Source organism: Uloborus diversus, chromosome 7, assembly GCF_026930045.1.
Source record: "Uloborus diversus isolate 005 chromosome 7, Udiv.v.3.1, whole genome shotgun sequence".
NCBI lineage: Eukaryota > Metazoa > Arthropoda > Arachnida > Araneae > Uloboridae > Uloborus > Uloborus diversus.
Window position 1 is genome coordinate 68,155,210 of NC_072737.1, and position 144,143 is coordinate 68,299,352.

The 144,143-nt window shown below is 33.0% G+C and overlaps 5 protein-coding genes across 5 annotated transcripts in view; 3 read left to right on the forward strand and 2 right to left on the reverse strand.

The window, feature by feature from the left end:
* The window catches only part of LOC129226726 (uncharacterized), a 10,173-nt gene extending 2,326 nt beyond the window's left edge, over positions 1–7,847 (forward strand). The window contains exons 2-5 of the mRNA XM_054861354.1: positions 4,080–4,256; positions 4,320–4,398; positions 5,890–6,032; positions 6,831–7,847. Coding sequence (XP_054717329.1) covers positions 4,080–4,256; positions 4,320–4,398; positions 5,890–6,032; positions 6,831–7,628 — 1,197 coding nt within the window. The 3' untranslated portion in view covers positions 7,629–7,847. The remainder of the gene's footprint in view (positions 1–4,079; positions 4,257–4,319; positions 4,399–5,889; positions 6,033–6,830) is intronic.
* A 15,267-nt stretch (positions 7,848–23,114) lies between these two features.
* LOC129225512 (E3 UFM1-protein ligase 1-like) lies at positions 23,115–56,310 on the forward strand. Its single transcript, XM_054859941.1, has 17 exons — positions 23,115–23,191; positions 27,841–27,986; positions 28,321–28,447; positions 33,736–33,850; positions 34,010–34,140; positions 34,232–34,290; positions 34,366–34,512; positions 36,505–36,680; positions 41,082–41,264; positions 42,223–42,343; positions 43,628–43,877; positions 44,778–44,941; positions 48,386–48,522; positions 50,546–50,626; positions 52,191–52,282; positions 53,090–53,301; positions 55,839–56,310. Exons 1-17 carry the CDS (start codon positions 23,115–23,117, stop codon positions 55,973–55,975), a joined length of 2,355 nt encoding a protein of 784 aa, XP_054715916.1. The 3' UTR covers positions 55,976–56,310.
* Positions 56,311–58,247: 1,937 nt separating this feature from the next.
* LOC129225759 (uncharacterized) lies at positions 58,248–94,046 on the reverse strand. The gene is made up of 7 exons (XM_054860258.1): positions 93,994–94,046; positions 88,293–88,371; positions 81,781–81,879; positions 77,610–77,808; positions 63,286–63,499; positions 60,979–61,041; positions 58,248–58,694 (listed from the first exon to the last, which is right to left on the reverse strand). Exons 2-7 carry the CDS (start codon positions 88,352–88,354, stop codon positions 58,513–58,515), a joined length of 819 nt encoding a protein of 272 aa, XP_054716233.1. The 5' UTR covers positions 88,355–88,371; positions 93,994–94,046; the 3' UTR covers positions 58,248–58,512.
* A 607-nt stretch (positions 94,047–94,653) lies between these two features.
* On the forward strand, positions 94,654–100,426 carry LOC129226022 (intraflagellar transport protein 172 homolog). Its single transcript, XM_054860596.1, has one exon. The coding sequence runs from the start codon at positions 94,654–94,656 to the stop codon at positions 99,889–99,891; it is 5,238 nt and encodes a 1,745-aa protein (XP_054716571.1). The 3' UTR covers positions 99,892–100,426.
* A 4,896-nt stretch (positions 100,427–105,322) lies between these two features.
* On the reverse strand, positions 105,323–115,243 carry LOC129226033 (V-type proton ATPase subunit e 2-like). The gene is made up of 4 exons (XM_054860610.1): positions 115,061–115,243; positions 113,617–113,664; positions 107,937–108,038; positions 105,323–105,545 (listed from the first exon to the last, which is right to left on the reverse strand). The coding sequence occupies exons 1-3, from the start codon at positions 115,156–115,158 to the stop codon at positions 107,945–107,947; spliced, it is 240 nt and encodes a 79-aa protein (XP_054716585.1). The 5' UTR covers positions 115,159–115,243; the 3' UTR covers positions 105,323–105,545; positions 107,937–107,944.
* Positions 115,244–144,143: the final 28,900 nt, after the last annotated feature.

Below are 144,143 nucleotides of genomic sequence, written 5' to 3' on the forward strand. Positions count from 1 at the left end.
AGCATATCACAATAAATTAATTCTGGAAATAAAAAAATCAATATAATAAGCCAGCATTTCTGCATAAATTGACTTCTTTTAAGTTTAAAAGCACTCTGTTTAGAGAATTTGGTTGTGTTTACAAGTCAAGTTAGGCTTCCTTCTTTTAAAAAGAAAGGGATGGACATATTGTAGGCATCTTAGCAACGGCATATTAGGTTCTAATCAATTTCAAATACGTTAATGAGCTATTTATTTTCCCAGGAACATTTTAACACACATTTAAGAAAATTTCACCTTTTCTTAAGTAATAGCCTTTTTATTCTGCCTCCCCCCCCCCCCCCTCATCCCGCTCCTTTCCATGATACTGATTTTTATTTCAAATACTAAGTCTGAAAGTACGCCTGACGCACTGAAATTCTTTTAAATGTTTTCGGCTAATTTCAGTGCGTGAAATAAGCTTACAGAGGCGTTAGAAATATCTCTACACCGAGATATAGATACTTATTTATTTATTTATTTTTTAAGTGTACGAATATACAAAAGTACTAAATATAAGAATGAAGATCAATTCCATGAAAAAATAAATTAACTTTCCCAGGATGTAATGGAAGAGGAAAGAGAGGGAAGAGAAATGTACTACTTTGCTTTTTAACATTTAGAATGTTTGAAATTTTGCATTTAATAGGCCACATAACATTCAAGCGTAATACTTTAAGATTCCAATAGCTTTTTTTTTTTTTTTTTTAATTTCCGTGGTGCTAAATTTTATTTTATCTATAAAGAGCAGAAATGCTCTTAACTTAACGTTTGAGATGTATTTACAATTTTCAATGCGTGAAATACGTTTAGAGGCTAGAATAATGTCTTTGTGTGTGTCTGTGTCTGTGTGCGTGATTTTTTTCCAAGTGTGTGTATGTCTACCTAAACAATGAATACATATCCATAAAAAATATTACGAAATAGTTGAAGAAAAACGGTATTATATGTTAAAAAAAATATTGCTCAAAAAAATCTTCTATTCTATGGTTGCAGTGTTTGGATTACTTCAAAGACCCTTTAGTCAACTATTAAATGTAGGTCAGCTTTCTTAATATAGAAAATTGACATTGCAAACAGTGATAAATCCCATCTTCGCAAAAAAAAAAAAAAAAAAAAAAAAAAAAAAAAAAAAAAAACAGAATCAATAAAGCTTACTTTCCCCAACGCATTATTCGCTTTTGTAAATATTGTATTTAAATCTTACCTAACATCAACTGATCTTCATTACGTATTCATCACGAATAAACGTATAAATAACAGTCGCGTCCGAAGAATACAAAGAAATACCCCTTTTGAAGAACAATCGCGAAACACCCACCCTGAAGTTCGTTAGCATTTTCGCCAGATCTAAGGACAATGTGTTCCCCATTTTTTCGACTTCCCCGAAGAAGAACCGAATAAGAAATTACGCAACTATGAATAGTATGGAACACGTAAATGAACGAGCGTCATTGTTCAATGAAGAGATCAGCCTTCGTATGACATCAGAAATAGGGAAAGTGCCGACCGAGTCCGATGTGCTGTTAAAATCAGATAAGGTCACATAAAGTCATGTTGACGGCTTATCTTCAAGGGAAAGTATTTTTTGACGTTTATAGGCGATCATTTCCAACCTGAATTTACATTTATCTGTTTCACTATCGTTGATAAATAGTCGTTACTTGTGAGCTTTTCTCAGGAAAAAAAGTCGCCATTTCAGTGCATTGTTTTCGCACGAGTTTGTTGTGGTGCACGAGCCCGTTCACTGCCACTCAGAGGAGAGCAAAAATATCTTACACTTCCCATTATAAATGCTTGCTGAAGTTTTTTAGTTTTCCGTAATAAAAGAACGAGAAGTTCAGGAGGCACTGTTTTTGCAGGGGCGCTCACCTAGAGGGATCATGGCGCAGATTGCGCCATTGAAATTTTTAAGGGGGAGGGGTGTTTTGAGGAGTAATTTTCACTGTTTTGGAGGGGGGCTCTTGCTTTGAGGAGGGGAGCTTCACGCCATTTAGGGGGGTGGGTAGAGCCTTTGATCTTAAGGGGGGCACCCCTGGTTTTTGAATGGTCTTATTGTGGTGCATGAGTTCTTCTCACAGCACTGCAAAAATTGAAAAAACATCTTTCACATTGAACGCTCTCTATCCGAACATTCCCCAATGTGAACACTTCAGAATTCTGAACACATTTTGATGGTCCCGCGAATACATAAGCATTATCCAGTTCCCTTCTCTAATGAACACCCCCATAATCGGAGCACTTTTGTTTGGTCCCATGAGGGTTCAGAATGGAGATAAACTACGTACTCGTACTTCCCAGTATAAATTTCTGCTGAAGTTTTCCAGTTTTCCGTAATGAAAGAAGGGGGTGCTCGGAGGACACTGCCTTCGTATGGGCCAGTGTGGTGCACGACACTCTACTCATAGGAGTACAAAATTTGTAAAAATATCTTATACTTTCCATTCTAAATTTCTGCTGGAGTTTTTCAGTTATTAGTTATAAAGGAAGGGGAGTTCGGGGGGCATTGCTTTCGTACAGGCCACTCAGAAGAATGCAAACGGATTGCGAAATTATCTTATTATTCCCATTATACATTTCTTTTGAAGTTTTCCACTTTTCCGTAATAAAGAAAGGGGAAATTTAGAGGGATCACTGTTTTCATATAGGTGTGTTGTGGTACACTATCCCGTTCACTATCACTCAGAAGAATCCAAAATTTGCAAATACTACTGGAATAACTCGAGATCCCAAGAAACCCACTAATAAAGCCTTCGAATTATTGGTAGTTCTAGCTGGGGAAAGTTCTCACATCCTTCTTCCAGAGTTTGGAGCCCAGTAGAAAATTCGAGATAAAGGAATGTTCGAGTTATAAGATTTCGAGGTATCGAGAGTTGATTGATTTTAAGTGCTGAAGATGAGGTTCAAGTGTAACCTTGCAGTAACTATAATCTGTTTTTTTTTTTTTCTTTTTTGAAGAAGAAGAAGAAGAAGAAGATTTGCACTTTCTCACGTTGATCATTTATTTTATTAATATGCTAGCGCAGGGTGGTTCAAAATGTATGTGAAAAAAAGTTTCTCCTCGATAACAGGACACCCTTTAATATTTCTAGACTTGTGGATAGTAATATACTGCAAGAATTTTAGCTCCCTATTTCAACTGAAAGAGGGTGGGTGCTCAACCACCTCCCCCAAACTTCATACGTAAGGGGAGGGGAGTTAAAAAAATTCATTAAACTGAAAAAACAATGCTACATATCATAATATACAAGGGTAATATGCATATTACATTGCAATAAAATAATTATTTGCAAAAAACAGGTGGGGAAATTAAATCTTTCTAAATTTGTGACATTTTTTATGCTACGGCTAACGTTAAAGTGAAAGGGTATTGATCACCCTCTTAAAATTTTAGTAAGAAGCTAAAACTTTTACAGCATAATATTATTAGTAAGTCTAAAAAAAATAGGGGGTGTCCTGGACATGAAGCTGAAAAAAAAGTTTTTTTGAACCACCCTAATGTACATGTACAGAGTGTCCCAATAGCATGCGTACACCCTGTGAATGATTGTAATACAAACAATTATTATGCTACAGAATTGTTACAAAAAAGTAAAATAAGGTCAGCAAATCTAGGAACCAACAATTTAGTAAAATATTCGAATTGTCGGCCGTTGTGCTCCAGGCATAGTTAATAATAGAGGCCGAATGTATCCAAAACATTTCTAACCATTTCAATTGATACTTAGTTTTTTTTTTTTTTTTTTTTTTTCAAGTCGCATTTCTACCACAATGTTTGCAGCGCAAAATACCAATTGAAACGGTTAGAAACGTTTCGGCTGTAGCTGGACCACAGTCAATGGCTTTCAATTTGGAAATAATCTTTAAATGGCTGGTTACTACATTTCTAAACATTGCTTTCATTTTTGGAACAATCTAAATCATAAAAACTGTCAGTGCTATAGTCATTCAAAAAGTCAGTGTGTAAAGTACATTTTATTTTGACACTCTGCGTTTTTATTATCCATTCTATGAGGAATGTCTAGAAATTAAATCAATTTACACAATTGTTTTCCTCCCAGGAATCATACCGAATACCTATTTTGATATCTGCCCCTGGAGATGCATCGCACGAAATCCCCGTCAAACTGGAACTGTACGATGATGACCGTCACATCAAGTCATCGCCAGATGTGCATCCTATAGAACCCATCCACGTGGTGAGGGTGGCAGATCAGCATTACCAGCACGCACCGCCAGTGTATGTAGAGGCTCAAGATCCGGTCTACTCGGCCTATCCTGCAGAAAATAGCCCCAGTCAGCCGGTCTATCATGGTCCAGTTGCAGTGCCGGTCGACTATCCCTACGGCAATGAAGTAAGTAACACGGAGTTGCAATTAAGTTTCATCACATAGCCGACGGGATTATTTCAGGGAAATGTAATAAAATCTTTCATTTGTTTACTCTTTTTTTATTTTTTATTCTAAGAAGATTTTTTTAACACTTAGAATTAATAATAGTAAAGTTTTATAATTTTGAGAGTGACTTTCTGACTATTGCTGCTTCCAGTTTGTATTGTTTGCGAAATGTCTGAAATTTTCGACTACTTTTTCTGTCCTTCGAAAGATTTTGGAGAAAAATGATACATGAAGTTCGTACAGAACTAAACGAGCGTGCTTCTTCATGAACCAACACCACATTTGAAGCAGCAAGAAGCAAACGGATGCCAGTGGAGTTTCAAGTTTTAAGTAAAACGCGTTTAAAGTTGCTGTCCTAGGTAGGCTTTTATTGATTTTCTTTTCTAAATTATGCACCATAGCAGCACCTAGGGTTACTAGTACTATCTCTTGTCCCAAAGCAGAAAAGAGGTTCACCTTCCATTTGTACTGGTTATCTCCAAGTTTTTAATTTTAGCACGTACATCCGTTTGCTTCTCGCTGCCTCATTTCTAAAGATACCTTCTTTTAACAGAGGTGTTAAATATTTATAACTGTTGTTTCACTGCAATCAATTTGTAAATTTATTGTTAATTATTATTACATAATTATTAATTATTTATTTTATTATTTTTTACTTTTTTAATTCTTTAATTATTAAATAGTTGGCAAAAAGTTAGTGTTATATAATGTTTGCAAGGAAAATGAAAACAAAAGATTTTCCCATGACTAAAAACTGCAGTTTAGAATAATTTTAAAATTCATCATCATAGTCTGTATGAAGCTTAAATGCACTATACAAGAATAAACTTTACAAACTGACACAGTGTAGGTCACAAATCCTTGAATGAAATTGAAATATACGTACACATGCTTCATTATAACGAATTTTTCTTGGAAATATGATGCTCCACGTGTACCCCTCTATAGGGGCTCATGTGAGCAATAGAAGACATTTTTTAAAAATTCCATAAAGCAAAGAAATATGTTTTTTAAAAATCTGGAAAAAAAATCCATGGCGCAAAAAAAAGACTATTCAATCATGGGAATTTTTTTTAAATCAGAAATTGATATTATTTTCTGAGAAATTAAGAAATGAAAAAAGTGTTCTCATGTGCCCCCTTTTCCCCTACATTATTTACCCCAAAAGTATTTTAAAAAGTCACAAACACTTGGTAATAATTTCATTAAACAAATTTGGCTTTTTTAAGTAAAACAATTGATTTATTAATACACTAAACCAATGAATACATAAACTTATTTTTATAATTCAAAGTTTTGGTTCCTAAATTGAAAAATAAAATAAATTAGCCATAAAATGGGGGAGGGTTGTACACCCTTGCCTCCCCCCTCCAATCGCCGCCACTGACTGGTACCAATATTAAACCATTTTCTCTTCTTAATAAGGTTGGCAGTCCATTCGGTAATGGTATTGCTCCCGAAGACTATTATCCAGAGAACTATGGAGATCTTTCAGCCATCCCTGGTTCCCCAGGAGTAGATTATCCTACGTACTCTTACTTGCCCACAACCGGGTTTGAATGCATGGAACATACCTCTACCCCAGGATTTTATGCTGACGTAGAAACTAAATGTCAGGTAAGTAGCATCCGTATATCTTACTAATAGCATTTGCTCTGAAACAAATGTCTTTAACAAGATTATAATTATAGTAATACCTGTTGTAAAATTGTCACAGTTATAATGAGGATAGGTCTGAAAAGTTTCCTTCTTATTTCAATTTGAGTGTTGTGGCAAAATGTTTTTAAGCGTCAGATGCAATGTTTTTCTCATAGAGAACTTCTGAGAAACGAGTTTCGTATGTGTCAAGAATTTTGTTGCTATATCTATTTAAACAACATTTAACATCATTTTCTTAGAGCGGGTATTTTCCTTTTTTTTGGGGGGGGGGGTGGATTTAAATTTTTTTTACCGATATAAAAGCTTTAAAAATAATACGAAATAGTTTTTAAAAGAAACCATTTAAAATAAAAATCTTACTTATCGAATCAAAAAGATTACCCTTTTTTTTTTTTTTTTTCAAAAAGAGAAAAAGAAAAAAAAAAATTAGGTTGAAGCATGTTATTTCTCCTATGATACAGGACTAATTCTGCAACTGAAGAAAACAGTCAAATTAGACAGATGGTAACTTATAAGGGTGGTCAATTTCACTGGTTTTCTGTTCTAGAATATATGGAGGTTAAAGCAAAGATTGTTTTGTTCAAGCAGTCGGATATATAGCTGTATGTAAGATGAATTGCGTACAATGAACACTCGATTCTATTAAGTTAAATGCAATCTAAATGAAGATTTAGTCAGTTTAAAACGGTCCAACATTCCCATCAGAAAATTGATTATGAAAACTTCTTTTACTGTCATGCTTCTTTTCTTTTTCAGATGTGGCATTATTGTCAACCAGATGGACGACATGATCGCTTTTTGTGTCCAAACGGGACCGTCTTTGATCAATATACCAGAGTCTGCAACTGGTGGTTCAATGTTCGTTGTGACAACTCACTGTCCCTCTATGATATCAACTTCGATCTCTACCGGGAGCCACGAAAACTCGCTTTACAAACTTTGGATTACCACCACCAAGATTCACCATCCCTGCAGCTCTATGAAAGTCACCATGCTGAAGAGCCCTCTGTCACTCTACAAAACCTCGACTACCACAGGGAGCGATTGCTTTCAGATAGCTACCACAATGAAGTCCCAAAAGCAAGTGATTATCAATCCCGCCAGGCAGCTCCATCTTCTGCAGAAACCCCGAACAGTTTCCTTCGTCACGTGAAGGATTTCGAAGCTGGAGTTGTACACAACGTACAACCTGAGCACTATGTTCTTCCAATTCCGTCTGCCGCAAGCCCTCAGGCAGTTCATCGATATCCAGCCAAAATTGCTCCAGCGCCAAAAGTTCACCACGACTATGGAGAAAGAGGTGTCATTGACTACGATTCCAGCAACTCTTACACTCAAGCAACGCCAAGTGAAACACCCCGGATCGCCAAAAAGGAAGGCGAGAAACGCAAACGCAAACATAAAAAGCGAGTTTTGCGGAGGAAAGTAAGGAAGCATCCTAAAATCTACTCTAAACATGATGGTGAAGACATTCCTACCTACAGAGAAGGAAAAGCTACTCCAGCAGGAAAGAGATTTCGAGTTGTGAGACGGAGAAAGAGCAATAAAAGTTAAATTAATTTAAAATGTCTATTCTTTTGATGACAACTTGGAGCGTTTGAATTGGTGAATATTCTTCTTATCGTTTGTAATCAGTGATACAGCCTTTTTCTAGATTTAAAGTAAACAGATGCTTAGAAAACGAGACCGTTTTGAATACAAACATCTGTTAGAGTGCGGCTCTGACAGATGACATCAAAGAACAAAGCATTGAATGATTTCATTTGTTAAAATGAGAATAGCCGTTTGCTTTATCAATAACGATTGTTGGAGTTGTGCTAATATTAGAATTTTGCATCTTTCAACCAAAAAGTAAATCAGCTCGTCCTTGGTCAGTGGTCTTGTTCTCAAACCCATGCTATAAGTTAGCAATAGAAACACTTTTGCTCCCATGCGTTGTCGTTCAAAGATGGTGCAATGTTTTGAAGTCTATTTTTAACGACAGCGTTCCAAACGGGCTAAAAATTTTAATTTTAAAGTCAAAATCTTCTTCTCTTAGACAACTCAAACAGAATGGCTCCCCGCAAAATCGATGAAGCAAATCATGTGATATAACACCTTTTACAGATCCTTAACTAGTTCGAACTTATGTCCAGGACATCTTCAATAAATGAGTACTTCATATTACAGTAAGTCAATTCATTGAATGTTAACTCTATTGAGAATGTTGTAAAGCAAATCCAGCATATTTGATTTGGTCAAAGTATCTGTGTTCAAAGCCCTAATCAAATTTGCAGGAAAAGTTAACTAATGCATCACAATAAAATTCCTGCAGAAAGTTTCACGATATGATTTTATAAAATGTCATGATTTTTAACTGCTTGATAGTAAGTTCGTGCACGATATCTGATTTAATAAACCGAAACTTCTCGGCTACAGTATAGAAAAACCTATGCTCTAAATTTGAATAAAAACAAAGTTAAAATAACTGCACACACATGTTTAAAAGCATATAAACAGATAAATACATAAACAAGTTGATACACATTCATTTTATAAATGAATACTATCTAACAAATTTGTAAGCAAAAAATTATGTTTTGCTGAAATCAATAAAGGTAGCAAATATTAAACACGATGAAGAATGATTCCCAATTCACCGGAAAGGTTTGCACGTAAAAGTTAACTATGAGAATTTCAACTTGATCAAATGCTTTGCAATTGTCTGAAACATATTTGAACACGCAAGGCAATTGATTTCACGAGGCTGCTATTACGATTAAGAGTGCTGGGACATTACTTTTTTTTTTTTTTTTTGCAATGCATCGAAATGTTCTCGTTTCATATTTACCTTTTTTTTTAAATTGAAATGTTTTTTAAATTGATAAGTCAGCCCTAAAATTAAACTGCTCTGTTTCATTAAACTAAGGTTTCGGATGTATTGAAGTACAATAAACGATGAGTATTTTGTGCGCAAGTTGGTAGTGGAAGTCGACTCCACCTTTCTTTTTTAACTGGTAAATATTTTTCTTAGAGTTCATTTAAACCAGTCCAAACAAATTTAAATTAATAAAGCTGAAATTAAATCTATTTGTTCTGTTTCTATTTGTTGTACTCGGAAAGCAGGTCTTTTCGGTTAAAAAAAAAAAAAAAAGAAAAAGAAAAAAGAAAAAAAAAAAAAAAGGTAAAATTAAACATCATTGCAAATTAAGTAAAGTATTTAAAAAAACAATTTTTTTGATCATTTTGGTGCCAGTTTACGCCCCCCCCCCCTTCCCCCGAATCAGAAAAAATATATATCTGTTTAATTTACTGTATTTCATTTTGTATATATAAACCGAAAGCTCGACAAAGATTCACTAGCCCTCATAAAAATATAATAATTTATTCAGGGGTACTTTGCAAACCAAAGGACTTCAACACTGTCTATGTCTTCCACTTTATTAGGTTTAACTGTTGAAAGGAACTTACGTTTAAGATTATAATCTACAGTACAATTTCATTACACTTTGCGTATTTTAAGAAATTCTTAAAAATTATGAAATTTGTATCACTTGAGATATTTAAAATGTATCCTTTCTCAAATATGATTTAATCTACATAATGACTGGGTACGTTATTTTCCTATGCATTGTAAAACAGCTGAGAGTTATATATGAGTCATTGCTCATTGCGTATTCTATTTCATGTATTTTTGCCATGTAAAATATTGCTTGTATATGTGTAATAAAATGCTTTTTGTATACTGTTATTATTCTTGTGACTGATTTCTTTTACGCATTGAGTATAATACTTAGACATTAACTGCATTTCAGAAAAGTTCTAATAAAACAGCCTGTGTTTCAGAATCAATTTTCTCACGACAGTGAACGCATGATAAATTTAACATGTTACTCGAATATATTAATATTATTGGGGAAGGGTGGCGCAAAGTGGGTAGGTCGCCAAAGTGGGTAGGCCTTCGTATGCCCCCCCCCCTCATGGTGTGTTAGCGGCGATGAATACGTATGTCGTGTTTACCCGAACACCTCGGACTCTTTATCAGTCCCAGCGAAGCAGCAGTGAAGCGGCATGGCGCAGCCAGGCTTAAAATTAAAAAAAAAATTTTAATGAAGTTTTGAAACTTGTGATTTGTCGAAGACCAGCTTATTTTTTTACTGTCAATAATATTAACTTATTCTGACACTATCCACCTATAAACTACGATGGTCATTCCGGTTTTTTTTTATTCTTATTATTAATTTTAGGTTATAATTATTGAAATAAAAAACATGCCTTTGGGCAAAGCGGGTATAGGATTTAATCATATATTTAATTAAAATTTCTTGACTCGTGTGCTCACTTAGATTTTCTCTTTCAATAGGATAAGTATAACTTTAAAAAGTTATTTTTTAGGATGGCACAATTAATTAATCAATTAATTAACTCAGTTATTTCTTTATGTTTTATAAGCAAATGCACTGACTTTAAATTGGATAAGTACAACTTTTTTTTTTTTTTTATTTATTTAATGACAGGTAGCTAGTCAACTATTTTAATCATTTATAACTTCATATTTGATTGGAAAATGTACCAAACCACAATTAGTTAAGCTTACCCGCTTTGGACTCAACGGTAGGGCTAAGCGGGTTTTTCACATGTTTGTTAAGTTTGATAATAAAAAAATATTGGGTTTGAAATGATACAAAAATCATTTTTTATTTTAAGTTTAAGAACCGTGCTGGGAAATTAAACCGAAATTGTTGCGATTAAAATCCAAAAACTACAATTTTCGAGCGTTCTTCGAAAACCTACCCGTTTTGAGGCTATTTCCCCTATACATCATTTAAAAAGCACATACTTTTTAAAGCTTATTATTAAACAAAATTCAAACATAAATTGGGGTTTATTTTATATTTTTTTCGTCATTTAAACCAATGAAGTTAACGTATTATTTAGCGAGATGGAATGATCTGAGGAATTTAACGAAGAGAAAATAAAAATAAATAAATTCCTCAAAGCCGTAAAAAATATTATATCAACTTAAACCACTAAATCAATAACGTATTTAAAAACGTTGTATACTGTTCACTTCCTAAATAACGCCAGAGTGCCTTATTGGTACGGCGTGGGACTCGTGATCTGCGAGTCTCAAAGTCTCGAGTTCGATGCTAACCGGTGGAATATCCTTCGTGTATTTTATTGGTAAGAGGTGCACGTAAATTCCATTGTAGTCCCTAAGACTTCCATGTGACCACAACAATTTAGTACTCTGAGTGAGGGTTCAAGGACAGGACTTGTTCTGCCTTAACAGTAAATCAAGTTTTTTTACCTGGTTTTCCTCTCCTCTCTTCCCTGAAACCTCATTTCTCGAAATGCAGCAAAGAAATTTTTTAACAGCTTTTTAATTTAAATTTTACTTTTCCATGCTCTTGCTTACCTGTTTTATAAATCAGCGCTTCTTAGATAAATCAGAAGTTACTGAGAGGTAGAGAAAGAGAAAAGAAAATATATAATCAGTATTAGACCTCAGCTTCGACGACCTTGCACAGGTTTTAATTTGACTTAGCTGACAAATCTGCTACGTCTACTGGACAATGTATTTATTTATATTTTCGTGAATATAAGTGATACTTTCACGGACATCTATACAATTGTAGCACATAGGAACTAATTATTGAAATTAAGTTTATTCCCAGCTTCCAGCTATTTTCGATTTAGGACGATAAAAAAAAATCGTTTTCCTCAATTTGTTGCTAGCCCCCTAAATGAATGGATGTTGGGAGATTTAATTTTTATAGGAAAATGACAGCTGAAACATACCTTTCATGTGACAAAAGTTACAGAAAAATTGGTCCCTTAGTTCTCGAAAAGTTCGTAAAAATGAGAATTTTAAAGTGTCCCAATACTTATGGTTAGTTTATATGTAGGGTCGTCAAGAGGTCAAAAAATTAGAAGGGTGCATGAAATTAGCGGCCCGGGCCCCTTAATTCTTTTATGTGCATCTTAATCACAGAGAGGAGGGGAGGGGGGGGGAATTACAGCTTCTGGTTTCAGAGAGAGTCATCACTAGATGTAAGTGTTAAAAATATATAAACCTGGTCGTAAGTATTCACTCAGAACTAGAATGGTTCGGGGGTTTCTAAACCGGAAATTTTTCAAATGCTTAAAAATACATATTTGATGATCTTTCGTAATAGAAGAAGTGGTTACGGGCACACCCCGTAAACTCTTAGAAAAATAAATTTTGAAAACCCAATCTGTTACATCCTTTTATGTTAGGGAAACCCCCTTTCCCAAAGAGCTCCAAAAACTTTCATATGATTTCGACTTTCATATGATATTATTAGGAGGAGGAGTTCTTGAGGAATCTATTATCGAAATTTAAGGATGTTGACAATTGGAAAATCTCCGACGATCTTGTGGTAATGTTTAGTAAAAGGAGAGGTTCGGGAGCCCTCTTTCGGTAATTTTCCGAAATTAAAATTCCAGAAACGTAGTTATAGATGATCTTCGATGATGTTATTAGGTTATTCAGGGGCTCTCCGCTAGAAAAATTTTTCTATTGAAGCCCCAAAAAATTTTACATCAACTAAAGATTGCAGGAGGAGGTTTTTCTTTGTGGTTTGAGTGGGTTGCTCTCCTGGAAGTTTTTCGAAGTTGAAGTCCTGAATACATAATTGTAGATCAACTTTGATGAAGATAGGGAAAGGAGATGGGGTTTCGGATCTCTCTCCCGAAAGTTTATCAAAATTAAACCTTTTTGACGTAAAATGAGGGGATACGGTTAAAAGACCTTCACCTTTCTTTGCTACATCCCTGTCTTAGTACACAACCCAAGTCGGAAAATGGGGGGGGGGGGGGTGTCATTTGACCCACCGGCTATCTTATTGTAAGCCATTGTGTAGCTCCTAAAAAGAGTTCAAGCACCACGCCGTACATTTTGGGTGGTACATTCAACACACCGGTAGCAGGAAGTAACACATCGGTAAAAGGTATTTTAGGATAAAAAATATTTTGTACGGCATATAGTCAATTTCAAAGATGACCAATTAAAAGTCATTTTTAACTTATTGTCGTACAAAAAAAAAGGTCAGGAAAGCCCCAAAAGTTTTGGTTTTCTAATTATTTTACGGGGGGATTTTTTCAGTGATTTTACCATGTACGGCATTAGCATATTTTCTTTTCCTTTTATGTATAATTTAATTTTTTTCAGTGCCGTACAAATTTATTGGTACGGCGGTGAAAATATGGGGGTGCCAACCTTTCCTTTCAGACCGAAGGTTGCGGATCATTTGATCCATCAAAAATTTTTAAGATTCTAAAACTTCTTCAAAACACAATATGGTTTGATATAATGCCGTATGCTTTAGGTGATACATGTGACGACACCGGAAGCAGGAAGCGACGCATCGGCAAAGGGTATTTTAGGATAAAAAGATTTTGTATGGAATATAGATTTTTCTAAAAATGATCAATTAAATGTCATTTTAACTTATTGCCGTACAAAAAAAAGGGGGTGGGGTCTGGAAAGGGCCAGAGTTTTTGCTTTTGCAATTATTTTACGGACTTTTTCAGTGATTTTACCATGTACGGCATTAACGTATTTTCTTTTCTTTTGAAATATCATTTCAATTTTTTTCAATGCCGTACCAATTCATTGGTATGGGGGTGAAAATATCGGTGTACCAACCCCTCCATTCAGACCGAGAGTTGCAGGTCATTTGATCCATCATATTTTTTAAAGATTCTAAAATTTCTTCAAATAACAATATGATTTAATATAATGTTATACATTTTTCATGGAGCATATGACCAAAAAAAGAAAAGTACTCTCGAGGACGGTGAAATACGGTCAAATATTTTTGTACGGCATATACATACTTTTTAGTGATGGTAATAAAATTTAATAAAAGCTAAATGCTGCCTGAAAAAATAGTTCCTATTTGATTAAAAAATTATTTTGTACCTTTTTTATTAATCATATAAATCAATCACAACAGTACGGTGTTTGCAAAATTCAATTCGAATGCTTGCATTATTTAATTTTTTTGTCATGTCGTATATACAAGTATATACAACAAGATTGCGAACAATACCTTACATAGGTATTTTTATTCAAAATTTATTGAAAGCTCTAAAACCGTTTTTGAATTAAAATGTTCTTTTCTTATTGTTACAAATTCTGTAAATAGAAGTTATTTTCATGATTAATTTGTCGTAATCTGGCTAAATTTGGCGTTTATGCCATTATCTTTCCCCTAAAATTATCTTAGTAATGTAACCTGTAAATAGTTTTTTGTGATGAATATACAACCCCTTTACACTCGAATGAAGTATATGGTCCCTCCATTTCTGAACGATAAGATTTGTGAATGAATAAAAAGAAAATTAAATGAAACTTCGGGAATCACGTGGAATGTTTGAGAGCTTTCATTCAAAATTTGTAAATAGCCATGGCAGCATGATCAAAGTTAGTCTCGTTTCAGTTGTTGCTCTGGAAAGTTTGTATTAGCCTTTGCACTGTGTTTTTGCGTATTTTGATGTAAATACATGTGTGAACGTTGAGTTTACGGTGTTAATTGATATTTACCTAATTGCTATGGTTAATTTAGCAGTTGCTAACGATATTTCTTGAACATAGTTGTAAATAAATTTCCTGTGTTTTCTCAAGAACTGTGTCGTCATTTAAAGAATTTCTTGAAGTGGCTGGACTCGTAACATTATATTATTATATTATTTGGAGCATGCTGTTCAGTTTTTGGTCTCCTTATCTTAAGAAATATATTAATGTTTGGAAGGGGTTCAAAGGCGGGCTACAAGGCTAATAAATGGACTTTCTCATTTAGACTATGATTCCAGGCTTAGAAGGCTAAAAATGTACAGTCTTGAGCAAAGAAGAGACCGAGGGGACATGATTCAGTTGTTTGAATTTATTAAAATGAAAGAGGTTACGGGGCTAAAGTTTAGCACTGAAAACAGGACAAGGGGTCATTGTTTTAAGCTATTTAAATCTCACGCTAACATGGATATTAGGAAAAATTATTATTTTAGCAGGGTAGTGGAACTTGGAACAGCTTAGCGGAAGAGGTAGGGGAATAGATAGTTTTAAGTTAAGAGGAACAAAGCAGAACTTCACGTGTGGTCTGGAGAAAAAGAAAACGACCTTCGCGGCTTTCCTTCGGTTGGATTCTGAATCGAATACTGCAATTTCCACTTAAGTCCCACATAAAATGTACGGCATTAGAATTTTTTTTATAAGAACTACACATTGTTTTTAAAATAATGTTAATGCCGTACAAAAATTTATGGCAAAAAACCCCTTTAAAACGTTGAAAAACACATCAGCTACGATTAACCCTTTACTGAAAAAAGTAAGGCATTACTATTATTTTCTTTTTCAACCTTAGGTGAACTCATAAACCGTATAATATTATCAATTTACTCTTTCAGTCAATCACACGGAATTTAAACTTATTTTTCAATTTATAAATTTTAACTCAATATAGAAACATATTCTGATGGCCTGTATTCAAAAAATTTATTGGCGTACAGAAATAAATGAAACTTATGTAAAAAATTAATTATTGTTACAAAATTAAGGTTTCTTTAAATAATATTTTCATGGACCATAATTTTTAGGTGGCATTATTTTTTAAAGTTATTTTGAATATTTAAGAATGTTTATCAACTAATGCCGTACATTTTCAAATGACCTGAAACCCTCGTTTTGAAAGGAGGGGCTGGCACCCGCATATATTCAACCCAGTACCAATAAATTGGTACGGAATTGAAATATATATATATATATATATACTAGAGGACCCAACAGACGTTGTTCTGTTCAAACTTCGCAAATTGAAAAGTTGAAAAATTTCAATAAACTATCTGGTGTTTGAACCGTTCTGTTGAAAAAAAAGTTGTAAAAAAATGTTTTAAGCTGCTGTGATTTCAGAATTCGTATATTTATTACAACTTGATTTATCTAATGCCCACTGAGCAGTTGTTCTATAAACTATTTTTTCTCTCGTACTTGATGGTTTGTTCTTTCAGCGATACTCAAAAGATGAAAAACGTCTTCAGATATTAAGTGAAAAAAATCTAACTACAAATCTAGAACAAACGGGAAATCCCGCTGCAACATCCCCCGTATGAAAAGAATAAAACAATCGAAAGTATATCGTTTAGAAAAATGATAAAAGTAAAAACAGTTCTCTGAATAAGCGAAAATCCCTCATCCCACCCCCTCTCGATGCAAAATAAACACATTCTTCAACTAAAATGACTAAAAACTCTTTAAAAACGAAGAACAATTCTTTGCAATTTGAAATACTTCGCCAATTAAACAAAAAATACAAAAAATTACATTAACAATATCTTTAAAATGTAAACAAATGATCGCGCAACTCTATTGTTTATAGCCAAAGTCGCCAAGTCACCACGTTACTGTAATCCAGCCGATCAGTGAGAGAAGCCAACTCCGACCGATTAGTGGTCCGATCTTTTGAACCAAAAACTTTTTAAGTTTCATATATTGCCTAATTTGTTCTTTCCGTCAAAGATAAAGATTTTCCACTGCACTGATATTTTGTGTACAGAACTACCCTGCTGTAAATTTTTCTGGAAGAAAATAAAATTTGTTTCGTCTTTCTAGTCCATCACCTTTTCCTTTAATAATGTACTGATTACTTAGATAATCCTTCAAGTATTCTTGACATTGGTGCCAAAACTCAGATGGATTTCAGCCGAGAAACAAATGTTGCTAGGTACGGTACTTTCTGATCACTTGGTTCGGAAAACCTAAAGCACCGATCCGGTCACATGGTGCAACTACGACGACAGAACACACCTTTTTTGTGAACCTTACAGTACTTAAAAATATATCACGGGACCCAAAATCGTTCCTTTCAAGAGAAATGAAGGCTTCACTCTCTCTTTCTACGTTTTATCTATTCTCAATTGACATATTACAGTAGGAAATTTCATTATAAAAAGCAGAGATGGCTTTCTTATTGTCCTTTGGCAACGGGTTAAATATTTATTTCAGTTCTCGCTCAACAATAGGTTAAAATAAATATTAATCATTTGGGATATTTTATCATCCAATGTTTAAATTAATTAGTTAATTAACAAAAACGCTTCCGATTCGATCCATCGCGCTTCGAAACCATGCTTGCCACAACTTAATTACTTACAGAAAATTTGATCAAAATCGGTCCAGCCGTTTAAAAGCCTTATGGTGACAAACGTAAGCACAGAAGATTTTTATATATTAAGATATATATATATATATATATATACACATATATATATATATATATATATATATATATAGGGTCATTCCATCCAGATAAAACGGATGAGTGTGCTCGACCATTTTTAATTTTTTTGAAACTCATATCCCAAAAAGATGCATATGAATGATGTTTAAAACCCCTTTTATTTTTTCTCTAACCTTAACCCTTGATTTTTTAGAGGTCATCAAAAGTGATTTTCGCAGTCAAAAATGGGACTTTTAGACCTTTGCATTTTGGCCAAAATCTATTTGAATTACATTTATGACAGTTAATTTTACGCTTTGATGTTGAAGTACATAAGATGATAGTCTTACATGCTGAGTTACGTGGCTGTAACTTAATAATTAAAATGATGGCAGCAGGTTAAGTTCAAAGTCAAATGTAAAATTTTTACTCATTTCAAAGGGGGATAACTCGCGTAGGGGACGGAAACACAAAATGAAATACGGCAAAAACTAATCACTGGAACCATGCTAATAAGAATATGTAACTGTTGCTGTGTGTTTGCTTACCTTTTATTGGTTACAGCCCCTCAAAGATCAGAAAAATGACAAAAAATGACATTTTTAGAACCCTGTAAACCAAAAGGGGATGGAATTAAAAATAAAATTTCTTGGCCAATTGAATATTCCATTCAAGCACTATCCACGTTATATATATTGTTTTGTGTATTTGGTTTATAAAAAAGATACAAGTTTTTGAAATTGAGCAATTTTGCTAGTTAATTTACGCACTAAAACAGAAATAAAAAGTGAAAACTTTATTGCACTTTCTTAAATGGCCTATATAATATATTATACTGAAAAAACATATTTTAAGTTTAAAAAAAAACTATTTTAATTTGATAACTTAGAAATATTTGGACATGAATGGTGTAGTTCATACTTGATTGACAGCTTAAGTAGTTAATTTATAAACTATCTACACACACAAATTTTCAATACACACAAACATATGCTCTGTTCATTAACATATCTAAATTACCTTAAACATATAAAAAAACATTATATATACAAAATTTAAATTTTTAAGAGTGCGTTTTTTATTTCTTGTTTGAGTGTAGTTTTGAAAAAATTAACTCATCTAGTCGTCCTATAGTTGTAATGGTGACTTAAGTATATGGCGTTTTGGAATGCTTTACCAAAGCTAATTCATAATTTGATACTTCGAAAATGTACTAGGAGCAAGACAATGACAGGGGTTCTAAATTTAGTGATCAACACAAGCTATGTAATAACTTTTTTGATAATAATGGGCATTTTCTTTTAATAGTTATTTTAGTAACACGCTATTCTTCATTTCTATTGCTAGGGGACAATAATTTTACAGTGATAATATTTAAGTATGGTGGCATAAAGCAGTGATTAAATGTTGTATTGGGAGTTTTATTTGCAGAGTCAAACCTTTCTTGCAGCATTTTTTCAGAAGTATACATACAATGTTTAGTAGCATAAATGCAGATGGTATACATTCCTGTAGGAATTAAAATGTGACTTCTAGTAGTTCTTTGCAAGCTAGTCTTAGTAGTATCAATTCTTTTTACGGTTCTTCTGATTCTGTTACAATGTCCATTACCGTGTGATATTGCATAGAAACGCCATTCAGCTCTCAAGTTGACATCTGTTTCGTGTTACATAAATTAAGAAAGTTCTTTCTATTTTTGTTGTGTATTTGAGTAAGGTAATTCAGTACGCCACATGCTGTGGCACCACCAGAACTACTGTGTGAGTTCATTTTCTTAAAACTACACTAAAGCAAGAAATGAAAACGCACCTTTTTTTCCCCTTTCAACTGTGCAGATAATGCTTTTGCACGTGTTCAGGTAAGTTACATAAGTTAATGTACAGAGCGTATGTTTGTATATATTGAAAATTTGTGTGTGTAGATAGTCTATAAATTAACTACTTAACTGTCAATCATGTATGAACTACTCATTTATGTCCAAATATTTCTAAGTTATCAAATAGAAATAATTATTTTTATACTTAAAATATCTTTTTCCAGTATAATATATTACATAGAGCACACTATACGTAATTTAAGAAAGTGCAATGAAGTTTTCACACTTTTTATTTCTGTTTTTGTGTGAATTAACTAGCAAACTTGCTCAATTTCAAAGACCTGTATCTTTTTTAAAAACCAAATACACAAAATAATATATATAACATGTATAGTACTTGAATGGAATATTCAATTGGCCAAGAAATTTTATTTTTAATTCCATCCCCTTTTGGTTTACAGGGGTTTAAAAATATCATTTTTCTCAATTTTCTGATATTTGAGGGGCTGTAATTTATAAAGAGTAAACAAACACACAATAACAGCTATATTTTCTCATTAGTGTGACTCCAGTCATTAGTTTTTGCCATATTTCACTTTGCGTTTTTATCCCCTAAGCGAGTTATAACCCTTTGAAATGAGTAAAAATTTTACATTTGACCTTGAACTTTGGCCTGCTGCCATTATTTTAATTATTAAGTTACAACTACATAACTCAGTGTGTGAGACTATTATCTTATGTACTTTAACATCAAAGTGTAAAATGTTCTGCCATGATTGTTATTCAATTAGATTTGGGCCAGAATGCAAAAGTCTAAAAGTCCCATTTTTGACTACGAAAATTACTTTTGATGACCTCTAAAAAATCAAGGGTTAAGGTTAGAGAAAAAATAAAATTGGTTTTAAACTCATTAATGTGCATCTTTTTGGGATATGAGTTTCAAAAAAATTAAAAATGGTCGAGCGCACTCATCCGTTGAATCTGTATGGAATGACCCTATATATATATATATATATATATATATATATATATATATATATATATATATATATATATATATATATATATATATATATATAAAATTAAGCAAACAGAATTGCAAATATTAAACAAATTATATATAATTAATGATGATAAAAAGGAAAATTGCAAACAGCTATTAAATAGGAAAAGATAAAGTATGAATCCAGAGCTCATCAGCCGTGGAGGATTCATTAATTATGGTCAAAAGACCAAAAATTTAACTATGAACTAAAAGAGAATGTTTAAGCTCCAGCACATGCAATATAGAGTAACATTGGGCAGCAAAAGCACCACATGCTAAACTGAAAACAATAAACTAGAGCTCAAACCTAAAACGAAAAGCAGGGGGTTTCGCCTCGACTAATTAAGAAAACAAGTTCCAATAATTAGCCATCCACGAGGCAGTACCTGCCTATAACAAAATTATCTTACCTTGAAATCCATGTAAACAGAGCCATATCCATTGTTCAACCTGATAAAATCCTTTCCAATTGTCAACGTAAAAATAAAATAAAAATAAAATCATATCCAGAAGAAAAATCCATAGACATATCGGTCGCCTGTTTCTCACGTGTAAAAATTCATCCACCCCGTTGATTCAGGAGAAAAAAAAAGTGGGGGGGGGGGGAAGAAAAAAAAGAAAGAAAGAAACTAGTCGCACAGGTTTGAGACACAAAATAAATAAATAAACACCGTAGGCACATAGGTTTCAGGGAGAAAAGAAAAAGAAAAAAAAAACGAGGGCGAATAGGTTTGAGGGTGCAATAAGAAACAAAGGCGCACAGGTTCGAAAGTACAAAAAGGAAAAAAGGGAAAAACCAAAGGCGTACGCGTTCTAGGCGTAAAGGGGAAATACTTTCGTAATCTCAACTCTATCTAGGGCATAAATAGAAAAAAGGAAGGGGGAAAAAAAGAAGGTAAAAGCGCTTCTCTAAAAGCGAAGGTACACTCTCTTCGCAAATAAAATAAAATGTAAAAAAAAAAGAAGGGTTTGAGGACTGGGGGAGGCGAGAGCGGAAACCAGAAGGCACAAAAGTTTGAGAGCACAAAAAAAAAAAAAAAAAAAAAAAAATGGCGCTCAGGTTTGCTGCCGCCAAAAAAAAAAAAAAAAAACGCTTCAAGGGTACAGCGAATTCGAGGGCGCGTAGGTTTTAAGGGCATAAAAAAACGAAGGTGCACAACTTCAAAAAAAAAAAAAAAAAAAAAAAAAAAGACAGAAGAATGAAAGAAATAACCAAAGTCTCACAGACAAAATAAATAAATAAAAGTAACTGAAGGCTCGCAGTTCGAAGATGAAAAAAAAAAGGGTGTATTGGTAAAAGGATGAAAAAATGAAAGAAAGAAACAAGAAACGAAATCACAAAGATTTGAAAGCACAAAAACATATAATAAATAAAAATAAAAATAGCGAAGGCGCACAGAGGGCATTCGACCGTTCGAGGGAGCACAGGGAGGAAGGAGCATACCTGCTCTCGAACCAGTGCGCCTTTGTTTTGTTTTGTTTTTTAATTTTTTTTTTAAGTTGATTTACTTTTATTTTTATTTGTTTATTTATTTTAGGGTCGTGGTGGCGTGATCGGTAAGGCATTGGACTTGGGGCCGGAGGGTCTTGGGTTCGATCCTCGCTGGTCGAAGATCCACCGTCGTCATTAATGGTGACTGGGCGACGTTAAATATGATCGTGGTCACAATGTCCTCCAAGTGAAACGATACCTCTAGGGTTGCCAGATCAGAAAGTTATTCGGCTCCTGGCCTGGTTCTAAATTCTCGAACTGTCCATAGATAGCACCACCATCTATTGTGTTTTCTTCTGAAGGCAAGGCGCCTGGCACGCAGTCCTTCATATAGTTTGAGAGCCAGAGGTCCCTTTGATAGTTGATAGTTATTTATTTTAAGTCCTCGAACCTGTGCACTTTTTTTTTGAGCAATCACATTGCTTATTGTTCTTATTTGACTGTTTTGAAGTCCTATGATTTTATTCCCCCCCCCCCCCCCGTCTCCCTTTGCAGCACCACCGTCGACCGGCTCCTCCCGATGCTGCTCCTCTAGCGAAAACCGTATCCAGGTTGCGTCCGTATCCTACACACGCGTGTACACACACACGCACACACCTACACACACACACACTCATGCCTGTACACAGACGCAAACACTTACACATACCTGCACACACACACACACATCACACATACCCACACACTCATGCCTGGACACAAACACACACGCCTACATACACACACACTCGTAATTGCGAAAAACATACTTTGAATTCAAGAAGCCAAAATTCAAATTAATTTATCCTTTTATTTATTTATTTTTCTTTTTTCGTCTTTGAACCGGTGTGCCCTTTGGGGGTCAAGGTCGGGATTGGCTACCTCTTGTTGGGACCTAGAGTCCCTATAGGACTAGAGGTCCCTACTTATCTATTATGTTTAGTTATCTATTCATTTTTTATTAAACGGGAGCTTGTGATTTGTTTTTACTATGATCTTTTCCCGTTTTTGTCTGAATCCAGTTTGACTTCATAATTTGAGTGAGCCTTTTCCTAATAAATTTCATTTATCCTTATGAGAAGTGGAAAACATCTAAACTTAAGAAACTTGCTGACGTTTGAAATGAGAAGTATGTCTGCTGATGGGGCCGTGGTAGCCTGATCGGTAGGGCATTGGACTCGGGGCCGGAGGGGCTCGGGTTCGATCCCCGCTGGTCGAAGACCCACCGTCGTCATTAAAGGGGACTGGGCGACGTTAAATATGCTCGTGGTCTCAATGTCCTCCAAGTGAAACGATACCTCTGGGGGTGCTAGTACCAGGTAGCTATTAGCTCTTGGACTAGTTCTAAATTCTCATTAACTGTTCGATCCGGTGATGGTGCTGCCATCTATCGGTATACAAAATAATGGAGGCAAGGCACATAGTATGCAGATCCCTCGACATAATACAGTTGTTGTCCGTTGTGACTCTTGAATAGAATAGAATAGAAATGTCTGCTGATTGGGACGAAGTAAAACGTTTAGCAGCTGATTTTCAGCGTGCGCAATTAAGTTCCACGGTTCAGAGGTGAGTTAATCAGTCAGATTAAAATTAAAATGATCAGTTAATCTTTCTGCTATTGTCATATTATAGCCATGTTTAATCAATATGTAAATACTAGTAACTATAAATAGTATCTACCAGATGTTTGTTTTGGAAACAAAATCAGTTACATGATAGTTTTCCTAAGATTCTTTGTTCATCGTTATGGAAATTCGTTTCGCTTTAGACATGAAATTGCTATCCTAATTTTTGATAAGTTCTTCGCCTAATTACGTTATTGTTTTTAAAATATATTCGCTTTCAAAGAATTTTCAAACTTTTCCATGAAACCAGTTAAGTTTAAAAGAAGCATTTTTTTATGTTGATTTTTCTTGAGAGCCTGATTTAATGAAATCTTTACTGGTTTCACTAAAAGTTTTTCACTTTAGCTCTAATCGAAATTGAACATTTTTCCTCATAGGTCATTAGACTGTATATTCAATGTCCTCTCAGTAATATTTCACGGACAAGTCTTGTATATGATGTTTTTCAAGTTTAAAAACATTAAACATTTTCCTTTTTTTTTGTCATTCTTTGATTAATATTATATAAAGAAAATTATTTAATGGATCCAATGTGTTTTTTGAATAAATACAAAACTTAGTTATTCATGGATATGAGTATCACAAAAAATGTAATCTATTACTTAAGTCTTTGTACTTTAATGATTGTCAAGGGGATGGAAAAAGTTGTCATTAAATCGAGGATATTGTTAAATCGAGGAGCATGAACATTCAATGCAGTGAAATGTATCATTAAACTAAAGAAATCTTTAAATTGTAGTTATACCTACTGTATTTGAAAAATTGTTTTCTGAGCTATCTCATTAATGAATGTAAATAAGTTTTTTTTTTTTTTTTTTTTGCATACATAACATCTGATGGAAAGCAGCAAAAACTACAAAATTTAAACTTAACACATTGTTTTCTCTTACAAAATTACGTTAAATGTGATGTTAGTTGTACTGTGATACTATACTACAACTTTCTTCATAGTATAAAAAAACGTAAGTTTGTTTTCAAAGTGTTGAACATTTAAATAAATTTGTAATAATTGTAGATTTTGTGCTATCGAACTTTTCATATTTGATTGCCGAATCTTATTCTATTTGGCCAAACCAAATATTCTGTTTGTCTGCTGAATAGGCAGTATACTGAATATTCAGTGCATCTCTGCTTTAACAGTACAAGCATTTAGCTATGTAATTTTTAATATATTTTCAATGTTAAATATTGCTATCAAATCTTTTTTATTTTTGTATATTAGCTTGCTTTTTATGTCTGCTAAACTTCGTACTGCAGCAACATATTTTTTTTTAAACAGGAATGTTTGAAAAAAACTTCCATCTAAAATAAATGAAAAATATTGATGCAGTTGCACATCCCAAATTCTTACAGAGTAATTACAGTCGAATCTCAATAACTTGAAGTTTATAACTCGAATATTCCTTTATCTCAAAGTTTTCATCAGTTCCCAATCTCTTGAGACTGTTTTGAAAACTTCCCATAACTCGAACATTTTAGGCGGTCCCTTGGGATTATACTACTATATACCAAATTATACTACTATATACCAATATTATATATCTACACTACACACATTACAATTTTTTAAAAGTGTCCTGATATTTTTCATATTGTGTTATGATTTGTTTTTTCAAAGTCACTACAAAATCCGTTTTAGATATGAAAAGAAATGAAACATCTAGATTCTAAAGGATGTTGGAGACAAAAATAAAAATTGTAACTAGTACAAATCATGGTGGTGAAAATCTCATGTGGTTTAGTAATTAGTATCAAATGCTGTTATAGGGCCATTCGACCGTCATGTGCAGGATAAAAATATGCTTATATTTCATTAACATTTCGTCATATCTCTTAATATTTTAATGAAACAGGAGTAAATAATTTTTTCAATCCTTACTTTTGATACAAAGATACTCTTGACGCAGTTATCTTTTTATTAAACAATTTTGTTAGTTAAAATAAAATTTATTTACATGCCTTACATGCGGGACATCCAAAGTCAACCTTCGGTAACTTGCTTATAAATAAGCTAATATTTTTGCTCTGTTAATACAGCAATGACGAAAAATATTGTAGGTTTGGAAAGCTATGGTTCCAACGTAAAAGAAACATATCTCATTAGTTTAGAAATAATTATTTAAACCATTGGAAAAAAATATAAGTATGCCCATTCCATTGAAAATGGTCATTTTGTCCTGCACGTGACAGTTCCTATATTTCATAAAAAAAGAAATAATTTTTGAAGAAAGTTTTTGCTTGAGAAGTCACACATGTGTTTGTGATTTCTTAAGCAACAAAATTTTGTTCATCATACTTTTAAATTATTATTTTTTGTGAAATGTATGAAGCGTCAGGTGCGGGACAAAATTACTGTTTTCCATGGAAGGGCCCTATATACACTACTCAAAACAATTAGGGGAGCAATGGAAAAATCACACAAAGTGAAGAAACCATTGTGAGGTAGCCTTGCAAAGGCATAAAATACAGTAAACACGTTTATTAAGATGCAATACAGCAAAAAAGAAGCAGAAAACATTTGACTGGGAACTTTACTCGTCTAGAACAGTTGAAACGAACATGAAATTGTGCCTCTCCAACATTGTCTGCTACAGTTATTTGTGTTTGCCTGTATTCCATCGATAAAATATCAAGCCATGGAATCTGGTAAATTATGGTGTCATGGCATTTTGCAATCAAAAAAACAATTGAAGTGGAATTTTACCGCTCAGACAATGAAGAAATGAGCTTTTGTTAAATCACGATTTCTGCACTTGTACCCTTTTTCTGCTTTTCGACGACAGAAAAGTTGATTTGCTTCTGAAGTTTACGTTTTAGTCTCATGTTTCCTGAAAATATGGAGGCTTTATTGTAAATTAAGCTTCCGGAATAATGTTTTTCTCAATTTTGTTGAAATCATGTGCTCTTCTAATTTTTTTGAGCAGTGTAGTACAATTTAGAAAATTTTTCAATGTAAGCCTAACCTATAGTTTGAACTTTGCATGTGCTTTACTCAAAACTTAAAAAATATTTGCATTCCTTTACTTTGTGCTGCCTTAGAAAGAATTTTTCTCTTTTCATTGTAAAATACCTCAAAGGCCTCTCTTCCTCTCACATCTTTCTAGGTATAGTATTTCTAAGAAACTAATGCATGAATGATTACATAAACACCAAAATACAATAAAATACCTTTATAATGCTGACCTATAAGGCGCAATTCCCTATAAAATGCACAACTTTTCAGAAGGCAATGAGTTTTTTTTATCTAAAACAGTACACTCTGTTTTATCTTGTAAACCTAACAAATTTTTGGCAGATCAAATTGTAAAAAAGTTTTTATCATCCTATCTTAATTCAAAGCTTTTAAATGATAATTAGTATTCTCGGTACCAGAATGTTCTTGAAAATGCAGCTGTTATACAAGCCATGAAGCTAGCATTAGTGAAGGGTAATGCACTTTTGATAATGAAATATATTTATTTCTGAATGATAATATATTTAAATCACGTAACTCATGTAATAAAAAATTATTCTAACATGTAAATATATTGATATCTAGTAGAACCTTGTTTTACGCGGTTTGGACTATACACAATTTAAGATTTGATACCTTTGTTTTATTTTATGCGAATGAGTTTCGACTTTACGTGGATGCAGCAATGCAAACTAAAAATTTTTTCCCTCTTTTAAAATTCAAATTCCTGAGATTGCTGATTACATGAAATAAACTGCATTTTGGCGTGCTAACAATCGAGCTTGGACCAGTGGAGACATTGATTGGTTAAAGAGATCTTTCCAGAAGTAAAGTTTTTAAACTCACTGGAAGAAAAGCTTTTAGGAGTGAAAAAGGAGATCAAAACTAACGAGAATACCGACATCAATGACACACAATCAAAAACGTTCACATTGAAAATTTTGAGCCATTCCTAGACATTACCAAATGATCGTTCTGATTTCTTAGTGAATGAAGATTCTATCATGGAAAAGATGCAAGTGATCATTAATGCTTTAATGCTTCCCAAAGAACTACAGAGAAACATTCTTAATGACTCTGCCAAAAGACTATCATGGCCACAGCTCCTTTTTATAAACATTAAATTAATTAATGCTTTCTTTATGCATGTTGTGCATATATATCAATATAAGTACACATTAAACTTATTATAAAATTAGTCATCACTTGAATGAAGTATTTTTTTTATCCCTGTATCCTAACCTCTATTTTAGCACTATTATTAAGTCTTAATTACGCAGTTTTGATTTACGCGGCATTTCCGTGTAACTTAACCCCCATGTAAAACAAGGGTCTACTGTATTCTGAATGTTATTGCAAAAATTTGTGAAATGATCTAGATGATGTCAAAACCTATATAATGCGAAACCTCTGGTCTCAAGGTGTGCATCATAATGGTCTTCTACTGTAGGGCTGTCAGATATCAGTATTACGTTCTGGGAGGAACCCAGCATTGGCAGCCCTTTTGTAGTCACTGGTTGAAAATGCAGTTATTTGCTTTAAGATGCAAATAAGCCTCAATTGCTAAATTTAAAAAAATATTTTTCAAATTGAACTATTTTTTAATTGCTATACTTGTATTTAATGTCCTGTTATAGATTATCAGAAAGGAACTGCATAGAAATTGTAAAGAAACTTATTGAATTGAAATTGATTGATGTTATTTTCACCAATGATGGAAAGGAATATCTGACTCCAAATCGACTATTAAAGGAGATAAAAGATGAGCTATTTGTAAATGGAGGTATTTCAAGTATTTTTTATAACTTAATGAATTGCTCAGATCAATCAATGCATTATTTCATTAATGTTCATCCTTAATTTTAAAAAAAAAGTAATTTACTTATCAAGATAAAACTTCACATTTTCTGTTCATGTTAAGTAGAAAATATTATTTCTTTCTTCGTTATCTCTTTAATATTCATTCTTAATAAAAAGCTTGCAAATTAAGAGAGAGAAATTTTGAATTTTCTGTTATTAAAAATAAAAAAGTAAATCAATTATTTCTCAAAGAACTTTAAAGATTAAGTTTTGGAGAACTTTGCGCTTATTCTGAATTTCATTCTCAATTTTTACAGGTCGAATTAACTTGGTCGATCTTGCACAAATCATTGGAGTTGATTTTAATCATGTTGAAGCAAAAGCTGCTGAAGTTGTGCAAACTGAGGAAGGTGTCCGCCTTGTTTTGGGTCAGCTTATTACCAGGTAAAAGTTTTGATATAAATGTAGAAAAGCAACTTATGTATTTTTTAAGTACTGTCGACCACCACTACAACGCAATATGTCTTACACAAAATGGCTATAACACGATTTTTTCCCCAATTAAGAGTTTTTGACCTACCGTATTTTCCTGTGTGTAATCCGCAGATTATCTGCTTAAAAAGGCAAAGTTTATGAGGTGCGGATTATCTGTGATTTTTTTCCCCCTTAACACCAATGCATTGAACCACAATATTTACAGTTGGATTCACCGATCATGGAGACCCTACGCCGACTGAATGACTGTTGTTTATTTTTCGAAGCATGCATGTTCTTCCTCGCTGCCTGCCTGTATGTTAGTTATTTTACATTGCTTGAATGTTCCTCTTGGGCAATTCAGGTCATGTAAAATAAGCAAGATTACAGTGAAATAGGTAGCCATTTGCACAAGATTAGACCATTTGCCCCTGTGTCTTGACTCTTTGTTTTTCAAGTAATTAGCATATTATAATCAAAATTTCAAGAAGAAATCATTCTAGTTTAGATTATATTTCAGATTAAATTTGATTATGCCTTCAAAGTAATAACTTTTTCACGTTTTTAGTTTAGTTGCTCAAATGGAATGTTAAATTCAAACTTTATCTTTTTACATGGTATTATCCACGGATTATACACCGCCACGGATTATACAAAGCTTTTTTTCTTCAGGCTAATTTTAGGACCTGCGAATTATAGGCCGCCCCCGGATAATACGCAGGAAAATACGGTAACACGAATTAAGCCCCAGCAACACGAAAATTTTCGGAAGGGAATCGTGGTGTCTAAGTATTGACTTTGTTATTGGCTACTAAAATAATTTTTTCCGCAGATGAACCTTCATTCCTTTAGCATCACTGACAGCTGAAATTCCCATAGCATACTAGTCTGAACATTGCTTTGTTAGTGCTTACAAATAACTACTCCTCATTTTCCATAATTTTTTTTCATATTAAATGTGAAAGTTGATGAAATGTAATGATACCTATATAAGACCACTGTTTTTTCTAAAGTAAGGTAACATGACAATTGGGTATGAATGACGCTTCCATACTTACAATTAAGAATCAAGAAAAGAAAATCCGTAAAAGTTCGCCAAGTTGTGTCTATGCAAAACGCAAAAATGATGAAAGTGGAAGCTACTCTTGTATTGTAAATTAAAGAAACCTGGACGAGGGGTGTTGCCCTAGATGGAAACATTATAAAACGAATTAGCGTTGCAACTGTATTTAAAATATTTGTTCGAATAACGGTTTGATTACGCAGTATAAATCATCATCTTCATTTCTTTAAGTTACAAATATTTTTATTGGATCTACTGTTCAATACAATATTGTGCAATATTTTATTAGTACACTGTACATGCCATACTAGTTTGTTTTATGTCTCTCTTTCCCATTGGTCATTGATTTTGCCTCGTAACAGTATTTTATGTCAAATAAAACAGCTTTTTAAAAAAAATACAAATAAAACTTCCGTTTTTGATTTAAAAAATTGTAGTTTATAGTTAAGGAATGGTTTAGAACAGTTTGAGGTGGTGTTTACAAGTGTTTTAAAAATAATGGTGTTATGTTTATAGAAGTTTTTACACATACCTTTTTCCACAACGGGAAATTTCTTGCGCAAGGTGTCTTGGAACGCATCCCTCTCGTGGGTCGGGACTCAACTGTATCCTTAAGAAATCATCCCTCATTTATTATTAGTTTATGTCAAAACTAAAAATAAATAAATAAAAAAACAAAACAAAAGAATGGTATAAATTATATTATGTGCTCACCAGCTATGGTTTGAAAAATGTGAATTGCAGTCCAAAAAAAAAAAAAAGAAAGTTACTTTGTGAATTCATTAGTTTCATCTGTCATATTTCATGGAAATCGTTAAATCCAAAACAGTCATCTCTCAAATTTATAGTCTTGAAATCCACAAATCCTTAATTTAATACTAGGGTTTGGATGTAAGAGATGAGCTTGTAGGGGTACTTATGAGATTTAACTGAAAATTTAGGTGACAAGTATTCTGTCTGCTAACTTTTGGTAGGGGTACCCACCCTCAAAAACAAGGCCCCCCCCCCTCCTCCAATGTGAAAAATACCTAATCAAAACAACCTCTCCTAAAAATTTCAATGGTGCAATCTGTACCATCACCCCCCCCCCCCCCCCCGGCCAGGTAGGCACCCCTTTTTACTTAGTTACTTATCTAAGTAAATAATTACTATCTTCAATTATAAGAACAAAAACAAACCTTGAAGAAATCAGGAAAACAGATCCCAATAGAAAAATCCTACAAAATCAAATTATGTACCTGAATATCGAGAAAAAAAATCAGTTTGCTTACCACAACAGTCCCACAGCGTAGCCGATCATGTGTCTGAGCTGCAGTGCATGATTCTTTACAGCTATGGACACTTGTGCAGCAGCCTTTGGATGAGTTAACTTACCCACCATCTATTAGGAATTCATAGAACTAAATAATTAATTAAACATTTAATTTGCAATTACAGATATTTCAGTCAATCAGATAAAAAAAAAAAAAAAACTTTAGCCTTCCTCAATAAATGGATTATTCAACACGAAAAGAATTTTTCAATTTGAGTAGTTCCTGAGACAGGGCTCCCAAATGGTCCGCTTTTCCCGCCAAAGTCCGTGTTTTAGGGTAAAGTCCGCTTTTGACCGCTTTTTAACATTTTGGTCCGTTTAGTCCGCTTTTATATTATTTTTACTCAAAAATCAGATTTTAAAAAATTTCATTACATTAAAAGATACTGTGTGCTGACGTTTCTTACGCCCGAAGATGCGGCCGCGGCGCTGTCTTTCTATTGAACCTGACTTTCTGGTATTTCGCTTCATATTGAAGTCATTACTCCTCCTTCAACCGCTGTAACATGGAAATCTAGCAAATGGAGAGGTTTGGGGGAGGAGTTATGACGTCAAATCAAAGCATTTTGCTACCGAAATTTCTCACAAGTTCGTACTCAATTTAAAAACCTTGAAAAAAATCAAGAATGTTTCATCAGTGCAATTTTCTGAACTTGTGTTCGATTGCGAGTTCAATCTTTTTGCATCTTGTTAATATTTTGATGTTTTTGACAATCAGAAGTTATTTTAACATTCATTAACATAGATTAGCTTATTTTATGTTTAATTCTGATAGATATTAAACTACTTTTTTTTTCGGAACCATGGTATCATCAAACTTGGACTTCGCCGAAAATTGCTTGCTGGGTTTTGAGATTTCAATCTCTTTGCATCTTGTAAATATTTTGATATTTTTGGCAATCTGAAGTTATTTTGACATAACACCTCCTTAGATTAGCTTATTTTTTGGTTAATTTTAATAGATAATAAACTACTTTTTTTCGAAACCATTTCAACATTAAACTTACTCGCACTTCGCGGAAAATTGCTTGTCGTGTTTGAGATTTCAATCTTTTTGCATCTTGTTCATATTTTGATATTTTTGGCAGTCGGAAGTTATTTTGACATGCACCACCATAGTTTAGCTTATTTTTTGTTTAATTTTAATAGATAATAAACTTTCTTATTTTTGGAACCATAGCAACATTGCACGAACTCGAACTTCACAAAGAATTGCTTCTTGTGTTTGAGATTTCAATCTTTTTGCATCTTGTACATATTTTGATATTTTTGGCAATCGGAAGTTTATTTGACACACTCCACCATAGATTAGCTTATTTTTTGTTTAATTTTAATAGATAATAAACTACTTTTTTTTCCGAAACCATGGCAACATTGAACTTACTCGCACTTCGCAGAAAATTGCTTGTCGTGTTTGAGATTTCAATCTTTTTGCATCTTGTTAATATTTTGATATTTTTGGCAGTCGGAAGTTATTTTGACATTCGCTACCATAGATTAGCTTATTTTTTGTTTAATTTTAATAGATAATAAACTTTCTTATTTTTGGAACCATAGCAGCATTGGACTTACTCGAACTTCACGAAGAATTGCTTCTTGTGTTTGAGATTTCAATCTTTTTGCTCTTCACATATTTTGATATTTTGCGCATTCGAATGTTATTTTCACATATGCTATCCTAGACTAGCATATTTTATGTTCAATTTTAGTCATATTTAGTTGCAGAGAGTTTTTTTTCCCTTGGAAATTATGCCAACAGTGAACATACTTCGCGAAAATTTGATTCTCGTGTTCAATATTTCAATCCTTTTGTATCTTGTAATTATTTTAATATTTTTGAAAATTGGAAGCTGTTTTGACATGTGCTACCTCAAATTATATTATTTTATTTTATTTTTAAAAACTAAAACTTTATATCCTTATTTTTTTTAAAATACTCATAATAAGTATTTTTAATTTGAAAATATAGCTCTATGAATCTGAAATTACACATTTATTTATTACATTAAGTTATCCAGTAACAGCATCCTCAAATTTACATTCAGTGTATTTATCGCTTGAGCAGCATTTGTATATTTTGGGTGCAAATGTTTGGTGTTTGGTCATAAACTCTCATATGTATATAAACTTACCATATTTAGGCTGGAAATATGTGTAAAAACCAAGGGTTGTGGAGGGGGAGGGGACCTCCTAGCCTTTAAACTATATCTTCTTGTCTTGCGGTACCTTATATCAAAATGAATTAATTCTCTTTAAACTGGTTATGTGAAGAATTTTGTAAACTACTATGTGCTAAGGTGTTTACTGTAATAACTGTATCTAAAAAGTCTTTATTAGGTATGTACTAATTCATCGGTCACTTAGATGATTATTTTTAATTAGCCAGTTTTTACCCGTTAATTAGTAGAAAATTTATTTTACAATTAAAGTTACTTTGTAAGATGGTTAGTTACATGCTTGCTTGTTGCCCCACCCCCCATCCAAATGTTTGTGTAATTTAATGGATAAAAAATTCAGTTGTGCAGAATGTGATAAGGATTTATCATTAAAAATCATTATTGTGGTTGATTAACAAATTACCTTCACGTATTTAGTGCCAGGCAGCTAATTAATTTGCTTTTTGGTGCTTCCCTGGGTTTAACTATGAATGGTCCTCCCTAGGTCCTCTTTTTAATCCCAACTGGTCCTCTTTGGTCCCCTTTTTGATTCAAAGTGGTCCTCTTTTACCCCTTTCTATGGCTAAAATGTGTTGGGAGCCCTGCTGAGATTAGCGCGTTCAAACAAACTCTTCAGCTTTATATTATTTGTCTAAATATATGTGTGTGCATTAAATATTTTTTTTTCATAAACATTTCATTATACGTATTTATTTTAATCTTACAGTGATTACTTGGATCATATTGCCGAAGAGATAAATGAAAAATTACATCAGGCTGGAGAAATTACCATTGCTGAACTAACCAAAATTTATGATCTACCTGGTAATTTCTTAGAAGAGGTACAGTAATTTCAGTTTTCACTGGTGTTGTACCCTTTGATAACTGTAACATTAAATTTCTTTATATTTACAAATTCAATATCTTTTCAAAATAAAATTTGCATTTTTTTATTTTTACATGTAAAATTTTCCTGTCTCATTGTGTACACTTTATTGCAGGTTGTGCATAATCGACTCGGAACTATCATCCTGGGTCAAGTGGATAGTAATGATTCACGAACATTTTTTACAGACTCTTTTCTTGCTCAACATACTGCCAGAATTAGAGGTGCATTATCTGCTTTGACAAGGTAATTTATATTTCTCAATTTTTTTCCTTATTTCACAAATAATGCTGTTAATTTTCAATAAGTTAAAACTTCTCTCTTATACCATCTCTAGACCTATTCCAACAGCTAGCATAATTAGCCATTTCAAGTTTCCAGAAAAGCTGTTTTATCGTAAGAATCATTAGATATCTTAAATTTTGTTTTCTTTGTCTTGTGATTTTTTTTTTAATTTTCAAATCTCTGTAGATGTTGCTGAGGATTTAATAAAAGAAGGCAGATTGGCTGCTAGTATATCAGGAGGAAGATCTGAAAGGTCCATCTTTCTTCCGGATGTTTATGCCAAGTCCCAAAATGAATGGGTTGATTCTTTCTATAATCAAAATGGATACCTAGGTATTATATGATGTCAGTTTTGTAACATGTTAGATATTGGATCAGTGAATTGGATATTTTAATGAGACTATCAGTAGTACATGCAGTAACTGAAACCAGGGGTGGATACAGCATACCATTTTAGGGGAGGAGGGTCACGCTGAGGAATGTCATCCCCCATCCCCCTTCCCTTCCCCCTGAATGAACCTACGGTTTTGGGTAGGAAAAATTTCTGTAAATGAATGGGTCTCAATAAAAAGCACCAAATGAGCCAGGAATAAGGCCCCTAACAGGGCATAAGCATTGTTAATTAGTTTCATAAGCAATAAAATGAGGTTGTATACAGTTGAACTCACTTAAAACGATTACGTTTAATAAGAAATCATGGCTGAAACGAACATTTTGTTCATTAAGTTTGGTTTGCTATATAATTACATAAAACCTTTCACCTATAATACTACATTAAATTAAAAGTCTCGACTGAGACAAACACAAATTTCTGACCTCTTTACTTAACCCTTTCATGATCAAGTGTACGAACACCATGTGCATTCAATTTTTAATTTTCAGTATTTTTTATATTGAAATTTTTTAAAAAAATTAAAATTTTATTAAAAGCCAACAAGCAAGCCCACGTAAGCTGCGTAAATTTAAGAAGTACGTCTTTTAAACATTAAAAGAGAATTTTATCAATCTTTTGTGTAATATAAGTAAAGATTAGTAAATTTTTCTCGTGTGGTAAATTTCAAAGCATGAGATTCGGAGGCCAATCTCACAATCTAAACAGTAGCACCGAATTTCCTTCCTGCATCTCTGCAATTACTTTTAAAATCTGCAATTATATTTAAAATGGAATGGTGCGCCATCTGGTGTATAAAAAGAGAAATGAAATGTATTCCAGGCAAAAGAAAGGAATTTGTTTTAATCATTTCATTGCGTTTAATATTGCTGACCCCAGCACGGCGCGAGAAATGGGGGTCAAAACCCCAGCTCATCATTTTTACGAGAACGAGAGGGAAGGGGTTAAAATGTCCGTGGATGAATACTGTAATTTTCCTTTTTTAGAAATTATTCATCATTTTGTTAGGTAGTAGAAGTCCCATTGTGTATCAAGAAGAAAAAATTAAACATTTAAGAATAAAGAAAATATTAAATATTTCTGAAAATAAAACCTGTACATTTGTTTACCTGTGGACATTTCAATTTAGTCCAGAATTTTCAGTCAGATATAAGACTTCATCTTCCATTGTGGATTACAACTTATTCCGCGATGGTGGATTATCATCTTCCTTTTTCAATATTTTTCAAAAACATTCAATTATAAGAAATTAGTGTTTTTTATTCTCCTGAATGTACTGATAATTAGATTACAATGTGTGTATTGGTAGAATATTCTTTAAATTATACAATCAGAAATAGCTTCACAGACTCAAGATTTTGCAAAAATGTTGCAGAGAAAACTGAAATATGATAAAAAACCTCTTAGATTTGACATCAAAAGAGTTCAAGTCATCAACATAATCAGAATTTCTTTGAGGGATGTTTGAGCTTTGCAGCACCCACAGCATTGGCACGTTTGTTTAAAAGTAATATGAAATTAACATTTAAAAAAAAAAATTAAAATCACACATCACAGTTCAACATAATACCATAATTTTGAGGAAAAAGAAAAGTCTTTTAGTTGATTGCATAAAATTGTGCATGTGAACTATTTTGATGCATGATTGTATTCATCCAACACGTAAGGCTGTATTATTATGTTATTACTAAAGATATTAAGTTTTATTTGTTTTGGAAATGATGCATATCGTTGAAAAAAAAAACTATTTTTAGAACAGAAAAATTTTTAAAAAAATTCTCTTTGTAGTAACAATTTCTCTTTTGTTAGATTCGAAAAATCTTTATCTGTAATTAATCACGTACCTCAAGCTCATATTTCAAACTTATGTAATATTTTCAAATTTATGATTTTAAACATAAATGCTTTTGTTTAAAAAAAATGTTTCTTTCTAGAATATGATGCTTTAACTAGACTAGGCATTCAAGATCCGAAAGCATACATCCGCAAAAAGTTTAAGGATGAATCATTAACCTATCTTAACTCATGTTGCATTGGGAGTAGTATTTTCGGTCAAGTGGAAGCGACTATTGAAGAAGTTCTTAACGGTGGAAATTGGGTGGACATAATGGTAAGTTTTGTTACGTGAATCCTCTGAATTAATCCATAGTTTGTAGCTCACCATGTAAATGATATGAAAAAATAATGCTGACAATTTATAAATGCTTTGCCGGATTTTAAACTGCAAAGTACATTTTTCTACTTTTCTGTTTATATTAAACAGCTTTTTTCCTCCAAAGATTAAATTTTGTTTATTGACTTATTTGTTATTATAATATGTAAATATTTGTTTCATGATTTTGGATATAGAAATTTATTATCCTTTACATTTCAGAACTTCGTGTGCATAACAATTAGCTGCATGTGATTAATCATATTATTTTAAAGCATTTCCACTGCATGCTACTCATATTTGTACTTTTGTCTTGTGTGAATATTCAATCATAGTATTTGTATTTTTTAATAAATTTTTCTCTGTTAATTTTTGCTTGTTTAGTTCAAGACTTTTACAAGTAATTTCGCTAGATCAAGTTTTACAATTTTTGCAAACAAGTATTTACAAAGTTAATTTATCACAGTAAAGTTGAAATTATTATCTAATAATACTTTTTTAAAATAGTTTTTGCAGTTTTAGAAATGTTTGAAATGCATTTCAAATATACTACCTGTTAACTTTAAATGCTGTTAGTGAAAAGTGCTTTAAAGAAAGATTAACTTGTCCAAGATTTATTTTTTTAAAGAAATTACTAAAAAAACTTGATTACTTAAATTAAGAATTTAATTTCATTGAAATCTTTTTGTGTATTTTAAATTTAAAATTAAATTCTACAAACATTTTTTAGCTCAAAATATTTTTTATACCAAATTCTTTAAAAATATATTTAGCGGTCATTTTATACGAAATGAACAAATCACTTATAGCTGACATGTCACAGATTTCAATGAAAATTTTTATTTAGGTAAACCATGCATATCTATGAGGAAATGCAAAGTATGGAAGTTTAAAAACGATTTGTTGCTTTGTTACTGAAATTAGAAGTTGATGCTTACACTAAGCCTAAATTTTCAGAGTTCATGGTAGCCAGTTTTTGACTCAATAACTCTGTAAGTTATGAACGTACACTTAAAAAATAAAAATATCCACATTCTATCAACAAATTTCTAGTAGGATGGAAGGAGGAAATTAAAATGTATTCGGAGCTTTTTTTGAGTCTGAAATATTAACAAAGATTGAAAACTTGCCAATTTACTTCAGATTTCAAACCACTCTTCTAGCTCCTTTATTGAAAAAATAGCAGTAAAAATGATTCAGATTGAAAAACTATCTATAACTAACTATGTGCTCTAATTTAGTAATTGTTTATGAATTTCTTGATGACGAAATTGTATTTTAAAAAATCAAAAAATTTCCGAAAATTTCATTTTTTCCTTTATTTCAGATGTTTGTTTGAACATGAGGGAATGCTTTTAATTTACTCATTTTTTTAACCTAACATATTTAAGTATCTTTCAGATAACACTAAAATTTAATCTTTGGAATCAGCGTATTTTTGTTACTAGAGTAACTTGAACTAAGGTAAAATTTCATTAGTTATGGATTTTTATTGTACATTTAGCAAGACAGCCATTTCTTTCGTGTTTCATTTTCTCAAAAGTATGTTTATGAAGTACTTGCTAAAATGTTTCCTTAATTATTGTGTTGAGTTTTCCTCTCCATCCGTGATATAGGAAAAAATAAATCTAATGTTTCTAGAAAATCTATCAAGTCAGCTTGACCTAAAGAACATACTGAGCTTAGAAGATTAAAGCAGAAGACCATCTCGTTTAATTCTCAGTAGTATTTGAGGTTGGGCTATGAGTTTGAGGAAATTTGTTTTATCCACGAATAAGTATATTTAATAAAATACACCCATTTATTTTAACCGCCCTGCTGCGACATTCTTTGAAACAAAAGGATAACTTTGGAAGCGAAACTTGTCTACTTTAGCTATAGCTTTTCATTCCAGAATAAAAATTGCTGATGAAACAACATTTGCCACAATGAATCTAATTTTTAATTTAAAGCAGCTGGCTTTTCTTTCTACTATCAATGGCAAAAGTGCTCATTATTGCATTGATAAAACTATCAAACCAATTTCCATTAGAACAAGTATGCATATGACATACAATAATCCACTTATTATAACTGCAATATATTTTCTTCTTCTGCTTGATACAATCTCAAACATTTTTTTTTTTGTCTCATCAGTAAAACTTATTAATCTTGAAAGTTAGGTTCAATAACAATTTGTTGAAGTACCCATAGCTGTCTTGGAGGCATGAAATTATCATCGTTTTAAATCAATTAACAATTGAACACCTAAGTTCCTTGCCTCACATTTATCTCAGTCATCAGTGAAAGGAGCATACGTCTGAAGAGAAAGAGTTTAGAGATTAGGCCTAAATCCAACATCAATAATTTCATTTGTTTGTTACATATATGTAGCAACTATTTGTAGATGGTAATGTTTACCTACACATTGATTTTATCCATCGATATCTTTTCAGATAAGTGATTTTCTTATTATGTTACTGAATCCATATGGACTGTCATCATAGTACACATGACCTATTAACGATGATGTTTGTCTGAAACTATTTGAAATATAATGAAAGTACTATTAATGTCTTCAACTGGATTTTCCTACAAAAAATGAGCCACAAATTTTTAGCTCCATTAAAAGATTTTTTGTAGAGAGCAAAAAAAAAAATCAAAATCCACATTTCTTTTCATGCATTTGTTGAAGTTATTATTATTACTTGATATATAAATTTTATCTGCAATTTTTTTAAAAATAAAATCAGGGTTGCCAACAGCTCCGCAAAAATGGCGAAACTGCGCAGCTCTGTAAAGAAGTTATATTGCTCCGCATTTCCCGGACGAACGTTTTCAAGCTTATGTTTTGCTATTATCATGTCAAACATGTAAATATGGAAAATAAAAAATGCTTATACGCAAAGATTGAAATAGTGTTTTAAGCTGTTTTATTAATTTAAAAATAATTATTTTTATATTAGTACTGAAAATGATTATGAAACCTCTAAAACAATTTTAAATAAGTGGTTTTGATTATTTTTATTGATTTTTATTCAAAATACCAAACTGCTCTGCAACATTTCCAGTTGCTCCTCAAAATCACCTCAGATGCTCCTCAAATTGTTCCTTCAAGGTTGGCAACCCTGTAAAATTCACATTATACCAGTACATTTTTTAAAAATTGAAATAAATGTTAGAAATACTTGCTTTTGCATCATTTAATCCTTCATCTAGTTCTTTGAATTCTAGTAATTTCATATAACACACAAAGAAAATACTATTTTTCTGAATTTTATTTTAAGTTTGATAATCAAAAACCAATTTTGGGTTTCTTCTAGCAAATAGTAGAAATACAGCTCTGTATTCTTGCAAAATTTTAAAGTTGTCTGAATTTTCCCTCATTTGAATTTTTGTGTCTGTGAAGGGAAAAATCATCATTTTACAAAATGTCACTAAGTTTAAAACTGATTTTGAAGACAAACGAGTTAAAATACAACTTCAAAAGTAAGATATTTCTTTTATGACACTTATCATGTTATTGAGTGTTAATTTCAGCAAAGCTAATACATTCCTTAAAGATTTAGATTAAAAAATTAAATGCTTATTTATGAGCTAACTGAAATATTTTCAGTTTTTGAAACTCGGTAGAAAGTTAACTATAATAAATTTGAAAACTTGACTGATATCAGATGAATTGCCTTACTCAATAGATTACAACAACATATAACTTTTATGTTTTCATTAAATAGTTAATAAAATACAAGCCTTCAAAAATACAACATTTGACATTTATAAGAATGCTGTTCAATTTAACCAATTTTTAATTTAATGTAACTATTAAAATAAAAAATATTAAACCAAATAGGCATAAAAGGAACCTGTATACCAAATTTCATACAAATCTGTTACCATGCGGCTACCACTTTTTGGCGAATTTTGCTCATTTCCTATGGAATGACCCTTAGGTAAATAAGAAACAATTCATTTTATTATTGATATTAAGTTCAATTTTATTGCTTTCATTGGCATAGAAATAAATAGCAATTTGCATTACTTTTTATTTATTATAGCTAAGCAATTTTTTTGCAAATCTTGAATGTTTATTTGTTGTAATGAATAAAGCATAGCATTTCAATGGCTATTATTTCTGTTTGCACCAAATATCTGTGCTTAATTTCTTTTTAAATCAAAGGAAGAAAGCTGTGACTAGCATAATAAATTGTCATTTTGATTAAGTCAAATGAAACTCAAAAAACTTCAGATCAAAAGCTTCATCGTTTAATTTTTATGTTTTATTAAAAATGATATATTTTTATGCCCCCCTCCACTTTTTGTTGTACAAGAAATATTTTTCACTGTAAATTATTATTTATTAATTAAATTTTTAACTTTCAGCCCATTTTGCCATCTGTATTCTCAACTGAAGATTGTCGAGGGATCATAAATGCAGTGACTAAATCTCTGACAAAGCAAAGCTCGCTAATTCATATATATTGTGATACAATTGTTATAAGTGATGATTTTTTGAAGTCGTGCCAGTCTGCTTTTGCTCCACTAATGACCAGCAAAGCACAAGAAGTAAGTTATGCCAAACAAAAATAGCCTTTTTGATAGTGTTTTGTTTCTCTAAGTTTTCTTTTCTTCTTGAATGTGTTAAAGATGGGGAATTCCAAGTCATTCTATTTCCATCAAATTTTAAAAACTGTTTTATCCTATCATATGTTTTTTCTTTTTTGTGTATAATGAAAAGGCTACTTTTGCCTTTAATTGATTTAAGGCCATTCCACTATCATGTAAGGGACAATCATGGTGTAATTTAACAAACACTTTGCTATAGATCTTAATATTTTACTTAAACATGAGTAAGCACTTTTTTTAATCATCACATTTGATACAAATACACTCCTGATGCAGTTATATTTTTATTAAATAATATTTTTATGTAACATGTGATTTATTCGCACGTGTCACATCTTAAGCTCACCACTTGTAATTTTCTGAACTATTTAATGTTTTTGCTCTATTAATATAGCAATGATGAAAAAAAAACATAGGTTTTGAAAGCTAAGGTTCCAATGTAAAGGAAACATATACCTCATTTTAATTTAAACTGGTCAAAAAAACTATGTATAGGACTATTCCATGAAAAAGTCGCCAATTTGACCCGAATGTGACAGCTCATATATTTTATAAAAAGTATACATTTAAAAAGAAATTGACATATTTTTTGCTTAAGAAATCATACATTTGTGATTTATTTTGTTCATTACCCATTTAAAAAATTTTGTAAATAAAATATATACAAGTTGTGGGATGTAGGACAAAATGTCTGTTATCCGTTTAATGGCCCTTTATATTTTCTCACTACCCTTATTTTTATTTTTAGACACACTGTTTTTGTGTGAGAATTTTTGAATAAATATGTACTCTATCTTTTTAAAATTGATCAAAGAAAGAAAAACTTTATAAAGTATGAGTTATTGTTACATTATTTACGATATAATATAACTACATTTTATCTATTTTGCTCTTATAGGACATAAAAAAGCCACAGTTGTTTGCAGCAGCTCAGTCATCAAAAACTGTTAATAAAAAAGAATCATTATCTAAAGGGAAACAAGATCGCAAGGAAGAAAAAAAGAAAAGAGTTTCTGCAGGTATCTATTTTTGACTGCTACTCCTTTTCTTTGAACTGAAGGGCACTACCACCTGTGTGAGGCATCAATCCTTTGATACTAAAACACGTTTTCTACTTCACACATAGGATGAGTTTCATGTATAATTAGCAAAATAATTTTGACAAAAACTAATTTTCTCAAAAGTTACCAATTTGGTAGAAAATGTCTAAAACATGAACTTTCTTTTTTTTTTAAAGAGTTATTTCAAAAATATCATCTAGCTATGTGTTTGCTATGCATTCATTATCTTTATCTTTACTAATAATAAAGCTGAAAGTCTCTCTGTCCGGAGGATGTCTGGATCTCTGTGACACGCATAACGCCTAGACCGTTCGACCGATTTTCATGAAATTTGGCACAAAATTAGTTTGTAGCATGGGAGTGTGAACCTTGAAGCGATTTTTCAAAAATTCGATGTGGTTCTTTTTCTATTTCAATTTTAAGAACAAAAATATCATAAGATGGACGAGTAAATTACGAAATTATCATAATGTGGAACCGTAACATGGGAACAAGCCAATTGGCGAGATACGAAATTATCATAACGTGGAACTGTAACATGGGTACAAGCCAATTGGCGAGAAAATTCACCATACATTATTTACGAAAGTATCATAACATGGAACCGTAACATTGGCACAAGCCAATTGGCGAGATACGAAATTATCATAACGAGGAACAGTGACATGGGTACAAGCCAATTGGGGAAATACGAAATTATCATAACGTGGAACCGTAACATGGGTACAAGCCAACTGGCAACATTATTTGTAAATATACAGGCAAACCAAAAGACCTTTTAATTTTTCTATTACGGGCAAAGCCGTGGGGGTACCACTAGTATTTAAATAAATAAACTCAAAACTTGTTTAATGGCATGACCATTCATCCATCAAAGTATGAAAAAACAGATGTTTAAATTCTATTCTTTTTGAACTACTATGGAACCACGGCTGCAAAGTCAGAGAGGAAATGACTGACTGCGGGAATTTTGGAGCCTTCAACTCCGACTCTGCAAGCACTAGCAGAGTTTTGGACTTTAGGGGGAAATGACTGACTCTAACTTCGACTCTAGAAATTTTTAACCTTTGACTCACTTATCCTAAAATGAGTCTCACTCCAAAGCCTTTTATCAAACAGATATTGTTAATTAACCAAGATAAGATGCTATTTAGTTTTGTTTCATGAATTTTAATTTTATCATATTTAAAAAACCAATTTTTGAACATTATTTTTAATTTTATTTATTTTTTTCTTTTTCAGGAAAATCAGGTGGAGGTTTTAGTTCTCAAGGTCGTGAAACTAAAACCAAAGCTGTGAAGAAAAAATATTTTACTTCTAAAGATGTTGAGGATTCTGGTTCCGATGATGATACTAGCTCATCACATAAAGAATTCAGAAATGAATTGGAGTTTATAACAGTTGAAGGCATTGAAAATCATTTGAAGAAATTGGAGCTTTGTCAAGACTGCCCAGAGGAACTGATTTCAGAGTTATCTTATGAACTGCATAGGTAATGAAACAAAGTATTTTTCTTTAAGGGAATGCATCATTAACCAGTCATATGTATTAAAATGCAATTCAGGAAAAATAAAGCAACTAGTCTTAGGTAGGAACCCTGAAACAGGTTTAACTTTAAATATTTCTTCCCATCTTTAATGTTTTTTAAAAATGGTTTTACGTAGACTGTGCCTGCTTTTCTGTTGGGAATGAGACAGTGCCCTCTTGATTCTGGTGGCAATCAAAGTTTCAGTGCTAGCTAATCTTTTGTTGTTAAATTCTTGCTCATATTTTTATACTTATTTGTGTTTATTTTATTTACTTATTTATTTATTTTATATTTTTTTTTTGGAACCCAAAGCTTTAAGAAAAGAAATCAGCAATGTTATTTTTTTCATTTTCTGATTTTGATTCAAAATATATTTGGCATTTCATGCAGTATTTATATTGATACTTCTTAGTTTTTGGAGCTACTTAATCCCTTCTCATATGGCATACTGTTTGTTAATGAAAAATTTTGTGTGAAATAATCAACATAAATTTGATGAAGAAAAAATGTTCAGTCTATAATTCATAGACATAGTTAATTAAAATTATATTAATGATTTGAATGGAATTGTAGTTTATATCGAAGATGACAAGATATTTTTCAATTCAAAGAAAATCTCAAATAAGATGTACATAGTAGTGTTCACAGGTTGCCCGTTAGTCTATCACATTAATAGCAGAATTAAGTTATTATTTTAATGTGCAAACTTAATTAATTTAACTTGAGTCACAAGACAAGTATAGCTAACCATTGTATACTAGAATATGAAAATGCAAAAAGTTAATTTAAAAACATGTTTCATTTTGTAGTTCGTGAGAATTGCTGGAAAATCTAACCTGAGGTTATTTTCCTTTGTTATTTTAGGCCTCTCACTAAAAAGTATCAAGAAGTTGCTGAAGCAATGTACCTATCAACAGTTGCATCATCTGGAAATGTACGACGTAAACAGCATGCTGATTGTCAGGAAAAATTTAGTTCCCTCTTAAACCATATTTCTATGTTTGAAAAAGGAACTAAAATATTTTCTGGTTAGTATTTCATTTGCAAGTGTGTTTTTCTCTCATTATCTAAATAAATAATATAGATAATGTTATACACTATGTGACCAAAAGTATTGGGACACTTTTAAAAATTCACATTTTTACGGATTTCCAATAAAAGTCCAATTACTTTGTAATTTTTTTCACATAAAAGGTACACTCCAGCTGCCATTTTCCTATTAAAATTAAGTCTACTATTCATTTGGGGGACCAGCAACAAATTGAGGGAACAAAAAAAGAGTTTTCATCATTTTTTCATTGTAATTAGCTGGCAATAAGCTAAATTTCTGAAATAAGTTTAAAAATTATCTGGAATTTATTATTATATTTTCATGAAAGTATCTCTTATACCCATGGAGATAAGCATTTCTTTCAAAAATAAATTTTTTTGAAGATTTTTGGCTCATATCATAGAGTTTTCCGTCAAACTTTACTAAACTTTCGGAATATTTGACAGCATATCAGAGAAACACAATAATAATAAAATTTGAAGTTAAAATATTGAAAATTCAATGAAATATGAACGTGTAAAGCAATTTAATTTTTCACTGCGCATGAGCAAAAGATAGCAATTTATAACCTTCATAATTGGAAGCCCAGATAGATTTTACAACAGCAATCTAATGAGCCGAGTTTTAATAATTCTTGGCTAGATGACGACTTGTGAGGGATCGATCGCAAATAATTCGTTCTTATCATGAGTCACTCTGCAATGATAAATGGAAAGTGTTACCAGTTTGCGAACAACTCCTTACTTTTCCTCGCCTAACCAAGAATTATAGAAATTTGTCTCCTTAGATCGTTGATAACTTTTTAAATCTTAAAGATATTGAGGTGGAATTTTTTTATGAGCTGCAGGATCTATGTGAGCTTTGGATTATGAAAGTTATAAATTGCTATCTTTCGTGCACACACAGTGAAAAATTAATTGATTTAAATGTTCATATTTCATTGAATTTTCAATATTTTAACTTCAAATTATGTTATTATTATGTTTCTCTGATATGCTGTCAAATATTCTGCAAGTTTAGTAAAGTATGAGGGAAAACTCTGCTTGATATGAGCTGAAAACCTTCAAAAAAATAATATTTTTGAAAGAAATACTTATATCTCCATGGGTAATAAGAGATACTTTCATGAAAATATAAAAATAAATTCCAGATAGTGTTTTAACTTAATTCTGAAATTTATAGCTTATTCCCAGCTATTTACAATGAAAAATGATCAAAAACATTTTTTTGTTTCCTCAGTTTGTTGCTGGTCCCCTAAATGAATAGCAGACTTTATTTTTATTGGAAAATGACAGCTGGAGTACGCCTTTTATGTGAAAAAAAACTACAGAGCAATTGGTCTTTTCTTTCTTGGGAAATCCGTAAAAATGTGAATTTTTGAAAGTTTCCCAATACTTATGGTCATATAGTGTATGTATGTCTCCTATGCAAATCTACAGCTTACGTCGGATCTTGACAAATTTGGCAGGGAAGTACTTGAGCACCTGTAAAGGAACTTAGGCAGGTTTTCAAATGCCAAAAAAGTACTGAATTATTCAAATTTTAATTTTAGGGCACAAAAATGGCATTAAATGGCTCTTCTACCCAAAGTAATTATTGGACTAGTTCAATTTTAGTGCCATTAGGAAACCCACAAAAAATACCCCTAGAATATATTTACTTCCATAGAATAAAAAAAATCAAGGTTGTGAAATCACCAGGAAAACATAAGCATTTTTAAGCCTAATGGAACAGCATTTTCATGTTGGAAAAATATTGTTTGCGTGATCTCATTTTTAACTAGCGGAAATAAGACCATTCAGAAAGTTGCCGCTTTTTTTCTCGACTGTGACTTAATAAAATTTTGTTGAGGTAAAAAATTTTCCTTTTGATTATTATTTGGCAATTTATCTTTTTTTGGACTGCCAGCAGAAGATAATCAAGGATTTTAGTGGTACTTATGGATAGTTGCGTTTATTTTATTCGGGAATTTTTAATTTTCCGTTTTCTTTCTTTAAGAATGATTATTTTGACGGGAAATATTACAGTATTTTTTTCTCTCTAAGTGAAGCCTGAACATGAGTCATAACATGACTGTTATTTTCGAGGCAGATCGTGCAAAGCAGGGTGAGGCAGCTAGTTGTGAATAAAATAGGGAATAAATAAAAAAATATATATTTCCTTAAATAGTTATAAAATACTTTTAAAATATTATTTATTTTGATCTGATTTGTGTTAACTTTTACTTTGGAATTCTACAGAGGCATAATTAAATCTAAAGACTAGACTTGGACAATATTTTTAGGCAGAAAATAGGAAAAAAGGTGTTCCACCCCAAACCATAATTTTCATGCTGAGAGTTAGGGAAAGATTTCATAGTCAACTAGAACAAATGTGTTCCAACTTATGAAACTTTGGTAAAAGAAAAAATAAACCCTTTTCCCTTTTGTATTACAGTAAAACTCCTCCTAAAGGACACCCCTTTTATGCCGAATTGACTGAACTGGCGGTGTATTTCATGTATTTCTGCCTTAACCCTGGCCATAGGGCGGTAACGTACTGAATATACCTGCCTTGCCTTCAATATTTGAGTTGAACCGAACCATTGTTTTGGTCACTCGTCTGGTCAGTGCTAATTTTGTATTAGCTACCAGTTTGTTTGGCACTCTAGGCTTCCTTAAGAGGTTTTCCACCTCCAGCTCAGTCACTCCTATGCCGGGCTGATGAGTGCTAATAAGCACAAAACTACAGTCCTCGGTTGGAATTGACTGAGCTGGCTGTGTATTTCATGTACTTAACAGTGCCAATAAGTCGTTTGGTCTTATGAATCAATCTTGACTATATTTCAGATAATTAGAAGCATTTATGCTTGGAGAAAACTTAACATATCGTTTAGTAGAAAAATACTTTACACAATCATTTTAATCATTTCCATTTAATTGACGTTATAATTATTTACTAGAAAATTGCCCCTCAAGGTATGACGGGTGAGAATTGCTTCTACTCTTCTACATTTGAACGAAGCAATTGCCTTTTCAGTGATCTTTTAATAGTTGAAATTGTAACCCTAACTCCAAACTCCAGTGAATTAGCCCTAAACTCCATTGTTGACCATTTTTCGTTTCTTTATTCCCCTGAAATGACACAGTCTTACCAGTAAAACAGTTAAGTTACTGGATCGAGTTCAGCCTTGTCACAATAAAACCTTTCCATGCATGTTAAACGTTACCAAAACATATATCAAATTATTATGCCATGGCGCAAGTTTCGTTGTTGAATCTTGTGCATTACTCGATCATCGGCTATTATATATAAGATGATACTTACTTAAAAAACAAAGCTATACTTTTATAAAGAACAATTAATATTTTGCTTAAGATTCTTTGTAAAGATGATTTTGTGAAGGGCTACTATTTGTCTAATTAGTATTTTCCTTTTTTAGATGACATAACTGTCCAACTTTGTAAGCATTTGCTGAAATCATTATGTACAGATTTATGCAATATGATTATTATATATCTTGCTCAAGAACATGGTTTGTCTACTGGGTCAGAAGATGAGTCTTCATTATCTGCTGAAGTATATACTACTTTTTAAAAATATATATAAATTGAAACAGTATAGCTGATTCATGGATGAGGTTCTTTTCTTTTTTATCCGAACTTCAACATTTAAAACATGTAGGATTTTTTTTTTTTAATTTTTAAGTAAGGTGAGTTGGGATAAAAGAAAAGAGTCTCATTGTTTTATCTTCAGATCTTTCCCCTTCTTTTGGATGAATTGAGAGATAAAATTTTGTGAATTGTGTTCAACATGACTCTTGCTGAGTGTAACTGGGTATGGAAAATTTATTTTACATCTGTTTGTTAGTAAATGAAATCATGTTTCCTTCTACCCCAAAGACTAGAGGGTAAATGGTAACACCCCATTTTTCCCCGTGAGATGATGTAGATAAATAATAGCTAAACACACATGCAATCAGTTTAGAAGCTTAAGAAGTTCTACATCAACAATACTCAATCTGTGTACCGTAGGTCACATTAAACCTGCTGGAATCCTTGAAATGTAATCCAAAATTGTTTTTTAAAAAAAGTTAATTATGAGCTGATCTTATGTAAATTACTCACAAAAGTGTAATTTTTGTCAAAACTAATTGTTATAACAAATAGGATGTTAGGGATTCTGTTATTTCCATTTGCCCTAGGAAACAGCAAAGCATCTACGGGTTAAATGGAAGCACCTCAATTGCAGATCAAAATGAGCTGGGATGGTGAAAGTCACAAATCATTGTTTTTAGTAGCCTTCCACATGACAAGTAAAAGTAGTTGAAACCAGTTTATTTGCATTTATAAGCCTGCAGGAGAGGAAAATGTAAGATAACTGTAGAAAACAACTTTTTTTGGTGTCATCTTCAAAAAATGAGGACATCTATGCAATTGTTTGGAGTCATGCGGAACTCGCAGGCACTCCCTAACGTTACCTAGTATTTATTCCACAACAATCTCCAAAAATTACCACAAGTGTGGTAATCGAGTTTGTTTCCACTTACCTTACATTTCCTCTTACCCTAACTGACCCTACTTAAATTTTGCATCCTATTTGTAACATAAAGATGACCCAAAAAAGGCAGTCGTAGTAAACTTTTTATTCGAAATTTTGCCAATCTTGTTAATCTTGCCAATTCTTCTTAGCAGAATATTCTGTGAGAAGCTACTGTTACAGTTATAGAATGATAGATTGTTAAATACATGGTTGAAATAAAATTATTGTAATAAGGATTTACTAAATACTTTCAGAAATATTCTTCATGATTAATTTTATTTCTTAAATCTGTTCTATTATGTGTACCTGAATAGTATAAATAATTCCTCTCTTCGTTTTTTTTTCGTGCAAAGTACAATTTTTCTCACAAATTTTCTTTGCTAATGTCGAGTTTTACTTGAGTTTCATACTTTTTGTTTATTTCCTGCCCGCAAGCCTGAAAATAGCTGTATCAATTCCATATTATACAGCCTGTTAGTCAGGGGTTCCACCTGCCTTCAAGAACCCCCAAAACGAAAAATACCTCTAACACCCCCCTCCTCCCTTCCTAAAAATTTCAATGGCACAGTCTGTGTCATGGCACCCCCCACCTACAGTTGGGCACTCCTGTGTTTATATTGATTGAACAAAGTTCAATCTCAGAAGGCATCCGTGCATTTTTTTTTATTTTTTTTTTTTTTGGTCTTTTTATCCTTTTTAAAATTTACTTTAAAAAAGGTGCTCTTTTGCGCTGGTAACTCTTATTACTTTTTATAGCTTGCAGAATTAGCTTCACCTAGTTTCGAGCCACAAATTAAATTTCTCAACCAGAATCAGTTCAGTTATGCCATAAATTTTTCCAGGAATTTCATCTAGTATTGCAAAAACTTACTAATCCTAGCATAAATACGTTTTAAAATGTATTTATTCTTTTTACAATGCATGCATTTATTAGTATAATATAATAATAATATAATTAAAATGTAATTTAAAGCTATAATTTTTTTATGGATTTCATTTTTGCTCTTGTTAGAATCAACACTATATGAAGTTTTGTTCACTTATAATTTTTCTTTTTTAGCAAAGGCAAAAAATGATCAATAAATTTTCTGATGATATCAAATGTGAACTTGTAAAGTTAAACACCTCTTTAAGTGCAAAGGTAAGCATTTGAAATGTTACAAATTTCAATTACGCATTTTCACAATTGCTGAGCAAATGAACACTGAAACCTAAAATGGGAATACCAATTCATTCTCAGAAAAATATTCTCTATTATATTGTTTTCTTGAATGGTAAATCCATCGTTCATTATATGAAATGAAGTTTTTCTTACAGATGTACAGAAAGGTGATTAAAACTTCAGATGATACTTGAAAAAATAAATGTTTTATGGGTGGTAAAAGTTGGAAAACATTTGCATGGAAAATCTTTGCGGGATTAATCCCGCAAAATATTCTACGGTATCCCGCGGGATTTGGGATCGGAAACCCTAATTCAGGTAGTTTGGGATCTAGCTTCTAATTATGGAGGGGATTATTATTAAAATGTTACCAGACAAGTTGAAACTAGGGGCTTTTAATGTTATGAACATTCTAACAAAACTAGAAAATCGCATTATTGTCTACAAATAATTACATATTGTTAATAATAATTATATTATTGTTTAAACTAGAAAATCGCGTGTCAAGGTGTGACAGGTAAAAATTGTTTCTACATTTGAACGAAGCAATTGCCTGTTTGGTGATATTTGATAGTTGAAATTTTAACCCTGACTCCAGTGAATTAACCCTAAACTCCAGTAAATAGCATTCATTATCGATTACTTTTTCATTTTTTCATTCTCCTAAAATGAGTTTTACCTGTAAAACAGTTAAGTTACTAGATCCAATTCAGCCTTGTTACAATAAAACCGTTCCCTGCATTTTAAACATCACCAAAACATATTATCAAATTATCATGCCCTTTTGCGAGTTTCATTGTTGAGGACGTCAGGAGCGTGACTCGATCATTAGCTATTACATATATGAGGATGTTAATTCCTCAAATTTAATTTTTAGGTTTCATATTGATCTGTACATATCTTATATACAATGTTGCACACATCTCATGAGCAATACTACTCCACACCCTACCTTTAGCATAAAGCTTAAGGTTGCCTCATATCATTTTTCTAAATATAGGCTTGCATTAAATAGCTCTTAACTCTTAAAATGTTAATGCTATAATAGGCAGCAGTGTACTAAATAAATATGTGAATTTTCATGTCTAGTAAATAACAGAATATAATAATTAAAAAAAATGGTTTACAGATTTGGAATAAAATTTCAAAACGTTATTTTAAAGAAAAATTGTTAAAATGGAGAAAAATAAATCATTGTGAACGAAAAATATCTGTTGACCTTTTCTGAAAAGTCTTAACTTTTAATTAAAAAAAAAGTTGATGGAAAAATTTTTAATATTGAAAATTATTACCATTATAATTTATCGGCTACTGATTATCATTTGCCAATTTATTAGTAATCAACCAATTTGCGCATCCCTAACATTTTCTCACCAGAAAAAAAAAATCTATTAACCTTTTAACCATCCATTGTTAAAAGCTTCAATTACATAGCAGTTTTAATTCCATTATAATGTTTTTCTTTCTGTTTGTTAATGTTTTAAAATTAAATTTGTTTTTTGAACATTGCTTGTATATAATTAACAATTTGTTAAATTTTCAGAATTTGGATGATTTTCTTTCAAGCGTGCACATAGTTTTAGGAGCTGGAATGTGTGATATGGTTATTAAGAAGCTTGATAAGAAAAAGGAGAGGTGAGATGAAATAATAAATTTCGTTTTATTAATTTTTGTATGTAGCGTGTGAAAACTCAATGAATGCATGTTAAAATTGATCAATTGAGACAGTGAGAAGCAACGGGATGTAAGTGACAAGATTAAAAATCTGAAGATAACCAGTACACATGGTAGGTGAACCTCTCCTCTGGCTTGGGACAAGAGATGGTACTAATAGCCCTGGTAGTTGCTGCTGTATAGTATGATTTAGAAAGAAATTTCAATAAAAGCCTACCTAGGATGTTATCTTTAAACGCGTTTTACTCAAAACTTGAAAATGTCTGCTTACACCCCTTTGCTTCTCACTGACTCAATTATATTAAAACTGCAGCTTGAATAAATAGGTTCAGGGAGAGCCTTGTTTTGCTGTTGTTAACAACCGCAGTCGGAACTTCAAAAATGACTCATAGTGCTAACATTCAATATAAAATTAGAGGTGCCTCGCCAAATATTAGATCAAGAGAACATAACCCACACTCACAAGGGCGCCCGAATAGGGGGGCAAGGGGAGTTGATCCCCCCCTTGTAAATGAGAACTTCCTTGCTTTTAGTGCTTTTTCTTTGCAAAAATGTGTAAAAATTTCGTTTCCAGCCATTAATGAATAAGATATTAAAAATGTCAAACTTTAATATCTCTAATCTGTACTGAAATCGGTTTCCATGAGGAAAATTTTTGAGGCCCCACCCCCTTAAAATTTTGCATATGGGCACCCTTGCACACACACGAACCAACCTTACTCAAATGAAGTCAGGGTAATTAAATAATTTATTTTGTCTTCTTTACAGGCTCATTATATCCAATCACAAGCAGTCTTTACTGCAGCAGCTAAATGAGAGTTCTGACCCAGCATTATGTCTACACCTGGCAGTCCTCCTTATATTTCAGTCTCACACCCACACCATGCTGCATGCATCCGGGAAATTTGTGCCACATATTATTGCATATTTACAAAAACAAGTGCCTTTAGATACGTACCAAATGCTAGCTACTTATCAAGGTAAGTTATCCCAATTAAAAGTGTTTTCAGCTATTACAAAATGAAAATCAATACCTTCGGGAAGTTGTAGAGGTTGTATTATATTTATAAAATGAAGCAATATCAAATATTAATAACTCTGCACTGCAAGAAAATGCCTTCAAAATGCTTCTGACAATTCTTGCAGATTGTTATGTAAATTGACCTTCTAAATCTAAATATAACCAGTTTTTCCCCATCCTGTATCACTTTTTGGAAATAGAATCCCTAATGTTTTTAAGTTTCATAGCCATTATTTTTAATTGGAAAAGAAGGGAGAATTATATTAGTCTTAAACCCTCTTCTGAGGGGCTACAGAGTGCAAAAGTTCAAAGGCATGAACAATTTGAGCAAGTTGGAAAACTTGTGGGGGGGGGGGGTACTCCCCCCTTAAATATTTTTTAAATCCTCAAAACCAATCTTTTTCTTCCTAGGGGTTTGTTTTATATTTTTTCACTCATTTTTTGAAATAAAACCAGAGTATTAGGACTCACTCCTACGAGACCCATGTCCGAAAATTTGTTTACCTTGCAAAAAGAAATTGCGAAAAATATTGAAAGCATTGCATTATACATCTTCAGTAGAGAACCTTCTTAAATATTAAACTTACATTCCCAGGTATAATTAGAATTTAAAGGAACTTAAGTATGCTTAAAATATAGCATTAATGTAGATTTGTATTCCTGATGATGCACTGCCCCCATTGTTTTTCATTATATCAAGAAGTGGTAAATAATCGAGCTGGTGCAACCCCAGAAATATAAATGTATACATCAATGCTACTCTATAAGCATACCTAAGTTTATTTTTAATCATAACTATACTTTGAAATCTAAGTTGAATAATGCAGGAAAGTTTTTTATTGAAGATTTGTAATGAAACTGACTATGCAACGCTTCCAATATTTTTTAATTTTTTCTGACATGGGGCTCATAGATGTGAATCCTATACTCTGGTTTTACGTCAAAATATAAATGGAAAAATTGTAAAACAAACTCCTAGAAGAAAAAAAGATTAGTTTTCATTATTTTTAAAACATTTTAGGACGGAATTCCCCCATGAGTCTTCTAACTTAATACAAATGTTCATGCTTTTGAACTTTGTATCTCTCTAGCCTATCAGAAGAGTGTTAATGGCTAGAATAATGCTCCCTTCCCCTCCAAATAGTATGAAACTCAAACTGAAAGAAAAAAAAAATGGAGGGCACCATTTTCAAACAGTGGGATGTGATGGGGGAAAAACGATGATTACATTTAGACTTGGGGTTATTTTTAGGTAAGAATCAGCAAAAATTATACCAGAAGTATTTTAAAAGGTTTTTTTGGGGGGGGGAATGCGGGGGGGGGGGGGTAGTGCAATGTAATAAGAACAATACAATATTAATTTGTAACATTAAGAACAAAACGTATAGCATTTTCATTTTGAGTCTCTACTTTATCCAGAAGTTTTATTTTTTATGAAAACAAGAAGGTGGCTTCCAGCCGATTCGCTGCATTTCCCCACGCAACCTTTCAGCCTAGTGCTGAGAGAATCGTTAAGCGCAAAGCCATCTTGTTCTCACTAAATTCAATATCCTGGATAAGATGGTGACTCAAAATGAATGTTTCACTATATGACTGAGTTAAAAGTGTTCTCTGGGCACTTGTTGCGATTTTTTTTTTTTTTTTTTGAATTTTCAGGTCTGCCATTACGTAAAGAGTACCTTAAAAACCCTCATTTTTTCAAATGCCTCTAAAATCTGTCAAACAAAAAAGTGGAAGCTCTCCTTTTCAGGAAACGTAGGTCTCAGTGGTACTAATAAACTGCAAAAAAAATAAATTTTAAAATTGGCATTTTTGAGAAAAATCAAAAAAAAATTATTTTAAACTTTTTTTAAAAAAAGACTATGGAAAAAAAACTAAAGCACATATTTCAAAATAATGCATATGTTTTCAAACAAAAAAACATATCCTTTTAAATAAAACAAACTGCAATAAAATATGTTCTACGGCTCCTGAGAAAATGTACTTTAAAAATTTGACGAAAATCCCAAGTGAGAAATCATGACGGGACCGCCATCTTTGACGTCCTGCATCTTGGCCCAGAAATTTTTTTGGGCAAACCAAAAAGAAAAACTTATTTCTTAACTTTTTATAAATTTTAACATATTTAAATTCAAAAAAATCATCCGAGACCATCATGTTATACCCCTTGTTGAATTGACATGGATTCTACCATAAGTTAAATTAAAAACTCCTTAATTCAAAATTATTCAGCTGTTGGTGGTTAATATAAAAAAGGTCCATATTTTACATTAAAAAATACACTTCAATAAAATTGCAAAATAGCCTGAAGTACTGGCATTTGTTATACCAGTATATAGGTGCTGCAGTGCAGAACAAATGTTTTCCTAAGTGTTGTCTTTTCTAACAGAATATTGAAAATTGTAAGTTATCACCACCTTTTTCTGTGAAATGTAAAATATTCCAAAGTTGCAGAATGAAATAAAATGTAACGTTTAACTTTTTTTTCTTTTGCAGAAATGGTAATTAAGAAAATTACTTCCGGTGAAGAAGGCAGTAATGAAATGGAATCAGCTTTACATGAAACTATGCCAAAAATTAAAGAATGTGCTGTGTTATATAAAAAATCTTCAATATCTGAAACTGAAAACTAAGTTTTCTTCTTTTTATAATATATTTTATTTTGTAGCTGATATAAATATATTTGTTTTCAAAAAGTTGCCATTTATTATCTTTATAATACAGTAAAGGGGTTGTCCATAGATGATGTCAAGTTACTTCTCATAAACATATTCTTATAAAAGGAAAGATGTGGGATGTACCCTCCTTCCCCCTTATCACAAACTCGCAATTCAGGAACCTCCCCTTTGTTTGACATCATTTGTGGACAGCCTCAAAGGTACAAAATATTAGTATATCACCAATTACTACCAAGACGGGGAAAAAAATGATTATAAAATACAGTAAAGCCCTTCTTAGTGGACGTCCCTCTTATCATAGCTGCCAACCTCAAGATAAAAAAAATAGGAGCACTTAAGGGGAAAAATAGGAGCAAAGAGGGTTAAAATAGGAGCACCAAATCGTGGACTGTGCTAAACCTTCCTTCTGTATTGTAAGCTTCTATCTAAGCACCATTACAGTGCGTTTCTGAATTTTCATGTTAGATTTTCAACAAAACTACAACCAAGTTCAAAATACAATTATTTTACATTAAAAAAGCATCATTACGTAGGTACATATTGAAAAAAAAAAAAAAAACATGATTACTGTTTGATTTAATAAAACTGCAACCTTTTAAAATATTCTTTTATACATATCCGACATCTATCGAAAATGCATTGCATAAGAACATATTGAAGATTTAAAAAAATAATAATAATAAAAAAACACAATTACTTCTTATACTTGGAAGTAAAGCAACTTCATAGTAAAGGTCAAGACTCGGAAATCTTCTAAGTGGCCAGTGGCCACTAGACTCCAAAAACTTAGTGGCCACCACTGTCGCTAAGTTTTGAAACACAAACTGGAGGGGGGATGGGGCAGTTATTACAACTTTCATTTAAAAAATAGATGAATAGGACTTCGCACATTCTAAAATAAAGTTATTCAATACTTTTTTTGTACATGGAAAATTCAAGTTAAAATAGGTTTCTGATTTATTTAAAAAAAATAATAATAAATAAATAAATGAGAAGTCAGCAGAAACCTTCATTTTAGATGAAATTGTTTCAGCTTATAACAAAGCCTCCGAGGCAAAAAGGATCAAATACAAATAAAATTTCCCTTTCAAAAAAATAATTAAAAAAAAAAGAAAAGAAAAACTAACTTTTTGCCTTTTGTTATTTTCAATAGTTTGCATTGAGACAAACAACTAATTCTGTTTTCGGAAACTTAGGCTATTAATAGTCTTGTCTACTTCCATCTTGCAAATGACCAAACATGGTAACAATCCCAAAAATTCAAGATGATAGATTTTTGAATTTGTTGCATTAAAAGTAATTATAAATAATTAATAATCCGTAAAAAACTAAAATTTAGATGAAATAGACAGTTTTTAGCCACATTAGCGTCTAAACCAATGAGGATAAAATAATATTCTGAAGAAAAAAATTTTGCATTTTTCAAGAAAAAAATTAAGAATTTTCCGAAAAAAAAAAAAAAAAGAAGCCTATTTTGCATTATTTTCAATAGTTTGCATTGCAATAAACATCTAATTCCGATTTTGAAAACTTGGCCACTTTAAGAGTCTTGTGTACTTAAATCTCGCAAATGACCAAATATGGCGACTAAGTCAAAAATTCAGATATAAAATTTTGAATTTGTTGCTTGAAAATATCTTTATAATAAAAAATCCCCATGAAACTACAATTTAATTGAAAATTTTTAGCACACCCGTGTCCAAAGCAATTGGGTTAAGACGAAACTTTAAATAGTATAATTGTCTTCATTTTCTCAATAAAATTATTTAAAATAACCAAAAAAAAAAAACCATTTTGTAGCATATTTTGCTTATTTTCACTGGTTTGCAGTTAAAAGAAACCCCAATTTTGCTTTGTCTTTGAAAACGAAAGCACTTAGGCATCGCCTACTTCCATCTTATGAATGACCAAACATGGCGGCTACGTTCTGCACGTAGCTAAAATGCTTGATGAAAAAACGATGTTCTCCGCTCCACACAGTGTTGATCCTGATATTAATGCTTCCAGAGCATCAAATTGCCTCCTCTTTTGTTGAGTTTGTGCACAATTCCTACCTTCCAGGACAGGGAAATTTCTTCTTTTTCCTTAGAAATCGAAAAGTGTACAAGCAAAGTCAAAAAAACGGAGTTTTTTGGAATAAATCGGATTTTCGGAGTACGCAATAAAAATCGGAGAAACTCCGGGAAAAACGGAGCACTTGGCAGCTATGCTCTTATGCAGACAATTTTTAATTCCCTGATTCCAAGACAAATAACATTATTAACGCCTGTCCTGCAGACACCCCCTCTATTGGGAACAAAAAAAAATTTGCCCCGTTAGTGTCCGCATACAAGGGGTTTTACTGTATTCTCATACATGCACAATGTAACAAAATGAGTACTTCTTTATTATTCAAAAAATAATTACAAAAGAGAAAAATTTAAGAACTGAAAATGAACTTTTCTCGTCACAATATAGATATGATGATGATGAATGTGTACTTTAGGAATAAATCAACCAGACTTTAATTTATTGGCTAGAACTTCTCTCTCTTTTGCCAAGAACCATACAGGAACTACTAGTGGGTTGAAACTTTGAAGTAACTTTTTATGTTCCTGTATAAGTGTCAAGAAGCTGTCGGGCACTCGAATGGGCTTTCCTCTAAAACGAGTATGCTTCTGAACACCACTTGGCACTAAAATAAATGTTTTTAAAAATTAATTTTAACTCTCATTACATATATTCTTTGAATTAACAAGTAAAATAAAATCACACTGCCTTATTAGTAAATTGGGGGGGGGGGGGGAGGCAGGAAAAGCATTATTTAAAGTTGAAGCAAAAAGAAATGGGGAAAAAAAAGTATGCTATAGCATTGTTGATCAAATTCTTGAAAATGAAGTCTAAGTTCCTTCATTTGAAGTTAAACAATTTCTTAATAATTTTTTGGTTATTTTGATCATTATTTTCACTTATGATAAAATAAATATCTGAAATTATGAGCAATCAAAATAGAAGTAATAACTGTTATCACATAGAAAAGATTACAGGGGTAAAATTCCAAAAATCACTTTTTCAGATCCGACAACCTTATGAAATGGAAAAACAGGAGATTGGGTTCAAGTTTCAAGGAGAGAAAACGGGATACTTTAAACTACATTATTTGAGGAAAAAATATAGTGTCTTCTGATCTAAAAATGCTTGATAAACTAACATAATATATAAATTTAACAACATCTTAGAGTTCTGAAGGATTTCTTGTAAAATAACAAGCAAAGGACAAAAGCTTTATCAAACATTCATTTACTTTAAAATTAAAAAAAAACACTAATATAATTTATACATAAGTGTTCTTATTTATGTTAATAAGTTGGGGAAATATATAATATCAGTTTTAATAAAGTATATGAACTGAATAAAAAGTCGCCAAAGAGTTTTCTACAGCAGTATACTTCAAGTAGAACAATAAGCAACTATTTCAACCACAATTTTTCAGGAGGGGGGGGGGGGGAGTAAGGGATGCCAAATGTACCTTTGAATTTTAGCTTAATAAGCATTGCACAGTTCAGGATATAACCAGAAACAGATGCTAAAAGACTGCTTCTCAATACCCTAACCTGCACAAATCACCTGCAATGCACTGAAAACTGAAACTGCCTAAAAATTTCTCCCATGAGCATAAGATATACTGTACTGAACAGTGGTGTTATCAAGTCTTAGAAAGGTTGAGAAGCTATGGCAGTGCCCTTTAATCAGGATTAGAAAAAAGATTTTCCTTTTACAAAAGAAAATTTTGATACGATAAAATAAAAATCTAAAGAAAAACGGAAGAAACTTATACTTGATTATAAAACAGGGAGAAATGCGCAAAAAACGAGAGTCTCCCATGAAAAATGGGAGAGTTGGCAGGTCTGCTTTCTTGAAAATTGTAACACCCATAGGAAAATATTAAACTTTCATTTACTCAAAATGAACAAATGTTAGTACTTCAATTAAAGTTGTGGATTAGTTTTAATGCAAATGATTTTAATAATCACCTTGGATGAAAATATCCATCACAGAATTTTGATTTAAGCTATGCAATTGTAACTCATTGAAAACAACTAGTTTGAAAATAAAACTACAATGTTAAGCTTTTTAATGAGCTCTGTTCAGCTTCTATACCAGCCTCAAATTTAGACAAAATGTTGTCAAGCAATGGCGCACACAGGATTTTCTCTAAGAGGGGTCCAGGATCGAAGGTCCTCCATTTTCATATCACACATTCAAACATATGCTTTTAATTTTATCGATTCTTGGGATCAAAAAAAAAAAAAAAAATTTAATATTGAATAATTACTTGGCATAAAATCATCATTCCAGAACAATTTATGTTCACATACAGTTCGATTTTGTAGGGGAAGAAAGAAAGAAAATAAATGTTATTTTTTTCATTTATTAAACTTAAAATTATTCTTACATTTGCTTGGAGTTATTTTAAGTACATAAGATTATAGTCAATTAAAAAACTCAAGATCCATGAGAGGGGTACGGACCCCTTGGACCCGCCCCTTGTGTGCGCCACTATTAAGTTTTATCAAGAGTTTACACGCATTTTCTGTAAGTTACCGCCCTATAGCCAGGGCTAAGGCAGAAATACACAGACAGCTCATTCATTCCATCCGAGGACTGCCGTTTTCATGCTTATTAGCTATCATATATTGTAGGGCTGCAGTATAAATAAATTTTCTCTAAGCCCAGCCAAACATGGCAATTTGTTTCAAAAATTTGTTTTGTCTAGGGGATTTGAATCTTGGAAGCTGAAAACTTGCATGTGTTAGTTTCAAAAACATGGGTACAACTCTAAAATTTCATCAAAATTGGAGATGGTAAAGTGGGAGTCACTAGGCCAGTTGACACGAAATGACTCTATACTAAATATGAAATACATTTTGCACTTAGTTTAATACCAAAATTAAAAATAAAAAAAAATGTGTACATACGTGTTGTTACAGGAGGTTCCATCACAAAATCCGTAGGAACAAACACAATTTTATTATCATAAGCTGTAAAAAAACAAACACTTGTTAAATGAATATTATATAATACTCGTCATAACATAAGAAATAAAAACACATGGATTCACTGCAAAAAAAAAATCACAAAAAATATCATTGTGATCATTTTAAAAAACAGGAGAAAATTGAGTTTGCCATTAATTATTGCAATAAATATTAAAATGCCCAGCTTAATATATATATTTTTACTGTCAAAGGGTTCATTTAGAAGAAAACTGGGTCAGTTTAAGGACTTTCACAAACCTTTACAAAATCCCAAACTCTTATTCTAAGAGCAAACTTTTTACATTTAAAAATTCAAAATTGGAAGTCATAAAAGAATATAATTTTATTAACACATTTTGATTAAATTTTCCTCAATTTTTATTTTATTTTTGCTCTAAATATTAGATATGTTTTCCTTAAAATTTAATTTTATGAAATTTGGTATGCGTTATCACAAAATTCAATGAATTTTTTCATTAGTTTTCAAAATTCAAGAAAAAGATAAAAAGAAAAATTAGGCTTATAAAAAAACTAGAATAACCCCTACAATGAAATTTCAATGATTTTAAAAATACAATTTTGATTTATTTTGGATTTACATCTCTTATGGAGTCTGAGAAAGTGGAAGACTTTAATAGATGACAGAGAATACCTAGACAATAATGACTGTGTCAGAAATGTATTCATGTGATAGAGGGCATTCTATGAATGTGCAATAGAACAAAAAGTTTATCATAGGGTAATGCATGCAATAAAATAGTTATTTTTAGATGACAAACTCAGTTATTGAAGCATTGAACTGAAAAACTACAGCATACACATGTTTTAAGGTTGGTTAAAAATCCTTTTTTCAATGCAGAAAAAGTTTTGAGCTTGCAATGCTAAAAAGGAGGCACCAAAGAACAAGTTTGTCTTATAACACTAAAGAGTTTTGTTGCTTAACATTTGTAATGTTAAACAGAAAGAATATGAATGCATTAAAACAAACTGATTCTATGCATTCAGCACCTTTATTCCTATCACCTCTTAAAAGCTTGGCTCATTTTTTAGATTCACCCTAAATATTTTTAATGGAACTTGAATTGAACATAAAATCTTATTAAGGTACTATCTCAATGATTTATTTTTAATCGTAAGGGTTTCCAAAAAGAAACTGAAAATGTATATTATTTAAATAAAACAAAGTTACTTAAATAGCTGGACTTCAATAAATGATTGAGCTATATAATGAACTGGAGTGCTATCTCACTAGTTTATCAGACCTATCCTTATTCACTTTAAGCATCCAATCCTAAATTATTTTACTCATTTACTAGCTGCGTCCCCTGCTTTGGGCGGTCTACCTTAAAAATAAAAGTTTTGTCAAGCAATGCGTGTTCAATGATCAAGCTTGAACAAAAAAAAAAAAAAAATCTGTAAAATTTCCTGATTATATTATTGAAAAACGCCATTTCTGGGTCTTAAAATTTGAATGGTTCGGTACTTTTTTGGCATTTGAAAACGCCCCTACATTCCTTCTTGAGTGCCCAAGTACCCCCCCTGCCAAATTAGGTTGAGATTTGACGTAAATTGGATTTATATAGGGAACACACATACATACACATATATTCTTTGTTTTATTTATATAGATCTATTTTTTATTTTCCATTTTTAGTAAAAATACACTCTTGTATGCATGAAATAAACTTTTCACACAAATTTTGAGCCAAATCCATTTTTATGTTAAACAATTTCAACAAACAACTTTAAAACAAATGTAACATAACTTTCTAGTTCACAATAAATAAAATAAATAAATAATCAGAAAGGAAAAACATTAAATAAAAGTACTTAATAATTAATTTACCACACATGACCAGACATTTTACCATCAAAGATTTAGGATAGGCTACAATTATAAAACTCCCAAATAAGTGTAATTTGTAATATTTTTGGAAATTTTACCCTTCAAAATTCCTCGATTTTTGTATTTTTACGATGCCCTAAAGGTCCTTAATTTTTTAGATTAATTTTATTTTCTAAATTCTTCATTAACTTAAGACACTGCTGAAAATTGATGAGAATTTTTGTAAATCTCTTGAATCAACACGGATAACAAGATTTGGTTTGGTTCAAATAAGTGACTGGTCCAATTAAGCGGATTCCATTGTACTTTTGTTTAGAAGAAAGGCCATTGAATTAAAGTAATGATCAAATGTGAAAACGTTTTAATCCACGGAACCAGTTAAAATAAATTTGAAGACTCACCTCGTAACCAATCCTGCTCTTCTGAGAAAGTAGCTTGAGTCGTTATTTCCCTTAATTCTTCAAATAATTTCATTACAACATAACTTTCCATTGGTGGCAGTTGTGTAGGTATTCCTCCTTTGAAACAATTTAAAATATACCTGTAGATTTCTTTAGTATTAACAACTTGACGGTTAGAAGGTTCTTTTTCATCTTCGAAAAAACTTTGAATCAGCTAAAAAACCAAAACTTTTCAGATTGAATTTTAGTAAATTATCTTCATGTTAATTTCAAATACATTTTTAAATAGAATATCAGAAAACACTTTTGAATGAATAAACTCATGTCCAGTATAGCTAATTATTGAACAACTGATTCAAATAATATCGCCAATTTTACACTTGTCAATGTACACTTATAACTTTAAGTGTAAAGAAAGGTTATCAATGAACAAACTTAAACCTCAGTTCATACTATTTGCAGAGCGATAAAACTGTTAGTTAAATTATAAATGCATCAATTGTTTGTTGAGTACGCCCCATATTTTTCCTTTTAAAGCTCACAAGTATTTTGATAGCTATTAAAAACTCATAATCACAAATTTTCCATACAAACTGTAAGAAATTCTGAAATTGTACAGGACTTTGAATCTACATGAAGCTTAGAGAAATGACTTTATATTTTTAAATTCATTTTAAAAATATGGTACTGTCAGCCCCGCTCAATTGGGTAACGGATAAACGAATACCCCGTTTATACGAATAAAACCTTCTGGAACCGAATATTTTCCCATAGATGCTATGTTGAAGATCCCGCTTAATCGAATATTTTCCCCAGATAATTGAATAATATTGATCCACTTTCTCAAAAATTATTGCTGAGAAAATTGTAAATGAATTAGAAATAAATTAAGTACGAAAATATAGTTAAGTTAGAAATAAATCATATTCCATCAAAACATTTTCACTATTCTATCAAATTTATTTTGTTTTTGCCATTACAAAAAAAAAAAAAAAAAGAAAAACAATAGATAGATCTAATAATGCCTTGAAAAAAGGTGCCGAAACAAAGGTTTCATAATTCAAGTTGTAAGTTACTATTTATAGTTTTCATACGTACTTGTAATATATGTACTAATTATTAAACTATTTTGTTGTTTAGTAAAGTAAGAAGAACAACGTTAAAAAAAGCACAAATTTGCCAATTACAGCAGACACGTGTTTCGGCGTTACATCAGACAAAAGCTTTTGTTGGATGTCTTTTCACCCATAAGCTCATTACTTTTTGCATTGAAAAAGGCGTTCCTTGTAACGCCGAAACACGTGTCTGCTGTAATTGGCAAATTTGTGCTTTTTTTAACGTTGTTTTTCTTACTTTACAGTTCAGCAAAGGTATTTATCTTATTTTCTTCTTTGTTTTTAGCTTATTTCAATAAGCTTAAACGGCTCAAGGAACGGCTTAATTGAATAATATTTCTTAGAACTGACGATATTCGACTGTGGGGGTCTGACATTACTTTAAAACTTTTTTAATTCAGTATTTTTATTTTATCTTTTTTTTTTTTTTTGGCAAAAAGTGAAAGGACAATTCAACTGTCAAAAAATAAAGAAAAGATGCCTCTCCAATCCTCCCCCCCCCCTCCCAATAAACAGTGCTATAGTTCAGGGGAACACCGTTTCTAAAACTATTTGGTTTATAATTTTTTAAATATTACAACTTCACAGTTAATTGGTTTAAAGCAGGGTTGGCTTTCTGCCGGCAGAAACTAGTTTTTGCCGTGCCAGTGGCAGAAACTGGTTATAACCGGTTAAAACCGGCAGAAACTGGCAAAAACTTAAAAGCATCTTTAATAACTCAATTAAGTACTAAATGATATTCATTTAAGCAAACTAAAGAATTAAACTTCATTTTATCATTGTAAACAATAAAATCCTATGCTAGTGCCCTTGATTTAGTTTAGAAAGGAAACTTTTCTATTGCAGATGCTCGTAATATATGGATTAATCTAACAAAGGACGAAAAATCATTTGGGTGCTTAAGGAAGCTGAGTGACAAACATAACTAAACAGGCATTACTGATTGTAATTAGCTCGCTTATATGCTTCATCTAAATTGCTTGTGATTGAAATTATCATGCACTTCAAGAAGAAAATGCCAGAATTTTACTTGCCAATATTAACCTACATTTTGTTCCTAATGTCACAACTTTGCAGAACAAATTGGCCTCATTTCTTGAAACTTATTTTTCCAATCACATTTTTACCACTACTCCAGTTACTACATGGTGGACCAGTTTAAAAAAATACACAAACAGGGTGGCGACAGGAACTGTGAAAAAAAGTTCCCTGACTTTTCCCTGATTTCCCTGATTAAGTTCACCAAATTTCCCTGATTTACGTTACCAATGATAATGGTTTTCTTTGCTCTACTTGAAATCCATTGTATGTTTGTATAAAATGCAGTATTTTAAACGTTTTAAGTTGTGTAACTAAAGATATATTTTAAAAAGATGCTACTTTTTTAATAAAATGGTTAAAAAAAACATATCAAGTCAATTTTTTTGGGAGAAAAAACCTACAAAACAGTATATTAAATTTTTCTACAATGGAAATATTATAGAAATTTTTAAAAAAAAATACTTTGCTTCCAGAAACCACTTAGCATAAGAATTATGAAACTATTAAAATCTCTTGAAAACATATGTGTATTTATGATATTACTAAAAAGTAATTGAAATTATTTTGAACTAAGTTCTCAAACAGTATAATAATTGTTGCAAGAATAACAAGTAATAGTGAAAGAATAGAAGTACTGTAGTTATTCTTACATAACTAATTGACATATTTTTGCAAAACAGATGAAACCATTTTGACATCCATTCATAGGGAGCTTTTCTCTAATCAAAAACATAGGTTCTAATGAATGAATACAGCATTTTAACAATAAAAAAATAAATATTTACTTAAATACACAAGTTAACTCTATTTCAAATGATTTCAGTATGTAACGAAAAAAAATCTTAGATTGCTTTTGTAACAAACAACTTTGAACTGCAAGAAGAAAAAAAAAAGCAATTAGTTAATTTCAAAATATATAAAAGAAGTATACAACTTGGTTATAAAATTAAAGAATCTCACTTAAGTCTGAAGAAAAGAAAACCTTTATAATCTGCGGTGACAACAAATAGTATAACGGCAAGTTTTTTTTTTTTTTTATTGAAAGTTCAATTTTAGCAAAACGCGAAGAAGTAATAACTTTTAAGCTTTTATAGTATTAATTCAAAAACCGAAGATTTATTCTTGAAATCGTGATTGCAATACGCTAATTACTTCGAGACAATGAAATAAAGGCAAAGGAGCTAAGGCATTAATGAAGGCTTCCTCCTTGTCTGTATGGTTGTTTATTTTACATAGCATTGAAAGCGTAAAAGGAAATTTCAAGCTAGGTAAAATAAACAACCTAAAAGACACAGAAGTAATCTTAGGAAGTTCATCCTATTGTTAATAAGTAAGATTCAGTACTTTGACGTAGAGGAAAAAAGATGCACAAATATACGGCAGTGTATAATCGCACCTCATTAATTTTACTTCCTTTTTGAACAGATAATTGGTGGAAAATGCGTAGGGAATTAGAGTCCTTAATTTTGTAAAGCAAAAAAAAAAATTTTTTTTTCTCTTCATAAAATCAATTTTCCCTGATTTTTTGTTATTTTTTCAAAATTCCCTGATATTTCCCTGACTTTTCCCTGATTAATAAAGTTCCCTGACATTTCCCTGATCTCCCTGATTTCCCTGATCTGTCGCCACCCTAACAAAAGATGAATGTTTCACCAACATTGCTTGATCCCTGATGCCTTACCTGCTAGCTCTTCTGTTACAAAAATACTCAAGTTTCTCATTTGTGCATATTAAATTAAGAAACTGTTTTGATTTTTGAAACCAACTTTTCTAATAGGGGTTCAAACAATAACATTTGATTTTGAATTGTGATAATATTGTAATTAAACTGCTTTGGTTAAAATTAATTTTTTTTCACGCATTTTCTATTGTATGTCAATGATTAAGTTTCTGTAATTTTGTAAGTTTTTGCCAGTTTCTGCCGCAAATGTGGCAGAAAGTGGTTTTTGCCATGGCGGTTTTAACCGGTTTCTACCAGTGGTTTTAACCACCTCGGCAGAAACTTGCCAACCCTGGTTTAAAGCCACCTACTTTTCCCAAAAATAAATGTTTACTTTCTAAATTAAAGCTGGCTAAGCAATTTAAACCAACTTTTGTGATCTCACAAAACTTTGTCAACCATGACATTTACCATAGAAAAAGGCATGTTCCCCCCAAACGTTTTTTCAAACTCCAACACTGCTAACAGGTACAAAAAAGTGCACTTCAATTAAATAGTGTAAAAATAGAAAAGAGCACACACACAAGAAAATATGCAGTCATGTGACTTATTGTTACATGCATGGATAAACAGGTAACGATTGATGCATTTTTTCATGATTTCTATCAAAGAAAAAAGCAATGTAAAAAAACTCCTTGAATGCTCACATGCCCCAAAATTATGACAACATGATTCAACAAAAAGAGACTAGATTGTGACTTCCCATTTTAAAACACAAATTTAACATACTAGCAAAAAAGCAACCTTATAGCTTGCAGACATACTCAATCGCACCTGATCATGTCAAAAATGCAAATGTAAAGATGAAGGTGGGGTACACACACAAATGTATGGAAAAGAAAACAATGTATAATAAAGAGATAAGCAGCAAAATCAAGCAAAACATCTTCCATTTGCAAAAAAAATATTGAGTGAAATTAATCCAAAACGTGTTTTAAGGATGAAAATATTAAAGAGAAAAAAAGTTTGAAGAATGGCAATGGATTTTTGAGGATTTATAATTAACCTTACAATGCATGACTTTCTATTTAGTCATATGAAAAACTTAAGTCTAATAACTGCATAAGTATAAGCAAAAATATTTTTAAAAAAGTCACAATTCATTTCTTGTTCATATTTTTAAGTGTAACAAATGGACTATAATATCAACATACAGGCAGGGGTTGGAGTGGTGATTTCAAAAATTTTAGAACACAATTTTGGTAAAATTTTCGGACATTTTTTGGACAATAAATATCAAACTTTGATAGCTTAAGTGTAATTTATAAGCTTGATTTTTGTACTGGATGATCAAACACTTTAAATTCAATCTTGAAAACTACAATAGAATGCATTCAATCTATTAATCTTTAACACAGTGGTACAATACGAAGTAGAAATATTTTATCTTACGTTTAAATCTTGGTTAATTTAAACAGGCAATTTAAAGGCATATCTTTTTCTACCCTAGATCAGAATGGCTCTCAAGTAGAAGATCTTCTCATCGACATAAATTTTTCAGTCCTAAACAACAATCATGTTACTTACGTCTCAATAGCTAGGCTACGTACTGGACATTTCAAGGGCATGAAGATTCTACCAAATAACATTAAATCCTATCCCATCTGCAAGCACTGTCCCTATTCACAACTAACCCCGGACTATGTCTTTAATTGCCAGGCCATTATTCGCTCCTTCCTCCAACTTGGAGCACCACCACATGAAATCCTTTACAGTCATCGGGCTCCAGAATTAGCGGATCTTGTTTTTAAGACTTTTGGAGCCATTTAAACCTTTCGCACTCTGCACTTCTTGGGACACAACAACAACAACAAAGGCATATCTTCTAAATGAACTTGACTTTATAATAAGTACACAAATAAACATTTTATAACAGACTTTTTTGTCTCCCTCAACTTAAACTTTCATGAACTTTAAAAATATACTTCTAATAAGTTTGTTCAGATTTCAGTACAAAGACGGATTTCTTTCTGTAAAAGCAGTACATATTTTTTGAGCAAGTCAATGAGAAATGAGACAAAATGTAAGTATACAAGCCTTGATGGATCTTTCAATGAATTTTCACTTCTGTTATATCTATTGCAATTGCCACAATCACACTGAACAAATATAGATATTAAGAAATTATATTCAATAACTAAATACTGCTCAATCAGTCTATCACATACAGGCCAAAGAGCAAACCACCTTGTTTCAATATGTCATAAAAAGACGTGATCAGCCAAAGCTTCATCAAGCAATTTAACTTGCAAGGAATGAAAATCTTACCTCAGAGTTGGTGATAATTGAAACCATTGATGAATGTCTAATGCAAAATTATCTATGTGGAACAAAAGTACCCTTGTGCATAGCATTATCGATACACAGGGTGTTCTGTTTTAACCTGCAAGACCTTTAGTCCTAGATGCATACTTCCAATTGCAAAAATGTTCAAAATCAGATGCTGGGTTAAGATATTGAAAGTTTGAAATGAAAATAAAAATTAGTTAAAAAATACAAAATTTAACTTTTATGCTGGCCCCAGGTCCCCTAACTTATATTTAGGGAAATAATCTCCATTGAAAAATAATTCCAACAAAAAAAGTTTGAAATTAGTACGACCAATATTCATTGAGATATGAAACGCAATGTTTTGTGACTTAGACCACTTTTCACTTATGGTCAATAACACCTTTTGGGGGAAAATATAGCAGTTAACAAGAGTTTAAAACGATATGTGTGCATAGAACATGGTTTCTCAAATTGCTTGAGGTTTTGTAGTGTGCTTTTGCATATCACGGCATAACATTCACATTTATTTTTGAATAGCAATAAAAAATATAAATACCTTGTTTTTCTTACTTTGACGACCTGTTATTCTTCTTTAAGGGCGATAAATTCCAATCTCATCTTCTATATGGTCGATTAAAATTTGGAAATGGAATATCTCCTTGAGTTTTGATCGCACAAATGTCAAGTTTTTTGTGTCAGTGATAGTTTTCAATGGAGATTATTTCTCTAAACACTAGTTAGGGGACCTGAGGCCCATATAAAAAGTTAAATTTTGTATTTTTTGATTCATTTTTATTTTTACTTCAAACTTTCAATATCTTAATTCTGTATCTGAACATTTTTGCAAGTGCATCTAAGACACGGTTGCGAAAATAAAGGTCTTGCAGGTTAAAACGGAACACCCTGTATATAAAGCAGAGAGTGTTTCTTTCTTTCTTTCCCTGTACCCGATGTCCAAAAATCCCCATAGCACCTACAGCCCTGAAACTTGGCACAAAACTCAAACGTACCCTAGGAGTTTGCAGTTTCAAGCCCAAATTTTAGTTTTCGAATTGGTTTTTCATAATCAACTAATTAAGCTAAAATTTCACTTTTTTTCCTAATTGGGGGTACAAATCACCCCACCCCTTAACATTATATGTCGTTGGAAAGGGCTTTCCTTTTCGAACAAGTTGATGTTTGAGATAAATAAATACCTTTGTGCTGAACAGTAAAATAAGAAAAACAACATTAAAAAAAGCACAAATTTGCCAATTAGTTAATTAGTTAATTTAGTTGATGTTTGTTCTGTTCCTCTTAATTAATTAGAACAGGAGAAAAAGCGATTCCTAATTGTGATTCTAATTGAGTTAATTTTCAAGGATAAACTTGATTTGTGGTTCTACAGTGACGTCATCTTTGGCTTACGGTTGAGTTCAAATAGTACAACTGGTGGATTTTTAATTTGGTTATTATGCTGTTATCATTTTTGTTTACAGATGTTTTACTGTTATTACTTTAGGTCAAATTCATTGTGCATAGGTTAATTTTCTTTTTAATTTGAAAGCCAATTGGTGATAAACACTGGAATTGCTGATTATTTGTTTATTTGGTAAAATATTTTAGATTGCAAAAGATTGTATTTAGGTTTTCAAAGGATGTTCATGCATTTTAGTTAAAGAATATGATTAGTGATTATTTGACCTCAGAAGGGGGGGAGTATTTTTTTTTGTATATTATTATTCTAAAGGGTTCTTTTTTTCCCTTTTCTCACGCGATAGCTTTTCTATAGTTGAACTTTTCATACAGGGTACAGGATTTCCTTTTTGTCCTAGATGTACCGTGCTTTTTAATTGCCTTGTTTTTCTGCTGGGGAGTTGAATTCTATTTCATATGGGATACGGTATTTCCTTTTTGTCCTAGAAATACTGTGCTTTTTAATTGCACTGTTTTTCTGCAGGAGAATTTTCATTTGAGCATTTTCGTTAGAAAGATCAGACTGCTTATCAGCCGGAGTTAGCTTCGCTCGCTAATTGGTAGGACTCGACCGATGCATCGGCTCCGATGGTTCAACAATTTAGCCATCGGCATCGGCGGCTGATGCTAACTTGCAGGAAACATCAGCCCATCGGCCTTAAAAAACATCGAAAAGCCGATGGAATTGGCCGATGTTTTTGAAAAAAAAAAGGACCTTTGTTGTTTTACTTTTTAATACAAAGTAAAGGGAGTTATTGTTTTCATAAAAAGTTTACTTAAATTTCAGTATGAATTTCTATTTTAGTCACCCCTGAAAGAGTTTTTTATACAGCATTCAGGTACCAAATATTTTAATTGTTGCGTTGTTTCTTGCGGCTGGATGTATGTATGTATCTCTCATAATTCATAGCTCAAAAATGGTAAACTGTAGAAGGCTAAATTTTCGCATGTGGGGTAAGCGTACGTTCCAGTTGTGCACTTCACTTTTTGTTTTCGATCGGGTGTTCTAAAAAGCCTATTTACTCATTTTTTGTGACTATTAACTACTTATTTCAATGCAAAACTAATATGGCGTCTCAGACTGACGATCATTCGGTGATATATTGCCGAATTGGAGACCATGGAAACAAATATGAGATGACGAAACAGGTTTTGTTTCATTTTGTTAGATTCCAGTTGAAACGACGGTAATTTTTAATTTTTCGATATTTGTAATATGAATCACAGTAATGCAGTCTTTTCTGTATTGCTTTGGCGGAGCTACACGTTTGAGGCCCGTCGAAATACATTTTGGGGCCCTATTTCTCTAGCACAGAAGTTGTAAAACATTTATCATAAGCATTTTTGAAACTCCTACGGTTCCCGTATGGTTATGGGGCCTCTCGCGCAATTGCAACATTTGCTATATTTTAAATCCGCCACTGCACGTCAAAACAAATTCAGGTGCAAGTTTTAAAAGGGTTTTTCTGCTCAATGTTTATTATTATTTTGAACTCTATTTTTTACGATTATTTTTTGTATTTCCGAGAACACTTGCGTGCCCCTCCTCCAAATCGAACAATTTCTGAAATTAAACTCTAGTTGTACTTCTGAGTTGTTTAAAACTAACACCAATCATAAAATTAGAGCTTTTTCTTTTCAAGATTTATCCATTATTGTCAGAAATTGATTAAAGACGTTTTGAATGGGAACATAATTCGGAAAGCAAAGGGACTTTTGAATTTTTTCTTTGAAAGTGCTGAAGTAGATTCAGAAACTCTTTCGAGGCATTGGTGGTAGCGGTTCTGTACTAAAAAAAATGAGGCCGAAGTTTAATGTTGTGAGTCACTCAAAAATCAGAGGGTGACCCCCCTAACCCACCCTCGTCAACACTTCTTCATTATACACTTCTTTCAAACACTTCTTAAATATTTAGCGATTATTTATTTTGGTCAAGAAATATCATTTTGCGTATTTCTTACACTTGTTCCACCTATATTTCGTAATGCGCCATCTTTTTTGCATCATTAATAGCGATCGATTTTTTTTTTCCGTTGTAAGTAACTATTTATATATACACTGAAGAGCCAAAAAAACTGGTATAGGCATGCGTATGCAAATAAATTGATATGGAACCAATCAGAATACGGCGCTGCGGTCGGCAACGACTATATAAGACAACAAGAGTCTGACATAGTTGTTAGATCGGTTACTGCTGATACAATGGCAGGTTATCACGATTTAAGTGAGTTTGAACGTGGTGTTATAGTCGGCGCACGAGAAATGGGACATAGCATCTCCGAGGTAGAGGAGAAATTTGGATTTTCCCGTACGACAATTTCACGAGTGTACCGTGAATATAAAGATTCCGGTAAAACATCCAGTCTTCGACATCGCTGCGGCCGAAAAATGATCGTGAATGAACGGGACCAACGAAGATTGCGAAACATCATTAAACGTGACAGAAAAGCAACCCTTCCGCAAATTGCTGCAGATTTCAACGCTAGGCCATCAACAAGTGTCAGCGTGCGAACAATTCAACGAAACATCATTAATATGGGATTTCGGAGCCGAAGATCCACTCGTGTACCCTTGATGACTGCTCGACACAAAGCTTTGCGCCTCGCCTGGGCCCGTGAACACCAGCACTGGACTGTTGAAGACTGGAAACACGTTGCCTGGTTTGATGAGTCTCGTTTTCAACTGTATCGAGCGGATGGACGCGTACGGGTTTGGAGAAAACCCCATGAATCCATGGACCCTGCATGTCAACGGGGGACTGTTCAAGCTGGTGAAGGCTCTGTGATGGTATGGGGTGTGTGCAGTGGGGCTGATATGGGACCACTGATACGTCTTGATGTGTCTGTGACAGGTGCCACGTACGTAAGCATCCTGTCTAATCATTTGCACCCATTCATGACCATTGTGCATTCCGACGGACTTGGGCTATTCCAGCAGGACAATGCGACAGCCCACACGTCCAAAATTGCTGCAGAGTGGCTCCAGGAACATTCTTCTGACTTTAAACAGCTCCGCTGGCCACCAAAATCTCCAGACATGAACATTATTGAGCATATTTGGGATGCTTTGCAACGTGATGTTCAGAAGAGATCTCCCCCTCCTCATACTCTTAGCGAATTATGGACAGCCTTGCAGGATTCATGGTGTCAATTGGATCCAGCACTACTACAGACATTAATCGAGTCCATGCCACGTCGTGTTGCTACACTTCTGCGTGCTCGCGGAGGCCCTACACGATATTAAGCAGGTGTACCAGTTTTTTTGGCTCTTCAGTGTATATATATATATATATATATATATATATATATATAAAATAAATGAATAAGTTATTTTTGTTTTCATCATATTTTTAATAAATAGAAAAGTTTCAAGGATTTTCTATTCTGCAATTTTTTAAAATTTTCAGTAATTTATTGTTAAATTACAAAATTTAATTTGTATTTGTTTGTAGTGCTTCATAAAAGATTAACCAATCAAATTGTTCAATATTACGTGTGAAAACATCAGATCAAGTAGTATATGTATTCAGTTATTAACTTGACGTAAATATTGGGTTTGTTTATTGTGGTTGCGTTTTAAGAACCTTGCTCTTTTCATGGCTATTTCTTTTTTTTCGCAAAATTTATGTCACGGTTATAGCTTTTATGAAAAATGCAAACTTTTCCTTTCATAAATTTTAAATAAGAATAAAAATATTTCTATTATGATTTAATATTGTAATTTATCTGTTCCCTTTTTTGTTTAATTTGATGACTAAAAAATGTCTACGTGCAATCTTTCAACTTTAATTGCGTAATTTGTTGACGGTTTCATAGTTTTATTCTTAATTTTTTTTGAATGATTCAACAACATAATTTAATGTTTTTTAACGATGTTTAGTGTACCTAAATCCATACAATATTGCTGAAATCTTAGTTATATGTTCAATTAAAAAAAAAAGGTCAATTGGTTATTAAACAGTCTCTTTGTTTTTCTTCCTTTATTTATTTATTTATTTTTTTTTTTTTTTTTGCTGTTGTTCTTCCTCTTCTATCATACAGCAGTCAAAAAAGGAGAAGCATAACTACATCCTATACAGATTGTACGTAGTACAATCCAAAAGTTCGGAGGACAAGCTGTATAAAACCTTACCCAAAATAGTTCACATTACCTAAGCACATCCACTTTCAAAAGGGCACCTTGAGAGACTATGTACTTCTGCCAGTTTTCATATAACTCTTGGAAACACTCCTGGAAGCCATTTTTCGCTACCTTCTGTGATGCAGCTTTATCTTCTGACGGAAGAAAGCGGCGTCCATGCAAATGTTTTTTGTTTTTGCTGGGAAAAGGTAAAAGTCAAACGGAGATAAGTCTGATGAAACGTTATGTTATTTGTTTCTCACATCAACGTTGACAGAAGTGCATAGTCGTTCAAGGTGAGTATTTTGTAGATAGATGTACCTCAGTAATGTGAACTATTCAGGGTAAGGTTTTAAACAACTTGTCCTCGAACTTTTAGATGATACTACGTACGTATGAGTTTTCAACTTACTATTTCATAACGTTTTTGAGCGACGCAAGTTTACGCGCATGAAACCATCACAAGAGAATTTGTGATAATTAACTAAGGAGGCGTTCAAAATAGATATTTCGGTCATCTATATGTTCTTAGGTACATATGCATGTACAGATGGGTCGAAAAAACTTGTGAAGTTTAAATTGGGTGACCGTAAAATAAACATTTAGGTGGAAATCTGATTTTTTCTTTTTTTTTTGTGATTACAATTCCTTATTCGTAGAAAGGAAGTAAAGTGAAATTAATCAATGATCCTTTAAATCCCTGACAATCTTATCAATTTATTTCTGTTAGATTTTTTTTTTTTTTTTACCATCGGCTTACGGCATCGGCCATCGGCAATCGGCCATTTTGAGGAAAACAATCGGCCCATCGGCCATCTTTGAACAATCGGCCAACAATCGGCATCGGCCCATCGGCCAAAAAATGCCATCGGTTGAGCCCTACTAATTGGGTGGGTTACTGTAGCACGGTCACTTGGCGAGTTTGGGAATAAAAATAGTGTTGCAGGATTATTTCACAATTTGAAAACCACATTTAATGTAATTTATTTTCTTTTTTGTTTATTTGGCGAAACATTTTGCCTTGCCAGGAATTATTTTTAGTTTTTTGCATTAGTAAAGGGTGTTTATGCATTTTAGTTAAAGAAAAAGATTACTTTACATCAGAGGAGGGTTTGGTCTTGGAAAAAAATCATAAGGACCATTTTTATAGAGAATTTTGAGATCTATTACTTTGGTCTGTGGTACTTTTCGATAAAACAGCCCTTTTGAGAAAAATCCAAAAACCTAAAATTTTGACCTTTGACCTCGAATAACTTTTTTAGCGCACATGGGGTTGATGGGGACTTTTGGCACCTTATTTGTAATAGTAAGCCCAAGGTCCCTACAAAAATTTAGCTTTCCCGGAATTTTCGTTATTTGATCACTATTTTTATGTCTAAATTGACCCGGCTAAACTGTAAATCTAATTTAATGTTTTGGCAAACAGTTCCAAAGAAACTGTAATAGGTTATTTTGAAAAGGTGTGTATGCATTTTGTTAAAAAAAATGATCATTTCACATGGGGGGGGGGGAGTGTGGATTTCTTTTATTCAGAGGACTTTCTTTAAATTCTTAGCACGGGCATTGCTGTGCGAGTACTGCTAGTGCACAATATGCCTGCAAATAATAAGTTCCTAGATTAACCAGATTAGGGAGCGACATCTCAGCTAACATGGTTTACATATTTTTCATTTCTTTTCAAGGGGGAAAAAATCGAAAATATTAGATTCCATTCTGCTCCCCTAACTCTTTTTCTGAGACGTCTGCTGCAGAGCTGTTTTATTTTCTTTATTATTTTATTTTTATATCTTTTTTTGTAGAAGAGGAATGACTGCAAGAGTTATAAAGTTTACATAAAACAAACAACTTTATATTGAGCGTACGATCTTAGGATTAAATGCAACCCCTCCCCCCCTTCCCATCTTCTCCAGAAAAAAGGCAGCAGCGGCATACATTTTTCTTTTCTTTTTAAGAGCAAATTTCTAAGGGTTTTGCAAGTTCATTTTGTCCTAAAATTTAGGCATATCATCATGAAAAGTTTCATTTGGAGGTTGAATTTTCTTTTTTCGCGCAAGTATGGAATAAAATAAGAACATTTTAGAAATTTTAGGTCAAAGCTCAAAATTTTAGGACAAAGTTCGAAATTTTAGAACAACTCCTACCCCTGTACAGAGCAAAATTTTCAGCTATGCCAAATGATTATACCATTTAAATACAATTGCAGCATATAAAACCCTTTCATTGTTAGAAATAATAGCGGAAATATTTTACATTAAGCGGCATCAATCAGTAACATCTCGCCATGACACATCCTTTGAAAGTATTTTAATCTGATTCTCAGGCACACAATGTCTTTAATTAGCATTTTATTCAACCTTTTTACTATAAGATAATGTAAAGCATATCCTCAGAATATTTTTAGTTTACAATTATAACAATTTTTTTTTTTTTTTTTTTTGAATACCAAAATGCCAAATGACTATGCAATGCATTATACGGTTAAAAAAATTATTATTTTAGAGCATGCAGCTATTTTTTTAAACTCATAGTGCAATTAACAATTAATACACTTCTTATCACAATGCAAAACTACTCACAAACAATTACTTAAAAATAAAACTTACGTTTGACATTACTCTTGTACTGTAGTCCTGAGATCTGAATGGAGGATCAATTACATTGTGAACCAACTTCCTCCACTTTGAGATAAATTTTTTAAATTTCAGGCTTAAGAACTTTGCTCTACGAGGATTAGAACTGCAGAAGGGCAAACTTTTTGCAAACCTTCTACGAGCACTCATTATCTTTACATGAATAAAATTCCTGAAATTAAAATAAAGATTGTAAATAAATAAAAACTTTGATCCAAGTTTCAGAAAATCAGTGAATTCTGACCCTTTAATAAAGATGGCAATAGAGTATTTTTACTCTTCTTCCAAAAATTATAACACTTACTTGAAAATTTTTGACAAAAAAAAATATATGTACTTAAACACATTTCACAAGACTAACAAACTAGAACTATACTGCCTTGGGCAGGTAAACAGAGGTATTTGCAGAAATGGGTTTTGGAGAGATTTGAAGAAACGCATTTTGGATTGAATATCAACAATAGGAAAATGTTGGAAAAGAGTTTTTTTTTCTTTTTTGCCCTTTTTTTTCAGCATACAGCAAATAAGCAAGCTTGTACAATAAAGCTAACGTACAATAGATGACAAAAACGCAAAAAAAAAAAAAAAAAAAAAAAAATGAAAATTTTGCATTTACTCCTTTTTACTTGCCTATAGCAGTACACTTACCTGTATGAAGCTGTGAGCATTAAAGAAATAATTTTTAAATGAAATACATTTCATTTTGTAATTTATTACATTTTTGGTTGGAGGGCATGGACATTAAGCCAGGTCCAACATTAAGTCAATGTTCAACAGTTGGTTAAGCATCCACTTAATTTAAATTTCTTCAACTAACAGTCACATGTACTATTGCATTCAACAGATCCTGTTCTGAATTTTGAGAGCAAAGAGGTCTTTAAAAAATAATAATAAAAACTGGTTTAAGAAAATTATCTTTTAATAATAGCTGTTGAATGGCTTGATATCATGTGTACAGTAGATTTTCCTTGCTGCTATCATCAATCTCATTAGAAATGTGGAGGAGGATTGAGGCTGAGTCAGAGTCAAGGGCTTGAAATTTCCAAGATTTGGAGTCAGTGAATTCTCCTTCGTGTTTAAACTTTCCCCAAAGCTACGGAGTTAGACTGCCTTGCTAAGCACAGATGTGGTATTTGCACATAGAGTTATCCGGTGGTCATTAGTAATTTAATTTACCTAAATCTCAAGTTTTTTGGCAATTTGTGAATGCGAAATATTGAAAAAAGACTTTGCAAAACAGTGGTATCAGCATATTTTGCGTAGTTTGCTAAAGCAATTTGAATGTATGTGGCAAATACTAAGTCTTTAAAGTGGTATCTGAGCAGTTACCCTTTTTTCCCTTAGTAATTATGTAGAAACAACTTTTATATCTTAGCAAAGCAGCATATTTAATAATGGTGCAGTTTATTGTAACAGAGTACTAAAATTAGTTTACCGTTGAATAGTTGATATAGGTCGAAAATAAAAACTAATACAACTTTGCATAAATTTCAAGTAAGTATTCAACTTTTTCTATTTAAATTTGTATTTAAAATGCAAATCTTTAAAAATGAAATGCACATATAATATTTATATCGAATTCTTTTATGCAAAAAAAAAAGCATTTCATTCTATGGCCAATTATATTTTTGTTTAAGTATCATTTGCTGTCAAAATTATCTTCACAGTTGATAAAAATGAATCTAGAAAATAAAACATTATAAATAATAGCATCAACACTATCTTTGAACATAAAGAACAGAAAATTATTATTGTTTACAGTTTTAAATGTCCAAAATTTTGAAAATGGTATTTTTCAGAGGCAGATCCTATTAGATTTGTTTTAACAAAATAAAGCGACAGCAAAATCCAAATAAAGCAGATGTTTTCAGTATTACTTAATGATACATTAAACACGTTTTACTAAGCTACTTTTGTCACATCTGCGCAGATACCCCTAAACATGACTAGTAATAGTAACTTACCGTGAAATTAACCTAGTATATGAAAAGGTTTTGAAGACGAAATTTGTCGTAACTACATGTATTAATTTTAAATAAAGACTTTTACAAAAATATGCTCTTAGGTAGGTTAGATAAGTTATTTACGAAACGACTACCACAAATTGAACATTTAATTAAGTCACAAATCAAAGAAGCGAGCGAAAACTTTTTTCATGAATTTATCATTTTCAGTTCTATTGCAGAAACCACAACTGTGCTCAGCATGGCAGTAGAGTCAAGTCCTGGATTCGGAGTCCAACTAATTTTTGGGTACAGCAATTGGATTCAGAGTCAATTGTTCTAAAATTTTTAGTTTCGTAGTCGGGAGTTGGTCATCAAGAGCTATTTCCAACAAAATTTGTTTGAAGTAAATACACCATTAAGTTTGAGATCTATATTAACTTTTAGTTTCGCACTAGGCGCTAATGTTAAGGGTTTGAACTGTTGAAAATTGAACAGAAAATTGTTCAAATCAAAGAATAATTTTCTATACATGCTCATCTTCAAAAACTTTTTCTACATGGTTTGTTCGAAGCAGATTCGAGTCAAATTCGGGATTTATATTTATTTACCTCGAATTCCCCAGTAGCCGCTGAGTTAAGTTTTTATGAACTGTTTAAAATTGAATAAAAAATTGTTCAAATCGAAAAATGAAAGAATGAGGTGTCCTCACGCAGATCTTTCAAAAAAAAAAAAAATGTTTGAATTGGACTATTCACTCAAAAGTAATTGGTGGCTGGGGTGGGGGGCAGACATTTTACCCCATCTAAATACCCTACTTAACAAATTCAAATTTTTCGATATTTTGAAATTATTTTATTTATTTTTATTTTATTTTTTTCCTGCAATATTTAAAAAGATGCATTAAGCCTTCTTTCATGCTTTTTTCTTCTTTAACTTTTACTGGGAAAGTAGGCTGAAAAAGCTCTGTGGGGTTAGGCATGCCCAAACTGCACATGGTCCAGCAAGGCTCTATACAAAAGTCCCAAGAGCTAGCCTGACCCTACGATAAAGTTGGAGAAATATTTTGCATTGACTTAAAGTGACAGAATAGAGAGAGGTGCCTCCAAAGTATTATGGGACTAAACCTCACTTTAAGTGAATTGGACCCTGCTGAGTGAGCTTGGTAAAAACAAGTTATGCACCAATAGATTTGATATTATACACTAAACTGACCCAAGGAAGTCTTTCGACTTCCTTGTTGATTCCAAGTTCTTGGTAAATCAGGGCTCGTTTTAAGACTACAGTTGGTTTGAATTCTTAACATCAAGGATTCAAGGGTTGTTCAAGAGAAAGCAAATTTCAGAAATTCTGTCATCCTCACAATTTTGTAAACCCGGTCAGAGCGGGAAATTTTTAGAATTCTGCTTGTATCTTTTTTTTTTAAACCAATCTTTTACTTAGTGAATAAAATACCGTGAAATATTTGATCAAATAAAAAAAAGAGTTTATCACAATTATCAATCCCAACATAAATTACAAAACTAAACAAGAAAAAACAAAATTTCCTTAAAATTACGTTTACAGAGCATTTTACTACTTTTAATATTAATGTAAAAAACGTATTTAAAAAATGTCAGTCCAAAATCATCTTAATGTACAACTAAAATCCATATTGTAAAACTGTAATGCCCAGCTTATAATTAAATGAAATGTATGACAACTGAACAACCATAAACAGATCTTCTACAACTACAACACTGAGCCATTAAATCTGCCTGATACATTCAATCACATTTATCAGTAACAGAGTTCAGCCTTGGAACCATTGTTGTTGTTGTTAGAAATACTACTCGGCACCCGAGCCCAAGTCACAATTGCTGGTCAATTTAAGGCAGTGAGGGACAGCTTCTATTTTAACGAGCACAATTTAGGTGAAGTCTGAATTGGTGCAGACAATACACGATACAAAGGTATTGATTCACATGGAGGACTTTATGAGCACCAACGTGCCCGAGGCATCATTGGTAAAAATGGAGGATCATCGATCATCTGGCATCAAACTTGGAGTTCTCCAGTTATGAGCCCAGCAACTTACGGATCAGGTGGAATTTATCTTTACTGGAGAAGTGGTGAATTTAAGGATGAAAAAACACCAAAATATTAACAGAGTACCAAGCATTTGAACCGATAATTATTAACTATGAAAACGTAATACATACTTAACATCATTCTGAGTTTTCGTTCCTATGGCTTCAGCAATATTTTTGACGTCCGAAGATCCATAGCGTTGCATAGCTTTTGCAAAATCAATAAGCTCTCTAAAAAATAGAAAAATGTCACAGAACACTTTATTTGTAGGTGAAAGTTTGCTGGATTTCAGATGAAAGAAAAAAATGTGTTGCAAAAATATTAACAAATTGCAATTAACCCTATTACAGTGAAGCACCATTTATACGTTTTTGAAAGGACTGTATGAAAAAAGCGTACAAACGAAAAAACGTATAATAGGCATAGGTTAATGTGTATTAGACTTTGCAGGGACCAATTTTGAAAACGTATAATTGATAAAAAAGTATAAAAGAGAAACGTATAAGGGGCATTCCAAGGTATTTTTGACATTTATGTAGAGTCCGTAACGTGACCTTTTTTGCCATAACTTTTTAATTTACTGTTTGATTAGCATATTATTTTATTTTGATCTTTACCAACCAACATACCAGCTCAAATTAAAATAATTTGCAAATCAAACAGTAAATTAAAAAGTTATGGCAAAAGAAGTTCACGTTACGGACTCGACATAATGTCAAAAATACCTTGGAATGCCCCATAAACAGTGCTTCACTGTACTTTTAATGCTTTGGTGCATTTTTATTAATAACACTATGTCAACAAAGCTATAAATCCCCTTTAGTTATAGCGTTCCCCTAAAGAGTCCTATTGAGTTAAATAGGTAAGTTAGAATTTTACCCTTAATATACATCACACTATTATAGTAGAACATATTTCGAATCCAGGGTAGCTTCTACATTTTGGGTTTTCAAATGACTTTCCATGATTTCTGCTTTAACTTGACTCACGAGAAGTAATTTTTCCAGAAAAAATACATATTTCACAATAATATCTAAATAAGTGTTTTGTAAAAATAAAATTGCAATATCTATGCTTGGCCCATACGTACCGAATTAAAGAGAAATTTAATGAGGGTACAGATGTGATATACCCCCCCCCCCCCATTTGGCGACATTCGATTTTTTTGCACAAAATTAAAATATTTTTCTCGCCAATGAGGCGATAATTTTTTATGCATGGCATCCCTGGCCAAACTAACCTGTGTTTAGCAACCCGAAGGCAATCTTACAGATCTGTTCAAACTTGTTTACTTGGGTTGTTTGGGTTTCACGTAGGAGAGATACGTGGTGTTGTTTCGTGCAATATACCTTACAGGAATGCTTATTTTGTGTTAGTTTAAATTCAGTAGTCGTGTTTTGAAGTAAAAACATTAGAAAATGCCCGTTTCTTCAAACTTGAAGGTTAATTAAAAGTTAACTCCAACGTGGTGTGTATCTGTAACGTGCCATTGTCATATGATGTATTGTTTTAGACTGAGTGTGAATATTTATGCCATATAAAAAGGTAAGTTCTTTATTTTAGAATTCAAAAAAAAAAACCTCTCACTTCCAAAATTCTTTGTTTTTACAAATCCTTGAGGGGTTCTTGTAGTATACATAACTGTGACTATACTCCGACTGTAATGTATATTAACAGTCGGAGGGATAACGGACCGAGCGGAGCGAGGTCCTGGCGAGCCAGAGGTCTCATAGTACTTTCGTAATGAGACCGAGGCAGGGCCGGCGAGCCGAGGTCTCATTACGAAAGTACTATGAGACCAAGGGCTTGTATCCTGGAGAAATGATGAAAAAAAAATTAATGCATTAATTTTGACTTGTAATTAATACAATAATTTATTTCATTGTATTTTAATATGTTTACAAAAAACCCCCGCCCTGTACATTTTTGAAGCATATATTCGTAATGTTTTTTGTTGTGCTTTTATGTTGTTTTTATATATATTGTGTTCTGAAGTGCTTTGATCATGTTTTTTTTTATCTGATTTTTTCCTGTTGGCGCTAAAAAAGCATCCCTAAGAACGATGTATGACATATGTCGTCATACATCGTTTTCTTGGCGACGCTTTCTTGGCGCCAACAGGAAAAAGTCGCCAAGGGTGGGGTATATCACATCAGTTCCTTAATGAGCTACTTCTATTATATTATAACAAAAAATAATTAATGCAACAATGATTAGGGATACACATAACTTTGCAGTTTTAAATTTGCTACCAAGGACATACATTAATCAATCTAAATTTTCCAAAAAAAATTTTTGTTTCGATCAAATTATACAAAGTTTTAACCCTCTTGAAGTTGGACAGTCCCATAATTACATCTTAAATGGACGAGATATCTCGTCATAAACTGCAAGGTGGTTAAATAGGTAAGAACTTATAGGTAAAGAAATCATAATTTCTCTGAAAAATCAAACATGAAACAATCATCTTTCATTCAAATTATTTTATTTTGTAACAAATAAAGGATCAAAAATCTAATTATTTTTAAAAGCTAGCAGTTTTCTGCGACCAGCAAAAATTTATTTACTACTAAAATTAAGTTCCACAATTAATAAATTAATTAAATAATCAGAATAAGAAATAAAATATTAAATTAGTTTACTTAACAATTAGGTACTGAATTTACTTAGCAATTTAACTTACAAGATATGATGGTCAAAATTTTAGGATAAGCAACAAATATTAAAAAATTATTTGTAAAATTTTTGGAATTTTCAAAAACTTCACTGATGAAAACTTCCTGATTAAAATATTCTATCGCCATCCTAATGCCCTTAATTAATTCTTCATACCAATTTTATTCCCAAAATCTTCATAAATTTCAGACACTCGGGAACCTTAACATAATTTGACACCTAATCTGTAAAATTCGATAAGTATGCATGGTCTTGAACCCAAAATCCAAGACCAATTGTCAGTTTCCATGATTTTTGAGCATTTTTTTGATAAAAAGCATGATGGATCAATAAATGTATTTCATATTCTAAATATAATTGCACAATTAAATTTACTTGCAAATAACTTACACAAATACAATAACTTACTATTTTAGTTGCAACTTACTAGAATACATTTTTTTCCCTCATGGTTTTTTTTTTTTTTTCTCTGTTTTATTTTCTGAGTTACCTATATATATCAGTTTTAATTTTTGTATTTTGCAGGTGAAAAATAAAAGATGTGACAAAGATATTCCATCACTTACATTGATTTTCAAAGTTTTGGATTTTAAATCCTTACTAAAATTATACATGCGAAAGTGTGTTTGTTTGCTTGTTAGTTACCTTTTATACCTCTTGACTACTCAACTGATCATCATGAAAATTTATCTGCACATTGTCAGAGGTGCTGGGGCGAACATAAGGTACTTTTTGTTTAGAAAAAAAGTATTTTGTGATTTTTATTCCAATCTTAAAGAAAATCATAAATCTGAGAGTATTTCATCGGAAAAAGACTATTTTCCTTTGGCTTTTGCAGCATATTAAAGCCCTTAAAATGCTGCCCAATGTGAACTTTAACTGAAGTTTGCGGGATAAATAGAACACCCTCTAACCCTTCCTTTTAAGTTGATTTTGTACTTAAAATATGATGATTACAGTCGGACCTCCATATATCGAAGTAGCAAATTGCCGGAAAAAAATTCGATATATAGAAATTTCGATATATAGAAACGGTCTAAGTTTATCATAAAAAACTTCGTAAACCATTATAATTAAAGCTAATTTTCATGTGAAACCCAATTTCAAATTAATACGTGCATTAGATTAAATGAAAGTTAAGAGTAAAAAGAATGTATCTGCATGAAAGATTTATTGAAAAATTACATACCTTTCAAAAACCAAACTAGTCCAAACAGCAGTTACAATGATCATATACTACTTTTAAAAAAACTACGGATATCTTGCTGAACAGCCTGTTTTATAGAATGTTCATCAAAAAAATGTTCGCATTTATTTAGTCCACTAAACACTTCATCAGGAACATTTTCCACGAATTGCAGGCCACGACGTATTGTTTCAAATGCTTCTCGCATTTCATTTTTTGATGGCTTGGTTATGGTTGCATACTCAATTTCTTCAATTTCTTCGATTTCCTTTTCAGTGCCAGTAATTGAACTTAATATATCTTCGTCTGTAGGATAATCAGCAACAATCAACCTATCATCGACGGTCAGGAATTCATTAAGGTGAATGCCATCTGTGATATGCCCTTGGGAGTGCAGAGTTTCCCATGATTGTTGGATGTGCGGGAACACGTCTTGCTCTTCAATTTCTGGCAAAATATCGAACCCAGCTTTTGCGAAACAGTTTCTTATTGTTGATTCTAAAACGTCATTTTCCCACACTTTGGCTAATTCTGCCACACATATCCTCAGATCAATCACCTTATGTAAATTTGTCTCTTCGTTTTCTAATGTCCAGATGAGTCGTCGAAGAATGCGTTTTCGGTAATGAAGTTTCAGGTTTTTTATGACACCCTGGTCCATTGGTTGTAATTTTGAAGTGGTGTTCGGGGGAAGAAAAATCAAATTCACATTTGACAGTTTTGAAGACACATTGGGATGGGCAGGGCAATTGTCTACAAGCAAAGCAATTTTTCTGTTTTGATCGCACATTTTTCTGTCCAATTTCGAAATCCACTCTTCAAAAATGTCACTGGTCATCCATGACTTCTTATTGGATCGGTAGTCAACCTCTAAAGATGTTACATTTTTGAACACTCTTGGATTCTTGCTCTTGCCTATGACCAATAAACGAAGTTTCTCTTTGCCACTCATGTTAGCACCAACAAGTACAGTTATTCTGTCTTTGCTGCTTTTGCCGCCGTGACAGTCATTGTCTTTTAAAGTTAAAGTTTTGTTAGGTAAACACTTGTAAAATAGACCCATTTCATCAACGTTGAAAATATTATCGGACTGATAATCTTTCAGGATTTTCTTCAACTCATTGTTTCTCCAGTCATCACAAACTGCGTCATCCACACTTCTGCTTTCTCCAGAAACAACCTTTTCTTTGATTGCATGCCTTTTCTTAAATTTGTCGAGCCACCCAGAACTGGCTTGAAAATCATCACATCCAAAATGCTTTGCATATTCCAACGCCTTTTCTTTGATGAGTGGACCAGATATTGGCAAATTTTGGTCTCGAACAACCTTGATCCACTTCAAGACTGCCTCGTCCACAGTTTCATAGCTGCATGTTTTTGAACGTTTTCTATTGGGCTCAATATTTTCATATGATTTCATTACAGCATTTCGGTTTTTTATGATAGTTGATACAGTGCTTGGGGGAATACCAAACTTAACAGAAATGTCTTTTTTTTTCATACCACAATCTACGTCCTTCAACAAATCCACTTTATCTACAACACTAAGAGATTTTCTTTTCGACATTGTAATCGAGAGGGAAAACAAAATCAAATCGAATTGGCAATGCACTAGAGTTAGAACAATTTTCACTCAAACTAAGCAATAAACATGGGGAGAGGAATCACCATCAGACAAAAGGGATAGCAATAAACTGGTTTTTCAATAGGACAGGTCACAACCAAAATTCGAAAACGAGTAGGGGTGGGTGGGAGTCCGGTGCAATTTCACAATGGAGAAAAAACGTGTTTATCCACCCCAGGGGTCCACCCTTCAACTCCAGCTGATTGTGGGGTTTGCGGTGACCTTTTCTGACCTTCTCTTTTCTCCAGACTTTCATTTTTCGAGGGGCAAATTTCTAAAATGAGGGAAAATCTCCATTATGCCTAAAAAAAAAAATTCGATATATGGAGATTTTTTCGATATATAGAAGCAGTTTTTCTATGTAATGAACATGCAGATTGCAAAAATTTCGATATATAGAAAATTTCGATATATGGAAGTTCGATATATGGAGGTCCGACTGTATATTCATTTTTAAAGTACCGCCTGAGGTTTCTATCGCAGAATTTCTGCGAGCTCAGTTTTAATTAGCATGAATAAAATTATTGTGACGAAAAATCTGTTGCCATTTTTTTTCCTTGAGAGTGAAAAAATAAATTCTTGCTTTTGCTTTGAGGCTTTTTCCTGCAATTGGAAATCCCCCCCCCCCTTTTTTTTTGCGATTTACTAATTTTTACTTACTGCCTGGCAGAAGACAATCAAAGATTTCAGCAGTATTAATGGGGACTTTTACTATTCAATTAAATCTAATCAGGACTTTTAGGTTTGCCGATAATGATTTAAATTAATGGTTGATGTTGATAAGGATTTTGAGGGACTGACTTTGTTTTTCTAATGCAGATTTTTCAAGAGTTTCTAAAGGGAAATTTTTTGAAGCTATTGCTCCAATATGATGGAGTTGGAGATTAAAAGAGAAAATGTTGATGGTTTTTTTTAAATTTTCTCCTCATTCTTAGTTTCATTTCACTTATTTTATTTACTTACTTTTTTTTTTGGATATTGAGGGAAAAGTATTGGACTAGAATCAAGAAAAATCTTCAAACTGTTTCAAGTGCTATTTTGGATACTTTATTTTGATCTAAGTTGGCAACTCAGTACAACTTTGGATGTTGTACTGAATTTTTCAACTTATGTGCAATTAGGATGGTATATAAACAAAATGACACAAAAGAACATACCTACTGGACCACTTAGATTCCCTTACTTGACCAAATTTTTTTCTTGTAATTTTTCTAGACATAGTTGTTGAAGTACTTCCTAAAAATGCAAGCAATAGAAAGTTTAATAGCATATATTTATATAATTATTCAGAATTCATTTAGTTACACAATATCAGTATTATTCAGATCAACATAATTAGTATAACATGGGAAGAATGAGAGGCTGTCAGAAGAGGACTGGCACTCAAGCGTTTTGTGTCCAATCAACAAAAAGCGGCCCTTTGATTTGTGATAACTACAGAGACCTACTTAGCACTTGAAACATTTTTTAATTGATATGTACATATAAGAGACAAGATTACAGAACTGAAAAGTTTTTAAACACAATATGCAGTTTAATTAAAAGTATTGAGAAAAAAAATCAAATGCAAATCTTACCTTTTATTTTTAAATAATTTTTTTTTCAAATAATCCGTCACTTTGAGTTGTGATAAATTTTTCTGCAATTCTAGAAAGAGTAAATTTGATTGAAATTTTTGCACATACTTAAACGCAGCGACGTCTATTCTGTCTCTACATATTTCTGGAGAACCTCAAGAGAAGAATGAGCTTCTGAAATGTTAGGAACTGGCATCTCTGATATTTTTTCTTCATCTGCACTCCCATCATTTTCTATATTTTGCAGAAATTTGTTGTCTGAAATGTCTCCACAAACCATGATGTTTTCATCAAAGTTCATAAAATCAGAGTATTCTTTCTCTTCTTCAACTTCATCAAAAGTCACTATCTGTTCGTCTCCTTCCATGAGCACTAAATCACTTTGTGCTTCTTTGAAGAAGCCACACTTTAGGAAACAGTTTTTTATTGTATCTTCCAAAATGTCATCGTTCCAAGCACTGGGAAGCAACCCCATAGCTTCTAGCACATACAGGGTCGGATTTGGAAGTGTGGAGGCCCCTAATCAGGGTTCGAAAAGATCATCATATTTTCGAAAATATCCTATACTTTGATCTATATCCGAATATTTTGATATATATGTACATATCCGATATTTTCGACCAGTGAAAGTTAAGATATTTTGCAAAAAATTTATTGTGGGGGGCCCTTTTGTTGTGGAGGCCCCGGGGCAGTAGAACCGCCTGCCCTCCCGTAAATCCGGCCCTGAGCACATAGCACACCCATCTTGAATGTGCTTAAATTGTTTTCAATGGCGTTAATCATTTTCGCCACAAATCTCTTTCTATATGCCCGCTTTAAAACATTTTATGACGCCTTGATCCATCGGTTGTAATTTTGCTGTGGTGTTTGCCGGTAGAAATTGCAGGTGTACCAACTTTAAATTTCGTACATCGTAATGTGCAGGACATTTACAAACAAAAACATTACTTTTTGTTTTTTGGCACTGGCATGCATGCATTCTTCAAATAAACTTGATGTCGTCCATGCCTTTTTATTCAATCTGCAATCTAGAGAATACGTTTTCACATCCTTTAAGCAACGTGGATTTTGGTATTTTCTAATAACTTATAAAGGCCGTTTTTCAGTCCCAGAAGCATTTGCACCAACTAGAACAGTGTCAGAGGTTCTTCGCCCATTTTTCCTCTGGAACAACACTTATTTTTAAACATCATTGTCTTGTTTGAAAGACATTTAAAAAATAAACCCATTTCATCAATGTTAAAGACATCATTTTCATTATATCCTTGCAGTAAATGTGGTCACAGAAACTGCTAATTTTCTGCAAATATCTTCCAACTTAAGATAGAATTTTGCAAATTCTGCAGATTTCTTTAAATTAGAAAAAAATCTAAAATGTTCGGAAATTACGATAATTTGGCGGGAAGCTAGCGAAAAATGTTGAATTCTATAAGTCCTCTGCTGGAACTTTAGATTTACTTTGAACTTAAAGAAATCTGCAGGACTTATTCAAAATTCTATCTTGAGTTGGAAGATAGAAAATCAGTAGTTTTTGCAGAAATTTCATATTCTTAATCTGAAAAGATTCTGACTTTTCTAGCATTTTTGGTTCCCAAATGATCTTCATCCATTGCAATTTCCTCCATAAACGTATGTTTTGAAAACATGCCAACGTTAAACAGGGTTGCCACAGTAGTTCAAAATGAAATTCTCTGACATTTTCAGGTTTTCCAGTCAATTTTAGAAAATATTCCAGGATAATGAATGTCAACTTATGCTATTTAATATCAATACAATATAATTTTTACTGTAAATAAACCAACTTTATTAACCAAATACTTTAAAAACATTATAAATAATTGTTATCAAAATTTGCATTAAGTTGACACAAACTTAAAATTTAATTACGAATGCTTTGAAAGACCAGATATTTTGAATTAATACTTTTACTTTTAAATCTCTGCAATTGTGTTGTGCAAAAGTTTGTTTCCCTTTCAAAGCAAACATTTTATTGTACTCAAAACTTTTTCCTTGCACTTTTTTTTACTCTTTTTCTTACTTTACAAACTTTTCCTATTGCAAGATGATATGAAACAGTGAGAAGCAAAGAGATGTAAGTGGACATTTTCAAGTTTTGAGTAAAACCTGTTGGAAGATAACATCCTAGGTAGGCTTTCACTGAATTTTTTCTTCTAAATCATGTTGTATAGCAGCACTAATCAAGACTGGCATCGTCTCTTGCCCCAAGACAGAGGAGAGGTTCACCTACTATTTGTGCTGGTTATCCCCAAATTTTTAAGTTTGTCACTTACATCTCTTTGCTTCTATTGCCTCATATGTGCTAGGAACCATTCTAGCATATTGTAAGAAATCTCATTTGATTAAGGTTCCCTCCCTCCTTGAAGCATGAATAACAGCATTTCATCAGTCCATAATTCCAGAAGATTTTTCTTTCAAATTTTTGACCAACATGCCATTGTTGGTACTACACTGTCAACAAATGGTGTGACATCTTTTATGAAAAACATTGATGTTTAAAAAAAAACAGATGTTCAAAATTAAAACGTCATTTTTTCAACAAAAACCACGATAGATGTTTCCAAAACATCGACATTGACACTATTCTCAACTGTAACATAAACATGTAAAAAAATTATCAGCCTTGTAATGGTAAAATCGTAACATCTTTCTTTGGCAAGCAAGGATCCATAAAAATCATAGTTCATTCTGTTTCAAAAATAAAAATACATGCTAAATATTCCCTGCAATGATGATTCAATTTAAAATTTATATTCTTAATACATAAGATTATAGAAAATTATTGCACTCTTCTTCTAAAATGGACTTGATGGTGGACTTGAAAAAGCAAATGATGAACTAAAAAATTAAATGCTCATTTTTTTACAATTTAGTATTTTTACAAAAAATATGTAATTGCTAACTAACTCAATGACAGTTAAAGGTTGTAAAAATAAATAAAGAAATAAAGTCATTCTAATCCAGAATTAATTAAAATAACTTCCAACCATTGAAATAATGGAAAAGTTTGAAGGATGCACAAAGACTGAAATTTCAAACATACTAAGCAATTTTCGGTGAAGTCACTTTCAATGTTGTTTCCAAAAAAACAAGTTTTAACTTATAAAAGTTAAAATTTTGAGACTTTAAATTTTTATAATCATTCATTTCATGAAAAAGAAAGAAAATAGTAGAATGAAGGCTATTAAAATTAAAATACCAGTAAGACCACACGTACCTTGCGGAAAATACTAGTAATTTCCACCTAAGCGTGGCTTTATACTTTTTTACCAAAAGAAGCAAAACAAAATGTAATGATATAAATCAGAGCTTTATAATTTTCATATGGATATGTGACCATTTTAGGTGATTTTCATTTTCCCTGACAATTCCAGGTTTTCATTTTCCAGGTGCGTGGCAACCCTGATAGAAAGAACTTCAGGGGGAAGGAGAAAGTTGGAACTACAAAAAGACGAATGACAGCAGGAAAGATAAGGCGTAAAGAAATTATTCTTGACATCATACAGCACTGCGCTAACTACACGATCGGAAAATATAACAAAATCCCCTGACATTTACAGAAATGCATGTTATTTTTTATTTTCCCTGACCATTTTCGGCCATATTCATTTTCCCTGACAATTCCAGGTTTTCCCAGTGCGTGGCAACCCTGTTAGAACACGTCCATCGACGAAAATTGCATGTCTTGTTTGAGAATTCGATCATTTTGCATCCTGAAAATATTTGAATTACTTGGGAAGTTTTGAAGCATTTTATTATATGCTACCCTTACCCCCCTTGGCTCATTTTATTTATTATTTTAGTAATTTATTTGTTTATTAACGTTATTTTAATTGAATGTCATGTAAAATTAACCAAAAAAAATGTAGTTTGAGACCAAGGTTCAGATTTTTATAAAATTTCATATCTTTGCTCTTTCTATGCATTTTAGAAAGCATATAAAATAGTTTTGGATAATTTCAATTGGTTTAAGTTAAACAGAAATGCATAACAACATTAAAGTTTTAAAAACTGAAAAAAAAAACTCCTGTATGAAACGATTTTAATTTAGAACTCCCGATTTGAGGAAAAGGTCACATTGGTTGCTTATGTATACAATGCTTAAATTGAAGTACTTGCAGAACAATTTTGGTCAAATGATTTTATGTTGTAGCAAGTATTCTGCTTTGGGGTTCTTGGAGAATATCTTTGGCTACTCCGAGAAGAGTTTTGAAGTTGCTGTGTGGTCTTAGACTTCTCCAGCCATCCAGTACTGGCGTGAAAATTTTCTATGTTCAGTAACATAGCAAAATTCGTTGCTTTTTCATGCAGCAAGATCCACTTATAGAATGAAAAGAAATAGATCTAACTTAGGTCAGCCTTTGAAGAAAGTACAATCAGTTAGTTGACTTGACAACTTGACAGCTCAAAAGTAGATTCGTGGTCCTGCAACATGTCTAAGAATAAACAGTACAGTACAACAAAAGAAAACTGAAGCTAACCTGTTTCGGCATGTGTAACTCCTTTATCACACTTTGCTTGTCAACAGGTGTTGTTCTTTCTTTAGAGGTCAGCAATTGCAAGTCAATAAAAGAATATTTTTCTCATAATCACTTGTTTGTTCTCTCTCTTTTTTTTTTTTTTTTCGTTCTTTCGATATAAATGTCATTTTTGAAAAAACTTCGAGTTAAAGGAAGTTAACTTTGAGACATTGAGTTAAAGACAAAGACTTGACAAAAACTTCGAGTTATAGTAATATTCAAATTATCGGGTTTCGAGCTATCAGGAATTGACAGTATATGCCATTTCCTAGAGATATTTATTCCAAGACGATTGAGGATGATGACTAGAGATAATTGAGCACTAGAACTTTAAAATGGTTACAGATTCCACTTACATGGAGTTGTCTGCACCATGAACCCCCCCCCCCCCTCCCCCAGATTGGCACCCCTGTCAAACGCCATCCCCAGGCTACAGCCCTGCTTGATATATTTTGAATTTTAACTAATGTTTCAAAACAAAGAAAGCAACAGATACATGCAAATAAAATATAATAATTTTAATGCATTCAAAATACTTAAAGAAGTATGAAATAATGTACAATGCATTATTACATTGTTCATTATCACGTTGCTCTTTAAACCTACGCCTACAACCTATATAAACTATAGATTACCACAAAGTAAATACATAAAAAAAGAACTTTTCAAATGTGAAACAACTTCTATAAAAAATTGAATAAAACAAACCTCCTCCCCTAACTTTTCATTGTAAAATTTCTTACCCAAAATTTCTTCATCCACTACAATGAATAAACTGCATAAACGTGATCTCGAAAAACGAAAACAAACAAACGATTCCTCAATTAATGCAGTTAACAGTTAATTGCAAATTGCCGAATATTTCAGAAATACACACCTTAAAAACAAAAATTGTAATTTTGAGTTGGTTTATTCAAAAGAACATTCATATCTGCAGGTTTTTGTGATAATCTTTCATTATATTAGTTTCTATTTCTATTTCTATTTCTATTCAAGAGTCACAACTGACTACAACTGTATTTATGTCGAGGTCTGCATACTAGTGCCTTGCCTCCATTATTTTATATACCGATAGATGGCAGCACCATCACCGGATCGAACAGTTAATGAGAATTTAGAACTAGTCCAAGAGCTAATAGCTACCTGGTACTAGCACCCCCAGAGGTATCGTTTCACTTGGAGGACATTGAGACCACGAGCATATTTAACGTCGCCCAGTCCCCTTTAATGACGACGGTGGGTCTTCGACCAGCGGGGATCGAACCTTATATTAGTTTATGGAAATTGATATTGCATGTAACATCTCAACGCATACGGATATTTGTTTATCTCTTGTGTTCGTATCCAAGGGCAACGGTCAGTTAACAAAACAAAATAAGCCTCATGTTATTATAGATTTAAATATGCGTTTAAAGCACTTAAAAACTTTACATCCTGCTCAAGATGGTGCAGAAAGAGTTATGGCTATGTGCTGGTCCCCTAATAATAAAAAACTTGCAGTTTGTACTGCAGATCGCACTGTGTTATTGTTTGACGCAAGTGGTGAAAAACGAGATAAATTTTCAACGAAACCTTCTGATTCCGCTTATGGGAAAAAAAGCTATGTTGTAAAAGGAATGGCATTCTCTCCTGACTCTACAAAAATTGTCATAGCTCAAAGTGATAACATCGTATTTGTGTACAAAATTGGAGAAGATTGGGGTGAGAAAAAGGTGATTTGTAGCAAATTTGTGTTTCAAAGTGCAGCAACTTGTGTCACATGGCCATCAGAAGGACCTTTAGTGATTGGTCTTGCTGAAGGTAGAGTTCGTGCTGCTCATGCTAAACATAATAGAACGAATACATTGTACAGCACCGATTCGTACCTTGTATCGCTGACTTGCAATATTTCTGGTAAAGCAGTACTATCTGGTCATGCTGATGGCTCAGTTGTAAGATTTTTCTTTGATGATGAAGGCAGTGGTGACCTTCAAGGAAAAATATTTACGCACACATGTCCGCCTTATGCGTTAGTTTGGGCGGCTCAGTCAATAATTGCTGCAGGTTGTGATAAAAAAATTGTGATATATGGAAATGATGGTATTATCAAAAAGCAGATTGATTATAGTCGCAATACGACTGAAAAAGAATTCACTACTGCTGTGTGTAGTCCCAGTGGTAAAACTGTTATTTTAGGTAGTTTTGATCGACTACGTATCTTAAACTGGAGTTCTCATCATCATGATTGGGAAGAAGCTAAACCTAAAGAAGTTGCTAATTGGTACACTATATGTACACTTGCATGGGCTAAAGATGGCTCAAAGCTTTCCGTGGGTACCCTAACAGGTCTGGTTGAACTTTTTGACTGCAGTATGAAGAAAAGTATTTATAAAAAAATATTTGAAATTACTTATATTGATCCAAGCCAAGTAATTATTCGTAATATTACTACAAATGCTCAGTGTGCTATAAAATCTTCTAATGGAAGTGAAATTTTAGACATCAAAATTCTTGGAAAAAATAGGTATGTGATTTCTCACACTTTGCAGACTCTTATTCTCTGTGATATGGCTGCCAATTTAATAAGTGAAGTACCTTGGAATGGTGTTGGTGAAAATGTGAAATTTTTCTTTGATTTTGAAAATGTTTGCATTGTATTTAATGTTGGTGAATTATCTCTTATTGAATATGGAAGCAATGTAATTTTAGGCTCAGTAAGAACTGAATTTATGAATCCTCACCTTATCAGCGTACGAATTAATGAACGAAACGGGAAAAATGATAATAAGAAACTTGCCTACTTGATTGACTTAAAAACTATAGCAGTACTAGATCTTGTCACTAGTCTGTTATTAACTCAAATAATGCATGAATCCAAGATTGATTGGCTGGAACTAAGTGAGACTGGTCGCAAACTTTTGTTCCGGGATCGACGGCAAAGACTCCATTTGGTGGATATTGAAACTGACGAGAAAAAAACAATGTTAAATTATTGCTCTTTCGTTCAGTGGGTTCCAGGAAGTGATGTTGTTGTTGCACAAAATAGAGGAAGTCTTTGTGTTTGGTATAACATAGAATCTCCAGATAAAATTACTATCATGCCCATCAAAGGTGATGTAATTGAAATCCAAAGGAGCGATGATAAAACTGATGTTATTGTCAGTGATGGCTCTTCTACTACAACTTATGCACTAGATGAAGGTTTGATAGAATTCGGTAGTGCAATTGATAGTCATGACTTTAAAAGAGCGGTATTATATTTAGAAAAATTGGGCTTTGCTGAAGAAACGGAAGATATGTGGGCTAATTTAGGAAAATTGGCTTTGGAATCCGGAATTTTGACTATAGCTGAAAGGTGTTTCGCTGCAGTAGGTGATGTCTCAAAGGCAAGGTTTTTGCGTGAAACTGTGTCTATTGCTAATGAAGCCAGTGCTAGCCCTAATGGTGAAGGTAATGACTTCTATCAAGTTAGAGCGCGCCTGGCAGTCTTAATGAAAGATTATAAAACTGCGGAGAACATCTACTTGGAACAAAATAAAATTGAAGAGGCAATACAGATGTACCTTGATTTGCATCGTTGGGATGATGCAATCGAATTAGCAAAAGTTACTGATCATCCCGATTTAGATAGGCTTAACAATACTTATTTCCAATGGCTTCAAGAGACAAGTCAAGAAGAAAAGGCTGGGGAACTGAAAGAGGTTGAAGGAGAATATCGAGATGCTATACGATTGTACTTAGCTGCTGGGTTACCGACACGAGCAGGAAGAGTCATCACAAATATGCCGATCTTGGCCGAAAATGATGAACTTGTGCAAGAAATTGCTTCTGCCTTGATGAAAGGGGAATTTTACGAGCATGCCGGTGATTTGTATGAAAAAGTTGGAAATGACCATAAAGCATTGGAGTGTTATCGGTTGGGAAATGCTTTCAACAGAGCCGTAGATTTGGCACGATCTGCGTTCCCTGAAGAAGTTATTCATCTGGAAGAAGAATGGGGGGATCATCTAGCATCGATAAAACAGCTAGAGGCAGCTATCAACCATTACATTGAAGCTGGAAAATCGATCAAAGCACTTGATGCTGCTATCAACGCCAAGTTGTGGAAGAAGGCTGTTGAAATAATGGAAATAATCGATGATGTTCAGTCTTTAAGCAAATATCTTAAGCCAATGGCTCAGCATTTTTATTCAGTAGGGCAGTATGAATTGGCTGAACATTTGCTCGTCGAAGGCGGTATGTCGCGTGAAGCGGTAGATATGTATAATAGAATAGGAGAATGGGATAAAGCCTATAAACTTGCTAGTCAGTTCCTAGATTCATCAGAAGTAAGAAGAATGTATATAAATCAAGCAAAAGTACTTGAAGAAAAGGGTGATTATAAAGATGCAGAAAAATTATATACATCTGCAAATGAGTATGATATGGCCATAGCAATGTATGAAAATTTGAAGCAATATGATAAAGTGATGAAAATGGTCAAAAAATATTATCCTGAAAAAATCAAGGACACCTATCTACGCATTGCTAAGAAGTTAGAATCAAATGAAAAATACATGCAGGCCGAAGAATATTATGTAGTTGCTGGTGAGTGGAAATCTGCTATCAATATGTATCGCAATTTGGATATGTGGGAGGACGCGTACAGAGTTGCAAAAACAAAGGGCAATGATATTGCTGCCAAACAGATAGCTTATTTATGGGCAAAAACTATTGGGGGCGATTCAGCCGTAAAGTTACTCAATAAATTTGGGCTGCTAGAAAGTGCAATAGATTATGCAGCTGAAAATTGTGCTTTTGACTTTGCTTTTGAGCTTGCTCGTACTGCAATGAAGCATAAAATGCCTGACATACATTTGAAGTACGCCATGTTTTTAGAGGATAATGGCAAATTAAGGGAAGCGGAAGTGGAGTTCATTCAAGCGCACAGACCAAAAGAGGCAGTTTTAATGTATGTGCATAACCAAGACTGGGAGAGTGCTCAAAGAGTTGCAGAGGCTCATGATAAAGAATCTGTCCCAGATGTTCTAATTGGGCAAGCAAGGTTTACTTTTGAAAGAGGAGAATACCAAAGGGCTGAATCTCTACTACTAAGAGCAGAAAGAGCTGACCTTGCAGTTAAATATTATAAAGAAGCTGGGATGTGGAACGAAGCTTTGCGAGTTTGCAAGGATTATACACCCAACAAGCTATTGGACCTTCAAGAGGAGTATGAAAGTGAAAACTCTGAAAGAGGCTCCAGAGATAGTCAACATTTATTTGAACAAGCATCAAGCTGGGAAGAAACTGGTCAATATCAAAAGGCTATCGATAGATATCTACAGATTTCACCATCCAACTGCAATGAATTTGATTTCATTGAAAAGTGCTGGGTCAAAGCAGCGGAATTATCTTGGAAGTTTATGAATAAACAACACACAGAACACCTAGTGCAGCAAATAGCTCCAAAACTGTTGCAGATGAAGAAACAAACAACTGCTGCACAGCTTTTTTTAAAAATTAACTCGGTTAAAAATGCTCTTGATGCCTTAATTGATGCAAAAGACTGGAGCAAGGCAAAGCGAGTAGCTGCTGAAGTAGACCAAAGATATGAAGAATATGTAGATAATTGCTATAAAGATCACTTACGCTCTGAAGGTAATACTTCAGAACTTGCCGACATAGATATAATAGCCGCTCTCGATCTATATGCAGAAAGAAATCAATGGGAGAAATGCCTGGAAGTTGCTCAATCTCAAGGAATGAAAGTGTTGCATAAATATGTTGCACTTCTTGCTGTTAAGTTTATAAAAGAGAAGAAAGAAGAAAAGGCACTTAGTTTATATGTAAAGTATGGAATACCAGCATTCACCCAGAATTTTACAATCTATAAACATATCATTTCTGCCATCTTTGGAATGAAAAATACATTTTCTCATGAAGCATATTCATTATGGGCTAGCTTAAGAAATATACTTTTCCAGCTTTGCCTAAATCTTCAAAAAATTGGAGGAGAGGATAGTGATGATTTTGATAACTATTTATCTATCGCTCATTATTATGCAGTTAGGTCTGCATGTATGGGACACACTAGTCTTGAGCAGCAAGCAGTAAAAATTTCACTTAGCCTTTTGCGTCATGCAGATGTGATTCCTGCCGACAAGGCATTTTTTGAGGCTGGCGAAGCAGCCAGGAACCTGGGCTGGAACAGCATTGCATTTGTTTGCTTGAATCATTTAATGGACATCTATGAAGCCATTGAAGAAGGAATCAATGATGTTGATAACAGTGATTTTCAAAATACTGATATCCCGTCCAATACTTTGATACCATCCGAAACATGCTTAACACCGTCACAATTTGAAGAGACTAAAGAATGGGTGTTGTCTGTTTCGATGGATCAGTCGGTGGACCAGGTTTTGCCGTTAGATGATCGTAAAATGTTTGAGTCATCGCTCATTACTCATGATGGCCGTCATTATCAGCCTTGTATTGTTACTGGTTATCCAGTGATAAGAAATAAGGTAGAGTTTGGAAAATCAAATAGAGTGGCTAATAAAGATGATTGGAATAAAATAATTATGGCTGCAAAAGTATTTCATGCATCAGAATGTGAAGATGTTTTAAAGTTCATTGCTACATGGTGTGGAGGGACCGGAAACACAGGTTTCACATATCAGTGAAATGTTTACTATTTTTTCATATTTAAGCATGCAATGAATTTTTGCCCATGGAGAAATAATCGAAGAAATTATCAACACCTTTAGTGCGAAAAGAAAAAAAATGCATGTCAAAATCTGTTTTCCTTCCTTTTTCTTTTGGTAAATAGTTCTTTTGTAATGCTTTTATATTATCTGATCTCATAAAAGTTTAGAGAAATATTTAAAAAATGTTTTTAGTATTTTTTTTCTAATTTTATTTATGCTTGAAAAATGTTCATAACACTCTCTCTGATTATAATAGAAAAGGTTACCTAGAAGGATAAAATGTATTTAATTGGTTAAAAGATGCCAATAAAAATAAACGTTATAATGATATAACTGACACCAACAACAAAAGATCAACTTTTCATTTCCTGAAAACCAGATTTTGATATACATTTTTGAGCTGAGGGATACACATTGTGTCTAGTCATTGTTTTTATGTGATAAAATATATTATTTTTATGCAGAATTTTTAAATTTTATTCAACTAGAAAGCTCATTGTTTAAATTATAGTTATTGTTACTGCTTTGAATAAATTTTTCAATTTAAAAATTCTTTCCTTGTCTCCAAATGCTATCAGTTTTCTGTTTATTTTAATTAAAACAGTCAAGTGCTTCAATTCAATATTGCATCAATTGACCTTCCATGTTATATTGATATATTTTTATGCAATACTGTTATGAAGTAACAGATTTACAATATGACAATTGGTAGAGGTCCGAAAAGAGCCCAAAAAGGCACAAGAGAAATATCTTACGTACTAGTTCTGTTTATCTTTAAGGTTACCCCAAACTTGTAAAACCACCACTACTGGTATGCATATTAAAAGCTTCCATTTTGAAGTTAATTTCATTAACATCCAAAAACATTTTTAAGATTACAAGTGGGCTCCACCTGCTGCAGCTCACCAGCCCCTGGAAGATTGCTTTGTAATCTTATTTGGTTTGCGAAGATTTAAAGCACCTATTAGGAAAATCAAATTAAAATCCACTTTACGATTAGAGCAAAATAAAAATCCTGCATCCAATTCCATAGAAAATGTTTCAGTAAAAAGTTCAACAAATTTAGAAAAGTATTAAAATCCCTTTTTAACTCAAAGACATAAAGAACCTGATGAAAATACGTATAACAGAATTAGTTTTTCGAAAATTCATTGAAGAGAACCCCTAGTCCAAACTAACTTTTACCAACTGGCATAGCTCTAGATGCTAAGGGGTTCCCGAGCATAAAATGGCAGTTTTGAACATTTGAAAAGTAGTTTTTAAATTTATGGTCCTATAATTGGAGAAAACCTAAACTGGCAGCGTAGTGATGGTTTAAATAGGATCTGTGTAGACTTCACAATGCTGTCAGGTTAGGTTTGCCCTAACTGTAGTAACATTCTGTGCCTTATTTCATTTTTGAATTGAATTTTAATCCAGGTTGAGTTTTAATTACTACAAGGACCTTTACATTGAGGTTTGTGAAATGGTGCAATCTTGCATTATTGAGGAGTTTACATCAACTGGACTCACACAGGTCATTGCAGTTGAACAAGAGTGCTTGCTTTTATTAAACAGAGGTGAAACAAATTTTTAAAAACCAACGGAATTTTTGAAAAATGGCCCAGACATTCAAAAATGGCCTAGCGACTGTGTTTACATTTGAATATGTTAGTCGATATCACTAATGAAAAAACAACTGGTCTTAAAAAACATGCGTAAATTAATTAACTTTTTATGAAAATACTGTGCGTGATTATATTTATTTTTGCCTTTTTTCAAAGCCAAAAAATATGTGTCAGGCTTGTCGAGTTTTCGGGGTTCTAATGTTGATTATATGGCTTTAAAAATGCTTAAAAAACTTTAAAACTCACTATTTTTTATCTCATATTTAGAAAATTTTCCTGCAGCAAGATCCCCCAATATGCCCCCCCCCCGCATATATTTTTTTTTAAGTTGGCGTCACTGGGAGTGAGTGCCCTTCAATGCAAGTCTTGTTTTTTAAGACCTTATATCAATGCCTAGCTACGGCACTGCACGGCTCCACATTAAATGTAACAAAAAATGTCTCTTACTGGGACAGGACACATGATCTAGTTGAATAAGAAAATTTGGATACCAATTTTTAGATACCAGTCATTAGATTTAGATGATTAGAATTTAGTTTTACTTTGAAAACGCCATGTTTGTTTGTTTAAACTATGCACACCAGAAAATATGTAAATTGGCATTTTCAAGGTACAAAAATCTGACCTTTATTTCGGGGGGGGGAACCTCCATGGGATTATATAACCCCCTAACCCCCCGGTGATGTCTGCCCCCCCCCCTCAATAATTTTTGTAAGTTGGCGCCCCTGTTATGGGGTCTCCTGAACGCAGGCTTGTCATAGTCAGAAGTGTAATGTTTTTATACCTTATTTTTTTTCTTTAATGTACAGAGATAAAAGAAATCCTTCAAGTCATGCTTGTCATAATAGTCTATAGAAATTTTTCCTACGTAGACAACAAATCAGTACAGTACTGCTTGCTTATTCCAATCAATATTTCATTTCCAAACTACTTATGCAAGTACTATATTATAGAAATTTATCATCATCCAAAAATATGCACAGAAGATCACCAATGAGCCAAGTACTGTACCTCTTTTTTTCTCATTTATCTCATGACATCAAAAATATTTCTTCAATCAGTGTTTAGTTAGGAGCAGTAACAAAAGAAATATGGACTTTTTTTCTTTCAATATTCAGCCCTAGAATAAGTGTTGCACGGCAGAGGAGAAATGCTTGTTCTTCTCCTATACAGGGTTCCTACGCTCCTTCAAAACTCCTTCAATCGGGAAAAATTTTTTCGAAGGGCCCTTCAAACTCCTTCATTTTGGTTTTAACTCCTTTTTTTTGAATTCAAGATTACAAAATTTTCTTCTATGACACTAACTTTGATCGACAACTCAACATCGTCACAAGGGTAAAGGTATAAGGACGATTTTGATATAGTAATTTCGTATATTTATATTTTTCAAAAGATGTGAATTACAAATGGATCATAGAAGTTGAAGGTGAAAATATTATTAGATGACTAAGACAATTCATAAGTGTAGTAAAACATGTTTTAATGGTTTCCGGCTAGTTTTATGATTGTTGCTTTTCCCTCCACCAAACTCTCAGCAGCAAAAGTCAGTTTTGTCGAATTATTATTTAAAAATACATAAGTATTTTTAAGATGTACTCTATTTAGTGATTTTGTTAAAAAAAGAAATTTCAGTAAATCGCAGTTAACATATTGTAAAAAGGGTCGCAGAGAGCCCCTTGTCAGTTATGTCACCGGGCCCCTTACGTCTTCCCGTCCCGAAAAGAAAATAAAAGGGGGAAAAGAAGGGAAAGGGGGGGGGAGAAAAGAAAAAAAAAGTGGGTGAAAAAAGAAAAAAATCAAAACTGCTTACTAGAAAACAATTAACTATATTTTAAGTGCCGTAAAAGTAAATATCAAAAGAGTAAATTTTACTTAATCTTTACTTTTTCTCTTATTCGGAGTCCGCCCCCCCCCCCCCATTTTTTTTTTTTTTGCGCCCCTGTCGCCGGCTCCTAGTTTCCAACTAGGCTGACATGGCCTCTCATCGGGCTTGTGCCTTGGGGGGGGGGGGGGAGCTCATGAAATTGTAACAAAAGGAAGAGATATGGTGACAAAAAGTGACATCACACAGTTATTGTAATAATATGACATGTGACAAGAGGAGTAGTAAGGTGAAGTGAGACACTGACAAAGGGGAAGGGAGTCGAAAATGTTGAAAAACAAAGTGCAACATCATTTAAGGATAGCCCATTAGTACTCCTTCAAAATCTCATTTTACTCCTTCAGAACTCCTCCAAAACTCCTTCATTTTTTTCTGAAATTGAGTATGAGCCCTGCTGTAGAAGATTGAGACCAAGCTATCTGGATAAGTGACGTCAGTTTTAACCATTAAACTACTGTCTAACCACAGATTGTATGGAAAGGCAAACATCCGGTTTACACGCGGGAATGGAAGCATCTATTAGTTTTCAGGGATGTCAGCTTTTGTAGATGTATGTTAGCCTCTAAATTAAGTCTCATTCAAATGAGCGGAATACGCGCATAAAATTTTTATTTTTCCCCTCATTCAGATGGAGTCGCTTTAACTGGATGTTTGCCAATTCCATACAATCCAAGGTCAAACAGTACATCGGTGGCCCTTTATTTTAACACGTGTCAATCCTAATGCAGTAGTTAATACGCATGTGAGGCTGTGGTGACCTGATCGGTAAGGCATCAGACTTGTGAATGGAGGGCCCCGGGTTTGATCGTAGCGGGTGGAAAATCTGTCTTCGTTAATAGTGACTGGGGGACATTAAATATGCTGGTGATCACGAAGTCCTCCAAGTGACACGACACCTCTGGAGGTGCTGGACCGGGGGGACCCAGGCATTGCTCGCTTTCTGGTCTGGATCAAAAACAGAGCTGTCTCCACTGTCCTATCCTACTTGGTATAACCAAAAATAGTGGTAGGTTCGGGGGACCGTGGAGTGAAAAGGACTGTAATTCCCTCCTTACAGAAGAATGAAACACATGGGACGGAGAATAAGGACTTTCTAAAAGTGGAGGAAATCATGTTATAGACGACTGGGTAGAGATGTGAGTGGTCAGAAAAAAACACTTCTGCTGATATTTTTAGTTGGTATCAAACCGATAAATGACACAAAAAATGGAAGCATCATACTGCTGTACAAAGCACAAAAGTCTTATCTGCAGCTGAGCTCAAAATGAGAAACTGCTCTTTAAAGTTTTATGCTTCCATACATAAAATTCCACTTTTTCAGAATTTTTTGAAAAATAATTCCCATTCACAAATGACCATCAAGCATTGTATACAGGTGGAATACGTTGAAAGAACCACCTTGTGACAGTAACTCAATTTCGATAAAATGTGCAGATATGATTTTTGTGGTTAGCACGGACGTATCGTCTTCAGAATGTTTTTTTCATTTGTAAATAGTGTGAATAATATCTTGCGTAAAAAAACTTACATTAATTGAAAAAACGTTAGCAGCTGCGCTTATGTATCAAGCGAATGGTACAACCATCCAGTTCATTCAAAATATAGTATTAAAAAAAGGCCCTATCATTGTTAACGCTTCAAAAAAAAAAAAAAAAATTTAAATTGGCAGTGTAATTTGGAGAGAAACAACAACTGGCCTTCCAGTAACAGAAAAGTACCAGTTTTGTTACTAAAAGGTTTTACTAAATTACAAATAAAAAAATTAATTGGTTTTACAAGCAATTTCCAATCATAACTATTGATACATATTATTACTGAATTAAATATTTTTGCTATCTTCAGTAAACATAGCTTTAGTAAAAATTTTAAGAGAAAAAATAGGCCAACTAAAAGAAAATACAAGAAAAGTATATGTTTATATATTTATTTAACATTTAATAAATTAAACTAACATGATTTTTAATTGTACAACATCATAAAATTACACTGATGAAAAATATGAAATTATTTACAAATGAAGTAATTTATAATTTCAAATGAATATCTCCAAATGTCAACTAGAAAATTTCTATGGTGGCTTCTATAACTAGAAAATTTCAACATCAATCTGGATTAAATAAAGATTTCAAACCTGATAACATCTGCAAGGAGAAATTAAAAAAATATGTAATTATAAAATTATTATGAGTAATTTTTATAACACTGCATTGTGATTATGATTCTAATTATTAGCCACAGTCCCACAGTACTTATTTTCTCATGAAAAGTCTGTGTGTGTGTGTTTTTTTTTTACTATATTTCTTTATTTTTATGAAATTTTTCATACATACTTGGTAACTACTGAAAATAAGAATTCCGATGATCTAAGTTCAAAGGGAAAAAGATATCGGAAATTAAGGAGACTTTTTCCCATTATAAATCTTTAAAATCCTCTTCATTGGAAAAGGTTGATATAATTTTTGCTATGGCTCACAATTAGAAACATTAAAAATGTATTAAAACATGTAAAAGAGACTAACATAAAATATAGTTGTGAATACAGTAGTTGGTCTATTAAATTAATGAAGCAGTCTATTAAATTGATTAATGCAGAAACCATCAAATTCATCAAATGAAAAAATTCATTAACTATAGATTTATATTTTAAATACTTAAACTAAAGATCATATAAAAATGCTTAATTATTTTTTTACATAAATCATTCCTTTGTAAAAAGATGAAAAAAAGCATGGTAAGATAATATTACAGTGGAGAATTGACGTGTTATTAAATGTTTTGATCAGGAATAATTCGAGATATTGTTTTAGGTTTTATAAACAGAATACCAAATTCTTGAATGATTCTGCAATCATAATAACTGCACTTTTATCACTTCATCAAAAATCAAATATTTTGTTTGACATTCAAAACACTTTGGCTTGAACGTTTCAGAAGTATAAAAAAAAATGAACTGAACAAAAATCTTCAATGGAGGGTAACATTTACAAGATATTGTTTTAAAAACAGAGTAAAGCATAATCTCCCATGTGTGACAAAAAAAGATAATAAAGTATTTTCAGGTACGTAAATTTTTTTATTTAATTTTCAAAAAAAGAAGTTTCCGCGCCTCACCCGATGCAATAATTACATATTCCCCAAAGCAGAATACTTTACGATGTTCTGCAACATAAAATCGTTTGACTAAAATTGTTCTGCAAGTACTTCAAGCGTTAAATGCGAAAAAACGTGACATTTTCCACAAATTGGATGCCAAAAATCAAAATTGTTTCATATAGGCATTTTTTTTTTTTTAAATAATTGGACTGTTGCTATTTATTTCTGGAAACATCACAGCTTTCAGCCAAATGACTAATTAAAGAGCACTGAATTTGGAAAATTAGATGGCCATGAAAACTATAAAATCAAAAAAATTTTAACAAGGTGTCAAATCTAAACCAATTGAGATTCTCCAAAAATAGTTTGTATGCTTTCTAAAATGCATAGAAAGAGCAAGGATACAAAATGTTATAAAAATTAGAACCTAGGTGTCAAACCACATTGTTTTGGTTAACTTTACATGGCATGAAGGAGCAACCAAAATAATGTTACTAAATAAAGAAATTACTGAAATAATAAATAAAATGAGTCGAGTTTGGGTTGAATATAATAAAATGCTTCAAAACTTTCTGGATGCAAATGGATTGAAATCTTAAACAAGACACGCAATTTCCGGTGATGGTCGTGTTTCAATGTTTGCATGTTTCCAAAACATACGTTTATGGCGGAAATTGCAATGGATGAAGATCGATTGGGAAAGTCCTACAAAGGACACATTGAATTCAACATCGCGAGCTTTCCGCCAAAATATCGTAATTTGCGAGAATTTTAGATTTTTTTCTAATTTTAAAAAATGTGCAGAATTTCTACAAAATTCTATCTTGAGTTGGAAGATATTTGTAGAAAATCTGCATATTCTCTGCACAGAAGTTTTTGCAGAGTTCTGGCACCGTGGTTTCTGCAGGAATTTCATTGAATTTTGCAGATTTTCTGCAGAAAATTTGTCAGTTTTCCTCTCACATTTGAATAGAATTGTTCTGCAGCTCAGGCATCCATTCTGCGACGTACATCTCAAATTTAGTAGTAATCTGCTTTGGGGCACATATTATAAGATCTTGTCAAACTGTGCCCATTGCGGTAAGCCGTAAATATCAGAATTATCTACGATAGTATCAAATAAACTTGGAATGGTTCTGTGATTCGCAAAAGAGATTAAAATTTTAAGGGGATTTTTTTTTCAGACTTAATATTTACTTCTTGTCATAGTACAATAGGAATATTGCCAATTAAAACTTTGCCTGCTGATTTGGTGCCCCCCAAATGTTGGTGCCCTGGGCCCATGCCTTAATCTGGCCCAATTGCGAAAAAACTAGTGGGATGAATGTTGATCTTTTAAACATTTACTACAGCTACACATTTCAATGCATGCAGACACCCTCTTGAACCATTTAAACTTTAAAAGCGTTTAAACAATAGTTCAAAATCGAAATAGTTACCAATTTAATTATTTCCAAAATTCTTTCATAACTGCTAGGGTAGCTGCTGGTAATTGAGGACCGAAAAGGGGATTCATCTGCGCCATATAGCAGCAAAGCCAACTAGAAGAAAGCAATATCTATTTTAACATTATATCTATGAAGTGTATATCTATTGAAACATTAGATATACACTTTATAAGAAATTAAATGACATACAAACCTACAGACAGGCATGAGAGCTTCATCCATTTACGAGGAAAGGCAGTCTGTTAATCTTTTCATGTTGTATCAGATTTTTTTTTATTCCTCTGTTTTCGGCAGAAGGCATATTCAGATCACTGCATATTTGCCATAAAAATTGCCGTTTAAAATTGAAGAACAACCAAAGTAACATCAGACAAGTGAAGCAAGTGGTGTAAAGGACACTAAGAGTTATTTCACATTTAAATGAACGTTGAAGTTTAAGGTTGTCTCATTTACAAGCACAAGAATGTTTACCAATCATCCCTGTACTTAACTGATCTTAACATGCCTAATAATGCTTTCCTGCAGTTTTATTTTGGTAGTAGGTTTCTTAGAAGCAGTTTTATACTCCTTTTATGTTGACAAATTCAAGTACAGGACTATTCCCAGTCCTATCAAAAACTTTAATGCCAGAAGCCAGATATTTTTCATGTAGGATTGTATCCAATGGGAAGAAATTATGAAAAAATTACTTTTCCAATAACTCCCAGTAACTAATCAAAATTTTTAAATTTGCAAAAAAAAAAAAAAAAAAAATCATTAATAAATAAGTTGGGATTTTCTCATCGATTTAGTTGTAGTGAGTGAGAAGTCAGGGGTCTGTCCAGGATTTTTCACAAAGTCTGTTTTTTGTGAAAAATCAAATAATTTTGTGAAAAATGAATTAATTTTGTAAAAAATAAAATTATTTCGCAAAAAAAAAAAAAAAAAAAAAAAAATTTGCTAAAACGAAATTTTAGAATTTAGAGATGGCACAAACTGCATCAATTAAACTTAAAGTTAAGTGTTTTCCTCTTCTATGTCGAGAATATCATTCTGGAATGTTTTTTATATCGTTCTGGACATTTAGTGAGGGGGGGGGGGCATCGCTCTCTCAAGTATCAACAATTATCTACCATTCTACATTATGTTAAATTATACTAGAAACATTTCTGTACAGTATTTAAAATATTTGTAACAATAAAAATAAATAAATAAAATAAAATTCAGACATTTTTAACTTTTTGACCCAAGACACTCTTAAAAAGCACAGAATTTCGTTTAAAACTTATAAATTCCGTGATTTTTACAAAAATAAAAAGATATTTTAATTGTTTACCTTTTAACAAAGCGTAATAAACATCAAAAATTCAAAAAATTGGAATCCCATAGCAGATGCAAAGAGATCGCAATTCTCAAAGTGAAGGCATCAAAAGTATAAAAACGGCTTGTAAAAGAAATATTTTTGATAAAATCATTTTAAAATTGCAGTTTAGAGTCCTATCATAAACATTTCATTAATATCTGTGGACACAGTTGAAGCAAAAAAAAATTAAACCATCTATATCTATCCTCATAAAAGATATTGGAATTTTGCTTTAAAAACTTGAAATGAGAGTTCTAACAAAAATAAAAAGACTTTTCATTTATTTGCATCCTAATAAAGCAAAGTTAGTTTGAAAAAAGAACAAAATATAATTCTCATATCGGATGTTAAAAGATTGCATTTTTCAAAGGGTAGACATCTAAAGAACAAAAAAAAAAAAAAACGGTAATTAAAAGAGTTTATTTAAAGTTGTTAATCATCCTTGTTAGCATCGAAAAATCAAAACTCATAATTTTCTCCCAAAATAACAGTTAAACATCGCACTGCACCTTAAAAACGCAAATATTGACAAGCTGGTAAAATGATGAGAATTTTTTCTAATCAATTCATTATAAAGGTTCAACGCCAGACTCTAAGTGGTGATAATTTTGAAGTTGGTAACCCCTATCTGAAGCGATCCATATTTTTCCCCCACCCTTACTATCCCTTTGCAGTTTTAAGTTCATTTCGCAGATATATATTATTATTGTTTATTAAATCATGAGCGGGAAGAAAAGTCCTTACCAACGCCTTTTCAGAAAGGTTTACAACAACACCGCTGCAAATTAGCTTAAACAACAAGCATTATATTTATTTGGCAGTAGCAATTATTTATGGTTTGCAGGAGCATCACAGGAGTGCCATTTTTTTTTTTTTTTTTTGCAAAATTAGACGATTTTGTATAAGTTGATCCCTCTAATTTGACTTCAGAAAAGGTTCCAAAAATTATCGGTTTATACACAGAAATATGCGTTATTTTGCTTTCACATTTGCTCTTTCAATAAACAATTTGTGAAAGATCCGATCTTGTTTATCAGAATTTTGTGAAGGGTCCGTTTTGGTTGATCAAGATTTTGTGAAAGGTCCGTTTTGGTTGATTGGAATTTTGTGAAGGGTCCGTTAACGGACCCAAATATCCTCTGGCCAGATCCCTGAAAGTCTTGTTGAAAAATTTATTTTTCACCACCTTTCAAAATGATCTAGCAAAGGAGTTGGAAGTTTGAAATTTACAACTGAAACAGTGAATGCATCCATATATATACTCCAAGAGCTTAGGAGAGAGCTTAAAGCCAGCTATTAAGAATCATTTGAAAGGTGCGAAAAGTGGCATATTTCAAAAGAATCCTTGATGAAAAACATACCCCTGGATTTTTCCTGTTATTTATAAATGATTTTATGGCTTTATTGTTCTCGTCCTTGAAACATTACAGATATTGAAAAGTATTTTTCTCCAATTTCCTTCCATCAGATGCAGTCCTACATCAACATATCTAGCACTAAAGTTTTAGATTGGACTGGGAATTAGTGGTAGATCTAGCTGATCATTTTGGGAAGGACCCTCCGAAATTATTGAAGAAACTACCCAGAAACCTTATTAAAATAAAGTTTTAAAAATATAGGCTGTCTTTAGAGACATTAGGTGAGAAGAATGGACTTAGGAATCTGCCTTGAAAATGTTTTGAAATTGAAACTTCAGAGTCATTTTTGAAAATTAGGGTACTAAAAACAAATTTTAGGCTATTTTTGATGATGTCAGAGAAGAGATCAGGGTTTGGGTGCTGACCCCAAAATACCTTTTGAAAATGAAGCTTAGAAACTGAAATATTCTGCCGTTATATGTTGAGAAATTAGAAGAGGAGGTAGCTGTCAAGTCTAAAAGTGCATCTTTAGTAGAGACGTACCGAGTACTCGGTAACTACTCGGTACTCGGCATACTCGGCCAATTTGCCGAGTACTCGGTACTCGGCCAAATTTTGATCAGATACTCGGCCAATACCGAGTAGTTGCAAAAAATTGAATATTGTCCAAGACAGATATTAAAATTTATAAAAAAGTGCAAGCATATTAAATATTCTGCAATCATTTTACAAGTCAATTTTAAATTTTGAGAATAATGAAGTTTTTAATGCTTTAATGGAATAAATCTTTATTTTAATGTCCCCAAAGTTAATAAAACTTATTTATTAAAAATTGTGCAAAAAAGGTGAGTATAGAAAATAGGAAATTTTTGCATAAAAAATAGATTTTTGCTACAAACAAAAATTAGTTATAAGAAATATAAAAATTCCTTTGCTTAAAAAAAAGGGAAATAAAACAACATTAAAAGCATAGTGCAGGAACATTGCAGACACGTGTTTTGGCGTTACAGGAAATTCCTTTTTCAATGCACAAAATGTGAGCTTGTAGATTTAAAGGCATCCGACAAAAGTCGGATTTTTTTGTCGAATGTCTTAACATTTGTTAGCTCACATTTTATGCACCGATAAAGACGTTCCTTCTAACGCAGAAACACATGTGTGCAGTGTTCCTGCACATTTGCTTTTAAAAATTATTTATGTTTGGCGGACTAGAACTAAAATAGATTGGTATAGTTTGTCTTAATTCCAACTTGATCAATCATACCTTTTATTTATTTATTTTTAATTTTAAAAATAATTTTTTTGTAAAATTTTTGACGCAAACAAAATTTTTTTAAATAATGCGAAATTAAATTTCAGCAGGAATTTAGTTTTAAAAACTTTTATATGGACAAAGAGGTCTATACTACTATTCCAATAAGTTCAAAATTGATCACGTGTGTGCCAGTGGTTCTTCTTAAAACATAATTGGTACTTGTTAACGCGGCCGAGTAGTGAAATACCGAGTACTCGGTAACTCGGTACTCGGCTGAGTAGTGAAAGGTCGAGTACTCGGTACTCGGCTATTCGGCCAAAGTGCTACTCGGTACGTCTCTAATCTTTAGGCAATGTTTGCTAATATTAAAGGGAGAGTGAGAGTAAATGGAACCTCCTCATCCTGGAAATATTTTGCCATTGAGGCTCTAAAATAAAAATTTTAAGCTCTTTTCATACATATTAAAGAAAGGGTGGAAGAATCATGAGCCCTCAGTTCAAAAACCTTTTTAATGCTATCATTACAATATTAACAGGGGGGGGGATCTTTTTTTGAAATAAAATGTAATTGAAGAACTAAAAAACACCATTTAAGCCGCTTTTAGGAAAGTTAAGGGATAAGGGTTGGGAAAACTGATCTCCATTAAAAACATTTCCAATTTGAAGTCCTAAAATGCATTTTCCGGTTACCTTTTATGGCATTTGTGGAAAAGGAAAATCCTCCCAACCCAGAAAAGTTTTGAAATTAAAGCTAAAAAAACTCAAATCTAATCTCGTGAGCAATAGGTGTGCTCTGAAGACTGCAGCATTAAGGGATTGCCCAAGTGTGTAAAGTTCGAACCAAGAAATGGTGTAAACGAGGGAGCAAAATTTTGAAAATAAAAATTCTGTTTTGAGAGGAGAGATAATTTCTTTTTCAATTAAGACCTAAATTTCTTTGTATTAAAACACATGTATTAAATTTTCTTACCTTCTCATAACAGTTTTTTCTTGTTAAAAATTCCTACGCTCACAAAGTTTTGGGAGAGGCCATGGCCCCCCTCTAGATTTGCCCTTGCTGAGAATAGTCCTGGATTTAAATTTGTCAATAGAAAAATGGCTATAAAATTGCTTCAAAGAATCCTGCTACCAAGAAAAACTGCAATTAGTCGGAAATTGATAACCTCTATGTGGGACTATTATAAAGCTCTTCCCGCTGCTTGTAGAAGGTTCAATAAATATTGAAGTGTTTATCATGAGTATACAATTCTGTATATATGTTGCATGGTTTCCATTATTTAAAACTCACATTAACTACCAATTTTTTTTATATTTTTTTTTTATTCCGCATTCTTCTAAAGATTACTTTTCACCATTTTCAAAATAATTAAAATTAATTTATTAATCTCAGCAAATTGCGATTGATATTACTCCTACAACTGTAATTTATCAAAACAAAAGACCCATTGAAGAAAACAAACAAATCAAAAACATTATTTCTACTTTTTTTACAACCCTATTAAAATTAATGAGCTCTCCTGTATATAAATATTTGAAAATTATCTATAATGTTCCGAATCTCAAAATCTGGTTACTTTAAAATTAATGGGGTTAAATACAAAATGCATTCATAAAACATTTTACAAATTTATTTTTTTCAGTGAAAGAAATTTCAAAACTTGGAGGAAAATTGAATTGTTAAATGTTTAGTTTAAAAATAAAAAAGAATTGTACTTACAATAAGTAGCAACAAACAGCTGTAGTGACTAGCATTGTTTGAATGACTCTAAAAAAGATTTGGAAATAAATGAGTACACACATCAAAAGTAAATCGATTCTACATTAGATATGAAACACTGCATTATACAGAGTTCTCACCTAAAATGAAAAAAGTCAGGCAATTCTAGAATTTTATTCTTTATGACACTCTTTTTTAAAATCGAGAAACCAGCTTCAGTGATTGCTTAAGCAAATTTGGAGGCAGTTATAACTATATTTAAACCGTTTTAATCTATTTCTGTATCATTTATCCCCATTATTGTTTTTTAAACAATAACGGGAACTTAATAATTGAATAAATAAAAAAACTAGAGACTATGTTTAAACCTGACGAAATTTTTCAAACATATTTTTTGAAAAAGCTTTTTTAACTTGGCTTGTTCATGGAAGTAATGTAGAGGTAGTGTTCAAGTATAATGTAATTATCTATGTTTAGTTAACATTAAATATGTAAACTTTGGAAACTATTTTTAGAAACTTTTAAAGTAAAATCTTTTTATGGGAATGATGATAAATTAGGAATTACAACAGATTCATGCATTCAGCAATTTTTACGCAACAACAATTTATTTTTTGTAACATCAAACCAGAATTGCCATACATATTCTAGATGAAGAAACCAAACATGAAACTAAATACTTTGCTCTCTCAAGATGTTTGATAAATCAACAAAAAATCTTTTTTAACAAAACACTCAAGCTACCAATAACTTACCATGTTTATTCGAAATTAAATTGCATTGCAATTGTAACATTTACCAATAGATTAATCAAATAAAGTCATACATTATTTTTTGCATTACAAAATTATTCTTACACTCAAGGAAGGGATTTTCTTATTTTAGATGATATAGTAAATTCAACATATTTCCGACAGAAAGGACCTTCCTAACATTTTAACTAAAAAAGTGTATTAATCATCAATTAGCGAGCTAGTTTAGAAGAACCTTTTATTGATCAGACTTTAGATACTATATCGAACGCCTGTTGCATTTATTAGCGCGTACAATAGCTTAACAAGCATCGAGGTACTTTTCTCTGATTACTTTTATAAGATAACGATTATTAATCTAATCCTATATTTAAATCAATAACTGATTTTTAACGTACATTACGAAGTAATTAAGATACTTTAACAATACGAAACAAAGCATACGCCTAAACATCACTCTCTGAAGGAGAACCACATCATTTTGTCAGCTAGTGGAGCACAATTAAAAAATTACAAACCAGCTTAAATAGAACCAATATTCTAGAACATACTAGCATTGTCTTTTTGAAAAATAACGCAAAAAATTATGCAGAAAGTTCTACTCGGTCTCTTCAAGAAGGAAAAAAAGAGCAATAGGACAATTTATTATATATGAAATATAATATAAATATAAACAAAACCTTAAAACATACCCTCTGTTAATGCCTTTTGGAACAAACCAAGGAGCTACTCCACCGACTAGTGTCCAAAATAAGGTAAATATAATGAATGGAACTGCAGAAGCTCCCATTTTAATTGATTGTTTACGATATTGATATTTCTAAAAACTGAATGTTGTAAATTGTAGTTTTAGCTGTGACAGCGCTGACAGTCATGTGAATACTAAACGGTTGCAGTGAAGAAAACTCAGTTAGAAGATTCGAACTCGTGGAGGCAAACTTGAAGCTACGAGCAGGCCATGATTTCTTAGGGTATGTTCGGAAAGAGGGTATGGTCATGTCGGAGCATAACACATGCGACCCCTCTCCCACCATGAAGACTCTTCTGCGCACGTGCAAAGGTAAAGGGCGCGTTTATAAACTCTTGATCTTCGGTTGTTCCGTTCTCGACCGGTCGCGGCTCTGACGTCACGGTCATCAACTGAATCGAAGGAGTTTATAAACAAACGCGCGGTCGTTCCGGTCGATTTCGCTTATTTGCGCAATGGATACATTTTGAAAGTCAGTGTTAAGTACTGTGAAACTGAAAGTTCGCTTTTAAAATTCAGGAATAATAATATCCTATTGTTTTCGTGCTAGTCTAAAGAAGAGGCATGTAAAAATTCAATCGGATGAATTTTAAGTATTCTGTGGCTTTCTCTGGATGTTTCTGAGAAGATGACTTAGTTTAATCGTCAATTTATAATCAGGGAAGCTTTGGGAAAAAAAAAACAAGGCTGCAAGAGCAGCTTATTCATTAGCTCTTATTTGAATCTGATCGATATTTAGCTCTCATTACTAATTTTGTTGAGTATGCATTATAGCTGTAAGAATCAAAGAAGGTTTTTCAAAAAGCGTTTTGTTTGTCTTTTTTTTTTAATATAAAGTTAGTCAATACTACGCTACTGCATCAAACGAGCTTTATTATGGAAATATCGATAACAAAATGGGCAGCAAAAGAGAGTGCTAGTATACTTTAAAATCTAACATACTCTGTTGCTGACCTTTTTTGTTCTATATGCTTCCCTTTTTTGGATTGTGACAGGTAAGTAAGAATAGTTATTGTCCAATGTTATTTCAATTATGGTGTTTTGATGTTCGTTCTATCTCATTTGCTTGCACAATGTAATAATCATGATACATTGATAATATTGTTTCGGTAAAAAGCTCAATTAACAAACAAAATTACTTGATTTTTCTCGCATGTTTTGCTGTTTCAAGTTGATAGGATTTCATTGAAATCAAAAATAACAAATTCAAGTACACAATAACTTCAACCAGAATCTTGATAAGATTTAAAACTGTCTGTGATTCAAATTATCTCTTAAAAAATTTCTGCAAAAAAAAAAAAAAAAAAACGCTGTACTTCTCCCGAGTCTCGAGTGCTATATTATGATGACAGCAAAAATGTCCATAGTCGAGTTCCACAATGATACCAGCATATTTTTTCAGTTATTCTTGTTGCTTTTTCAACATTGGGAGTACCTCAAAATTTGTGAACAACCTTTGTTGCTCACCCAGAGCCGACCATAGGCCATTTCAGGAAATGTTATAAGTTTTATAGGAAGCGGGACACCCATCGACCAAACGGACAAGGGGCCCTCCTTGGCTCTCTGTGGCCCAGAGTTCGCCAAAATATGTATCTAATCATACATAATTGTTTGAAAAAATATAAGAACAGGGATCGACCCAGACCTGAATTGGGTCCAATTTGTGGATACTTCACAAAATTACACATTGTAAATGCAGCTCATTCACAAAAATTTGCATCATGAAATAAAAGTCAAGATTCAGAGTCTCCCTTCACCATGGGACACTACAGATTGAAAAAGTGGTGACCCGCAATAAAGACTTTTTGTGATTCTATAGCTTGGACATTAACAATTTCCTTCGCACACCTAATTAAAAGGTTGCACAAGCATCATTTTGCCATGTTCATAGCTATCAAATTGAAATATAACCTGGTAATTCAAAATGATTCACTTTTCAAAAATAAAGAAAATTCAAAAAAATATTTAGCTTTTTCACAAAATGGGGTCCCAAAAAATAAAAACTGGATGGATCCCTGAAAAACTTTCTACAAATTTAGTTAGATATCAAAATTATTGTCCAAGTAATCTCATTAAGCGGAAACTACCATATGGGTACAGAGTAGAAACTCGAAAATTCAAGGTAATTGGGGGCTCGTATTGATGAAAACTCGGATTATCCGGAAAATTCTTCCAGATTAAATTTGCACCCTTTTTAGAGAATGTATGGAAGAGCCTCTTTTCTTTGTGCAAAGAAAAGGAAGTATTGTCTTCATGGAAAATTATCACAGATATTTCAGCATAAATTTTGCTTTAATTACCTCTAAGCAACTTTTTTTTTCTCACGAGGTCTGTACGCTGTACGTATTTATTTTTAGATTTTAATAAAAATCAATTTTTTGGAACTAAACTGTATAACTGATAATATAAATTAAACACCTCAAATTAAGTGATCAAATTAAGTGAAACTTCTACCTTTCGAGACTCCATTGTATATATATATATATATATATATATATATGCAAACATGTGTCTGGTTTTATGATTAGTAAATGACACATGTACTATTGAAAAATTTAACTTATAAAATGGTTTTTGAAAATTTTTCAAAGTGTTTCTTATTGTTATGCCATACATTAACATATACAGTATGACTCGACAACAACTATCTGAATCGCTTTCAGAATTTGAGCAAAAAATAAAGGAGATTGCACTCGCTGCAATTTAGAAAATTATGTTTCTGTCGGCGCATGCTATTATCCTTCTCTCTGCAGCAGCACTTGTTAGTACACTTAGCATGAAAAGCGTTAGCTTTTCTACTTGACCAATTGATAGCTCTTTCTCTTTAAAAATAGTTTTTCTGAATTTCAACATTCATACAGTAAATACCGTCGCCTCTGCTTAATCGCATAACGGATAAACGAATACCCCGCTTATAAATAAAATATCCCGGAACCGAATATTTACCATGCCGTAGATGCAATGTTAAAAATCCCCACTTATTCAAATATATGGTGGAACTAACAATATTTGTGTAAATGGGGCCGACAGTAGATTAGAATGTACTATCGGAAAAATCTAATAATACGAATGGGGTCTGGTTGATTTGGGTAACTGTAGTTTTACCGTAATTTAGAAGTTTTTTGTTGTTCTAAATAAAGCATATTCTTGTATTAAACATTTTATGTAATGCATATTTCTAATTACCAGTAAAGTTTCAAAGAATCAAAATAGAGAAGATCTTTCAAAATGACTTGTTTTCAATTTAATATTGAAAAATGCAAAGGTGGTATAGTTTTACAGTAAAATTTTGTTTATTGTATCTTTCATTTTATGCACATTACACTAAAAAATATTTAAGGGTGCTTAGTGTTCAGTCTCCATCTAAGTGATTTAAATATGGCCAGGGGCAGACTGGCCCGCGGGCCAATGTGCCTTCAAGCCAAAAAACATTTTTTTTAAAAAAAGGTTTCTTTTAATCAATTTAAAAAAAAAAAACATTTAAGTGCAATTTCCTTTTTTTTTTGCGTTCACGAACCTGTGTGACTTCCCTTTTCTGTTTCTTTTCTTTTAACTCGTAAACCTGTGTACCATTGTTTCTTTTTTCCTTTCTTTTTCCATCTTTTTGTTGCATTTTTTTTTTGTTTACACCTTTTTTTTTTGCGCCCTTTGGAGGCCAAGGTTGACGTCCTCTTGCGGGATCCAGTCTGCCCCTGAATATGGTTTTTGAAAATGTCCGAAGATGTAGGCAGGACTACAGAACTTTTGCTAGGGTAATTAAATTATGTGGTAGGACATTCCCATTACCTGAACATTCGTGGTTCAGGTAATGGCAAAATGAAAAAAAAAATTTGACCATGAAAATAACTGGGCCAACTGTCAATATCTGATTTTTTTTGATAAATAAGTACTGTAGGATGCTGGCACATATTCAAGATACTTTCAATCCAGGGCTCGTCTCCTAACTTGCATCTATGGATATACAGTGAAAAAAGTTTAACATGATATATGGTTAACATGCAATGATATATTAGTCCGGACAAAGTATTGTGTAATTTAATTCAATTTTTTAAACAAAAAAAATTTAGTCCCTTCAGTTTCATGTTAATTTTTTTTTACCGTATTTAAAAATAAATTTTTCAAGTTAAAATTTTTTATAGTGAAGCACAGCGATTCTCAACCAGTGGTCCGGCAGACCGGTACTGGTTAGCAGGAAAAAATCATGACCAGTCCTCAAACACTTTTTCTTCATTCATGTTTTTTAAAAAAAATCCTGTTAAGTTTCCTTTCTTTATTTATTTAGTCATTTATTTTTATTACTCTGCAACAATTTTTTTAAAAAACTTTGCTGTCAACACAATCTTTTATGAAGTTTTATCGTTCCCTGAGTCAGAAGGTTTTTTTTCTAAAATAAATCCATAAATGGAAGAAAAACCACAGCCTCAAAAAGAAAAAGTGTCGCATGTTTTTAATATAGTCTGCAAATATAAGTTTTTTTTATATATTTTTTAAAGAAATTTAAATGGTCTGCAAACTTTTTTCAACAGCTTTTACCCGTCTGCGGGTCACAAAAGGTTGAGAAGCGCTAGTCTAAAACACTCAAATGCTTTTTATGTCACGGAAACGTGTAATGCAGTAAACCTTCATTTATCCAGACAACTGATGCCTTCACTCATTTTTCTTTGAGTTTGTACATCGACTTTAAAAAAATAAGACAAATACAGTTTAACCCCGATTTAACAATTGTCAAGGGACTGGAAAAAGATATTAAGTCAAGGATATCGTTAAATCGAGGAGCATAGACATTCAATGCAGTCAAACCCAGACCAGTGAAATGTATCCTTAAATTCAGAAAATCATTAAATCAGGTATCGTTAAATCGAAGTTATACTGTAGATTTTTACCCTCTGACAAAAGCTCCGGCTTGCTCCCCCTAGATCTGGCAGTTCAAGTATTTCAGGTGTGTAGTCAAGAGGGCATGATGTTCTCCAACTCTTTAATTTCCCAAACCAGTGTTCATTGAACATACCACTGATTCATCTGTAAGCATTATCCCCCACCTTTTTTTTCAGGACTACACCAATTAAATGCTGTAACAAAAATCAGAATATGATTTTTTGGAAATTTCATCAAAAGTTTTGTTTTGCACAAATATTAATTTATTCTTTGATGCGTTAAATGTGAATAGTAAGGTATATTGCTCAAAAAAATCAACTTTTTCTAAAAATGCTAGTCTGTTCTATTTTAATAAAAGCTAGAACAGGTAATGATACCCCCTTCCCCAATATGGTTGAACACGCAGTGCCCGATCAACCGAAAGTGATGCTCAAGCTCTGGTAAAAAGTGGTGTCCCCATCCATGAGAAAATCCGCATATTTTCAAAGAAGCTGTTGTGTACTAGAAAAGCATTGGAGCATTCACACTAAATGGTAATCAAATTCAAAAAATGCCACTTTCATCCTACTTGTGCAATCTGCAATATATGTTGAACACGTATCCTGGTATAAATTGAGAACTCATTGTTTTTTGCTATCTTGTATACATAAGTTAACAAAAGCTTAACATGTAAAATTAGTACTAAGTAATATTCAGCTGGCAGTCCACTTTTCTATTAGTACCTTTGTAGAGATGTTTAAAGATATATCCTTTTTTTGTGTTTTTTGGCAAATTTAGAGAATATTCAGTAGAGATGACCATTTAAAATTAAAAAATGGAAATTAAAAGTACTATTCTGTAATACAGCTAGAACTATCACATTTTGTTAACATGGAATAAATGCAGCTGCTTTACTTTAAAGAAAGAACTTTTTCAGTTGAAGTTTTGAAACTGGAAGTATATTGTGATATTTGATGAAACTCTTGTTCAGAAAAAAAGAAACAGAATATCCTGTTAATATGTACAAGGAATAGAATTTAAAAGGAATTAGTGTTGACAAATAAAATTTCCATTTAGCTTGAAGCAAATAAAACTGAATTTTGTTCATTAAAACCAACACACTGAAAATCAAAAGAATCTTAAATGCAGATCTAAAGTTGCAAATTTTAGGTTGACAAAAATATCAACTGTAACAGCATATTAGGGCCAACAATCATGCGTTAAATATGATAACGAAGCTTTCAATCATCGTTTCAAGCTAAATACAAAAATTTACCATTATTTCAACTTTAAATTCTACCCTACATATGCATCATTCGAGCGTAAAAATTTAAATTTATTTTCTATCCCCACGTTTAAGGACCGCTGTACGAATGAATTTCTAACTTCAACATGCAATGTAAATGTGTTCCTCTAAAAGAACAGACAAAATAAAAGAGTTGATTCCGCCAAACATTCAGTGGATCAGGTTGTCAGTAGTTAAAAAAAATTTAAATGATTGAGAATTTTCGACTAAAATGCGCTTTTTTTCTATTTTGTTCTAATACTCTCAATCTGCGCGGCAGCCAACTAAATGTAAATAAAAGTAGTTTCGCGGGCCTATTTGTGCAAAAACAGTATTCGACCGGTCACGTGACGAATTCGCCCGGCGAAAAAGCGCGGTCGCTCTGGTCGCGACCGAAATGACCACGATCGGAGTTTGTAAACACGAGTGGGTTTCGTTTGGAGCCGTCGAAGAGAGTTTATAAACACTCCTGGTCTCGATCGGTCGCTCGGTCGCGACCGGTCTCGAGTTTAGAAACGCGCCCAAAGCTAGAATGGGGTAGGGTGGAGGGGGTAGTTCGGGAGCGGGGATGAGGGGACACCTAGAGTCCCTATAAGCCAAGGCGGGCCTAGAGTCCCTGTTTGGCCTACGGGCCTCCTTCCCGTATAAAACGGCTGTCATGGTCTGTCTTCGGCCCTGCATTGGATCAGGTTCTTGACCCAAACGTCCTTAGAAAATCTGAAACAAGTAAAGGACATTTACGGAGGTCCTTTGTATCGAAACTCAGTTTAGTTGGTTAGTGGCGCATCCAGAGCACCAGGGGGAAGGTTTTGAACTCTGCGACCCTATAAATGACGGGATTGCATTTTGTGCATACATTTTGCGATTCCCAGTTCATTTCTAAAACATTTCAGGTGACAAGTAACAAATCGGGTGGCAGAGCACCCCCAAGACGATCTGTCTGTCTTATACCAATACTGCACCGAAGGAATTCGCAACTCCAACGAACTATAGGGGGCACTGCAGTCACTGTCTAATGGCGGAATTGAAAACTAAAACAAACGCATGTGGTAACGAAGAAAATGCTAAAAGTGTTGTGATTTTTATTCGTATGTATGATTTTTTCGCTTTATTCATTTGAAAAGATTTTTCAAAGTCTTTTGGTTATTCTGACCCATATAGAAAGAGATTAGAAACCAAAAAGTATTACGAAAGTAAACAATTAATGCAGAACACACAGTAAGTTGTTCTGAAGCAGCCATTTTCACGATGTTGAATTCGGAATTCATAAATTTTTGGTTCGCTTCGAACGGCATTTTCATTTTGTACCGTTTTTTCTATACATTAGTACATATTAAGTTCAGTTTCGTGACATTTCCAGCATTTGTTGACATTTTTGTCACATAGTGCACATACGTGGCAGACTGTCAAGAGTAACGTTTAACACTAGATAATTTATTTCTATGACTATATGATTGGATATCCAAAGAAATCATGCATTTAATTCATTCGTCATGGAAATGATTTACCTGATATGCGAAATCTTGTCAAGATACATTATTCTTTCACATAATTTTAAAACCATAAGCCTATAAACAGATTTTTGGCGAACTTTTATTTTTTATTGTTCAAATTCTTAACGTTCTTTCTGGATTTTTCAATCTGTTCTGCGATAAATATTTTCAAGAAAATTTATTTGCATACTGTCTATTTCAGTAGGATACTGTAGTAACAAAGGTTATTTAAATCATTTATGTGGAATTAGGTTAAGGAAAAGTGTCCAGTCAATGTTGTTAAGTTCGTTTTTTTTTCCATCGAATTGAAAAACTGATTCAAATTCACTCAGAACAAAATAAATAAAATGTGTACTCACAGTTTATATATGGTGGTAGTTTTCTTTTCAGTTGATTGACCATTATTTCTTTTTGCTTATCGAATTCTGTAATCTTACTATCATTTTATTCCACTCATGATAAAAATTAAAAATGGTTTAACTAAAAATGCGAAAACTCGCCAAGGCTACTTTGCTTGCACAATACTAAAACTACTATAACCCTAAACAAATTTGGCGAAACCTTTCAGCTGAGAATAAAAGGAATAAAGTAAATTCTTTCTCGGTTAAACATTTTTCATTTTGTTCTACGATAATAAATTCAAGAAAATATTTTGCATACTGGCCATTCCAACTAAATGCTGCTGTAAAATATGATTAGTTAAATTAATTTAAGATTAAAAAAAACTCATATTCTTACAAATTCATACAAAACAATAAAAAATTTTACCTGGTATTACGTTATCCAATTTTGTTAATCCAGACTTTTCTTGTTTACGCTTCCACCATTTAATACTTTTTTGAAAGAAATAAGAAAAACTAACATTATTTTGAGAAGCTCGAGAATACTACTAAGGGACGAATTAATTTCTGTAGCTGAAAGCAAACTAAGACACATCGATTGCGTTAATAAATACTCAGAACAAACTGCCTGTGTTTACGTCAACAGACACACGTGATGCGCAACGTGGCAATGTTTTAGGTGCAGACGCAGTTTTATAAATCACCGCAAGGTAGCGTATTCGAGCGCTGGAGTTCCGAATACTTTTTGAGTCTGCAGAAGGGTGAAGCAGTTTCAAGAGCAGTTTATCTATTATTAATTTTAAAAGGAGTACTGGCATCATCTTTTGCAAGAGTATCGGTGATTTAGATCCCATAGATCCTTTTGTGGATAAGAATCCAGAAGGGAAGGGCCAAAAATTACATTTGCCTTCTCCCCCCCCCCCCCCCCCCTTTTTACTTCTAATATATAGAAGAAAGTATTGGATTCGTGCAAATTTTCAAATTTAGAATTTTGACAAATTCGAACGTTTTGAGGTGTGCTGAGTCCATTTCGACTATTTTTGGAAAATGTCTGTCTGTCTGTGTGTATGTGTGTCACGTCTGTGTGCGACCAGTTTTTTGTGGCCTCTCTACAGCAAAAACTACCGCGTGAGATCGAACGAAATTTGGTGCACATATATGTGCCCCTATGTGAACTTGTGCCCATTGGTTTTTGGCGCGAATTCCTCCAAGGGGGGTGAAGCAATGGGACGTTTTTTGAGCTACGTGTGCTTCCTATTCCTCAGGAAGTAACTGGCGGAATCAAACAAAATTTGGTTCATATGTTGCCATTAACAGGAACAGGTGCTGATTCAATTTTAGTGTCAATAACTTAAACGGGGGTTGAGCTATAGAACGTTTTTTGTCGTCAATTGTGACTGCTGTATCTCAAGAAATAATGAACGGAATGAAAGAAAAATTTATCGGCAAGTAGCCCTTAGTGGGTATAAGAGCTGATTTTATTTTGGTGTCAAAAGCTGAAAAGGGGGTGGCACAATCGAATGTTCTTTTTTTTCATTGTGAGTGCCATATCTCAAGAAGTAATGCTACGTTCTGGATGAAATTTGGAATAAATGTGAATCTATTTGTAAATAGGCGTTGTTTAAATTTTGGCGCCAATCGCTCCATGGGGGACTGATTTTTCTTTTTTTTTTTGTGTAAATAAAAATAGCTTTATAAATGCAACAATAAGAAAGATAAATTGTAATACTGTCGTCTGCTTATTTCACGTGATTTTAATTTTTGAGACATTTCCAACTGATTGCAAAATAATGCATGCCATTTTTAAAATTAAATAACAAAATGTGTTACTTATTCTATCAACAGGGTGAAAAGTGGTCATGACTCAAACTGTGCCATCGAGGTTTTTAGACAGGGGGGGGGGGGAGGGGTAATGATTTCTTCCCTCATTCTTGGGGGTGGTAGGATATAATATACAGGACACGATAAAGAAAAAAGTGGGACTTTATTTTCAGATGAAGCATCGGTTGTCAAGACGTCTTCTAATTGTATAGGGTAAGGCCCCTATACAATTATATACGAGCCGACGACACATCAGCTTAATATCAACCATTTTTGATCAGATTGTCTGTTTGAGTAGTTGTATTTTCTGTCAATTTATTGCGTTTGGTGATTGTTCACCGCAATCGATTATTATCGGCACGTGAATTGCTAATTAAATAAAATATTGTTTTCGGCAAATTTGGCGAAATCTGAAACTTTCGGTGGCAATTCTAGCAGCGCAACAACGAAAAATCAGATCGGGGAAAAAAAATGTTGTTTCAGATCATAGAGTAAAGAAATTACGTAGAGTAAAGAAATTTGCTTTTACATTTGAACGAAGCCATTGCCTGTTTGGTGATATTTTCATAGTTGAAAATGTAACCCTAACATGGGGCCGTGGTAGCCCGATCCGTAGAGTGTTGGATTCGGGGCCGGAGGGTCCTGAGTTCGAACCTCGATGGTCGAAGACCCACCGTCGTCATTAAAGGAGACTGGGCGACGTTAAATATGCTCGTAGTCTCAATGGCCTCCAAGTGAAACGATACCTCTGGGGGTGCTAGCACCAGGTAGCTATTAGCTCCTGGACTAGTTCTAAATTCTTATTAACTGTTCGATCCGGTGATGGTGCTTCCATCTATCGGTATAAAAAAATAATGGAGGCAAGGCACTTAGTATGCAGTCCTCGACCCAAATACAATTGAGTCAGTTGTGACTCGGAATCGGAATCGGAAAACTTTAACACCAATGGATTAACCCTAAACTCCAGTAGATAGCGTTCATTGTTCACCATTTTATCGTTTCTTCATTCCGTTGAAATGAGTCTTACCAGTAAAAGTTAAGTTACCGGATCGAGTTTAGCCTTGTCACAATAACGCTTTTCCCTGCATGTTAAACATTACCAAAAGTTATTATCAAATTATCATGCCGTGGTGCGTGTTTCATTGTTGAAACACGCGGGTTACTCGATCATCGGCTATTATATATATAACGATTAATGTAAAAGAGTTTTATTGCTTCAAAACTATGGGCGCTTCTATACTTTTTGTAGTGATTTTTACCGCATTTTGGACTTTTCTTGGTGGTATAGCTCCTTGGTTTGTTCCTAAAGGAGAAAACAGAGGGTAAGTTCTCTTTTTTTTCTTTTGTTTGATTTCTTATGAAATAGAAGAAAACAAAATACTTTTTCCGTTAAAAGTACTACACTTGGCGCACTTTAAATCTTGGAATTAATTTTCATTATACTCATTACTGCCAGTGTTTGCCCAAAGTTCGGAGATTTGTCATAACGTGGAACATGCCAAATTAGCAAAAACACAATTCTGTTCCTTAAATACTCGCAGCCATTTTCTTATCTTTATACTTTGACTTCACATTTTAATGGAACTTTTCATGTTATCAGTTACTTTATGACTGATTTTATGAAATATTTGGTGGATTATTTATGTTTTAAAGACTAACTCTGATGATTGGCATAATAAAGTTTATTTTGCTGTCCCTTTTAGTCAACTTTAATCGTTTGTTTTTTTTTGAAAATTAACATTAATGTTTAAATTACAGCAATATAGTACACTAGCAAAAATACCCGGCGTTGCCTGGGTCAGTAATAATTATGAGAAAAAATCGTTTCTTGCTTTTGTTTTCTGGTTTAAGTGAAAGAATTTAAAACACATCTTTTTGACGTGATTAAAAATCGAGTTTCTTCCTTACCCATAAAAGTAAAATAGCTATAAGTATAAAGAACAAAATAGTATTGATTTAGAAACGAAAGCACTATATTTAAGCTTATACAAATTTCCAAAACATGAAATTATTCTTCTCATGTTTAAAAAGATTAATCTGTGGATACTTTTTTTTCTTTTTTTAACATGGAGTCTAAAACCTTCTCTGTATTGCTATTGAAGTTGCTCGTAATCCCCTTATACTTGCTTTAGTTATTTTGGGAAATTTCAATCATTGTGGGCTCTTGGTGCGATTTTACCGAATTTGCGGGAATCGTTTTGGGATACCTTCGATGATGCTCCCTCCTCCTTTCCTTACTTTGTAAAACGATATGATATTAATTTTCGTTACAAAGATATTATCGCTAAGTGCTGAGATACTTTTGGTCACCATAAAATGGCGCTAAAGAGATTCATCCGAAATGTTTCCAAAATAAGTAGTAAAATTTGGCGATTGTTTGAAATTGTGCAAAAAGGAAAATTAATGGAAGTTATTGTGCTGTTGATGGATTTGCCTAATTTAGTTGCTGGATTATTTAACACAGTAAAAAAAGTTTTTTAAAGATTCTTTGATTGGCGATATTTTGTTTACATGGTGAAAGCTGAGAAACATTATGACGTAGTCTTCCGCTTCAAAAACAGCGACGTTGAAAAAAACTGCCAAATGCATCAGCTACGGAAATCTTTCTGCAAAAATTTTGGCGATTTGCTGGTTGGTTGGATAATGAGTAAGCGTTCAATCAGCATAAATAATAATAAAAACCATTAATTGCATTAAAGTTCCGTTTAAATGGAAAATGATCAGCCAAATCATATATTATTTGCCAATCTTGTGCAAAAATCTTACTTCAAAATTTGACTTGAGAAAAGCCTTGAACAGTCACGAAAAGCAAAGATAATCAACAATACAACAATTGTCATCGACAGGGAGTTGAGATGATACACTAAATACTGTATTGAGTTTAGGAAAGCCTTCGGACATGGAACTAAAAAGCTCATAACTCGTTTTTTATTCTACTTAGAAATTTCGAATAGGTGCCATATTCAGCAGAAAAATCAGAGCTTTCGATGGACATATAATGTAAATATGTGCAAGTATTTTTTCATCCCTATATTAGAGAATTTATACGAAAATTGTATTTTATTGCTCCCCTAAGGGGGTTTTGCTCCCCCATAACGGGACGAAAATTACCCTATGTGTTATTCTTATGCATAAGCTATATTATTGTAAAGTTTCATCAAAATCCGTTCAGTAGTTTTTGCGTGAAAGAGTAACAAACATCCATACATCCAAGCATACAGACAAACTTTCGCATATATAATAATAAAGTTGACCACCTTTGTAAGTTGACCACCTGTCTATGTTGACCACTTTTGTCAGGAACGGAATTAGTCCTATCTCGTATAATGAAGGAAAACCTCTGTAACTTGACCACCTTTCTATCTTGACCACCTGTCTATCTTGACCACTAATGTACCCCAAATTTGGTTTGGAGTATTGTAAAAAACCCTTTGTAAGTTGACCACTTGGTTTATTTTTTAAAACTTAATTTAGCAAATTATTTTATTATTTTTTTATAGCTTTCCAACAATATTTTTGATGCCAGACCAGCATTTTACCAACTAAATAAAACAGCAGCATAACTAAATCTCCTTGTAAGTTTAACCACGTTGGAAAACTACTAAGAACCAGATTCTCCAAACTTATTTTTCTTTTGTTGTTCTATTTGAGTTTACCTTTTGTACTCTCAGTTCAATGAAAACATATGTCAGTAGAAAAGTACAAAGTATTTTTTTCCAATTGCAATATTTTTTGGCAACACTGAAATTGTGCTAGAGTAAAAGTTACTTGCATTGCAGTATTTCTGGTGCAAGGGATTAAGAAATAGGACATTTTCATTTTCAACTGCCTTTTAGAGATGAGAGTCCAGTTTGTTGCTCTTTGTGTTATAGTTTTACATAAAATGGCTTCAAAAAGAAAATTAGTTGAACTTGAGATTGATAAAAAGTATGAAATATTAAAATTAATTGAAAAGGGAGAAATCCAGAGAAAATTCGCTGACACATTTCCAAAACTAGTGTCTAATAAGAGCGCCAAACTTCAATAAGGAGTTATTTTGTTAAAAAGTAGATCATCATGGTTATAAATGTATTAAATGTATATGAGAAAAAAAATAATCGAAAAATTTGTTATTTTTGATTAGCTATGAATTTTTAGGAACTGTTAATATCAAATAACATTTTATAAACAATGATATTCTTTTTTTTTTTTTTTTTTTGATCAATTTACTGAAATTTTAAATTTACATGACACATTATACGTCATTCTGAGAAAATAACCTCTAAAAATATTTGAATAACATTTTAAATTATTGCTTCAAAGTAATGTTAAACAATGAAAGTGAGTTGAACGGAAAGAGTAAGTGTCAATTAGTCAAAAAATGAATACATGGTGCAAGAAATGACAAAAAAAGAAAAAATCATTACCCTCTTTATAAGTTGACCACCTGTCTAAGTTGACCACCAAAGTACTGCACCGCAAGTGGTCAACTTACACAGGTTTCACTGTAGTAGTAAGATTTTAGCAGCATTTAACAAGCAGGTATGTATTTTGCTTTTTGACAAGTTTAGTGAAACGTTTTGAAAGTCAAATGCTCTGCGTAATGATAATTCCTCCAAAAATTGTAAACTATTTGTTTGGGGATTCTTTTTATTATTTTCTTTTTAATCAATTTTTAAATAAACAAGACTAAAAGTTCCATCAAAATGAAAAATAATTCGCCAAATAAAAAACTAGTATTTGATAACTATGAATGATTTTGTACGAATAATCCGACAACTAAATCAAACTGCATTAAAAGCTTCATGAAATTGTAAAATAATCCACCAACTAAATCTCTAAAGTCATTAATGAACAATAAAATTTCCAGTAAAATGTCAAATTGAAACATTTACTAGGTTTTGGGTGTGATTTTATATTTTGCTTAAAAAGTTTTTTAAGGAAAGATGTTCTTGGTTATTTATTTTAATGTTTTTTTTTTCCTTCAGTCAAAAGTACTACTTTTATTCACTAAATTTGATAGAATGAGCAAAAAAAAAAAAAAAAAACATGGACTCAGAAAATACTTTCGTTTTCCCAACAATTATTTTTTAATTAACTTTTTTAAATGCTCGATTATTCAAACAAGGTGTGATGTCTTGTGACGTCTTTATGACGTGTGTGTGTCTTTATGATGTCACAAATGATGAACCTAGGCGATTATTCTCCTGGCACGCTGAATGCTTACGCTTGCTGTCTACCGTGTTTTCACGTTATGATAATTCAGAAGCGAATTAAATATTGCGCTCTACTCTTGCTATTAACCGTATCATTTCCAGTACACGAGAATAAAGGAATGAATTAAATATTGTGCGCTCTGCGCTAATTGCAACAGTGAAGGGAATTTCATCATTTTGATATCATGAGCCATTGCCCCACTGAATACTTAGCGTATTCAGTGGGATCATGCATGAGCAGATGTGTAAAAAATGACATTGAGTCTGCGCACCCATTTAAATATTTTTATAAAAATCGTAAACTTTGTTAAAATATTTAAAAAGTGGCCGAATCCTATATTTTTACGCATGCTCTTTCAAAAAAAAAAAAAATTAAAAATTTCGGAAACGACCCCATTATAGCAAAAATGTTTGCCTCCAAAAACTACGATAGACGCTAATGTATATGTGCCTATAGTAGCTAATGTCATATAATGAAGGCAAAATATATCAAATTGACTCGCACCATCCCAGGTGGGCCCAAAGCCTGTTGCTGGTCGTCACTTTTGTATTCGTGTTTCAGCCTTATTCTGATACTAGTGGTACCCGCACGGTTTTGCCCGTAGTTGAAAATTAATAGTCATTTGATTCGCCTGTATATTTACAAATAATGGATGACTAATTTGTCGCCAATTGGCTATGTTCATTCGCTTTCCATTCCACGTCATGATAATGACGTAATTTGCTTGTCTATCTTATAATAATTTTGCTCCGGAAAGTGTTCTTAAATTTGAAATAGAAAAAGAACAAAATCGAATTTCGAAAAATCGCTTCGAGGTGCACACCCCCATGCTACAAACTAACTTTGTGCCAAATTTCATGAAAATCGGCGGAACGGTCTAGGCGCTATGCGCGTCACAGACATCCTACAGACATCCAGACAGAGAGACCTTGAGCTTTATTATTAGTAACAAGTGGTACCCGCACGGCTTTGCCGGTAATAGAAAAATTAAAAGGTCTTTTGGTTCGCCTGTATATTAACAAATAATGTATGGTGAATTATCTCGCCAATTGGCTTGTACCCATATTACAGTTCCACGTTATGATAATTTCGTATCTCGCCAATTGGCTTGTGCCCATGTTACGGTTTCACATTTCGATGATTTAGTAATTTACTCGTCCATCTTATGATAATTTTGTTTTTAAAATTGGAATAGAAAAAGAACCACATTGAATTTTCGAAAAATCGCTTCGCTATAAACTAACTTTGTGCCAAATTTTATGAAAATCGGCCGAACGGTCTAGGCGCTATGCGCGTCACAGAGATCCAGACATCCAGACATCCTCCGAGTATCCAAACATCCAGACAGAGAGACTTTTAGCTTTATTATTAGTAGAGATAGAGAAGATGAAGATTGCCCGAAAGGAACAATTATTGACCAAAACTCGGTTATTGCTTCAAAATCTCAATGGGGTCGTTTCCGAAATTTTAAAAGTTTTTTTTTTTTTTTTTTTTTTTTTTGAGCAATTACGATTGCTTATTGCTTTCATTTGACTGTTTTGATGTACTATGATTTATTTTCCCGCAGCACACTCTGCAGAAACACTGTCGACCAGCTCCTCACGATGCTGCTTCTGTAGCGAAAGCCATCTCCAGGTTCCGTCAATATCCTACACTTACACGCACGTACAAACAAACACATACATACACCTACACACATACACAAACACATACACACACACGCATACATACAGACACCTACACATACACACACACCTACACACAACTACCCACACACTCATGCGTGCACACAGACACAAACACATATGCCTACACACACATACACACTCGTGATTGCGAAAAACATAATTTGAATTCCAGATGTCAAAATTCAAATTAATTTTTTTTTTTTTTTTTTTTTTTTTTGTCTGAAAGAGCATGCTTAAAAACGTAGGATTTGATCACTTTTTAAATAATCTAACAAAGTTTACTATTGGAAAAAAATACTTAAACCGGTGCGCTGACACAGTTTTATTTTTTACGCTTCTGCGCGTGACATCACAAATGATGAACTGCCATCCACTGTTGTCACTAGAGCAATATTTAATTCACTTCTTTACTCATATTTAGTGTCAATGATATGGTTGATGGCAAGCGTAGAGTGCAATATTTAATTCGCTTCTGAATTATTATAACCTGGAAATGCGGTAGACAGCAAGCGCAAACATTCAGTGAGCCAGTGGAATGCGTGAAAGTATATCATTTGTGACGTCTTAAAGACCACGCCTTGTTTGAAAAATCGGGCATTTAAAAGAGTTCATTAAAAAGTAATTGTTGGGAAAAAAAAAAAGTATTTTCTTGGTCCATGTTTTTTTTTTTTTTGAGCAATCACGATTGCTTATTGTTCTTATTTGACCGTCTATGGTGTCCGTGCCTTTTTCAACTCCCACCGTCACCTGCAGGCGCGATTCCGTACCCCGGTAGCCGCTCCTGGTCGGTGGCGTCCATGTCCTCCTACACATATGCACTCACACACACACACACGCGCCTTTACACGTATACACACACGCCAACGTGCATACACACAGGTCTAAGCACACACAAAATCTTACAAATACACAACTAATACACAAATCTCCGAGGAGAGATAGGTTTGGAGGGACAGGAGCCGTGTCTAGAAACAAGTGAGTAGGGTTGTAAACAATGAGTAGGATCTTGTCTCAAGTCGTGATTGCGAAAAACATAATTTCAATTCAAAATTTCAGAATTCCAATAATTTTTTTTTTCTCCCCATTGTATCAATTTTAGCGACTAAAGGTAGTACTTTTGACTGAAGGAAACAACCCCCTTATCGAATTATCCGGCGACATTATAATAACATGGAATATGCCAAATTAGCTCTACATTTCCGGTATAGCAGTTTTCATTAAGAGGACTTGATATTAATTAAATCTAACTGATCCATTAATAGCAAATTTCTTTCATAGGTTTTTAAAATCAACTCTTTTTGTATTTTTTTTAAGGGAAAGGGGGGGAGGGGCTATATAATTTATTTTTTTAAATTTATTTATTTTTCGAGCAATCACGATTGATAATTGTTTTCATTTGACCGTCCCTGATGTTTGGTTCCTTTTTCAACCCCACCGTCCTCTGCAGGCGCGACTCCTCCCGGTAGCCGCTGCTCCTGGTCGGTGGCGAGGTGGCGTCAATGCCCTACACACGCACGCTCATGCACACTCACGCATATACACGCACGCCAACGTGCATACACACAGGTCTACGCACACACACAAGCCTACATATACACAATTATGCACACGTAACCGCCGAAGAGGAGGGACAGGAACCATTTCTAGAAACAAGCGGTGTTGTAGTAACCAATGAGTAGGGTCCTGTCGCAACTCGTGATTGCCAAAAACATAATTTGAATTCAAAATTTCAGAATTAAATTAATTTTGATTTTTTCTCTTTTTTTTGTGATAATTTTTAAAAAATGCTTCTAAAGTTTTGGTACAGTGTAGTAAGTTTGGCAAAATTTTTCAAAATGCGCCTAGTTCCACGTTCTAATATATATCACTTCCAAAATCAAAGAAATCGTGTACTATTGTCAAGGCTACGCAGATCCTAATCACAGCATTACGATGTTGCCAGGTTAGGTTTGCTCCAACTATACGCTTAACCAAATGGGAAGAATTTGATAATTTGGAGTCTGGCGATCTTTAATCGTTGGCGTCAACTTTGTTTCACCAATGTCTGCTTGAGGAATATTTTCCCTTTGTAGTCGTGAACAAAGAGTAGAGAAATATCGAGTCGCATAGGATATTATGTTACTAAAATAAAACTATTGTCGCCAAAAATTTGAAGATTGTGCGAAATCCCAACAATCAAAATATCTCCAGCACAATTTTATCTAAAATATATACAGGAGTAAAATGGGACGAAGGAGGGATTCTAATGATTAAGAGCCTAGGCTTTTTTTTTTTTTTTTTTCTACTTTCTAAGAAACACCTAGCAGCTTATCCGCCCAAATAGCATGCTCTGAATATTGTGATGATTTAAAGAACGCAGAGTTACATTGAGGGAATTTCGAAATTTCTGATTGGAAACACCCACTTTTTCTTTGTGCAAATTAATCAGCGTATTGAAAAACCACAAGCATTAGAACGGTAGGCGTGTAATGAAAGTTGACAACATAAGTATTTGCAACGATGAACATTATAAAAGACTACTGACAGAAAGATGGACGAGCTTTTACTCACTTCTCATAATTCACAGGGTTAGATAATAATTGAAGAACTAGAACACACCGTGCAATGCATTGCTTCTGAAAAGACCTTCCCTTGTGTTGTCATTAGTTCTTTATTAGGTTTTTTCAAAATGACCTATGCCAGCAACTTTCGTTACACGCAATTTGTTCCAACGTCATTTGTGGTTTTTTTATACGCTGATCAGTTTGCGCAGGAAAAAGTAGGTGCTGTCATTCAAAAAATTTGCAATTATCTTTCTGAAACCGTAAATGCCTCTCCTCTTCTCTGCCTCATTCAAAATTATTACAATCTCCACCACATACCTCAAACTACCATGGCTGAAATTTTGTTTCTATTCGTTGAACCTTGAACTGATAGGCTTCTAGAATTTCAAAAACAGGAAAAGTTTTTTTTTTTTTACCTCTTTTTAGTATCGCTAGCCTAACTGTTAAGAAATTTAGTCAATGGAAATAACCAAAATTCTCAAATTTAATTTCTTTTCACAGACTCATTCAAACCATGCTTTCTACGACAGCAGCATGTTGCTACATACTGTAAGTAAAATGCTTTAAGATTTTTATTATTAAAGAACTTAATCTATCATGATTGATCTTTGATCACTCAAAATAGATCCATCAGAGTAGTCTATTGGTTCCTTAAGAAATTCCAAAATACTTCCTTTACAATTTTTTTTTTTTTTTTTTGTTTAGAAAATAACAGATTTATCTAAACAGTAAGTTTTCTATATTTTAATTTCATTTTTATTTAATTGAATGATACACGAAACTATCATCTGTATATGAGAAAAATGTCATGCGATAAATAGAGGGGACTAGCCTCGACTCCACTGGGCTTAAGAGGGAGGACTCGTCATACCCCCCCCCCCATTCTTTGTATGTGCCTTTTTTATGGGGAAGTCGTAAGTGCTTACTTGAGATGGAGTTTATTTTTGCTTTAGGAGTGTCGATGGTAATTATGAAGTTTTTGAAGAATTTGTAGGTCTATTTTTAACTTAGACTTTCAGATATCACGACAAACACCCTGTTCAACGTACTAAAAAAACTATCTTCCATTCGTTCTAGGCTTGCATTTTCAGGATTTAAGAGGACTGCGATGACGGAGCGTCAAATACGATGAGGAAGTAAGGTGGACTTCAAAAATTGGTTTTAGATGCACAGCCACATGCAATATATGCCTCTTACACGAATCACCTCAAATTAGAGCGGTAAAAATGCCCTTTAAGACAAGTGACATGGTCTAATTTTAGTAGAAAGCTTGTATAACAAGTTTTAGATTCTTTTACCTTGGAAACGCCATGTTGCACTGGCTTGTGGGGAAAAAAAAAAAAAAAAAAAAAACGCACCAGAAAATATATACCATGGCATTTTAAAGGTAGACAAATCTGGAAAATTTTACGTGAGAGGATTCCTGAACCAACCGTTCTGGGGGGATTCGATACTTCTAGACCACCGGTAACGCCTGCCCACCCCGAAACACAAGTCCCGGCTCCTCCAAGGGGGCAGCTGCTCCTGCTCGCTATCACTTACCAAACCCCGGGAAGTCGAAATGCATGACTGCTGGTCACACAAAGTGAGACTAAGAATGACCGGAGATATCACAGTGAAATTTATTCGGCAGATAACTTGTTGCTCAAATATCAAACGATTAAAATTACAACCTCTTGTGACATGTGGGTGGGTGATGACAAAATCAGAAGTTAGTGTAGCCGCCATTGTTTTGGCTATAACCGCTGCCACACGCTTCGGCATAGAATCAAAGTGACTTTGATTGGATGTATTCTCAGGGTATAGTAGTCCACTCACCAAAGTTTGTGTGGTGTAGCAGCGGGTAGTGTATCACGGGCCAGTTGTTGTACGCTCATGGACCACATGTTTTCGGTGTGCGCGAGAACAAAAGCAGGCAATAAAATCTGATGGGTAAAAAAGAAGAACTCTTGAACATTGTGTCATTGTGTGCCACGTGTGGTCGCGCATAATCCTGTTGGAATATGGCTGATGCCAAGTGCTGAATGTATCGGAGGACCACGGGCTCTAGCACTTCAGAGATGTAACGCTGGCTGTTTAATGTACTGGCAATGCGTAGTATAGGGGAATGGCAGGGAAATCCAATACCACTCCAAACCATGATACTGGGTGTAGGCAGTGTGACGATGCATAACGCAACAATTCAGCAGCCTCTAACCACCGCGTCTCCAAACTCGTACCCGACGATCGTGATGTTGCAGGCAGAAGCGGAATTCGTCAGTAAACACAATGTCGTTCCATTCCATTGTCCATATCCACAGTTCATCGCACCATTGGCGGCGCAAACTCCTATGGTTTCCAGTCAAGGGTAAAGGAAGCAATGAACGCCTTGCGTACATTCCACTCTTCTGCGTCGAATGGTACGAGCGGACACCGAATGATATGAAACAGACCGAATCTGTTGTGCTATGGTTCATGATGTGGTTGCGCGATCCATCACTGCCTTGCACGTCTGTCATCGCGGGCTGCAACGGGGTAGGTATGCTCTGCCCTGTCCGTCGTTTTCTTCTTCGTCCAGCGATTACATATCCGTATCACAGTTGCTTGGTTTCATTCACTAGCGCTGCCAGAAATACTACCTGGAGGGGGGGTTTTTTTGAACAAAAATACCTTCTGGGGGGAGTTTTTTCAGTCAAAAATACCGTCTGAAAGATTTTTTTTGATCAAAACAGCCTTTTCATATGCATAAACTACTGTGTTAGAATTTGCATTTATGTTAAAACCAGTGCTTCTGGAGGGTGTTTCACCTTCAAAACTCCCCTTCTCTGTGCCACTTGTTTCATCCAACACCTTGCCGATTTCTCTGAAGGATGAACCACCATCCCCAGAGCTATTATTCTTCCTCGATCGAATTCAGAAACTTGATCAAGAAACCGTCGATGTCTTCAATAAGGCATAGATAAGCAGTTTTCGCAAAAAAAAAAAAAAAAAAAAAAAGCGTTGACCCGGGGCCGAGAGTAAAGGGGGCCCAAGATTTTCTGAATTAGGAGTGCAATATTTGCAGGGACGTAGAGGCAAATAATATTTAGGGGGGCCCGCAAAAGTCATTTGTGACGAACCACAAAATTTCTGTGCACGCCCCTGTTGCTCTGACTACATCGTCTGTTGAGGGTGCAAAAAGTGCGCAGGTATTAGAGACATTTTATGCTTACTCTAAGTGCTCTTGGACTTCTTTAATTATTTTTTTCACTTGTCATTTAAATGTTCTAGAATTAATATTTATTGACACTACGTATTGCTTCAATGATACATAATCTATCTCAATAAACCTAAAGTAATCAAGCAAATTAGGTAGTAAATCGAGTTTTGGTTGAGATATGTTTTTTGATCTATTTTAAAATGCAAAAAGACTGAAAAATTAAAATAAATAAAAACAAACTACTTGGATTTTTTTCCCATGTAATTTTAGAAAAACTTAGTCTGTCTTTGTATATTTATGTACCTAATAGGAAAAGCTGCATTGATTATAAATGTTGCATTGATCTAAAAAGAAAAAACAAAAGATTTTTTTTTTTTTTTTTAGCAAACTTGAAGTATCTTAAGAGAAAAAATAAGTTTCCAAATTTATTAATCTGCAATTTACCGCTAAAGCTTAGCTGGTTACTTTGGCATTAATTAGGTTTTACTCTTTGCTCTTATATGTAAAATTTACGAAAACGTTTGGGGGAAACGATTAAGATTTTCAAAAAAAAAAAAAAAAAAAAAAGCATTATCAAAAACCACATGGTTGAAAAAATAAAAGATTTGGCTTAAACCATATGGTTTAAGCCAAAGAACCCTGTTCCCAACATAGTAATATGCTTATGTGTTTTGTTTATTTCAGTTGGATTTGCAGTTACCTGATGCAAATGAATCCACTGATAGGTCCTCAGCTGCATGAAGCCACAATTCGTGTAATGGTAATGGAATGGTAGTGGATCAAGGGAAGGCATTTCGTGTTCTACTGACATTGCACAATCACTGAATCACATTTTAGAATCTATGTTTATTTCTCTTACAAAACTGTAAATATTAAAAATTAAGTCAAAAAGCTGAATTTGTTTGAAAAATAAAGTTTTCCCAATTAAGGGTTGCAACCAGGTTTTGCAAGCAGCATTGTTTTCTTTCCGCCCCCAAACTCTTAGGTAATTACTTCAGTTCATAGGGATTTTGAATGTCTGGCTGAAATTGCAGGGCTAAGTAAAACAGATCTAACAGTTATTCGATAGTAATCTTAGGAAGTGGATTTAAAAGAAAATACAGCAGAGAGAAAGAATGAAAAATACATCATGGCTAAGACAGATCCAACAGTTACAGAGAACTTCTGACACATCCAAATTTTATTCAATGGGTTAGTTCATTTGTTGAGTGGATTAATGTTTCTTTTTTTTGCAATTTTAATGTAATTATTAGTCTTATTTAATGGATTGCTTTGTTTAAAAACAAGCAACCGCCCCAACCTTGTTCGGGGTGAAAATTATCCATCTTAAATAAATATTATACGGCTACTGTAACATCAGGGGTGCCCACCTAGGGGTGTCATGGCGCAGACTGTGCCATTAAAATTTTTTTGAGGGGGGGGGGTTTAAGAGGTATTTTTCACTTTTGGGGGGCTCTTGCTTTTGGGGGTCTTTGCGAAGTTTTATGGGGAGTGCGTCCTTGCTCTAAAGGGATCGGGCACCCCTGGTAATAATATATGGTACACAACATATTTTGTTTCGTATTTATGAGATTAAAATGAAAATGATTCACCCCATTTCCTGTTCAAGAGAGAGAGAGCAACATGTTATTGCTCATAAGTAAGGCATTGTTCCCGTATGTAACGCCGTACTGCGTAAAATGTTACACGTTTGACATTCGTATTTGTTGATGGCGATGTCAAAAAATGTTTTCATTGGAAATGTGATCACGTCAATCGGAAGTCTGGTAAAGGCGAGGATAATGAACCGACTTGCTGATGGTCCTGTAAAAATAATGCCCTAAATGTGGACTTCCCAAACAGTGGTCCGCGGCAAATTTTGAAAAGAAAATAAATAAAAAATAAAAATAGTAAATGATATTGAAATAATTTGTTATTTGAAAACAAGAATTTTCTTTTTGAACTGAAGGTAAAATAACTAATTATTGGGATCGAAAATTTCATTAGATTCAGTTGAAAAGGACAAACATAGTTGGCCCAAACATTGAGTCACGGATGTTGAAGTCGAGATTTTTTCGCAATATTATGTGGCGAAACGAGAAAACTTCATTATTCCGTGTTTCTCTATATTGAAGAGTTGCAGGTACCGTGGGAAATCCCTTCATGATTTCTGGAATTACGTTCTGAATTATTAAGTCTTTTGATCGAACACAATGTTAAACTGAGCAACTTTTTCATTGATGAAGAATGGCAGTGTATAATCCGATAATATTCATGTCATGTCAAATATGAGAATCTCTTGAGAAAAGGGAGGTGATGTGTTTCCTGTTTTGAATGATTTTTCGAAGGAAAATAATATAGAGCATTTCAATCATTCGCTTCTTGATAAAATATATGAATTTCTTCGAAGCATAAAGTTGTCCTCTTTTAAGCAGTATTTTCAGACATCTCAAGATAAAATTTTTCAAGATAATGCATAAGTGGTCGAACAGTTTTCTGTATAGACGAAAAAGCTAAGCAGTCTGTTGTAATGATAAGTTAATTTTTGATAGGCATAACTTTTGACTGCAGCTTTACAATCTTCTTTCCAGGATACTCAACCTAATCCCCTCCCCCCCCCTCTCGGCTTCCTCTGAGAAACAAGAAATACCAACCACTCCTTAAAAAGGATAATCCTGTTCGCGTAACTGGCACAACTTATTACCATTGCAATGCGAATTCGCATTTTCCATCTATGCAGTCACCAAAACTAAATTGCAAAGTGGTCTATGCTAAACTTGATTCCAGACTTTAACTCCAAAACTTAAAATAACTTAAACTTTAACTCCAGATGCCAAACATTGTCGTGATAGCAAAAACAAGGTGTAACTCTTCCAGTTTGTTCAATACTACTTGTAATAGTTTCGTTATCTATTGAATTTCCGTCAGTAGAATTTGATTTTGAACACAAAAGTTCAGCGCTGTAAAAGCTACTTACCTACTGCTTTTTTAAATAGTGATGATCCCCTCTAATTAGTATGGGTTCATTTAATTCAGTTCAATTAACTGAAAGTATTTATTCACTTTAAGTAAAGCCTTTGCCGAAGTTATAAACTGTGAACCAACCAACTGAACCGAAACTGTATTTGTAATGTTATGCATATTTTAGGATTTGTTGTTATGTCGTGTGTTTGTAAATTGTCTAATAAATGTTAAGAGCTATACTAGTACTTCCTCGCCTCTAGCATGCACGCTAATAATACAAATATCGTTCTATGAAAGGGGTCCACTGGCTATAAAGTTTAGGAAGCCCTGACTATACTTTGAATAACTATGGTGGACGGATGTGAACGAGGGTTGAGCTATGTGTGCCCGAAGTGGGGTTTGATCCCCGTACCTTTGTGGTGGTTCAGTACTTTAACCGCTGAGCCATAAGAACTTCAAGACTCAGGGGCAAAGTTGGGTTATCTGCTCTCTGACATAGGCCACATTACTCCTTTCGTAAGTGACGGAGCGGGGAAGCAAGAGAGCCATATTTGGAGTTTATGGAGAGACGAGAAGTCAGGCATTCTGGCATAAGCCACGAGACTCCAGTTGCAGCTTGTTGCTGTCAACGTGGGGTTAATTGCTGCTATAGCTGTGTCTGTTGCTGCTGTCGAGTGGAGTGAGAGGCATGACAATGTTATCATCAGCAGTTGGGTGCAGGATAGAGAGCGCAGAATCCAGGCACCTTTGTGGTGCTAAAATCGAGTTCTTTTTACTTTCTTCTATATCTAATACTAGCAAAAATACCCGGCGTTGCCTGGGTCAGTAATAATTATGAGAAAAAATCGTTACTTGCTTTTGTTTTCTGGTTTAAGTGAAAGAATTTAAAACACATCTTTTTGACGTGATTAAAAATCGAGTTTCTTCCTTACCCATAAAAGTAAAATAGCAATAAGTATAAAAAACAAAATAGTATTGATTTAGAAACGAAATCACTATATATTTAAGCATATACAAATTTCCAAAACATGAAATTATTCTTCTCATGTTTAAAGAGATTAATCTGTTGATACTTCTTTTTTAACATGGAGTCTAAAACCTTCTCTGTATTGCTATTGAAGTTGATCGTAATCGACTTATACTTGCTTTAGTTATTTTGGGAAATTTCAATCATTGTGGGCTCTTGGTGCGATTTTACCGAATTTGCGGGAATCGTTTTGGGATACCTTCGATGATGCTCCCTCCTTCTTTCCTTACTTTGTAAAACGATATGATATTAATTTTCGTTACAAAGATATTATCGCCAGGTGCTGAGATACTTTTGGTCACCATACAATGGTGCTAAAGAGTTTCATCCGAAATGTTTCCAAAATAAGTAGTAAAATTTGGCGATTGTTTGAAATTGTGCAAAAAGGAAAACTAATGGAAGTTTTTGTGCTGTTTATGGATTTGCCTAATTAAGTTGCTGGATTACTTAACACAGTAAAAAAAGTTTTTTAAAGATTCTTTGATTGGCGATATTTTGTTTGCATGGTGAAAGCTGAGAAACATTATGACGTAGTCTTCGGCTTCAAAAACAGCGATGTTGAAAAAAACTGCCAAATGCATCAGCTACGGAAATCTTTCTGCAAAAATTTTGGCGATCTGCTGGTTGATTGGATAATGAGTAAGTGTTCAATCAGCATAAATGATAATAAAAACCATTAATTACATTAAAGTTCCGTTTAAATGGAAAATGATCAGCCAAATCATATATTATTTGCCAATCTTGTGCAAAAATCTTCTTCAAGATTTGACTTGAGAAAAGCCTTGAACAGTCACGAAAAGCAAAGATAGTCAACAATACAACAATTGTCGCTATCGACAGGGAGTTGAGATGATACACTAAATACTGTATTGAGTTTAGGAAAGCCTTCGAACATGGAACTAAAAAGCTCATAACTCGTCTTTTATTCTACTTAGAAATTTCGAATAGGTGCCATCTTCAGCAGAAAAATCAGAGCTTTCGATGGACATATAATGTAAATATGTGCAAGTATTTTTTCATCCCCATATTAGAGAATTTATACGAAAATTGTGTTTTATTGCCCCCCTAAAGGGGTTTTGACCCCCATAACGGGACGAAAACTACCCTATATGTTATTCTGATGCATAAGCTATATTATTGTAAAGTTTCATCAAAATCCATTCAGTAGTTTTTGCGTGAAAGAGTAACAAACATCCATACATCCATACATCCATACAGACAAACTTTCGCATATATAATAGTAGTAAGATATAGAAGAAAGTATTGGATTCGTGCAAATTTTCGAATTTCGAATTTTGACGGATTCGAACGTTTTGAAGTGTGCTGAGTCCATTTCGACTATTTTTGGAAAATGTCTGTCTGTCTGTGTGTGTGTGTGTGTATGTGTGTGTGTGTGTCACGTCTGTGTGTGACCAGTTTTTTGTGGCCGCTCTACAGCAAAAACTACCGCATGAAATTGAACGAAATTTGGTACACATATGTGCCCCTATGTGAACTTGTGCCCATTGGTTTTTGGCGCGAATTCCTCCAAGGGGGGTGGAGCAATGGGACGTTTTTTGAGTTACGCGGGCTTGCTATTCCTCAGGAAGTAACTGGCGGAATCAAACAAAATTTGGTCCATATGTTGCCCCTAACAGGAGCAGATGCTGATTCAATTTTGGTGTCAATAGCTCAAATGGGGGTTGAGTTATAGAACGTTTTTTGTCGTCAATTGTGACTGCTGTATCTCAAGAAATAACGAACGGAATCAAACAAATTTTTTTGACAAGTAGCTCTTAGTGGGTATAAGAGCTGATTTTATTTTGGTGTCAACAGCTAAAAAGGGGGTAGCGCAATTGCCCGTTCTTTTTTTCCATTGTGAGTGCCCTATCTCAAGAAGTAATGCTACGTTCTTTTTTAAATTTGGAATATATGTGGATCCATACGTAAACAGGCTTTGGTTCAATTTTGACTCCAATCGCTCCAAGAGGTGTTGATTTTTTTTTTTTTTTTTTTTTTGCGAATAAAAGTAGTTTTATTAATGCAACAATAAGAAAGATAAATCGTAATAGATTGTCGTCTGCGTATTTCTCGTGATTTTAATTGTATGGAAATGATCGGAAATATTATCTCAATGATTTAAAATTTTTAACTGTTGCCATCTTATGTTTGTTAATAAATAAAATATTTGTAATTAATTCAAGTAAGGCTTTTAAAGTAACTTTCGATTTTCGCTCTTTGTTTTGTTTTTACAATAATTCAGACATTGGGATGGTCGTCAAGTTTTTGCATGTGTAATTTTATTTTCGTTAGGAATATTGCTTCCTCGTCAAGCATGGGGAGGGATCAGAAAAAGGAAAAATATAGAAGAAAGTTTCATGATGGCTACAGCATACTTGTTTTTTAACGGTGCTAAAAGAAACTCAACCTCAAGTTGGATAAAGTGCTTTCTGAATGTACGCCGTTCGGAACTGAGGAGTAAAATCAGAAAATAGCGGTCAAAAATAAGAATTTCCTGCCAAATGAATGGTTTGTTATCAGTTCTTTACAAATACAAATACAAAAGTGACGACCAGCAACAGGCTCTGGGCCCAGCTAGACTGGTCCTAGTCAATTTACAATCCCCAGTGAAGATCAATGGCCCTCTTAAAACTATCTATTCCCTTACTCATTACCACC

Bases quoted from the DNA above. Each gene is read 5' to 3' on its own strand.
- LOC129226022 (XM_054860596.1), top strand. From the start codon at position 94,654: ATGCGTTTAAAGCACTTAAAAACTTTACATCCTGCTCAAGATGGTGCA.
- LOC129226033 (XM_054860610.1), bottom strand. From the start codon at position 115,158: ATGGGAGCTTCTGCAGTTCCATTCATTATATTTACCTTATTTTGGACA. The intron at 113,665-115,060 runs GTATGTTTTAAG...AATCTTTTTTAG, and splicing joins CCAAAAGGCATTAACAGAGG to AGTCATTCAAACAATGCTAG. The intron at 108,039-113,616 runs GTAAGTACAATT...GCTTTCTTCTAG, and splicing joins GCTGTTTGTTGCTACTTATT to TTGGCTTTGCTGCTATATGG.
- LOC129225759 (XM_054860258.1), bottom strand. From the start codon at position 88,354: ATGTCTAGAAAAATTACAAGAAAAAAATTTGGTCAAGTAAGGGAATCT. The intron at 81,880-88,292 runs GTATGTTCTTTT...TCTATTTTTTAG, and splicing joins GAATCTAAGTGGTCCAGTAG to AGAGCTTATTGATTTTGCAA. The intron at 58,695-60,978 runs GTATGTACACAT...CATTTATTTTAG, and splicing joins GGAACCTCCTGTAACAACAC to TGCCAAGTGGTGTTCAGAAG.
- LOC129225512 (XM_054859941.1), top strand. From the start codon at position 23,115: ATGTCTGCTGATTGGGACGAAGTAAAACGTTTAGCAGCTGATTTTCAG. The intron at 42,344-43,627 runs GTATCTATTTTT...TTTCTTTTTCAG, and splicing joins AAAGAAAAGAGTTTCTGCAG to GAAAATCAGGTGGAGGTTTT. The intron at 43,878-44,777 runs GTAATGAAACAA...TTGTTATTTTAG, and splicing joins TTATCTTATGAACTGCATAG to GCCTCTCACTAAAAAGTATC.